The sequence below is a fragment of the Parambassis ranga genome, chromosome 24 (genome assembly GCF_900634625.1).
Source record: "Parambassis ranga chromosome 24, fParRan2.1, whole genome shotgun sequence".
Classification (NCBI taxonomy): Eukaryota; Metazoa; Chordata; class Actinopteri; family Ambassidae; genus Parambassis; species Parambassis ranga.
The window spans coordinates 5746133-5865003 of NC_041043.1; the positions used below are offsets into that span (position 1 = coordinate 5746133).

Consider the following 118871-nt stretch of genomic DNA (forward strand, 5'->3'; position numbering starts at 1 on the left):
GCTGAATCTTCTTGACTTTCTCCCGTAGGTCCCTGAGCACTAAGTGTTCCACAATTTTGAGTATCAAACTGTAACCGATTGTGTTTTAATGCCTAACTCAACTGCCAGTGGAAAAGCGATGTTTGTAATGAAGCACTTCACAGCACACTAAAGTGATTTCAGTCCTTGAAACCTCCAACCTGGAACACCTGGGTGAGAGTCTGCTGTGGATTTGTGTCATCTCTCAACCATCCTCTCTTCTAATGGCAACTTCTACAAACCTTGGCAGGACAAAATAGCAGATTTGTGTATCTGTGCATAAAAGTGTTTACCGCGCCTTTTGCCCATCAACAGCTAGCACAGAGTCTCCCATGACCCTATGGTACAGGACAAGTGTGACTATTTCACATAAGAGGATGAGACTGTTGCAATGACTGCATGGACATGGCCTTCCAGAACAGGGTCATCCTCTAGGCTCCATCTGTCAGGTTTGAATTCAGCTCTTCACTTCAGAGTATATAAATATAAATAATCTGAAAAATATTCAACTGGTAAAGCAGTTGTACAAGCGAGGGGATTTAAAAGTGGATGCAGGTAGGCAGAGAGGCAAAAAGATCATATGAGACTACAGGCAGGCGGGAGTGGCAGGTCTAATATAACACATTAAACCAAAAACCAAAACCTACTCATATCCCATTGGTTGAAGATTCTCACAGGCTACCTTTCTTTCCTTTTTCTTTCTGCTGTGCTGGGAAACTCCTGTGTAAACAGCTGAAAGCAGCATGGAGGCCAGTGCCTATGTTACAGCAGTTGTTTTTTATGTATACTCACTGAAAATTGAAAAATGAATCAAACAACGTTCAAACAGAAACCAGTGTCAAAGCATTCTGTGTCCACCTGGGCACTGTGTGCACATCACTGCAGCTGTACCTCTACGCATTCTTACACTTCACAGTGTGTTAAAACATTAAAAAAAAAACAATTACTATAAACTACCTGCCTGTAGCAATCTCAGAGTGACACACACACACAAATTTAGGGATGAATGGACAGAGGTGGAGGCGCATTTATTGTGAAACATTTCCACCTAAGGGAACCAAGCCTATGTGATGAGTTATTCTTGCTGGTAAATAACTTCCACAATGATTAGGTACCTGGTAACACCAGTACCCAAATTTCCAAGTATTAGATAATATGAGATGTCTTGTATTGAGCAACAATTGTAAGACCCACATTTCCACCGAGAAAAGCAGGGGAAATGTGCAGCAGTGTCAGCTTTCACTGTTCTCACTAGTGATTGTATCAGGTGTACTTTGAACAGGGCTTGTGTTTGGTTAAAACTCACCTTGTGCTGAATGGGTGGGGTAATGCGTGCAGTGTTTGAACAGACAAGGCGAAATCTCCTTGTCATACGTGCTCAGGCAAAGAACAGACTTGAATGGAATTTTTCCTCTAAGTCTGTGGACTCTGCAGGACTATCCACGCTTTTGGAATATAACGGATTTGGATGTTGTTTAATAACCACAATGGAGACAAGTGATACCATAAAAATCCTGGGGAAGGGTCCCGAATACCTTCGAAAGCAAATGGAACTGGAGAGTGAAGCAAAAGGACGCATGAGTGCTGTGGAGAGGCTCGCATTAAGCAAACCCAAATACGTCAAGAGCCAACAGGTTGTCAACAGCACACAGGAACCAGTGATTAGCATCGGGTCTGCTTCTGTCAGCAGCACTGGGTCTTCTAACCGGAGCTCGAACCGCAGTGGGAATCTCCTTTTGGGGGGGAACCCCACAGAGCATGTGGCTGCTGCACATGGCTGCTCCTCACCAGGGGAGGTACGTCGCTCCAGCTCTAAAAAACGACCAGACTCTCTTCTTCTTTACAGACAGAAATGTGAGTTACTGAGCAGGACCACACATGATCGGCAACACCGCATATCCCGTAAGTTACTGCTCAGCTCTGTGAATAAAAACGCTTCATTACCTGAGGCCACGAATAAGGAGTTTCAGTCTGAGGGGAACAAGGAAAGAATCACCACACCTGAGGGAACAGCAAAGGAATGCAGCATACATGTAGTTACCTCTCAGTCTAAGAAGAGGAACGGAGTGACAGAACAATACAGCAACAGGGGCATCGATTCAGGGACAAAACTGAACGCTGGTGTTGCAAATCAATCCTCTGGTCTCCTTACAGTCCCAGAGTCTGAACGGAGGTCTGGCAAAGGGGTCAGCCGTTCTCACTCTGACATCAGCTCCAGGTACTCCAAAAACTTTGCAGACTTTGATGCTTTTTTCAAGTACTGTGGGCTTGACGGTGAGGTCATCGAGTCTTTGGGAAGGGGGAACTTCTCGGCGCACTCAGATGAAATCGCAATGAACATCCGGAGCGTCAGCATTTCCACATCAGATGATGGCTTCTCAAGAAACAGTGATGACAGCGACGGGCTACATGAAGACGAGTTACAGGAAAAGATACGTGAGGGCACGTCAGTTATTGAACGCAACGCTCGGATCATCAAGTGGTTGTACAGCTGCAAAAATGCTACGGAGACCGGAAAAAAGCTACGTGACCTGGATTAAAACGGTTCTGCCGAGATACATTTTAAGCACGAAGCCAGAGGCTGTTTCTTTTATTTTGTGTACACCGAAAGTTTGTTCCCACAAAATACACAAATCCAGGTGCTGCTAAGAACAATTTGTGATTTGTTGTCCTTTACCCATAATGCATTGTTAATCCTAAAATAATTACTTACATACTAGTCCAGGTCCTTTTTTATATTTATAATAATAATGACCATAATAATCTTGTAATCTTTGTGAATGTAAGTGAAAAATAAGACCATTTATCATTTAGGCCATGACAATCCATAAGGAAGGATGATATGCGCTAACATTAGCTTAGCTGCTAACACAAGCTACCACCTACATAATAAAGGAGAGAGAAATACTGACTGTAAAAATACTTGTATGTATAGAGGCCTGCTGAAGCTGCTAGATTGTTGTTAGCATATTAAATGTTTACATTTGTCACGATCCTGTGTTTGCCTGTTTGGTTTGTTTCCTGTTTTACTCCGAAAGTCTGTGTATCTGTGTGTGTTTTACTTCCTCCTGTGTTTCCCGCCTCGTTGATTGCCTGCCCCGCCCTCATTGTTCTCACCTGTGTCTTGTTACCCTCTTTGTATTTGAGTCTTGTGCTCTGACTTTGTCTGTCCCGTCTGTCCCTGTGCCTGTCCCTGTGTTTGTCCTGTCTGTCCCTGTGCATGTCCCTGTCCCTGTCTGTCCCTGTGTTTGTCCCTTTGTCTGTCCGTGTTTGTCCCTGTGTCTGTCCCTCTCTGTCCCTGTGCCTTTTTAGTTTGTCTGCGTTTGGGTCCGCATTAACTGAATGTGAACATAACAACAATGTCTTTAAGCACCAAATAAGCGGCACTGAAGTGCAGTTAACTACACTCAACAAAAATATAAACGCAACACTTTTGTTTTTGCTCCCATGTTTCATGAGATGGACTTGAAGATCTAAACTTCATTCCAGATACACAATATTACCATTCCGCTCAAACATTGTTCACAAATCTGTCTAAATGTGTGATAGTGAGCACTTCTGCTTTGCTGAGATAATCCATCCCACCTCACAGGTGTGCCACATCAAGATGCTGATCTGACATCATGATTAGTGCACAGGTGTACCTCAAACTGCCCACAATAAAAGGCCACCCTGAAATGTGCAGTTTTGTCTCACAGCAAAATGCCACAGATGCCACAAGCATTGAGGGAGCGTGCAATTGGCATGCTGACAGCAGGAATGTCAACCAGATCTGTTGCTCGTGCATTGAATGTTCATTTCTCCACCATAAGCCGTCTCCAAAGGCGTTTCAGAGAATATGGCAGTACATCCAACCGGCCTCACAACCGCAGACCAGCCCAGGACCTCCACATCCAGCAGGTTCACCTCCGAGATCGTCTGAGACCAGCCACTCAGACAGCTGCTGAAACAATTGGTTTGCATAACCAAACAATTTCTGCACAAACTGTCAGAAACCGTCTCAGGGAAGCTCAACTGCATGCTCGTCGTCCTCATCGGGGTCTTAACCTGACTCCAGATCGTCGCCGTAACAGACTTGAGTGGGCAAATGCTCACATTCGATGGCGTCTAGCACGTTGGAGAGGTGTTCTCTTCACGGATGAATCTCGGTTTACATTGTTCAGGGCAGATGGCAGACAGCGTGTGTGGCGTCGTGTGGGTGAGCGCTTTGCTGATGTCAATGTTGTGGATCGAGTGGCCCATGGTGGTGGTGGGGTCATGGTATGGGCAGGCATCTGTTATGGACGAAGAACACAGGTGCATTTTATTGATGGCATTTTGAATGCACAGAGATACCGTGATGAGATCCTGAGGCCCATTGTTGTGCCATACATCCATGAACATCACCTCATGTTTCAGCAAGATAATGCACGGCCCCATGTTGCAAGGATCTGTACACAATTCTTGGAAGCTGAAAATGTCCCAGTTCTTGCATGGCCAGCATACTCACCGGACATGTCACCCATTGAACATGTTTGGGATGTGCTTGACCGGCGTATACGACAGCGTGCACCAGTTCCCACTAATATCCAGCAACTTCGCACAGCCATTGAAGAGGAGTGGACCAACATTCCACAGGCCACAATAGACAATCTGATAAACTCTATGCGAAGAAGATGTGTTGCACTGCATGAGGCAAATGGTGGTCACACCAGATACTGACTGGTTCTGAGTCCCCAGACCGCCAATAAAGCAGAAACAAAATGCACATTTCAGGGTGGCCTTTTATTGTGGGCAGTTTAAGGTACACCTGTGCACTAATCATGATGTCAGATCAGCATCTTGATGTGGCACACATGTGAGGTGGGATGGATTATCTCAGCAAAGCAGAAGTGCTCACTATCACACATTTAGACAGATTTGTGAACAATGTTTGAGAGGAATGGTAATATTGTGTATCTGGAATGAAGTTTAGATCTTCAAGTCCATCTCATGAAACATGGGAGCAAAAACAAAAGTGTTGCGTTTATATTTTTGTTGAGTGTATGTCAGCACCGATTTTTAATCGATAACTTATCTGGAAAACATTCATATCTCATACAATGTTACTTCTGCTATTAGTAAAAAATGGGACCAATAGCTTTCTTGATGAAAGACTTTGAGCTCACGGCCTTCTGACTTATTCCAGAGACATTCCTGTGTGTCTCATTCTGATGTCCATAAATAAAACTCCTCAACAGGACAAAAAGACCACTGTGAGCATGAAAGGACCCTTATATTTACGTTTAATTTATGTAGCCTGCCTTTTAAGTTCATAATCCAGTGAGTGCACTCCCCATTTCTCTCCAGGTGAAAGGTATACATTCCATCACCTACACACACACACACACACACAGGGGTGTTATTATATACCGCTCCTGATCCCTCTCTAACCCTCTCTGATCTTATTGTGGTTAAGGGACAGTGATAAAGCTAGAAGACAAAATTAAAAAAAAGCTTGATGGATGTGGCTATTTTCTAGACAAATAATTGTCTAGAAAGTTGTGTGTGAGAAGAATGTGCATAATAATCTGATAGGCTTATGTCCAGTGACCTGTTAAACAGTAACTGTATCTCCACTTCCCTCCCAATCTGTGTCTGCTTTGTCTCTTCACCACTTTCTCTTTTAAGCCAAGTTTCTCTGCTGACTCTTTGAAGCTCAGAGGCTGTAACAGGAGAGGGGGAAAGAGGAACGGATCGACTGCTGTCCCCTGATAAAAACGTATAATGTACCACCCGCCATGATTCTCACTCACAGATGCCAAAAACAAAAAATAATTACGTACAATAGGGCCTTCGCACCACTCGGTGCTCGGGCCCTAATTACTAGTATTTGAGACAAATACCAAATACCAAACTGCTGTAAACATACTTTTCACCTCGCCACACGTCTGACAGACTGTTAAGCACCAAGACAAGTCACATCCTGCCCTCTTTCCTTGTTTGTTACTTACTATTCAACTGACAATTACATGTTGACCATTTCAGCAGCATTTTAATATACAGTTCAACCTTCAGAGCTGTGTACATGCAGTGTCTTCATGGTTGCAGGCTGACACTTCCTTTCATTCTGGATATTTATCATTCAGTTGATATTCTGCTAGACAGCTTCATGATAGGTTGAAAAATAACTGCAATGTCCCTTTAAAACCAGTACTGTATGTAACTCACACAAATGATAACACACATTTTTTTCTCTCACCATCCAGAGTGCAAGTCATTTCTATATTTTCTTCAGAAAGTAAAACTGTATGAATATAATATGGCTTTTTAAATACAAAGTGTAGATGTGCAGCCAGAAGGCAGTAGATAGCAGTGGGACTACAGAGCAGCACGCTGCTTGATGTTACAGTGTGAAACCTAAGGGGGGCAGTATCCAACAGCGAGACTCATTTCTAAGCTTTCCACTTAACAGACAAAAGATTTTCTCATAATCCAGTCTGCTCTGTTATTTTCACTTAATCTGAGCAAGTTTTACATTCACACCTTTTCCTTTGACTTATGTTATGTTATGTTCTTACAATGACTAGTCAAGGTGAATATTACATGATGATGTCTGTTCAGACTCCACACCACATAATGAGTAGTGAAGACTTTTTAATGAATGTGGTTTGGCAGCACATCCTCACAGTGAGTAATCTTTGACCTTTAGAATATAAAATGTCTTCACTCATCATTTTAATCAGTAGACGTTTGTGGAAGTCATGGCAGTCAGTGACCCTTGACCTTTTATGAAATTTTGTCAGGGTGTTAATAATATTATTGTGTCCACAGAACTGGCAAAAAAGCACACTTTTGTTCAAAACACGCTATTAACACCAGTGTTGAGTGTTTTTAATGTACGGTATTGTGTGTTTGTATTTGCAGGCTAACCGTACGTCAGAGCAGGAAGTTGTCACAACATACACCAAACTACATAATGTGAGGCCTCTGGCTGTAGAAATAAATCATTAATTTGATAAATCTTTAAGATGTGTGATAGTAAATGTTTCTCGTCCACAGCATCACTGACTCATCTGTCCAGCGGTCCACGTCCCATCCCCCACCGCGAAATCAAAACACAAGTACATGTGCGCAGTCCTCTGTCACGTGTAGAAGAAAGCCCCAACAAAACAGAAGCGATTAAAAAAAGAAAGTGAGTGACGGCCAGCTGTGGCCAATCAGCGACGGCTATCCGGGTAGCAACAAGATAAATACAGACGTTCTGTCCAATCAGAGAGCGACAGGGGGGCGGAGACAAACTCCTGTGTCCGCACTGTATTTACTTCCGTCAATATTTCCAGCACGGCAGGCTGGAGAGAGGCGAGAAACAGAAGCAGAAGACGATACAACAAAGGAGTCGTTTGCCTTTTCAGGTTTGTTTAGCCATTTTGTAGAAACTTCCAGCAAGGTTTTAGTTATTCTAAAATTCTTACCGCACTTGCTGTCGTGATTACGTTCGTTCAGCCGACTGACAGCTTTGCCCTGTCCTTATTTTTAAACGTTAAACCATCTTGCTAACGCTGTCATTGTCCAAATGCTCAATGTAGGTAAATGCGCCACTGTTGTTGCAAGGTGTTTGATTAAAGCAGCTTGGTGCCATGTGCAATTTTGCATCGTTAAAGCCGTGACAGCTCATCATTTCATCATTTTAAAGGCTTGCAGTGGCCTTGTTTATTTGACAAGCACTGAAGTGTATCACAGGCTGCAGAGTGGAGGCAAAGAAAGCCTATAATGTAGCATCCATCTTTTAACCACTAGTGATCATTATATGTTAGATTTTGCACTGAATTTCTAGTATTGTGTTTCTAGTAAACATGTATTTGACACTATAACATCCTGGTTTTTAAAAACTCTGATACAATCATTACAAACTGTGTATTTGAACTTTGAACTGTCTCCTGGATCATATGACTGACAGATTGTAACTTGATAGGGCAGAATTTGCCATCTTGAATTTTTGATTTATTGTCTCTTGTCCAAATGGTAATCTAACTGTACCAAGACACCTACCAGTATCTTTTTAATGTGCAGCTGTTTATTTGCTTTCTGTCTAACAGCATCTTTAATTTCTAACCCCCCCAGGTGTGGCGACTCTCTCTGCTCACAGTCCTCCACCTCCCCCGCAGCTAAAATGCCTTTCTTGGGCAAGGACTGGAGGTCGCCAGGATGGAGCTGGACAAAGACAGAGCATGGCTGGAAGAGGCTTGTCTTCTTTGGGCACGAGCTGGATGACAACAGAGAGATAAGTTTAAAAGAGTAAGAGCCTCCATCCTTATTGTCTGTTTGAGTTTTAATACATTTTAGTGCTCTATAGTATGGTGACGTCTCTATATATACATATTGCTGTACAAAATGTTGCCCTCTCAGAATTATTCTACTTAAATTATAGTGCCTGTGGGTATTTTGAGTAGCCAAGAGTTGATTAGATCTTATTAACCCTTCAACCTTGTGGCTGACTAGAGTTGATGTACTGCCAAGACACTTTCCAGCCTCCACAAAACTGCCTCAAAAGTATTTTGAGCATTTTCCCTGTTATTAAAGAGAAGACGTTTGAGAGTTGACAGGAAATTAAGGGCTTAGAGGTTCATATCACATGGTCAGCATGTCAAACCTCCAGGCCACCAGCTTTTACATTTTTTACTAGTTGCTATAAATGGTATAATAGATCATAGATAGATTGATGAACCAGTGAGCAGTAGAAATGTTAAGAGGTCAAATGACTGGTCATCCATCAGGTACAGATCTGATCAGCAGACGTATAAACAGGACACCTGGGTGGCCGTACTAATTTTGCCCCTTTAGCAACACAACTACATTTTGTCAATAAATCTAGTGACAGTATTTTGCTCAGAGATTATATGTGTCTCTGTCCAAACTCTGTCTCTGGCTCATAATTTATTCAACATTGACGGGAAATATAAAGACATATCTATTGTTACTGGTCTGCATGCTGCTTTATTTACACTGCTTACATACTGTAACACCATGTGGATCTATGAACATATTCACTGCATGTATAAAAAGGCATCTATGACCTAATTGAATTTTTACAAAAAGCTTGATAACAGTGCTAAGATCATATTTGCTCACTTTCACAGAGGAAATTAGTCAGGGCCAGAGATCGTCTGTATCCCAGAATTAGAGACTGTTAATACCAGAGGGGTGTCATGGCAACAGACAGAGTACAGAGAGTCGGGTTAAGAGACTTGAGGGTTATTTCACATGACAACAAATTGTCATTGCTTTCTAAAATACACTTCTAAACTATTGTGTGGTCTGAAATAAACCCTGTGTGTATCACCAGGTTTCTGAATGCAGCTGAATATAAACAATGGCAGCAGTTAAAGCACCTGAATTTGGGATTAAATTTAAGATTCACATACTTTTTTTTACTTTTAACCAGGTCTCTGTTTGTTACAGGTAAACACTCATATGACCAAAAACACTTCCCTAACTGAGTTAGATATTTGACTTCATGCAGATCAGAGTACTCAGTGTTCCAGTTTCTGTGTGACCTAACTTGTTTTTCCTCTAACTTGATCTTCCTGCAGGTAAGCATAGCATGTCAGTGTTGGTATCCATCTGGCAGAAGTACACACCAAAAACTTCCAAGTACAAACAATAGCTGTTGTGTGCTTGTATAATACTGTCCTTCTGAAAAGCGTTTAGTGTGTTCAAACATTTTAATGACTACTGTTTTTTTTGGAGCAGCTGAACTGTTGCCTGTTCAGTCTTGCTGGTCTGAATTACATGCTGCTCGTGTGGACAGTCTGTGTTGACTCCCAGCAGGAGAGGCTGCCTTGTTATCTGCAGGAAACGTGCGCTGTTTTGACACATGCCAAGTGGCAATGAGTGGTTGTAGATGTAGAGCCACGGGGGGTGCACAGTTTCTTTATCCATCCTTTAAATTCGACTGTTCCTGCTTCAAATAATATGTGTTTTTGATACTTAGTTTTTACCACTAACAGCTCGTTCACGCCACAGTTTATTTACTAAAAATCCTCATATAAAGCTGCAGTGTGTCCTTTTAAACACAGACATGTTTTAAAGAGGTTTGACACTAGTTTAAGAGAAAAAGACGCAACACTTATGTCTTCACTTAAACAGTGACTTGGTCTAATTGTGCTGATTGGGTGTCAGCAGCAGTTGGTGACATCTCCCTTAGGTCACAGTAGCGTTGGCTTATTTTTCTTCTAACAGCCAACCTCGCAGTCTTTAGCAAAGGACACTGCATCAGACAATAACCCATGACATCATGTCATCATATTGGCTGCTCCCCAGGGCCAGTCCTCCTCTGAAAGGACAGTGACTTCATGCAGCAGAGGTGCAGACCAGCACATGTAGGTCAGCAACAGAGAAGACAATACACTGTGTACAGGGTTGGTACACAGTGTTACAGAAGTAGTTTAGATCATTTAGTGTCTCTGAATGTCTGCTTTGTTTTTCTTTTCTTGGCGTTCATGTCGGTTGTTACGTCTTTCCTCACTCACTTCAGGACTCAGTATAAATGTCCATAAATCCTCCTGAACTTTGTTGCTGCTGTGTGGTGTCTTTTATTGGCTTAATGGCGGCTGCCGCTCTGCATGCAACCTGTGTGAAGCAGCCAGGCTATTGCATTCCTCACTTGTAATTCACTGTGACAGATTGCTGGGCTCGCATGTGTGTTTGTGTGTATGCCTATGCAATTGGATAAATGGATAGAGACAAGGGATTACTGTACGGCTCATTTACACTGATCAGTGGACTTCACAGTGAGACAAGCAAAGCTGTGTCTTTACTTATGAAGAAAAATCTATTCAGTTTATCCAATTGTGAGAGGTCACATATGATGACTGGTGAATTTGATTTGATCAATATATGAAACAACAAATAAGAGTATGTATGTATATCAGTTGCAGCCACATGTATGTAAAGAAATCTGTCCTTTATCAATCTCTTTTAAAAGGATCCCTTTGCTCACAGTTGCTGTAAAGTAATCACAACAACACAGGCACAGATATGATGTTCTGTGTTGCCAGATCAGAAGTCCATCATGTGTTTATTGTCATTCTGAATAGCCACACTGGTTGTTCACCAGTCTAAAGATGTGATAAGCGTGCTGCTCGAATATTACCATATGTTTTATTTGATTTCATCAAGTAACACCTCTACTAAATATTCACCCAACAGGTAGCTACATGTTCAGTATTGCACTTTTTCTGACTACTCTGATGTATTGGACATCAGTTAGTGTTGATACCTTAGGAATAAGCACATATTAATCTGGTCTCAGCTGACTGAAATGCTCTCCTGGCTGATCATATTTCAGTCAGGTGCTAAGCTTCATCCAATAGATTATTAATGCATGGGGAGTCAATTACCAACCCAGTTCAGCCCTTTGATCTGTCAGTGAAGGTTTCTTAGAGAATATCCAGTAGCTCCAAACAGATCACAAAGATTTTTTAATGTAATTTAATATCATTAGTAGTGCTGTCTGACTGTAGAGGTACTCTGCAAAACGACACATCACTCAGCTTCTCTCACTCCCTCATTTAAAATCGCATTTATTATATTGTCTATACTCTGGGATCATCTGCATTCAATAGTTTTACATATGCATGTTATGTTTTCACATGTTCAGCATATGTCAGCTGCCAAAAAGGTCAGATCTATCTAATCAGACATATCAAAGCCACAGGTCTGCCAGAAATAACAGAGATCAGACAGAGATCTGTTTTTTCATCTCTATCTGACAGCATGTTTAGCCTAAGAACGGACTGTCACGTATCTGTGATTCAGTCTCTCAGACTCTGATGTGTCGGCCATCTGCGGTGTTTCCTTCATTAAGGCAGACAGTATGAATCATAATTTCAGATCTTGGTCAGTCTGTCATAAAGTAACATATAGAAAAGGCTCCTGCAGGTGTTTGGAGTTACTTGTATGTCAAGTACAAGTGTCATTAATACATTGCAACCTTGCTTCCTCTCTCCAAACAGGCTCTGCAGTGACAACAATGACAATCTGTTTGTTGGAGATGTGTGTGAGCTTGCCACCACAAAGAGGAAAAAGGATCTCTACAACAATAACACCAAATCCCAGTGTGAGTTTAAGCCACATACGATCACTATTTCTGTCACGGTGAAGCATTTGTGGTATGAAAAATAAAGGCTTTAAGCACAAAGGGTGCACGCTAACCCCTCTAATGTCTGGTATGTAGGCCAACAGCCTGTCATTTGTGTAAAGTGTCATTTCATTTGCTGAAGACTCACCTTCACCCAAGACCTGAGGCTTCGCTCAGCAGCTTCAGTCTGGTTTATTTGTTGATTTGTTTTTTTTCCCCACTAATTTGATCCCCATTCACAGTTTCTGCTGAGTCCCAAAAATGTTAAACATTGCATAAAATCATACACATATCAAAGCTCTAAAATGTTTTGCGAAACTAGACTATGGTTAAAACTGTAAAAAAGTATTTCTATATTTTTGTCTTTACTTCCATATATGGAGAGGAAAATGAATTAAAAACAATATATGGCAATGCAACTAATTATTATTATAAGGCTGTAACAAAAGTGATCTTTCTTTCCTCTTTTCAGTTGTTTTCAGGGATAAATGGATCTACGTGCAGAAGGGCAGCACAAAAGAAGTGAGTACTGAAGCCTTTCAATTTCTTTACTGTTGATAGAAACAACGGGTTTAAAAGGTGCATGTCTGTTTTTATGTCTTCCTACAGCGACATGGATACTGCACGCTTGGTGAAGCTCTGAACCGCCTAGACTTTTCCAGTGCCATTCAGGACATGAGAAGGTTTAACTATGTGGCCAAAGTGAGCGATGACGATCACACCTGATGTTCGATGAAAACTTTTGTTTGTATCATTTGAGCAGGGAGCTCCAAATTCTTCTGTCACCCGCAGCTTTTCCAGCTAATTGCCAGGTCTCAGCTGACTTCTTTGAGTGGAGCTGCTCAGAAAAACTATTTCAACATACTGGAGAAGATTGTACGCAAGGGTGAGGAGAACTGATGACTTGTTCAAAGCACTCACAATCATCTGTGTGCTAACAAACACGGAGCAAAGGGGACACTAGAAGCTGTAGAAGCCAAGAAGTCTGGTCAAAGTCCAAACCTGAATTCTTTGTATTGGCCAGCAGGGGGCAACTCTGGGTCAGATTGAATAGTCTATGATTACTCTTGTGAGTCTGAGTTTTCAGTCCCAGCTGCTAGTTTTAAGTATGATGTTCATGTAGAAAAATATGACCACAATTAGAATAGCATAGACAATAAAGCAGTTTATAGATAACTGCTGATTGACATGTTGGTCAAGTCACTTCAACCCTTATAATCTACAAACCACTGTCAGTCCATACATACACCTTGGAAAAAGATGCATGTTATTACATATGTACGCTACATTTGTTTTGTCTTTCTCTTTTGTTTGGACCTTAGTCTTAGAAGACCACTATAATCCACGCCTTGTCAAGGAACTTTTGCAGGACCTGAGCTCCACACTGCACAGTCTAACCATCCACGTTGGCAGGTGTGTTCTGGTGGGCAACGTTAACATCTGGCTGTGCCGGCTGGAGACTATTGTCAAATGGCAGCAGGAGCTCAACAACCTACAGATCCCCGAGGTAGACAGCTGCTGAATGGTGTTCGAATGTGCATTGGTGTTAATACTGACAGCTGTATGTGTGCGTGCCACTTTAAAATGGAAGTAGGCTGAATGTCTCTCCTACTACTACTAAGCTGATTGCTTAAAGAACATTAAATACAGCATGACAAATATTGACAAATAATCTTGGAATGTGTTTTAAATGCTCAACTATTGTTTCACATCAGTTTTTTTTATTTTTGTGTCTCCATCAGCAAATGTGCACTGGCGTGTCATTCAGTGACCTGCCACTACACATGCAGAACAAGATCCTCTATAAGTTATCTGATGCCTGTGACATCATTAACCTGGGACAGGCCACGCCAACGTTGCACGACCTCAGCGAGAACCAAATGTTGTGGAAGAAACTCTGCCATTTTCACTTCAGAGACAAACCGGTGCGAGAAACACACGTCTGATCCATCTGTGCTTTTAAAACGTTTTTTTATAGTTTATATGTGTCCAAAGTCCTGTGAGAAAATCCTCTGTTGACCACTAGAGGGCAGAGTTGCCACAGTTTACTACTTACAGTTAACAATGATCTATCTTGTTCATCTGTGTCTCACACAGTCTCACATATATCACATAAACACCAATTAAGTATTGGTGTTAACATTGATTATATCAAAATATAATCAATCTTGGTTGGTTTTAATGTCCTTTGCATTTTATGGTTGCAGTTCTGTGGGAGTTTGGTTTTAACCAAAACTGAAAACGTGGACTGGAAGCTGATGTACTTCACCCTGCAGAAGCACTACCCCATGAAGGAGCAGTACGGCGACACTTTGCACTTCTGCAAGCACTGTAGCATCCTCTTCTGGAAGGTAAACATGACATGTACAAAACTCCACACGACTAAACGGAACTGTAAGACAAGTTGTGCATAAATTTGTGATGAACTCTGGACTTAAATCATTTATATATCATTTGAAAAACGTTTGAATGTAAGTGCACAGGATGTAATGCTAATCCTTTTGTCCCAACAGTACATAGAGCTCTTGTGCTCAGACATGTAAACAAAACAGCCAGATGTCAAACCAATGACTTGTTGCCCTTTTAGTGACTCATGAGATCAATGAGTGACAACTGTTCCTGCCTAATGAATTCCCTGTTTAACCCTTATTTACACCTGACAAACTTGCTGTCTCCCCTGGCTGGGCCCCCTCTGCCTTCTCCTTGCTTGTCTCCTGTCCTCCCGTCCTGGTTGCCCTCCCTCTAGGATCGCCACCTGGCTTTGTTATTCAAGGTACTTTCTGTCCCATCATGCCTTTCTGTCTTTTTTCTGTTTGCCAGCTTGTTCCATTCACATATCTTATTTCCACATCTCGAGCTTTGTCTTGTGCTGTTTTGTGTTCTGTCAGAGGTGTTTAGTAAACCGTTACAATCTTTCCGTTGAGCTGTTATCTTTCTGTTAGTTAAACACAGATATTATGTGCATGTGAGACGTCTCAAACTGGTCAGCTGTCACAAGTATTTAGATAAGTATGTTCTCAGTATGCTAATGCACCAGCTAATCGTAAATCCGTTTTTTTAATTATGTCTAAAATCCCACATGTTCAGGTTAACCAGGTGTAAACAAGTTTTCTGATCTCACTTCTTTCTAATGTAAAATAACTGCTCTTCTCTCTTCCAGGACTTTGGCCACCCGTGCACAGCCAACGATCCAGACAGCTGCCTGATGCCCATCTCTCCACAGCACTTTATCGACCTCTTCAAGTTCTAAACCCTCCGTATTGTTCTTCATCTGGAGCAGTAGTTTACCTTCATTCCCACAGTGGGAGTGTTTACCAGACCTTGATGTCATTTACCCAAATACAAAGGGCTTCAGAAAGAAATGTGTTTTTTTTTAATGTCTTTAATTCCTTGCGCACAAATATTTCCATTGAACGTAAAAGGAAAATATGTATGTTTGTTGTTTTTTAAGATTGTTGGGGAAATATGTTCTGTTCACACGTGTTTGTCCTAATGACGGTGAAAGGCTACTCCTCAAAGAGGGAGTGAATATTATGTAAATGCAATATGAACATTTTTGAAGTGAAGTTTCAGCATGTCTATGGAAAGTAAAGTAAAATGGTAAGTAATGTGTACTGTGTGTTTAAAGGAATGGTGGACATATACAGCGTAGCGGTGGGAGAGAGAAGACGACTTGTTAATTATTAAATGGTGTTAAAGTGCTTCTGTTGTTGTTTTGTGGTGTTTTTGGCAGTAACTGCATGTCATGTTTGAGTCTCATGTTTGAAACTGTGTTGTCCTCTCCTGCACTGCTCTGTGTATATTTAGACGGTTCAACACTAAACAAACATAATGTAAAGCTTGAGTGATGATTTTCTACTTTTGTTAGAACTGTCATGTGACAGACAGCAAATGTAACTATTTATGGGGGAAAAAAAACTTTTGTATCCTTCCGACTTTTGTATTCTTCCTCTCTCTTGTCCCTTATACTCTTGATGGTACTATCATGATTTTTATGGAGCAGGAGCTAGCTATGATTAAACATTTCTAAACATCTCTGTGGTATGCATCATCATTTTCTTCATGTCACTGCTGGCGGCTGTATTTCCACAGGCTAATGCTGGATAGCTAACTGGAAACACCAGCTTTTGATGACTTTGTTATGAGGCTGTCACTGACACTTAAATCACCCCACTGTTGTCTGTTCTGTGTGTTTCCTGACAGCTGTTTGTTCAAATGAAGTGAGACCTCCAGAAACGGCAAAGCCCTTAAGGATCAAAATGAGGTCCACAAATACTTTGTTACAATAGAGATGGAATAACAAAACATTACTGAGACGTTTAGAGACTGACAGACTGTGAAGGTACTCGGTTCTATTAGAGCCATTTACAACCCTACAGAACCTGAAGGGTTAACCTCAGACCTCTTTCCTCTCTTCCCCTTGCTGCAGCAATAAACAAATCACATAATGGCTTGGTTGAATGGTGCTAAACAAATGTAAATAAATGTACAGCCATTACAGCATTAGGTCATTTTATTGATACAAGGCACTTAATAGTTCGGCTTTTATATTTCCATCGTTACCAGGTGTGTATATATTCTGCATTTTAATCACATCATCAAATTTGATGGCAGAGATTTTTGATAATTATTTGGTTTTGTATCAATAAATGAATATTGGGAGCCCAGATACAACTCTGATATGACATGAAAACAGCATCACCCACACACCGCCACCACAACCTACCAAACCCACCCAAGAAAGCGCTCGCTCTCCGTTTACACACACACACAAACCAGCATACTCGCACACACACACTGATATTCCATATCTCATAGTCGTTCTGTGATTGCACACCATTATTGACATGACACGTGTTAAGGCTTCAGTCGATCTGCATAGAAAGGTAGGAAGTGAAAACCAGTGAAAACAGTCTTCAGTAGCCGGTTTTCATATTCTTCATCAGTTCTCCTGACTCTTCATACTAAACAGCTTACTAAAGCAGGCCAGTGGATATCACAGTTCAAATGCTTACAGTAGTTTAAGGCTTTCATTTGTTCAGATTTATACTTTCATCCTTTTTGAAAAATAAATCAATAAAAAGGGCTAAACAAACAAAACAAACTTCATGTGTTCACTACAGCATCTCAACACATTAACATTGTGTTTTTTTTATCCAGAGCTAGACTAAAAAACAAAACAAAACAAAAGTATATATTTGGTTCAGCTCTTCACTGATGTGTGTGTGTTATTTGAAGCCCTCCCACGCACTCTCTGACACTATCCCTCTGCTCATCCTGCTGATGCCGGCCAGCTTGACTTTGGCACGAGCCGTCCACGTGACGGCAGCCGTTGAATCATTGGAGTCCGACAGGTTAGCGTAGCGGGAAGAGTCCTCCTCCAAACCCCGCCCTCCCCACGAGGGCAATTCCAGCGGGATGCTCAGGGAGTCGGTTAAGGACACCGCCAGCTCCCCCCTTTGGTTCTTCTCCACCACGGGATCATCGGTCACAGTTTCAGGTAAGTTCTCCAACTGTGGCGGCTCCCAGCCCTCCATCTTCTCCAGTTTTTTAGCTGGTGAGATCTGCCTCATCGTCATGGTAACATGCTCCCAGAAACAGTGGCTCTTCTCCGGCTTTTCCTTCTTCTCCTTCTCTTTCTCGTCGTCTTTGATTTTCTTGTGAGACCTTTGGGTGAGATGAAGAAGCCATTTAAAGGACCTGAGTGAACCCCTCATATCTGAGTTATAAATAGGACCGACTGGGTGGGGGACCTGTCAGACATCTTAACACTAGTGACTCCACTTACAGTGAGTCATTGTATAGGAATTCCTGCATGTGTGATTAATGAAGCTTTTCCTCTACATACATGTTCCACTTCCTCAAGAGTTAGAAAGCTAATGGCTGCTGGAAAATGAAGCTCAGACTTGCACATAAACAAATACAAGTGGTTAGACATAATTTCTCTGACAAGTCAAGTGTTTTTTGAGCAGTAATGACTCCTTAGTGCACGTCTATTACCGTGATAGCATGAAATAAAATGGGCAGCTGCAGCTGCTGTGGAGCATTGGAGAGAATAAAAAGATGCCTCACCCTCTGCGGTCAGCCAGCTTCACTCCTGTCAACAGAAAGTGCTCGTCATCTTTAGAGGAGAACATCTTCTTCTCCTTTCTCTCCTTCTTGGACATGATCTTCTTCACCTTGGCCTCCTGACAGAAAACAGAAAACAGAAAAGTGAGCGTTTGATTTCGAATCACAGAACTGAGATGATCGCCCTCATCTGTTGCATGTTAGCTCCTTATCTCTGATGCCTGTTCGCCTGTGATTTATGCTCCCTGCAGAGAGGAGTTTCATTAAGTCGGCTCCACAGGAATTTAGAAGGGCAACATATGTTCAGACTGATGATCGTGCATTTTTGGAAATTTTTGTTTGAAGTAATGCAACAGGCTCTGCCTCACACCTAAATCCTCCCTCTGCCCCTACACAAGAACTCTGAGAGTTGAGAGTAATGTAACTTCGATTCACAGTTCTATGGACTTTTTTTCTCTCTCTCTGTGTGTGTGTGTGGAACAGCAGACTCCTGGCCTCTCCTTTCTACAGTTGGCAGGGGTGGAACCACATCATCCATCTTTATTTACAGTCTACAGTATGGACTAAAGCTCCTCTTGGATCCTCTGCTAGGAGATCCTGGCTTACTGTTTCCAGATTCTATGATAAACTCGCTGCTGGCTGTAGCTTTATCCAAACAGCAGTATCCCTCCAAGCCCTGCCAAGACAATAAATTATTTCCTATATTGCTCAACTATCCTTTTAATGAGTTAAATGCCATAATTGTCTTTGTGAAACTGTCTGGACAGAAATCTTGAGTGCCATATGTGACTTGGCCCGAGTGTTTGGCACATTTCAGTGGGAGACCCTCCGTTCCCTCTGAAACTCCCGTCACATCGGAATTCCTCCCTGCCCTCGCTGCTTTCCACCGAGCACAGACACGGCCCTCCTCAGCGATTATGGAACAAAGTTTTGGCTTTGTTTCTCGCCTGGGAAGAATTCCCAATGTCAACTGTCAAGGTCATAATGTTTACTCCTACTCACATCCGTGCCTGCCTTCGCTTTTCTGTACATTCTCAGCATACACAACATCATTTGATTGAAGACTTAAACCCCGGAGCACCCTTTAAACTGCTTAGTTTATTTGCTTTACCTATAGAGGAGGAGGGGTTCGGTTCAAAGCGGTGCATTCAGTGCATGGTGCAGGTCGAACAGAGGATGCAGCAGCACATACAACAAGCAAACAAGGAGCTGGACATGAGCACAAACAAAACAGGAACACTGACAATAAGACCTGCCGCCGGATCTGAGCTCAAGCTTCAGAATGTCAAGAGTTTAGAAAAGCTTTTACAGAACAGTGTGTCCCACACAGCAGGCTGGTCACTTCTCATATTCCTGTCAAATTTGATAGATTTGTAAGCACTTCGTTCAGTCAAACAGTCTGACGTTGGTATCTCAGAAGGAGACAGGCCCTGCTGATAAATAAAAAAAACATATTTCTATTCATCCTTAAAATGCCTGTGGGTAAGCCCGCTGCCAGTTTCTTGAGGTTTATTATCATCCAAAAATATTTACAAAACTTAATCTCAGCTATTTCAACACCCTGACTCTACTCTTTCTCGATCCGGCTCTGGTTTTCCTTGCACCGTCAACTGTAACCTGGATCAGATTTGCAGAACAGAAACCAGAGATGCCAAAAGAGAGCTGCACATACAGTATGTGTGTGTGTGTGTGTGTGTGTGTGTATATTCCAGCTGTGCGTGCACACACATACAGAGGCCTGCCTATTCACTATTATCTCCAGTATTAACCTCCAGGCCTCTACAGCCAAAGCAGCTCAATGACCAGTAATCTCTGCGGCCAAAAAGGTAAACCAAGCAGCTCGCCGGCTCTCTGTGTGGGAGCTTTACCTACAGCTTCATGCTTGGCAGAACAATAGCTCCCTTATTGGACTGAATTCTTCTTGCCATACCTCTGTTGGAAGCTGAGGGATTAAAAAGACATTTAATGCTAGAAATGCTGTAGAAACTGTAAGCTATCAGACATTCATTCAGGGTGTGTAGAGATGTAATCGTTATTTGAGCTTTAGCGCTGGCGGCTCTACATGTCTTAATCTACTCATGCTTCATGCTATCTATCTCGGCTGCAATTTAAACTTTGCTTTCATCATATTTTCATATTATTTACCTGATAAATCACTTTCAGATTTTGCTGGAAGTTGAAAATGAGCTTAGTGTAGCTGCTTGTTAGCTTAGCATAAGGAAAACAGGGAGCTGAAGCAACTTAGGCTCTGTCACAGTATGTAAGTACAACAACACTAAGACTGGTAATCAACAGTTTGTGATTTATGCAAAGTGTTATTTTCTAGTATTTGTCTAGTATTGTCACCTGATGTTTTATCCCCAGGTAATTTAATTACAGATAAGGGATATGAGGGCCAAGAAATGTGCATCTTTTGGCCTATAAGCTGCATTTTAAGTCTGTCGTGTAACAGTACTGTCCCATTTTGTGCAGCTTGAAATGCGGTCTAGAGAAAATATTCTCCTTCTGCATTAATTGAATTTACAGTTACAGTCTGAAGAGCAACTTCAGGTGCTGCTGACAGAGTACGATCCTTCTTTTGCTCTTCACGTGGCCAAATTGCCCGCATGAAGCCAAAGATCACCAGCAGGTGTCTGGTCAGTCAGAACCATGGATGTCTTACAAGTTGTGCTTGATGAATTAGAATAAATAGTTCATCTGAGGTAACCTCTTTCATGTGTCCTAATATGAGCATGAAACAACAGAGGGTAGAAGAAGTGCAGTCTTGCACAGTATCCGAACAGTCTGTGGCTATTTTCAGCCTTGTTTTTCTTCCACGGTGATTGTTCCAGTCCAAAAAGCACCAGCTCCTCGAAAGAATGCCGTGTTTCCTTCCCTTCTCCAGCTCAGCCTCCCCTCTCCTCACAAACAGGACAGGTCATGAAACAAGTCCTGTGTGTGAACGAGGTCGCGCGTACAGTAGCTATACATGAAGCAGGCAGCCAGCCAGAGTTCAGACACAATAAATGGCCTGTGTGAGGTTTACACCCGAGCTTAACGTGCATAGAAGAGTTCAGAGGCGACCACACCTCTGAGTAAAGCCCTGCTGTCAGCACAGATTATGAGAAGATACAGATCTCCTCTGAACAGTAATGAGAGGAAAATCACCCGCACCAGCAAAAGACAGATGTCCACAAACCCACATCATACAAGCCTTGTTTACACATGCAGAGAGAACAGGGGTGATGAGAAAGTCTGGATCAGCACCTGTAAAACTCATCAAAAGTCAGCTAAGAGGGATTCAGACCAAGTCACACCATTAAATCTTCTAATGTGTTTTAATGTGATTTTACATATATATTCCATCAGTGTATGCTGATGCTTGGTGATGTCTAATGTCTTTCTTTCAATAGTGCGTTTCAGCATATAGTCACACAGTTTAGAGTGAGTGGTAGATTACACTCTAACTTCATTATTTGAAGTGTAGCACTGCAAATAAGCTAAGTAAGAATCCATGCTGTTTTCATGGTGCTATATCAAAATAGGAAAAACAATAAGCTTAAATTTTTCCTCTTATCATAATGTGTGATTGCCTTAAGCCTTCGCCAGACTGCTTTAATGGCTTACCAGCATTATAATAGGCTTTATTTAAGCAGCTGGTCGGTAACGTGAAGTCTCAGTGTTAAAAATGTTTAAAGTACATACAAAAATACATAAAACAGCCCAGGATGAGCTGACTGCACGGCCTCTGTGTGACTCAGGATGAGAATAACACTACAAACACTGACACATACACCTTAACAACAAACCAGGCATGTTTCCAGTGATAAGGATAAAGCAGCAGATGATAGCTGTGTTTACAGATAAACACTGTAGCTTCTGCGGTCCTCTGACCCTCAGCTGTACTGTCTTCTCCTTTAAGACGAAGAGACAATCTGAGTGTGAGCATGTGTGTGTGTGTGGATTATTGAGCGTGTGCGCATGTGTGAAAAGATAAGAGTGCGCTGGCTATAACATTCAGGGGTTAAACTGCGTAATCTGAATATATGTTTGGGAACAGATAGTGTGTTTGTGTCTGTGTTACGTCCAAATTGACTGTGAAGTCGCTGTTTACCTTGGATCCTGTGGTGACAGCTTCCTCGTCTTCTTCCTCTCCTTCTATGTCTTTGTCCTGAAACACAACACACACACACACAGTGAGTTAACACAAATAGCAACCCCTAAACACAACACTCATTACATTTACACTAGGGGTGGTGTGTGTGTGTGTGTGTGTGTGTGTGTGTGTGTGTGTGTGTGTGTGTCTTCCTGTAAAATAGGAGGCAACTGTTTTATAGTTGTAACATAAACAGACTGTGGTAGGAGGGCGTGATGGAGGGATGGATGGATGGATGGAGAAGCGGGGACGACAGGAGGAAACCACTGAGCTCTGAGGGCAGGTTTAAACAAAGGAGAATGAAAACAAACCCATGACCTGCTGCCTTAATGGTACTCAACACTATTTGGATTTAACAGTTATTTTGGTTCCATTGTGTTTCAGTCCTGAAGCTTTTTTTAATAAATCCTTTGTGTGCATGGTGCCAAGTATTTAGAAATGCAAGAAAAACAAAGAAAAGCATCTAAACAATCACACGTCCTACATTTACAGCAAGTGTTTTTAACTGAAGGACATTACATCACATTACTACAAACCTCTATGATCAGTAGTTTTACAGTCTAAACATCCATTTATGGTTTTACTCCTGTGTCCGTGTATGCAGCATTTGTTTACATAGAGTTAAGGGTTATGAAAAATTTGAGCGGTGCTAGGCTACACAGACACACTAATGCATAGGCCTCTGACAAGTGCACAATACACAGGCCCTGTGTGATAACAGCACGTCATCTGCAGATTGGTTGAAACATGCACTAAAAACAGCCACTGAATCTGAAACAGAAGTAGTATAATCATTCCAACAGCTGTCTTAGTACACATCGTGAGTCTATGTGACGCAAATTTATCACATAGTTGTCCTGACCTGCACACCTTGCCCCCTTTTTGCCAAACTGTAGCCTGTCGTTCTTTAATCTGACTGTATTATCTGTGTTTGGGGTGCAGTCCTAACATCATCTCTTTGACCCTGGCTGCATCATTGTTCTGAGAAAACACTTACATGTAATCTTTTGACTGATAATGGAGCTTTACTGTACAGTATGTTTGTCTTAAAGACATTAAATCATAAGAAGAGGGCAGTGAAAGACTGAATTCCTGCTATAAGAGCCGCTAACAGCTCCATGGGAGAGAGGAGGGGAGGTAGAGGCTGGACATGTCTGAACATGGTCTGCTGAGTCTGTGCCACCTGAGCTGATCAAAGACACACTCTCACACACTTATTACTGACTGTGGTGAGAGAGTAAAAGCATTAACAACTTCAGCAAAGGAGAGAGTGAGGGGGGTGAAAAAAAAAAAAGAGTTCTTATGTCACACCTCGGGGGGGGGGGGGGGGGCTCTGCCTTTGTGTGTCTTTTTTGTTAAGTGTTACAAAACTTAGTTTGCCAGGCGATAAAGGTGTAGTGTGAATTTCAATAACAAAAGAAGCAGTGTTTGCACAAAGCCCTCTCACACAGTGTCGTAGTATCCAATATAAAAAATGCTTATTTCAACCAGGGCAAGAAAACAAAAACTAAAGCTGAAGTGCCAAAAAAACTGCAGTCCTTTAAATAGCCGCCTGTGTCTGCCTCCAAAAGGCTTAGATCTCCTGTTAGACACAACAGCTGTCCAAAAGTAAGAAATCAGACTGACTCATTTCTAAAAATGCTCCAAAATCCACTCTCTGTGTCTGTTTCCAGCTGTTCTGCTAAGCTAAGCTAAACCTTCTCTTGTCTTCATATTTATTAGAAAAAGAAAATGAGCCCATTTATCCAAATGTCCAAATATTTCTTTAAATTTTAAAAGGATTCAGACTAAGCCCATTTTTTGGCATCATGTCCTGTGGTCTCTCTCCTCCTCCCCCCTATATGACCTGATGACTGAGACATGAGGCCGTCTGAAGTGTTCCTTCATGATCCCACTTCACAAAGGTGGTGGATTTAGAATGCCTTTATTTAAGTATTCAGGTTGTATTAGCGCTGTAAGCCACAGACAAACAGGCACACGCACCTTCTGCAAGCTGCTGAAGTTCAATAGAGGCCAAGTGGTGAGAAGGCAAGCAGGCACATGGCCTGCTGTTGCCCTAGAGCGCTGTGCAGGGAGGGAGGGAATGAAATTGACTTCTGTCTTTTCTTTTTTATCCCTTTCTTCTTTTCTCTGTCTGTGGATGTATTATCCTTTAAACCATCTGTCTGTGCATGTCTGCATCAGATACAGACAAAATGTAAATCATTTTTTCAGCCATTAAGGCACAGTGACCAAAAAAAGCCAAAAAAAGTGGACATAAGACTGTAAGACAGGACCACAGTGGAGGACTTAATGTTACAGACACATGGTTATTGGTTCTTATTGGACCACCTAGGTGAATGTGGGTGGAGAAAGTCAAAGAGGATTTGAGGGTCCCCAGAATGAGAAATGTGACTCTGTCACCTGATCAGACTGTGGCAATACTGCACACACATGCTAATTTCAGTATGAAAACCTTTGAGTTTTTAAACGCTGTCATCATGTGCTCTAGAAAACTGACACTATTTTCTCATGTATCATCAACGAGGGGTTTTCCTTTCTAACGTGTTTGCATGCAGGGTGTAAACAGGAAGTATTATGTGGTTTGATTGCCTTTTGCTTAAATGTGTATTATGTGCAGACAGCTGTCACTGCAGCACTGAGATTCTGAAGACAGCATGTGATTCTAAATGTATTTATGAATATTGGACAAGAGATAGATAGAGCCCAGTCCTCTGACTGACAGTCTGCTGCAGGCTTACACTGTATATACGAGGATGTTTTGGTGACAGGCACTGCTGCTGCAGCTCCTCCTCCTGAGAGAGTCAAATCAAGATCAAACTTCCTGCACCTGTCCCTTTCACCTCTGACTGTATCTGTGCTTCATATGTTTCTTCAGTACCGCTTAATGTTCTTGATAAATCATTTTTCTACTCCAGTCTGATGTGATTGATCATTGGATCTGCAGAAGAATGTAAAAACAGAATAACAGTGGTATCCCTGCAATGTGGCCATGACGTAATAAGGCCTTCATGTGCGCTCTCCCTGCATCAGACGGTGCAGCTATCTGGATTTGAATAAGGGGAAGGAAAGCATTTCCAGACTGCATTATCACATCGTCCACCCTGGCTTCATCCTGTATCACTGCTGGCCGGCGCTCGCCTTCTTTGCTGTGTTTACAACATTTTATGATCCAACCCCCGACCCCTGGATGTGCTTTACTGCCATGGCGACTTGAGGAGTCATCCCCTGATGACTTTCCCAGGGGTCCTGTGGGGAAGTGGCTGGTCTCTGGTCTCAGATCAGTTCCTACCAGCCCCAGTGAATCTAGTGACTAAACTAAACTGCAATAAGAGCTGCATGCGTTGGTTCCCAGGATGGAAGTCAAGAAAGGCCAATAAAACCCAGCCAAGGGTCACTCATATTAATGTTATCATAACCAGCAAATGAAAAATGATGGGAATGGGTGTCCCCAGTGGTCCACTGTATGACACATATACTGGCATCATTTCATGGTAGTATGCTGAAAGCCTAAACTCAGGTCATGCCACCCACAAACCAAGAAACCTTGATTCCTTGTACAGCTTAGAGAAGCTTTTATCACACATATGGTTCACTGATTAAACAACACAACCTCCACAATAGCACATTATTGTGATTCCAACGTTCTTTATCTCCCCAGAGATTCAGAAACAGAAAGAAGGCAACAGCATATTCCATGACTGCAAGGATTCAAAGGGATAAAAATGTCAGGTGTGTGTGTGTGTGTGTGTGTGTACCCCTCAACACTGTGACAGAGCCCAGCTGTTTGCACACACTGATACAGAGGCTCTTTTAGACCTCATACACACACACACACACTGCTGATGCTCACCTGGGATATAAGGGTACCACATAAACACAACACAGAAATGTATAAACTCTACTGTCTTAAGTGCTGCTTGCAGTCATAACTCATCTTACCACACACATCTGAGAGTTCATCTGATGTACTTCTCTTCATTTGAATGCAGCACAGAGAACACAGGTGTCTGGCTGTGACAGTCTCCTCTCGGCTGAACTGAGATGTCTCAATCTGAGCCTTAACTTGACTGTAACTGTCACTTCTTAAAATTAAAACAAGTTATAGGTGAGACTAGGTTTCCAGACCTATTTCTTATTCACTCATATTTCTTTATACTGACTACAAAATCATAAAAACCTTTTTTATTTTGCTGTTGTCGAGCATACCTGCCATACTGTTACATTAGACCCCCTTGTTTCCTGCCTGTCCGTGCCATTACCTTGTAGGAGTGATGATAGTGCCAGGACATGTCGTCCTCCTCTGACGCATAATCCACCAGCACTTTACTCTTGGTCTTCTTGAACATATCTCCACTTGTCGCTGCGTCAAATAAAAAAAAAAACAAACAGCCGGTGCTCTTCTGGATAGATCTCAGCGACGCGCCACCAACCGCCTTCAACTCTTTGTGCTTATTTCTCCAGCAACAAATCCAGCAGAGCCCTCTGTTGAAAACAGCTCATTCATAGAAGTGCCAGGACTTGGATAACCCTTACGAGCTGTTTCGTAAGCGTTTGGCGTGTGTTTGGTGCGTTTTTACGCAGCTGGACCACCACCACCACCACCTGGACCTCAAAGCAGACGTCGCTCCTCCCATAACATCCCCCTCTATGCTGCTGCGGTTCCTTCAAGCTGCCACGGCAGAAGGAGGAAGGGGGTCATACGTCTCATCTCTGGCCAATACAAGCACGGAGTTACGCGTTCATGCAAAAATAATATTACATTTAAAAATCAAAAAGAAAAAAAAGAAAAACATCTTAATGGATATTTGGAAGGTGTCACGGTGAAAACACCTCTTTTAGCAGGAAGCCAGACATTTATTCTGCTTTGGATAAAAAGTGATCAGATTATCACATAAAAGTGAAAAATATTTTTAAAAAAGTTAAAATGTGAAAAGCAGCAGCTGTTAGCTGTTATTTAAATTTACAATATCCACATAAAAGGTAGAAAATAGTCTATATGGATACTGTGGGATATTGGAGCTGCTTCCTTTGGACCCACAGTGATCCACATGATTAGCCTTTTAAATGGATACCATTGTCTTTTTCTCCAATGATTTATCATGCTGATCAAAATTAAAGGGACATTTCCCCTCAAAATTAAAAGTTTATCTTGTGGCCTGCAGTGCTGCTCGTCCATCCAGTGTGTGTGTGTTTAAGTGGGGAGCAGACATTTTGAAATTTCTCTATTAAGATAGAGAAATATTCAGCTTGTAGAGCTCAAACTGCCTGTTGCCAAAACATGCCATGCATGCAGAAACAGCAACACCTCTGCAGTATAGGTTTACTACAGATTTACCTAGATAGCTTTGTCATATAGGACAGTCTGTGGGTCTTCTTGGCTAATCAGTTCATCATTTCCTTATTAGACATTTATTCTGCACAGACCTCTACAGCAGTTATATGCAAACAAAAAATACATTTTGCGTGAACTGTCCCTTTAAGTAAATGGGCTGTAATGCTTGGGGTGTTTGTTTAAACCCAAACCATCACAGCTGAAAAGTTGTATTTAAAACTTTGCTGTGATGAACTAATATTCTGCAACAGATGCTGTGTCAGTTTCTCAGTTTGAAAGTGGATCATGAGTTTTTAAACAGTCTGACCTCATAGTTACTGCAGACAGAGACTGTTTGTCGAATAAAGTATAAGCCACTGTATTTCACTGTATTTGATCTCTCTCCCTCCCCCTCCCTCCCTCTCTCTCTCTCTCTCTCTCTCTCTCTCTCAAAGCTCTCTGACGCCAGCGGAAACAAATAACACATTATGCTGGTGGGCTGACCTCTGAAAATAGCCTCAGTTTAGCTCTGGTTAAAACCACTCACCTGATTCAAAGATCCTTAAATTCCTGTTTCAATGTGCACCTTATACAGTAAGTCAGCAGGGAATGTAGGTTGTTATATGTGTACGAATTCACACAGTCTTCTCATCATCATTTTCTGCCTCAGAGGAAAGTGGATGTTTTTGCTCCATGTTGCACTTAAATTGTTCATATTTACAATTTAAACATACTTCCCAGTACTGAGAGCCTTGGACAGTTTTTAATTAAAAAATAAAAATAAAAAATAAAGTTTGGTGTCAGCTCCTTGTTAGCGGCAGCTGACACCAACCATGGCTGGCTGTTGTGTGTCCATCACACGTCAATAGGCAGGTCAGTGACCTGTGACACCAGAGGTCATCACTGGGTCAACTGTTCACCTGAAACCAGGGCTTAGAAGGACATTCCCACATCATCTCTGCAGAGGTTTATTTAGAGTGGAGGTGGCCCTGATGGCCACCATCCTTACTCGGCCCCTGTTGATTGTCGTTGACAGCTTATGTGAATCTGTACACATGCAGTCCATTTGAAGGATGAAATAGCCATGTAGCTTTTTTTTATTGTCTTTTTGAGATTTTTATTTAAATGTAACAATACTCAACAGTGCCTGAAGGGAACACCTGCTAATGTGTCCAATCAAATTCGTTGCTTTTCAGTAACTAAAGAGTTAAACAATGCTCTATGCTCATGGTATATACTGTATGTGTGTTCATGTGTAAGGCAGCTGCTCTTCTCACAGAGACAGCAGGTCAGGCCTGACAGGTCAAACAGTCATGGTGGGGCACAGCTGGGATTATCCAACCTGCCTGGACACAGATGTACTGCACAGCTTATACAGCAGATCTGGGAGGCTGTCTGCCAGGATGTGTGCTTAAGTTCTTTGGTGTGCCTCACCAAGAAGTTAGTGCAAGGAAGAGATGTTTGTTTGGCAGAATATTTATTATTTATTTATTATTGGATGCACCTCGTCTTTTGGATGGTATTTAATGTGGATGTTCAGCTAGAGGCTTCATAAAGGTGTTAATCACAGCTTCTCTACAATCATTTAAAGCTCCTGCAATCATGTTTTCTTGTTACAAGATGTACCAGAGTTTATCTTTTGTGCTATTCAGGCATTTAAGAGTGCTGAGGTCAATGTTTTGGCTTTGATTCATTCTCAGTCCTCTCATCGTGTTCCTTTGACTGCACTACTTGGCATCACTATATCACACTTTGATAAGGGTTAAAAATGAGTGGGCAGGCTTTGATAAATATTAGTCCCATAAAAAAATCAGTGTATAAATAATAGTGGTCAGTTTTGTGCTTTAAGCATGTTTCTGTTACCTTCAATCAGCCAAAATATAAGTATAAAGAACATTCACTGTATAGTGTAGAAGGTTAAATTAAAGAAATTAAAAATGACAAATACTCACATTTTTACAACCACAGCTGACCAGTATTCATTCATGTAGCTATGAGGTCACATCTGATTCACATCTGTACCTGTGAACAGTAATTTAGCTTAACTTTAACCTTCTCTAACACACTGTGTTTATTTCCTGTCGTGATCACACAGCAAACAGAAGGAACCAGCTGAGATGAATCCGTGACTCAGCATTTATCTGATGAGATTCACAGGTCATGCAAACTTTGTTGGCCAGGAACAGAGATTAGAGCTTTAATTACAGCACGTTCACAGGCCAACTCACAAAGATGTTCCTGTGAGACTCCGCTCAGCCCAGCTGTAACGACTTAAAGCCCAGACTGTCTACACTTTAAGTACACTATGTTCTGTGAGTGATAAGACAGAATTTGAGATTGGGCTTGTTTATTGAAACATTAACCACAGGAATCATTAATAGCTGCTGTTTCATTTTTTTTTAAATAGCAAATTGGTGACTTTTATAGAAAATGCTCTCAAAATAGTTGTTGTTTGTTTTGGATGTTTCTCTTATGATTAAATGTATATAATGAATTCTCTCGTCAATGTTTTTCTTCCTGACAGTAATCCGGCCAAGTTCAGGTTGCTTGTGCATAATTGTACTCTAAGCCATGTTTTTGCTCATCTACTCACAGCTCAGCTTTAGTTTTAGCCTGTGGACATGTTACAGAAGTATACTAGTCAAAGGTTTGTAATTGGCTGCTCAACCTCAAAAGGCACCATTCACAACAAGGCGATTTTGAGTCACGCCCCATCTACTTTGCACCTAAAATAGCCTGGATGTGTGGTGGCATACACACCTTCTCATTAGTGTTTAGGAACAAGGTAAGCACATCACGCATCCGCCCCAGCTGCACTTCACCCTGTCACTGTATAAATAATATCATGACAAAAAAACCACTAAATCATTACATTCAAATGGTGTTATGGAGGCTATCTTCTAAGAGATGTATTTGTGGATGTGTACGTGATAATAAACTCCTGTTCACACGAGTGTTTTAACGAGCTCAGGGTGGGGAGCACATTTAAAACGAGGCTAAGCTCTTCCGTTGCTGATGAAGAGCCATTTAAAGAGAGGAATAATGTGCTGCGTCACTGAGGACATGCACACAAACATCCAAATCCACCGGCCTATAAAAGGAAAGAGCTTCGTCATGCCAGAACATGTGTTTGTGTATTTACGTGAGTTTCCAGGTCTAATTATGTTCATTTCTGAATGAAAAAGCAAGTTCCCAAGAAGTAAATGTGGATCAGAATAATACTTTAGTAACATTTTCAAATGAAATTTTGAGGTAATGGTCACAGTGCACAGTGTAAATAATATGTGTAAATAATCCAGTTTTTTTCAGATATTGTGTCAACCCTGAATCAGATTTCATTAAAGTCAAGTCAACAAAAGTAATTTGACCCTTGAGAGAATGTCTTTTGGTCTCTATAAAGAGGTCAAGGGTCAAAGTCTGCAACAGAAGAGCTGCCCTGGAGCTCATAGTGATTCCATGTCTTGTGCATGATGTTTCCCAGCATGGGACGAAACTCTGCAGCCACTAAGAAAGTGATTCATGAGAGGAATGTGTGACCTGCAGCTGGGCTGATGCTCTTTCTATATGGAACAAACCTATTGACATTTCCTGAACAATAACTGAGTCCTTCTGCATTTACACTCTCAGGCTTTCTTGTTAGACGTGATCTAAGAGGACCAACGCCGAGCAGGTGCAGCTGCAGGCTATAGCAGCAGGTTTGTGCTTTATATCAGGCTGCTCTGAGAGTTAGCTCTCATTTGATACGGGTAAGGTTTTGTAAAGTTAGAGTTAAGGAAACACAAAACTTAAAAGTACTCTCCAGGAGTGTTGAGCTGTGGTGGAAAAGACATTCAGCTCTTTGTTGTTGGCTGCTACAGACGGTAACAAGAGCCTCCTGAAGAGACAGCACTGAAACACAGACACACAAAGAACCTCTGTGTGTGTCTATGTGAACTTGCAGAGAGTTAGAAACTGTGTATCTGCTCCGGACTCCTCTCCTCCCGGAGGCTGGGAACTTGATAAAACCTTCCAGACGGACAGGGGTGTGTACTTGCACTGAAAAGCACTCTGATAGTGGTGTGAATGTGTGTGAAGCATTGTTGAGGTGTTGCAAGCTCTCGGTATATTTCCACATATTTTCTCCATAAAGCTCAGGCTGTAACCCTGTCTGGATCCTGCTGGGGTAGATTTGGACTCGTTCCCAAAGCAGCTTACATCTATAAGTGGGTCAGAACTCAGTGGCTGAACCTTCACTGCAGGCTGGAAGCTAACTACGGTAGCAACATTAGAGGTGACTGTTTGATGAGCGGGTCGAGAGCAGAGCAAAGATGAATCAACACGAAACAAGGACACAACGTAAACATATAAGCATCCATTCAGAGGGACCTTTTGTTAAACTTAATGCTACATGGGGCAGTGGACATGTATGAAGCAGCTTTTATTTTACTGTATTATTTTCTATAAATATTTGTTTCTATAATATTTCTTTGCTTAAATAAGGGATGTAACACTTCACCATTCACTTGTGTTTTCCAGCGTGCACATTTGCACACCCTGATGGATGGAAGTAGAGCTGATGCACTTGTTGCTTCAGTGTGATTAAAATGGCTGAAAATCTGGGCTGACCTCTAGTGTACAAAGAGAATATTCTTCGATGAAAGCACAGTTCTACTCTTGATGTTACACACAGTCTTAAAATCATAAAAACATTGAATTTAGCTCTATGTTAAAAATGTCATAATTAAAACTTTACCTTTAACTTTAACTTTACAAACTTTATTTGTATAAATAGACACATTACACCTCAGATAATATTCCTTTAGTGGCACTGATGACCATTTTATGCCTTTATTACACATTTATTTCACATTACACTTAACTAACAATAACTTCTATCATCTATTTGAAATCCCTTTGTTCAATTATAACTGAAGCATTAATAACCACAGTTCTTGCTCTATCACGCTGCTTGCAAGCTGGTCTAAAAATATAAGAGGATCTGTGACCTCTTTATATCCTACTCTCTTTTATATACACATAACCTCTAAATTGTTATGTACATTTACAGTTTAACTGCTCGTTTTCTTTATACATTCACATGCTGTCATAGTTTTTCCATTGAAAAGCTTAGTGCACAACAGCAAAACAAACACAAGTCTACCTACATTAGGAGACCTTAGTGGTCATTTCATCTACATTCATCTGGTTGGACAGTGACATGCAACTGGGAGAGATCCGGGTGGATTCACATGTCGGTTCAGGTGGCGTCCAGGGTGGCTGTCCTGGTCGCTCTGCCTGACGACAATAAACACAGCAGTGCCGTGTGTCAATTCAGCCGGATGTCGCCCAGTCCAGCTCACAACACAGGCTGGCAGCACGTCACACATCATGCTCTACTAATCTCATTCAGCGTGCAAGTACATGACATAGTTACGTACATGACAATATACAAGTTATGTACACACACAAAAAAGTGCAAAGTAGCATTGTTGACGATTGAAAGTTCTGCCATTCATCGTGTTTCTGTTTTCTTTGTGCAGCCAAACATGTTACTTGCTTCTCTGGCATTTTGTTACATCAGAGAGAGGTATCAGGACCTCACACTGTCAACTCCAGAACCAACAGTGATTCTCTGAGTTGAAGATGCTCCTGTACGTTTCAGTTCTGTCCAAAACAAGCGGAACACCGGCTGCCCTCTGAAAGACTCTGTGTTACATCATCAAAACAGACAAAATGCCAGAGAGAAAAGTCGCAGCGATTAAAAGATTGAGGATTTTGGATTAGATTTGTTGAAGCTTTGCTCATCTGTGTTTAGCGTCTTTAAAGACGTCGATTCTGAGGGCCGGTTTGGACTCGACATATTTTCCATGATAAGGCACGGGAAACATGGGGGGCGGAGGGGACTGTGGTTCACGTTCAACATCAAACTCGTTCAGCAGAAACACACCAGAAGCTGCCTTTCAGTTTCACTGCACATCAGTCACATTCAGTAAAAAGAGGTAGATTAGAAAGTTTCACTCTTTACTGCACTAGCAGAGCCTTAAGGCAACAAACTTTTCAACTCAATAACACAACAGAATTATTATAAGTCTAGAACGTGGACGACATGAAACTTGAACCACAGGAAGGGGATTATCGATGGATGCACAAAGAAAAGTCAGAAACTAAATCTGGGAGCCTCTCTTCAGTCAGAATTGATATTTTGGGAAATATTCTTATTCTTTATGTTAGAAATTGAAACCAGATCAACAAGAGCCTCTAAACCTCACTAGCAACTGATAATTTGGATACAAACAGTCAATATAACAAGCATATTTCCCAAAAAGTGTATGTGTATGTGTGTGCGGTGTGTGTGTGTTTGGTTTCCATCCAGCTCATCTGAAGAGGTGACTCGATGGCTTGTAGTGCAGTGTGAGTTGGCGGGAGCTGTAGCCGGACAGTCCAACGCCCATGAGGCCCAGCAGGAAGGCCATGCGTGGCATGGCGGGACCCTCCCGGCTCTGCAGCACAGTCTGGGCTGCCTGTGTCTGAAAGAAAGAGCAGCAGTTGTCACCACTCATGCAGTCACTCTGGCAACCAATCATTGCCACCAGGGACAATGACAGCTTAGGCAGGGTGTCAACGGTGCTCATCCTGATTCTGACCATGGTGGAGTCTGCGATGAGGTGACCCCCATGGGCCTCATCCTAGTGATGGTCTTACCACAATAGATAAAAATTCAGTTACATTCATTTATTCTTGTATGTTTGACTTATATTAGCAAACTCCCAATTCCCAATGAGACTGTCTGAAAAGTTGGCAGTGTTGTTTTGAGAATTATCAAACATGACTTGACATGACACAGATAAAACAAACACAAGCTGTTTACTGTAGGTTTCTAAAGCCAGCTGTACATCAGGGTAATTGGGAACACAGATCTCATGTTATTCCTCTGCAGATCCAATTAGAGGGCATTTAGCTGACCCTGGAGAGCTAAGGCATCCCTGATTCAAATCCATTCAAAGATGGGCTGCTGTAATCCTCTATTCTAAATCCTGCTTCCACAGTCACACACACTCAAACTGTGCACAGTGATGAGTCAGTGGTTTCTTTTCTAATGAGCCTTCAGTTTATTGATAAGAAAAATCTACTTTATATCTATGTTAACCTTGATACTATTAATACCAAAAGCAACATCTTGAGATAAAATCCACATTCTGCTTGCTACGGTGCAATCACAGGGACATGTGCAGGGTCTGGACACAGGAGCTCAACAGTTTGTTTATAGTGAAGGCTCTAATGGAATTTCCTCTGCTACGCATGTCCCTTGATTGCCAAGACCAGTCATTAATCTATCCAAAGAAGAAAATCATCTTACGCACCTGGAGGTATCTAATATATCCAGGGGTCAGTCGAGGGATGCGAAAAAACATTGTTGTTCTCTCCAGTGTTTCACCACAGCAGCCCTCTTCTCTTAGTCCTCGGGGCTCTCTGCTAGGCAACTTTAGCAACAGCAATCCCTTTGCTTCTCGGCCCTGTGTGTCTCTTTGGACTCTGTCTTCTCCTTTGGGCTGAGTGTGGCTACAGCAGTCCTCCCCGGTGCCCAAAGACCCACACACACACTCACACACTCCTCATTACACCAACACACACCTGCACTCTGATGATATTCCCTGGGGCAGTCCAGCCTCTGTTGGTTGTATATAAAGCCTCATTGCATAAGCTGGTCACATGGGTTTGAACAGCATCCGTGTGGGTGCATTTGTGTCAGTGACGGATTAGGAGATGAGGTGGATTATTTTACTGAGAGAAGTTCATTGGCAACTAATTATACAGGGAAGAACGGTACAACCCCATCAAAGGATGACAAAGAGACACCGTAGTGACGTCTGCAGCTGTTTGAACAATTAGGTACAATTAGAAGGTTATCCCAATTACGACAATAGAACACAGGAGCCTGGTGCTTGTGTCGACAGGCAGGCACAAACATTTCACCTGACTTAACATCAGTGCTGATGTTGATGATTCTCAGTCATACAAGTCATTTTCATTCAGAAGGTCAAAGCAAGGCAGCTTCATCAGTTCTGAACTGATCAGTTCTGAACTGATGAAGCTACTTGGAGGGAGCAGTGAAACCTCTTTAAGAAAATTCTACAAGCCCAGTAACTTGCTCCAGCTTTCTGATTGAAGGTAACATCTTCAGTGTTACAGAAACACAGCATGTGCTGGGTTCTCAACTACATGGTAGAAAAGCCTATATATATCAGACATGCAAACTCTGTCCTAGTCACCCTTATTTCACCACACATGAACACGAAAAGTGTGCATTTCCAGGAAACTGAACAAGCCTGTGTGCTTTACGTGGGAATCACAGAGGCATAGCCAGAAATAACACACATTCAGTCAGCTAGAACTCGGACCTGGTGCCAGTGGAAGATCAGGCTTACCTAACTGACAGTGCTGGAGAAAAAGCTCCCTCTGTTGGTCAGTTTAGGGTAGTGCTATGTACAGTCGCTCAAGCTAAAGGACCAGCAGCTCCTGGCCTGTCATTCATCAAGTCACTGACAGACCCAGTTAGAAACATCATTAATCACAGTCAATGGAAATGTTTATTAAATGTTGCTGTACCTAAATAACCATAAGTTCAAAAGATGTGGTTATGAATTCTTCCTGAGTATACTCTTATATTACTGCCGGTCTTCAGTATGTAAAATTTAATACAAAAAAAACATGATCTGAAATTACACAGGCACTTTAAACAGAAGGAGTTGCTAATTTTTAGAGATATAAGATTCTGTTATGAATAATTTAACAATTTAAATCTTTCTTTATTAAACAGAAGATAAATCATTAAACAATCAAGAGAAGCCAGAGAAACTTATATCTATAAATGTTGCTTATTTTGTGAATTTTGTTGCTTAGATGTTACTGTTGGCCCATATGAGAATACGGAGATAATGACTTCCCTAAACATCAATCTTCCATTCTTCAGAAGGTCATGAAGTATTATTTCAGATCTCTGATGGAGTATTACTGCTGTCTTTTATCAAGTGTGTCATATTCCTATAATCTATATAACTTCATCCACAGGCTGGTCATAAGCAGTCTTTACCTCATAATTTGGCACTAGTTGCTGAAAGTAGTTATTTCTTATTCCAGACTTACTTCTAGCACTCATGACTCAGATTCTAGAAACTGGTGAGTGACTTTCCCACATGACTCGAGTAACTGAGCTGATGTTCATCCAACGACAACAAACAGATTTAAATGTACTGTAACTGCATTTATTTTGTGAGTTAGTGGAGGACTTAACCTCTCCATTTTCTTCTATTAAAATGTAAACATCTCTTTTGCACACATACATACATTATTTTTTGAACTCTCTATTAAGGATACTATAAACTAAAGATATTACTGCACGTCAGTTTCATTTCTTATTACTGTACACGATTTAATGTTTATTTTAATTGTAACCATCCTTAAAAGTACATCATGTCAGACTCAATTCTAAAACGTTTGGTTGTGTGACCAACAGGGTAGACAAGGGCAACACTGCAGACAAGGATTCTTCCTCTTGTACCTGATGGCCTTCCTCATATGAAGGTTGAACTTTCCCACATAATCCTCAGTCTTACACACATTAACCTCGATGTTATTGAGAGTGGAGCCCTGCTCCTCCACTAGCATGGCCATGACCAGGAACAGCTCGTGGATCTCCTTCAGCCGAGTCTCCAACTCCACCAGCTCTTTGTGTCGTCCCTTGATGTCGTTCAAGGCCATGCGGCAGGAGCGTCCGCCTTGTGTCTGAAGGTTCTGGGACAGTTCCATCCAGCCCTCCCCACCTTTGTTCACCAGTGAATCCAGCTGATTATCACTGATCTCTGTCCCCATAATGGATGCATGCCTTTGGATCCTCCCCCTGCACATACTCCTCTGCTTTTCCTCTGCCATATTGTAGTCACTCATGGCAGCATGGAAGGCACGGGTCAGAGTGTCATACTGCAGCATGGCGATGCGGCTCACAGCACAGTTGGGGCCTTCTTTCTCCTGCAGCGCTTTGCTGTCCTCACCCAGGGCCTGCAGGTGACTGTACAGAGTCTCTGCACGTTGATGGACCCCTCTTGCAATGGAGTCAGAGTCCTTTTTGAGAAGGCTGAGGCGGCGCATTGAGGTGCCAAAGCGCTCATTGTTGGTGTTCAGTCGGTCCACCTCTAACCTGAGCAAGGAGATCTCCTTGCGGATGGACTCAGCCTTCTTCAGGATATCATCAATAGCTGAGGAGTTTTCAAACACCACTGCTTCCTGAGACAGTGCCACCTTGTCTACATCGTATTGGGACTCATAACAGTCTGGATCATAGTCCTCGTGCTCCTCACTGATGGTCTGCAATCTCTCCAGCATGTCCCGCATTCTGCCTGAGAGGAAAAGAGATCATTAAATACATGGGTGACCTCTACACTTAAGCTGTTGGTCTAATGTTAAAAGGACTGTTTCCTGTACACATGTCTCTTCACATTCTTGCATTTGTGTCAGATTTGGGTTTCTGTGAAGCGTCCACCTTTTATTTATCTAGATTGTTTTAATGAAAAGTTTCAGAGAATTTCAGGCTAGAACTACACCTGGAAATTATTTCACCAAGGAGAGACAGCACACATCTGGATGAAAATATTAATTTGGCCAGTTGCCTTAGGTGGAGCAATAAAGCACAACACATGCTGGGTCATGATTCAGTTGTAGTGTGGTAGCTTTTGGAGCACCACAAAATTGGAAATTCAGATACACAACACTTTATTAATCCAGATGGGCAATTGATTTATAACTATTTATAACAAATCTTGATAGATTAATACAACATAATACTGTATATACACAGATTGTTTGGTTTTGAGTTGAACTAACCTTACCGAACTGCTGCAACACAATGACTGCTCAGTATCTATCTTTGTATCTTTTGTGTACAGCAGTCACAACTCAGTGCAATGGAATGTCTTCATTTAAACCAGGAACAAGGAAAACACAATCTTGGTGAAAACTCAGTTTTGAAACCAGGCTTAGTTTTATGTAATGAAAAATGATCATTTATCTATTGGAGGTTTTCATAGATTTATTGTCATTTTATGCTGCACAAAACTCCCAAACAGTGGTACTTGAATGATGAGGTTATCTTGACATACATTCTAGGCTTCACATCCATTTCCTCATTCCCTATTGGTACAAACAGTTCTAAAAGCTGCAGTAAATTATGAAATGTTTAAATACATCATTCCTCCTCAATCATATAACTTTCCAAGCTGTCTTTTATTAAATGAGTCTCGTCAGTTATCCTGTTGTCTCCAGGTGGGAGCACTTTTCCTGAGAAACATCAATCAGACATCATTAACTCCTACATTATATCGTCTTACCTCTTTGGGTCGTTGACTACAACAGCACAAAACCAAGGAGATCCTCTGTGTGTCTCATCTGAAGTGTTCAGAACAATGCGCATGGTAAAGCATCTTGTTGTATTCTGATGGAGGAAGTTAGCTGTCAGCTTTCTGCTCAGCATGTCTGTGACTGCCACCCCTTCCCTGGTGACAGATTTAACCCTTCCCACGGCATCACACTACCTACTTCCTGGAAGGTAGATGCATTTTTTTCCAACTTCTGTTCAGAGCAAATTAAACACCTGGAACAAGTGATCGGGGGAAGTCTGAGGACTTCCCAAGGCACAACCAGCTGGCATGTTTGTTAAGTGATAGCACCTGTGTGTAGATGTGTAGGGGGTAGTCAGAGATAGAAGCCAATCATCAGCTGGATCAATGCCTACAGTGTGTCTCTGGTTTTGAGTGAGAACATTAATGTTACATTTAATTCTTAGTTTCACTGTGTAGATGAGGCCCAGAAGAAATTCAGACTGCTGTATTTTAATATATTTTTATATTATATAATGTACAAGACACCACAGAGGAAGTACAACAAAAAGCCTATTATCATACATCATTGCATTAAGTGTGATCCCAGCCAACAATAAATCATAAAATATTTAATTAGGATCGCCCCTTCACAGGAGACTATGTGGTCAACACACAATGGCTTATTCATATATCAAGCACAGCTCTACATTTCATAATTTATATGCACTGTGATTCTGAAAACACATTTCAATCAAAAGGAATAAATTGTTCACCATTTAAAACCTTTCAGCCTTATGTGAACTATCATCCCTACTCTACTGGTGCATTAATGTGTAGTGGTCAAGTACGTGACCTGTGACGTGGCAGTTTACTGTATCAGGGACCATTTTGTTCAGCAGCATTCAACACGCCTTCTACAAAGTATTTCTGGGAGTTCCAGCAGCTATTTTCCCACATGGAGACTCAGCAGGCTGTAAAAACATCACAATATTTTCAAGTCTGCATCACAGCCCAGTCTGGGAGGAATTGAAGGTGGTTTGAGGTACCCATCTCAAACCTTACATACAAACATGAGGGAATTCCATAAATACAGTTGATTTGTTGTCTGCCGGTCAGTGCAATACTTGACTATATGACTTATGACTATACCAGCAGAAACCAATGCACTGTATATCAGATGCTGTGTGCCAGAAGTACCAGGATGTTATATTGCATCTAGTCAAAATCCAGCATGCTGATCTGACCCACAATGCATGGTGCACAGACCATGTTAAGATCATAACAATAAGTTACCTGAGCTATAAGAAATTTGTTTCATCGGACTGTAAAAAACCTTTACCCTTCTTGCCTTTAACCGAAGGCCATAAATATATTTGTTGTAGGATTAAAGAACACGTTCTAAGGATGTCACTCTAGTGCTCACTGCAGTCATTAGTCGACACATGGAAAGCAGCTGCAAAACATCTTTTTAAATGGATTGTTTCTGTCGTGACGTTTGGCCTTGGAAAGCTTGACGAGAGCCTCCTGTATGCCTTCATCCGTCTTCTGAACATTGGTCTGGATGGTGTCGAGCATGGGGCCCTGCTCCTCCACCAGCAGGGCGATGTCCAAGAATATCTCATGGATGCCGTTGATGCGGGACTCCAGGTCAATCAGCTCCTGGTGACGCTTCTCAATCTGGGACAGAGCTGATCGGGCCGTTTTACCTTCAGTTACAATGTTGTCATTAAAGATGTACCACTGGCCTGTCTCTATCATCTCCTCTAAATCCTCTCCCGTCACCTCACGCCCCACTATCTCCATTTGCCTCTGGATCTGAGCTTTGCAGTTTTCTCGATGGCTCATCTCAGCCTCGTTATAGTCAAACATGGCATCACGAAAGCCATTGCTGAGACAAGCATACTGGGTCCTGGCTATACGTGTGATGGCAGAATTTGCACCGTGCATTTCTTCCAGCTTGTGTGTTGTGCCGTCCATATCACGCAGATGCCCCAGCACCCCCTCAGCTCTCGCCTTTATATCAGCACCAATAGCATTGGAGTCTCTCTTGATGGTGCTCATGGTGGTGGTGCCATGGAGCATGCGGGAGTTCTGCTCGCGGAGCCTTTTCACCTCCAGGCGGATAAGCTGGATCTCTCTGTGGATTTCTTGTGACTGGGAAAAGACTTCCGCCAGAGCGGGGCTGTTATCAAACACGACAGCCTCATGGGGCAACTCCTCCTCCAGGTCCACGTTACTGAAGGAGTCGGAGACGGTGGACTCCGCATATTCCATCGGCTCTACATGGCCGTTGGACATCTCCTGCAGGTGGCTGAGTCTGTCCCTCATGGTTAAGCTGCAGAACAAGCAAAGGTTAAGCTGATTATTGGCAAACACACATTGGTAAAGGATGACTGATTAAATCTGACAGAGGGAACATCAATAATATATTGATGGTGTAAAATAATACAAAGGCATATCACAACATTAGTGCAGTGTAGTCAGAACATTGTTGATTTTTTTACTGACATCTTGTACTCAGATAGCACAGACAGCTAAAAACATTAGCATGCATGTATGAAACGCAAATTTTAAAGTAGCATAATAAGAGCTGCCTTATTATTATATGTATGTCCACCTATCACATTCTGGAATTTCATAACTGTCTTAAGGTTGATAAAAGAACAGGTCACACTCAAGCTCCAACACAACAAACACGTCTAAACACAGCCGGCCTCTTGTTTAAGCTGTGATGCATCTCTTTTCCTTCTTCCTTCTAACCCACCCAGCACCGGCCTAACAGGTTCTCCAGAGAACAGTCTGAGGTGTTCCTTCTCACCAAACTAGTTCTTTCAACTATCAGTCTTTATCCGCATGTTTCACTGTGACTTTTAGTCCAACAGAGCATCACATTCCAGATAGATACGGTTATATCAATGTGGGCAAAAACAAATAAAAATCCATTGTGAGGTAAGGCAGCTGGTGACATCACTGGAAGCCATTACAAAGCCTGCTGGTCAATCTCCTGCATCTGATCCCAGCTGAGAAAAGGCACCAACTACCTGATTACAGCAGTCTTTAGGCAGAAATCCTGTGGGAAGGGCATCTGAATGTAAATTTGAAGTAAAAATTCTTGTTTATATAATCTGCAACATGTCGGACTCAAGATTTCACTTCCAATGACGCAGAAATAGATCCTGGTATATTGTGGGTTACTGGAGGTAAATATGTAGATTAAACACACTAAAAATACTAACATTAATTTTAAAAAGCGTATATTGATGACTGGTTAGCTGCCCACTAGATCAATATGTCACAGGGTTTATCATTTCATCTCCCTAGGAAAGATTAAAGGAGGCATGCTCACCTGTTTCACTCTGAAGTCCACAGATCTGAAGTGATCAAATGTCCGCTGATGCCAGGTGACCCCGGTGTCTCAGCACCATCCTACAGGTCTACAGTCGACTGCTCTGGACAGTACGCGGAGCAAAATGTCCCCACATGCGTAATGCAGCTATCTTTGGAGCCAAAGCTGGAATTCGTCTGTGGCTTTGTTAGGAAGATGAATTCCGCCACGTCGTGCGACTGCACTGATGTGACTGGAGGAATGAAGCCCGGTTGGTTTGGCCTTCTTGCAGTGACGCCGGTGCAAGGTGTGTGAGCAGCAGGTGTGTGTGTGTGTGTGTGTGTGTGTGTGTGTGTGTGTGTGTGTGTGTGTGCGTGAAGTAACAAACTACACTTGTGTCTTTCAGGATGTTCTTAAACATAGGCCTAACTGCTGAATCAATGTGAGGAGAATCTCTGCATCGATGTTTTTAGCAACATTCCACCAAACACTTTAACCATTGAGGCGCAGTTCTATTCTGGTGGTTTGATGGCTGTGATAACTGACAGAACCACACCCGAGCTGCACTGATCAAGTGACGTCACGACTCTCCCAGCCACGCCCAAATGACTTCAACAACCCTGCATGTGTGTGCATGAGAGTGATTAGTTCATACACAAAAGCCACTGTGATTTTCTCCGTTTCTTGCAACATATTATAGACACCTGCAGATACACGCTTTTTACATGCACCTTTTTAAAGTAGCCTATATTATTATGGCAAATTACTTAAAGTCTCTGTAACCTTGTATTTCTGCACACAGTTTTGATTAAAAGAATTATTAAATTGTGCACAACCTAGATGATACAGAAGAGATGAGTTGGTCAGTGTGGGACAGCTGATTCTCATGTGACTGTACAACTCAGGCCTCCACCCCACAGCCTCCCTCTCTTTGGAGGCTGTCTTTGATCAGTTAATTCCAGTGTGTCTCAGTGATGTATAATAAGACTTAGTGTGATGTTGAGTTAAACAGTTAATTCAAGATACTTCTGGTCTCTGCTTTCATGTGGCTAAATGGGGCCGAAACACAGTTTATTGTCTGTGTCAATATGGGATATCAACACACGTGTTTACAATTGCGAGCCTCTCCGTCATCTGACGGTGCTGCATTCAAGCATCCCTCGGAATTTTAATGATAAACTTTCAACGACCGTGAAAAAGTCATTTATTAGTCAAATATAAACACGTTTCAAAATACATTGCGTATTTTTGTTTTTTTTTTGTTTTATTTTAGATACTAAACGCCTAACGATACGTGGTAATGTGGGAGTAAACGCAGTACCACGCAATTTACCCTGTAGCCTATAATATAATCAAAGCGCTGTGGATTGGCTGGTCATGGGTAACGTGGGGTTCACATTTACCTCCTGTAGAACATGAGTTGGTTTTCAGTCTACGATTTGTCACATGTTGGAGTTTTTAAAGCGTACCGAGCTCTGAGTTTTCATATTTCTGACCGCCCCTGAAAGCATCACACCTCCATCAGGACCCTGTGGCCACCTCAACTTTCTTTTTGTTTCTCCTGGAGGAGCACTACAGCCAGAGGAGCTCACAGAAGACAAAACTAACCAGGCACCGGTTTAAAAAGGAACGACAAAAGAAACGACAATGAAACTGGCTTTAATTCGCAGCACTTGTGGAAGTCTTCGGGTACATCCAGGACATCCAGGAAGCAGACTTAGCGGCTTGTCGCGGAGATGTGTGCCCGCTGGTTTCGCTAACAGTCGGCTGATCCTCCGGACTGCCAGCGCTACCTCCAGGAGCGGCGGCACCAGTCCGAAAATGACCCTCCACTTTGGGCAAAAGGAGGGAATGTTTGAGTGCGACGGTTCAGTGAGGTGAGATATCAGAGTTCATTCACACTGTGAATTACTTTAAATTCACATTTAAAATATGTGTCAATAAATTAAATCCGATGATCGACACTGAGGTGAACATTAGACGCTACTTCCTGCTTCACCGGCATTTTGGCTTTTGGCTCTCAGCCAGTTGTGCACGTGTCCCCCCCCGGTGTGATGAGGGGGACCTCCGCCAGCTGATGTAACATTTCTGCCTTGTTGCCAAACAAGCTAAGCTAACATGAGCCTCTGTTCACAGACAACAAAGCTAAAAGACACAAGTGTGGTCAGAGTGATGCTGCACAGTTTTACTGTAACATTATTAGCCATAACAACAAGGTATTTTTTACGTGTGGTCACCATTTTATTATTATAATAATAATAATATTTTTTATACATTGTTTTCTATAATCTATAATATAATTGTGTATCAATACACAATAGATTATGCAGTTAGTTAGGTTGAGGTGTTTTGATGTATTTTAATCAATGTTTACATTTCAGTTGAGAGATATAGGTCAGTGTGTTAGTTGTGTATATTAGCCCCTCCCCTTGGCGCATGCGCACTACATGCCAACCAAATGCCAACTAAATTACGGTAACAGTTCTGGTAGGTTGTGGTTTTCCACTTATCATCTTTAAGATTCAAATACCGGAAGCAGTTTTTACATCTTGCAAAACTGAACATACCGGAAGTTCATTAACTGAAGAGATTGATTGATTTTTGATTGATTGATTGATTAACCAGCTGTAGGCTGTGGTCAGCACGTGCCTGGACATATAGCTATAGTAAATGTACATAAGCTGCCTCCAATGCAGATAACACACTTAGCTTTGTCCTGTCTAGAAGGCTACATTATTAGCTACATAATCATTTTCTTTTCTCCCTTAGTGAAGTGGTTCAGAGCACCAAGGAGGCCATGATGGCTCTGCAGAGAAGAAATCCAGCAATCCAACCATTATTAGTCATTCTACAGGTATAACAACAGTAACGTACTGTCTGATTTGTCTTACTTGTTATAAAACAATTGCAAGTGACAGCCTGTCTGGAAATGCTGTCAGGATTAGTGTTAAAGCAACCTTTACTACTATCAGGTCTTTGTGTCTCTCACAGCGTGATTTTTCTCCTACAGGCAGGTGAAGATGACAGTGTGTTGGAGATGAATAAGAAAATGGCAGGAAAGGTATTTTCTTTTCTTTTTGCTAGTCCTTCATGTATTCCTTTTCACATATCAATCTATACATAACAGCTGTTCATCCTCTTTTATTCTGAATGTCCACAGATCGGGGTAAATGTCACTCAGGTTTGCCTGGCAAAGAGGTGCAGTGAAGATGAAGTAGGTGACTCACATTTGGTTAATCTTCGTCATTGTTGTTTCGGAAGTCTCTGCATGATTTATCCCCCTCTGCTGCATGCCATTCAGTTTCAGTCAAGACTTTTATTCTGTAAAGCTATTAGGCTGGTATTTCACAATTCTTCAATGACTAATCTCCATTTCCTATCAAATTTAGTAACTCTATGCACTGTGATTGTGCCATGTCTCGCTGTGCTCAGCTGTTCTTGACAAAAGGGACACCTCAGACATTTGAGCTGGTGGTGTTGGCCTTAAATGAACTCCACTGCTCTACTTCTACCCTTCCCCCACCCTTTCCTCCTTTTTTTTTCTTTTTAACTGGCTTATGGGATTTACACTGGCTTGTAAAATTAGTTTAGCAAATGACTTTTCACATGTTGGTGTTAAATCTTTATAGAGTAATACCTGAGCCTTTCTATTATATTTGCAATATTTTGACTGACTGTACTTTTTGTGTATACGAAGATTGTAGAAGAGTTGCTGAAACTGAATGATGACCCCAAGGTGCACGGTGTATACCTTCACCTCCCCCCAGCTTCCCTTACCAGTCGAGTGCTCAACACACTGAAGCCTGAGAAGGACATAGACGGGTAAAAAATGCAGATATATAGTGTACATAGTTTTAAAAAAAAGTATACTTAGTCTTTTAATCCGATGTGTTTACTACTCAGGATATAAAAAATATAATCAATGGGACCTTAGCAGGTTTAAAATTGTGTGAATGCAAAGATGAACAACAACACCTGCCATAAAACACTATGTCCTTGTATAACAAAAAAGAAGCAGAAATGGAGAAGCCAAAAACTGTAAACAAACTAAAAACTATTACAGTTGCATGCAGGTAAATGTTGATAAGCACAGACAGATTAACAGATTATTATTATAGGATATTTTCCTTAAAAATAGCTTCAGTCGGCATGTTTCAGCAGTCACAAGGCAAAATGTGGCTGCACGTTGTGTGTGATTCACTCACATGATGTGTCAAACTTGACCCAAATCACAAGGGACTGCACAGAATTAGGACTAAGTGTACAGGTTGTGTCTTCAGCGGTCAAGTATATGAGATAAATTGGCGAAGCACCCTTTAAAATTATCACAAATTGAAGAGGAATGGTTCAGTCAGGGACAAATTATATAAGACAAATTCATAAAATGAGGAAAAAATGATGCATGATACTTAAATTCATGTGAGAAAACTCTTTATGAATGGAAGCTTAGCTCTTTCTGAAATGACAAACACAAACGTTTTTGCTAGTGGTAATTAAATTTGTATTATGGATGTGCATGCATTTTTAGCTTTAATACATACTTGTCTTTGTCTTGTTACAGCATGTCGGATCTGAATTTGGGCCGCCTAGTACGAGGAGACCTGAGCAAAGGCTTTGTGCCGCCTGCAGCCAGCGCTGTTTTAGATCTGTTGGAGAAACACGGTGAGTTGAACAGCAGCCCGGTAAATTGTGGCTACAGTTCTCAACCTCAGTAGTGCAGGTTCATTTTAAACCTGTCCAGTTTAAACCTGTGCCCTTGGCTGCATGTTGTCTCCTTCTTTTGTTCTCTTGTTGCTTTCTGTCTCTCTTCAGCGTGTACTTTAATAATATGCAAACAATGCAGCTCAAAGGAGTAAAACAGTGCATACATTTATATTTAATCAGAACACTTTAAAAAAAATGTATTGTTCTTTTGGATTTTAGATTCTTATAATATATATTGTGAAACATACCTGCAGGATCTTAGAGTTCATTTTTTCATTCTGAAACTATTTTTAAAGTTTGACCCTTAAAGCTCAATTAATTTTAAGGTTTCAAATAAAGATTCTCTGGTTTTAAAAAATGATTTCTACTAAATTTACTGTAAACATGCAGTCATGTGAAAATATTACATTTCTCCTCTTGTGTCATAATTGCCTTTGTGTCCCAGCAGCATTGACTGAATCCTTTCCTCTTTAAGTAATTTACAAAGTACAGTCTTTAAACACTGGAAAACAAATTATTCTGGGCATTTTATGGATGAAAACCTCCAGTGACCAATCTGAGATTCGGTCAGAGAGCAGGGGGAAAATGTCAGGGGTTACAGTTACATGTGTAATGAACCCATGTCATAACTTTAACTAAAATATGAACCACAGGAAGCATGTAATGATTGAACAGAGGAAGATATAGCTGCTGATCCTTCTGTAGAATATTATCTGTTGTTGCAATATGATATGAAATGCAGGAAAAGTAAGCAGAGGATCGACCTGCAGAGTTGCACTGATTGTTTAATTGTTTCCACAGATGCTCCTTTGGAAGGAAAAACTGTGTTGCTGGTTGGAGGAGAAGAACCCTTCCAGCTTTCTCTGCAGTGTCTGATTGAAAGAAGTGGGATGATGGTTGTAAAGAGTTGCTGGAATTCACAGAGCCTACAGAGACAGGTGAGTTAATTTGCACGGTGCACTTCATCACTGCTGTACTGATCTCACTGTAGTGATTGTGTCTGACCACATGGTGGCAGTGTCTGTGTTTCTTAAATGTGATCCGTTTAAATTGAGCTGTTCTGCTGTTGGAAAGCAGTAGTCTACATTCATGTTTTTTCTGCAGATGTTTTTGGGTCTTTTTCACTTTCCTAGTTAAATTCACATTTCTTTTCTTGTCCTTTCCTTTTCCAGGTGATGCAGGCTGATGCTGTGGTGCTGCTGGGTGCAAATATGGACGTTCCACCCATGTGGGTTAGACCAGGGGCTGCTGTCATTCGCTGTGAGCCAGCTGTGGAGACAGGTACGGCTGATTACATAACAATGATCTAAATCATTGATTATAATGTAGGCAAATGTTTAACCCTTTGTTTGCATATGTGTGTTCCGGTTAATTTTTCCGTTACTCCTACTGTTTTTCTTCTTAGATGATGGCATGTCCTCAAAATCTGGGATGGGATACCTCACGGCAGCCTACAGAACACAGGTGCATCTTTTTGTTAGCATCTCTTTTTGCTCACTATATTCTGCTTTAATGCTTCTTCTAAATGTTCTCTTTTTTTGTGTATTAGAACGTAGTGCGTAGTTGTGGTCGGTGGCTCCAGGATCAGCAGTACCAACCCTGGAGTCTGCGCAGCCTCAAACTGCAGCCTCTCACCCCTGTACCAAGGTAAGAGATTGCTGTGTGTTAAGGAGGTGTTGCCCTTACATCAGATGCTTTAACATAAATGCATCTGACGGGTCTGTTTGTCTGTTTGACAGTGACATAGAAATATCCAGAGCTCAGACCCCCAAAGCAGTAGATCAGCTGGCTGAGGAGATTGGTTTGCTACCAGATGAACTTGAAGCCTATGGGAGAAGCAAAGCCAAGGTCCGACTCTCCCTGTTGGACCGCCTCCACTCACAGCCTGATGGAAAATACGTACTGGTTGCTGGGTAAGCGTAACACCAACAATCATCTTGTGACTTATGACGCTACAATTGCCGTCATGTAGTGCATGCTAGCAAATACATAAACATTTGTCATTTCTATGTGCCTAGTATAACTCCAACCCCGCTGGGGGAAGGTAAAAGCACAGTGACCATCGGCCTAGTCCAGGCACTCTCTGCCCACCTCAAGCTAAACTCCTTTGCTTGCCTCCGACAGCCTTCCCAGGGGCCAACTTTTGGGGTTAAAGGTCAGTGATAAAGTCTATAAACCTCTGCTTATTCTGGTTGTAATATGTGCTTTTCCACCTCTAAACACTGTTTGTTTCTCCTCACTTAAAAGTTCATCTGTCTAAAACTTTCATATGACATTTACATTGTTAAACTTTCTCTAACAAAATACTTACAGTTGGATTTGGACAAGCCCAGAAGCTAAAATGTTAGGAATGTTTTAAAGCAACTAATGTTTCATACTTTGCCTTTGACTGTGTTACCCCTCCTTTGTGCCTAGGGGGAGCTGCAGGAGGGGGATATGCCCAGGTCATCCCCATGGAGGAGGTAAGACACGCAGACAGACTCACAGAGCTCCTCAGCAGGACAAACTTGGGCTTCAAAGACCTGACACTCACACTAGTTTGTACAAAAGGACACACAAGTATACATTCCTGACCCCTGGAGCTGTGACTACAGGCACTGTCCACAAAGCCAGAGGGAAAGGAGGGGTGGGTCTCTCATCTCAGCCTATTGCTCCAGCTTCTCACTGCTCTTGTGTAAAAAAAAAATGACAGATACTGTTGCCTTAAATCAAATGGCTCATGTCAAACAGAGAGAAAATGTGTCATAATATTTTTAAGGCAAAATCCAAGCTAGAGAAGTTGACTTGATTTGAACCAACACCTGATATTCACTGTTGTTACTACAGCATTTACCTCCTACTGTGACAGGGTTTATATCCAGTCCTACATAGTGTAACTGTAATAATATACCCATACCTTGTATGCGTGTTTATCTACCCTTCAGTTCAACCTCCATTTGACTGGGGACATTCACGCCATCACAGCAGCCAATAACCTGGTGGCAGCAGCCATCGATGCCAGGATGCTCCATGAGGCCACGCAGTCAGACAAGGTAACTGTGTGGTGACCTGAGGTTTATCACTGTCTGCTATGAGTAGATAATGATTAGATCTACTGTCCTCAAAGAACCCTCCTGTCTGCACAAAGAATAATCTTGTTATCTAAATATCAGCATGAACATTTGCATGTACATGTGAAAATAATAGTTTGCCCTTCTTTCACAAAGGCCCTGTTCAATAGACTGGTCCCATCAGTAAATGGAGTCAGACGATTCTCACCCATCCAGATCTCCAGGCTGCACGTAAGTATAAACACTCCGCAGCCAGAATCACAAACATCAACAATCAGCCCCCTTAAAACCAGGCGTGTTTCTCCACTAGGGGGCCTCAGTAAACCTTCATCTAATTTTGCCTCTCTGAATATTTGATTACGTCTGACAAAGTCCCTGTGTGTTTATACAAGCAACAGTAATGCAGTTTTATGTGGTATTGATGAAGAATTTGTAGATAAAATATAGAAAGGTCAGCAAAACCGGAGGGAAAGACTTGACTCATAAGTCAACAGTGTTCGTCTGTCGTCTTGCATGAATGTCTCTGGGATGAGAGGTTGAAAGGACTATAAAATATTTATGGTCTTAATGGATAGAGTGGAAGATAAAGAGTTTTGTTTTTAAGCACACTGAACCCCCTGAACTTGACATAAAAATTGATTTTGTTGTCATTTTTGTACTGATATGGACATAGTTTTCTGAATTTTTAGACACACCTAGAGCGAAGGTTTATCCCAAGTATGATCTAAACACTTGCATAGAATCCTTTAACCTTTATTTTCTCCTTGATTCCAGCGTCTCGGCATCAACAAAACAGATCCTGCGTCTCTCACACCACAAGAAGTCAGCAGCTTTGTGCGCCTTGATCTGGACCCTTCAAAGATCACCTGGCAGAGAGGTATTTCTGTTCAAATTGTCCATGTACCATTTTATCTGGTGGCACCAGGACAGTATTCTCTGTACTGCAGTAATACTGGAACAAATGCAATATCATGACCATCACACAAATTAAATGGGCATCAGAGGCATTTGGCAAACATCCTATGCTCTTTAAGGCAGTGTCATACTTCTGAGGAATGTCACATGCAGTCGTGATATAGGATGTCCTTTTCAAGATACAGTAAAAATGAATGTACCTAATGTTAAAGTGTTACAGTCATCACTCACAAGGTAACAAATGTGGATATAATAGCTGTGGGAATAGCCGTCACAGTGGTTGCCATGTTGGTTTAAAGTGAGAACAACCAGCCGGGTGCTGCTATGACTGATGGGGTATTTACTCTGGCAGCTCCAGAGGGCAAATCTTATAAGACAAACCCTGGAGATTAAAAACAGATTTACCACCTAGTGTCATGTGGGTGTGACCGTATGCTCATAAAACAAACTATGTTTTTCTTTTGTGTGACTGATGTGGTTTTCTGGCTGATTGTAACAATAATGCAGATGCATGGTTGCCAGTTTCTAGCCACATTATTGCTGAGTGAAGAAACTCTAAGTTGTAGTAAACCCCTCATACTGTTGTATAAACACTTCTAATGTATCACTACCGGCTACACTCAACAGAGAGATATGGGTGTGACTCTTAAGGTACAAACTGCCATTGAGGCTGAGGTGGTTTATCTGTCATTATGTTATGTCACTTTTCTTGCTTAATGTTGTAGATTTATTGTTTTTATGCAATTTAATGTCTTTTTTGTGTTTTAGTTGTTGATACAAATGACCGTTTCCTGAGGAAGATCACGATAGGACAGGCCAGCACAGAGAAGGGACAGATAAGAGAGGTATGCAGCAATGGTTACATTACAATCTTTAGTGTTGCTTAGGCAGGTGGGTCACATTAGCATCTTGTAGCATGTGATGACACCCACCTGGCTCTTATAGTAATCCCACCATTAATCACAAGGCTATAAACATGTTTATTCCTGCTGTACTATTAGCATGCAACAACATGATTTGAGGAACTGCTGGTGGTCGCTGCTCTATTGTCTTCATTTCTGCAATATAACCATGACAAAACAAAAACCTTCCCCTCCACCCCTTCCTCTTCGCGGTACTGCGCAGATGTATTTCATCTGTATATCTGTAGTGACGACAGCTAAATGAAATTCTGTAAATAACACTTGTTGTCAATGGGAAGCAAGCTGGCCTAAGTGAAAGCAAATGTTTAGAGAAAAATGACCCGCCCATACACACACACACACGGACACACCTGGAACAGCCTTGGAGCTAGTTCAGCATATGCTTATATTTACTGCCATCAGTTCATCCATTCCGTTTCCCTTTCAATCCCCTGCCTCTACCACCTTCCTCCAGTGCTGGATATACTATAGCCCCTCAGGGTATTTATCACTGGGAGTGGGAATAGAAATCTTGTGCTCCTTGGTGGATTGATGTGGTTTAAGTTATGTTTCTTTATTTGGGGAATGTGGACTGGAGACTAGTTTTCCATACTGTTCCCTGTGTGTAGCTTCACTTATCACATTTTTTTTCTCTTGTCTTTTTCTTCTTCGGGTCACCTCAAAATGAATTTAACAGCTCAATGGTTTCTTTTTTTATCACTCCAAAATTAGGCCATGCCAGTAAATCTCTTGGCCATTTAATAAACCCGGTGACTGGTATCTGAGGAAAGTTGCCAGGTGTTTTGCCCACAATATTTAATTTACTTATTATCATCATTACTGAGTTTTTTTATTTTGAAGCTGCAAGCTTCAGATTCACACTGGTGGTTGTGGAACTAAAACTCCATATTGATTTTCCTTTCCTCACTTCCTCAGACTGGGTTCGATATCGCAGTGGCCAGTGAGATCATGGCCATCCTGGCTCTGGCAGACAGCCTGGAAGACATGAAAAACCGACTGGCACGCATGGTGGTGGGAACCAGCCGATCTGGACAGCCAATCACAGCTGAGGACCTGGTGTGTATTAATGTGTGATCTTTTCATTCATTTAAGGAGTGTGAGAGAGTAATCCCCCTAGATTTCAGTTCAGATAAAATAAAATGAGCAGATTTGAAGTTAGTGATGCACATTTTCTGCTACTTAGTTCGGTTGTTATTATTGTTAGCTGATTTTATTAATCGCTATGGGCCATAGCAGTGTATTAAAACACAGTTGTCGAATTAATGCATTACAGGTTTCATATTTTCCATATTTCCTCTGTTAGAACTGATAAATGTCACGTGACTTGAGTCATTTGACTTGAGACTGAATGTTGCTTGTAACCCCTGCAGATAAGAGCAATGGGCAGTTATGGTTGTTAAATATTTCTGCGTAGTATGTCCATATTTATTATTTTCATAAAATGTTTTACAGAAGGTCCATTCAGCTGATTTCCCTGATCACCTCCCTTCTTCAAAATATGATGTTGAACAGAGTTTGCACCTCTCACTGGAGCACATTGTAGGGTCAGCTGGCTCTCGTTTCTCCCTCATGTCACTGTGCTGTTTCAGAGCTGTTGAGGAGGATCCCCTATAAAGTTACATTATTCTTTATGATTTGGACAGGTTGTAAAAACATTACTGCACATTGTGCCTGGATTGCTGACAAGGCATATTTTGACAAGCATAAAGGCGAACATGAACTTACAAATCCACCGAAGAGCCGTTTATCATGTTTAGAAGTGTTAACCCTTCTTTACATTATCATCAGGGTAATGTTTTGCCTAAATCCAGATGACCTCCTAAGGTTTCCAGCCACCACCCTCATTTTGTTCTTCCCCTCCATCAGGGTGTGAGTGGAGCGCTGGCAGTGTTAATGAAGGATGCCATCAAGCCCACACTGATGCAGACCCTTGAGGTAAGAAACGCACATAACCCCACTTAAACAACCATTATCCTGCTCAGCTGAGCATCTTTTGAGGAATGTCTTGTGAAATCAATTGTTTACCTGAGCTGCCCTGAGAAAAGGGCTTATTCCACCGAGAGCTTTTAAGAAAGGATGATGGATCGACCTACCTTTCCCTCCCATGGCTCTTTATCTTGATGTCAGAGCAGAGCTGTGCGGTGGACAGGTGGAGCTCTCGGGCAGGAGATCCACACGATCCAGTTTCATGCAGCTGTGCTAAGGAAACAGTTTAAATCGGGTGTGACGACTTATACCATAACTCTTGCCTCTCACAACATCTGGCTTTCATTATGCTTTTGAGACATCGCCATAAGATGAACAGACATGTGATCACACGCAGACATTAACACACGCACACAGATAAATCTGTAACACTGGGCTAGAGGCTGTGATTATGATTCAGTTTAACCTCTTCTTTAGCTTTTGGAGTTTTGGGCTTGTTAAAATTATTGTAGTTATGTTTGCATTGGTGGAACCAGAATGTTTGTAGCTTTGAACGAGTGCATCCTCCTTACATGCAGAGTGGTTAATCTTCCACCATGGCATTCCTTTATGGCAGCTCAGAAAAAAACAAAAGAACACTGTCTGTAGAAAGAGCCTGTATGTTTCTGTATTAAAGTGACAGCCACTAAAAGTTCTCCCTGCAATGTAAATGTAAACACTTTTTTACTCCACTGTCAGGACCTGATGCCTGATGTGGTGTCACAAGTAGAAATTGTGCTGTCCAGTAAAATAAAGTTACCACAAAACAGAATTATGATAGCATGGCAAACATAAATTGGACTAATGCAGCGTCATAATGTTTTATCCATTGGATCGAAATTGGAGACACATGGCTGATGGTTTTTGGAATTAGCACAGGTAGCATCCTTTGTACAAATACATGTGTTCCAGTGAATCCAGCATACAGTAAATGTAATTTTCCAGAGCGTCAGTACTGACGTAACAGGAAAATCAAATAACCAGCACCGGCGTAACATCTGTCATACTGCTAATGCTGTGTCAGCACAGGGGCGCACACATTGTCCATGGCAAACGGTGGACAGGAAAAGGTAGTGCAGAGTATTTAAGAAATAACGGGAGATGCAGCATAGACAGGTGGATGGCCAAAACATCTGAGACCAGCATGTAGGCTACAGTCTTTATCGTTTTGGCCCAAACCTTTTCTCACCCAGAGCCTGAAACACCGTGTCTTAGCATTTTGCTAAGTGCAGCTTAGGTTCTTTTCTATTTAGGTAAAGAAACAGTTCTGCTTCAGATAACAGCTTTTGTCTGTTTTGTCGTATGTAGCTATTTTTCGTCTGTTTGTTCCTTGTTGGTTTTGAACAGAAAGCTTGATTACATGGCTAGGCGGGGAAAATAAACACAGACTGCCCCAGATTCTGTATTTTCAAGGGTGCAGAGGGGGTGGAGTGTCCTACACAGCAGAGATTTGGTTACTTTCTGTTTTTCTGGAGGAAGCATTGCGGTCCTGTTGTGTGAAACCGTTTCCTGTCTGGGTTTCCTGTGATTCTGGTCAGGGAACTGGTATCAGGACCAACAGGGCCTCGGAGCTCCATGAGAAATTTCCATCAAGCTTGACCGCCTGTGCCCTTTTTGCCCTTTTCACTTCATGACTGTGGTGAATGCAGCCGCACTCATGAGAACAGAGCTGGTGTATGGAAGCGAATGTGTTTGCGTTGCAGCCTGCATTTCTGTGTTGTAGCACAAGAAGAAAAAGGGATAGTAGTTGCACGCACTTGTTGTGTACGTGTCTGTTAAACAGACCTCAGTTTGTCAAACATCCTGTCTACGTGGGGTCTCACAGAATGACTGCAGGGATCTTTCCTGGAAGGAGGCAGTAGCGTGTACAGGTTTTCAGAATTGAGTCCATGGGCTTCAAAGAAAAGGTTTGCAATATTGTCGTAGTTTACCTCTGCTCTGCAGCTGGGATAATAGACAATACAAGAGATGCACAAGATGAGGAAATGGTGGCGTGATATTGGACTTCCTGTTGCCCCCCCTCCCCATTCCATTCTCCACAAAGTTAGACTTTTCACGTATTTTGTGGCCCTGTTTGTGGCTGATGCATTCAGGGGTTGGAAACTCAGATGGAAATCCACAAACTCTTTGGCGAGTATGAATGTTTCTGTGAAAAAGAGAAAAGGATATTTCCTTTTAATATTTTTGGTGTGAATAAAGGCTTCAGAAACCTCTTTCTGCTTGACTTTGTGCTGTTAGTTTACATAGCCCCATAGAAAGGTGGCAGCTTTTGTCTGAGCTTTGTTGAAAAGTTGATTTACTCCTTCGAGGGAGGCTGTTTATGCAGGCAGAGGGAGAGGTATGCAAACAAACGCTCAGAAAATCATGCTAGGCCATCCCATCCTTCCTTTTTCCTCTCTCTCTCTCTCTTAAGGAATTCACATTTGGTGTAACAAAAGGTCAGCTGGCTTTGCACAGTGTTTTTTCTTAACCAGTTTTCTGAGTAATTGGTCTTTTTAGAGGCTGTCAAGAGTGCAGCAGAGGGATTTTTGATCTTGAAGTGTAGACCTTTGCTTGGCAACTCCTTTCTTTCAGGGCTTTTCTTGTGTAAGCAGGCTGCACACTGCAAATGAGATTTGAATTATTCAAAGCCTCTAAGGGTTTGTCTGCAGCTGTGAGGCAGTTTGCAACTAGAAATTGTGTGCAGTATTTTTTCTATTATTATTATTTTTATTTCCTAGATTTCCTTAACAGTGACTGTTCTCCTTCCAAAAGGCCAGTCTCCATTGTTTTAACAGGAAAATTCCATTTAAAATTACTTTTTTGTTATTGTTGGTTTCAATAAGTGACAAACAACCACTCAAATGCTGCTTCAATATGGCGTCTTGCAGGGCATGCTGGTGTTGTATAATTGGGGTTTGCCCAGTTATATAACACCAGCTTCCACAGAACAGCAAGGTGCTACAGTCCCATGTTAAACAGGCTATGTGTTAAGGGCTATTGATGTTAGCAAAATCTGACAAACATGACTGAAGCAATACATTTATTAAATAACTCTTCAACTAAACAAAGAAGAACTTCTACCCCAGCTCTGCTTTTAAAATGTGAGCCTGAGCAGAGCTTATGTTTATTGTAATTCATACTGCCTTAGTGTTCTTGTTTATAGTTGTTAGACTGGACAACCTTGCATTTGAAGAGCTCCCCTAGTGTGTGTGTGTGTATTCAGCCATTAGGGGCTAATCCAAATCAACAGGGGCAAAGAGAAACCTGGCTCACTGTCAGGTTGGCACGCCAGTCAAGTACCTCTTAACTTGTGCCTGCTGTTTAGACAAACAGACAGCCAGCCAAAGTGCATCCACACTTCGATATTTATCCTGAGAGCTTGACTGAAAGATGTTGGATTTAGTTTGAAAGAAGCGGTTAGTCATTATCTAAACATGGTCGGGTGAGTTGCTGTGGGTTACACTGTTCTCTCAACTCCTCCTGTCTGTTTGTGTGTGTCTCTAATTGTTGCAGGGTACGCCAGTGTTTGTCCACGCTGGGCCTTTTGCCAACATCGCCCATGGCAACTCCTCGGTGCTAGCAGACAAGCTGGCTTTGAAGTTGGTCGGACGGGATGGCTTTGTGGGTAAGTGCACACACACTCACAAGCATAGAATGTTTGGGGATGAGAGGTCTTAGCTGAAGGCCTAGAATTCCCTGATGTGTTAGAGTTTAAGGCCAAAGCTTCTTCAGGTGGGCACATTGAACTAGAACTTGCAGTGCTTCAACTAGAACCTGTGTTCCTGCTGTTGCCACCTTTGTCCTACATTCATTTTAGTTCTGTTTCTGTCCTACGTGCATCTGGTGGACTAAAACATTGCTCCTGCGTAGCTTTCTAAGAAACCGGTTGAAAGATTGTGTAAAAAGAAAGCACAGCAGAGAGGAAGGAAGCAGGTTGATAATCTTAAGAGCCCCTGGAATGCTTTAGAGTAAACCACACTAGTCCTTTCAACGTCAAAGCATACTTAAATATGTCCATTTTTATCTGTCTTATCTATCCTGCTACTCTCTTTGTGTGTTCATTTACTTTGGCTGCAGAAATATGTCTGGAATGTGTGTGTGTGTCTGTGAGGTTTTTACCAGGTGCATTTAATGTACATGCAAATCTCCTGCAGGCTTGTATTTATGTGAATGTGATGCATGATTTAAAAGCTGTGACGGGTCAAAGGAAAATTGTTTACATGCACCACATTTACTGAAGCTGCCATCTGTGAGTTTTGCAAAAGTGATTGCAGAGTGAGTTCAGGCTTGGATTTCACAACATAGGAGGCTTGCATGGGTTTTATACGTCCACTTCTCTCCACCCCACTCGTTTTCCACCCGTCTGTCTTGTTCCCTCCCTTCCCTTTCTGTGTGTTTGTTACCTGACCCTCAGGTATGCCAGGAACTCAACCTCCCTTCATCTTCACCCCTGGCAGCTGGGATGCATGTGACCCCCCCTTTACTCCCTATCTTACTTCACTCTTTTCCTCGAGGACACATCTTTTACATTTTTCACTAATTGCACACCAAAACGTTAGATTAATAAATTAATAAACACATCTACACATACAGTAAAGCCAATTACAGCAGCTCAGTAAAACTAAGCACAACATAATATGATCAGTAATAAATACAGTACCTCCCATTTACCTCAGACCAGGAAATGACATCACATTTGTTTACCATGTACCAGTGCATGCTTGCTAGCCATGTTAACGAAACATGTTTATAACAACACATTGCATTTCATTAAAATACTGACAGATAGAAGTTGGACATTGTTGTGTATACAGCAGAGTTAATGAGACACAGGGAAAAATGCTAATAAACAGTGCAGCTTTCACTACTGTTGACATGCAGAGCAGCCTTATTGGATTTTGAGGTTGGACTTAGTGAGGCTCTTTGATGTTTTTGGGGGCATTCGAGTAAAATTAATTGCACCATATTGCATAACATGCTGTTGCTAACAATGGCTAAAGTGGCTGGGAAACTGAAGTTTGCGGTAGACTTTCTCATTCAAATTAAATATACTATCTAGTGGTTTGTCTGCATTGTGTTTGTTTACCACTGTCTCCTATGTTAGAAATCAACTTCAATTGGAATTTCTCATAGAAACTGTTTTTATTACTTATAGAATCGAGGCTGAACGCTTAATAAATGAGCCACAATTATATTTATATTACTGCATGTCCCACACTGATGTATAGAATGCTTCTTTAATCATCTGTATTTCAGTCTATCTCTTTCTGAAAAATCTCAACTCTATGTGAACTCAAAGGGATGTGGGGATATTAATGAACTTAGCCGCCACCATGCTTCATCATGTTCAGTATTACAGTGGTATTTTTCAAGTCACTTTGGAATCTAGAGAGAGCCTGCTTTTTCGGGGGGTGCGGGGGGCGGTGGCTGGGAGATGAATTACACATGCCAGATGTGTGCAATTCCTATATCATTATGCGTCTGGAGCAGATAACCCTCCCCCTGATACGGACTTATTGTAACACTCCCTAGACTAGACTTAAAAATCTTTTGGTTTAGACATGTGGTTTGAGAGAAATGGTGATTGAATTCATGCAATGTCAGTCCTCCTGTGATCTGTTGATTTATAGACATGTGTATACAATTATTGTTTTAACTCATGTTTAGTCAACATATTAAATTAGAGAATAGATAATAAAGATTTTCCTGAACTCTGTTGCGTTGTATGGCTTTTAGGTCAATTGAGTACTCACTGATAGGTTAAGATAACTGTTGACATCTATGCCTGTGACGTCAGTATAGCTTAGTTTTAGGATTGTGACTATTTGGTCGTGGCTTTTTATCTGTTTTGACTGTTGATAAGATAAAATAATAAAGATGTTAATCAGAGCAATAATCCTATTACCTTTCAGGCATAGTCTGAAGTACGCACATGGCTTATTGAGGAAAGCAAACAGGACATAGTTGTCCATGTTGTAATGTACTTTGCAGCCTTTATGCCGTTGTTTTTATTGGCAAAGGGGTATTGATACCAATGCTTTGACTGGCAGTACCACCATCCAGCCCTCTCTCATTCCGTTTCTGCTCACAACAACATCGACCTCTTCTTCCCCTCATGCTCTCTGGATAGTTCAGGGTTGTCACACAGAACAGGAAGCTTGCCATTGTTTCCTTACAACATCCTCTCCTGCTTGGTGTAATAGCGTCGTGGGAAGCTCGTCGTATTTATTGTTGTTACTCACTTAGCCGTCGTTTTCATTCTCTCCCCCTCTGCTTTTGCTCTGTTGAGCATCTGTGGTATGAGTACTCCCGCGCTCACTTTGTGGGAGATCCCACAGCTTATGGAAATATCCTCAAACACTGTACATAAGAATGTGATTTTCATTGGCAGGTCAGCTCAGTATTGAGAGCCAAAAGCTCTGGTGTGGTGGTAATAAGAAACACTACACTCTGTCAGTGGTCTGTGGCCAAATAAAGTTACATTCCTCCTACTTTATTTGTTGCCCTTTAGGTAGATGATGCAAAGCTCCAATTCTGGTTAATATTGATATTTATATTCCCAGAAGCCGTTGTTTGCTTGTTGTAAATGTGTATTGTTTTACTGTCTTTTTCTTTTTCTCCGTTCCAGGTGAGTTCTTCATCTTTCTGATTTAATTTGGCTTCTTCTCGCTTTCAGGTCCTTGAATGACTTTACTCTCGTGTCTCATGAAATAAATCGTTCTTTTAGTACAGAGAACCAAACAAAGCAGGATGATGCATTTCTTCATGGAAACACTTGTTTTCTCACTAAAACCTCAGAGAGGTTCACTTGGTCAAATGTCAGACACACACACTACAGTCATTGTGGAAAGAAATCCTTACAAAGGCCTAATAATCCGTGTCCAATGTTTTCGGCTATTCTTCTTTGTTGAGTTTCATTTATCTAATAAGCTGTAATAGGCCTAACCTGATTTCATTTTTCAATAACATAATAGAGGTTCCCATCCTAAGACTATGTCATTCCTGCACACATGCACAGGCTGTGACAGCGTAACTGTAAGTGTGCACATACTGTATCAATAAAATCTGTGCATGCACACACAAGTAGAACGACATGAGAATTTATCACATTAATTTAATTTATATGCTGACATGCTTCTGACTTGCCATTTATTTATGATCCTTTTAATTAAATTACATTTTTAAAAAGGTTAGCTGGTGGTCACTGTGTTTTACATGCAAGCTGCCCACACACAAAACCACATGTGGCTTTTAACAGGCATAAGTGCAGAAGACAGTGGTTGTTTTTCTAATAACATAGAGCTGCTCCTTAGTATTATCTGATAATAGTGAGTTTTTTGTTTGTTTTTTTATCAGTGCTGGTCACAACCCTAAACTGGATGTTTTTTTTATTGTTCAGAGACCACATAATGACCCCTAAGTGTGTGTTTTTTTAGGACTTGTATGCTATGCAGCTGTTAGAATGCAGCTGTTACAAATGAGGCAACATGATGTCATTCTACATTATATGAATGTGAATATGACTGTTGTTACAGTTGAGGGCTTTATTGTTTTTCTCTAGAAAGACTAGATGTCGTGTGTGTGTCATGCAAATGCAGACCATTTATGGGACTACATCTTGCCCATAGGGTTACGTATTGTATTTAATTTATTTACAAAATAGATGTATTCTATTGACATACATGACTTACATACAGACTTAGAAGCTTGTTGGCGGTGTATAGTTATTGACAGTGTTCATACCAGTATAAACCTCTTTAGGAAACCTCAAATCAGCCCCAGTCTCCTCTAATATTTGGCCCTCTAGCATGTGTTTTAGTGCAGTCATGCCACACACACATAACAAGCAACAGGAAACCTTATCTTAACAAGCCGTCATTCCAGGTGGACTATTTGCTTTGTTTGGAGCCTGTTCAAGAGGCCTGTGTGTAGGGCTGCCGGTATCAGAGGCCCTCTGTCTCTTTCAGAGCACTGAACACTGTATCCATTACTGCTCAGACTGAAGCCATCGCATGCACATGACTCTTTAAGAACTCATTCTGAGGTTCAGTTTGATCAGAAATGGTATAATACACACAGGAAGTGGTTATTACGAGTGATGAATAGATGACGGGTTCATTATCAGGTCACATATATATTTTCAGAATAATGAATTCCACTAACTATTTACATGTTTGGTTCAGTCATTTCCTTAACTGCTTTCGGCTTGCATTTATGCTGAGACCAAATATTGACCAGAATCTTGTGCCATGAATCTGTTTTCTTAGTGACTGAAGCAGGGTTTGGAGCGGACATCGGGATGGAGAAATTCTTCAACATCAAATGTCGAGCTTCAGGTTTAAGGCCCAGTGTGGTGGTGTTGGTTGCAACAGTTCGAGCACTGAAAATGCATGGAGGCGGACCAAATGTAAGTGTATAGTGACTACCTTACATTCGTTTGTTTTGTTTTTTTTGTAATCATGAAGTACTGTAAATGCAGTGTAGTAGTTTTTTACCCAGGCATTCTTCTCAAACCTATAGGTATTTCTGCATGAACAAGTACACCAATATGCTTATTATTTCTGTACACTGAAATGTATCCCCCAAGTTACGTACATTACAATGTTAAGAGCCAGGAGAGGCAGATGGCAAATCTCCTTTGCAAACAAAAGTATCAAAACGAGAATAAAGTTGTTTTACTGGTTGTTATAAGATACAGAAATGTGCAATTATTTGTTTTCTCTGTGTGTGTGTTTCAGGTGTCAGCAGGTGCCCCTCTTCCTGCAGAGTACATTGATGAGGTATGAACCACATTCATACACATGTATACACAAATAGGAGCCGTTTTCCAAACAAAGAAAAACGTGGGTTGTGACATTTTGAGACTCCACTAATTGAGTGAACGTGTTTTTATTACATTAGCCATAAAGGTCAGGATGTTTTAGTAAAATTAAAGCTGTTTAAAGTCATTAGCCAATGTGAGACTCATTGCTCATGTGCTCATTAACATAATTCTATTCAATGGTGTGCCTACGTTTTGTTTTTCTTATTGAACTACCTTGGCAGCCACTTATGACTGTAAAGAGTAAGATGAAATGTCTCTATTGGATATTGAAAAATGAAACCATTTGACACCATTTTATAAAGATTTGTGTGACGCAGGAAAGGATGTTTCAGCCAATCTGCCTCAGGCTGCCAGCTGTATGTTCACTGACATTCAATTCTCCACCTACACTCTAACATGTTTAACTGCACTTATTTGATTAACAGCACAAACACAACATAGCGAAGTGGAAGTGGGATTCTTATGGTGTGTGTGTGTGTGTGTGTGTGCGCGCACATGTCCATATCTGGCCAGCATCACTGGTCTCTCAGGCAGGTTCAGCTGAAAAAATAATGAAGCCGTATAAGTTAATTGTGAAGCCTGTAATCAGAACCAGAAGTAGTGGGAGAAACAGAGCCAGGGAAATGAATTTATGGGACCTGTATGGCCTTACTCCTATTAGCCTGCGGCTGCACGCATGCTCACACACACACACACACACAAGATTAAATTACTGTGGTCAAACTTGGAGAAGCTTCCCAATATGTTGTTAATGTGTTTTTGGAGTAACTGACATTCTGCACGTAGTAGTACACAGCAGGATAGTACCACAGATTTATTTATATTGTAACATATCTCCCAGCAACAACAATTGCGAACGGTGTTAAACATAAAAGAAAACCTATACTTGATTGCTGCTAACAAGGGGGATGTCATGTATTTGCTCTCTATTAGTTTAGACTGCTCCAGCTAAATGGCTAAAGAGGAAATGAAGGTATTTACTGAGCTTCCGCTGGAATAAAGGATTTCCGGTCATACTTTTCAAATTATATCTCTGAGAACTACTCTCCTGTGAAGACACAGGTCTCCAGCAATGTAATAACATATTTCCTCAGTATTAAATAGCTTTTAGCATCTCATGAGAATATTTTGAATAGAATTTGATGATTAAAATGTTTGAAGCATCTTGTGGTGCTGTAGAAACGACAACATTTTAGTATTAGTTCTTAGTGAACACACTTATGCTTTGTTTCTTCTGTCTTCCTTCTCTAGAACCTGAGCCTGGTTGCAGGTGGTTGTCGCAGCAATCTGAAGAAGCAGATTCAGATAGCACACCTGTTTGGGGTGCCAGTTGTTGTGGCAGTCAATGTCTTCAAGTAAGAAGTATTTAGATACAGACACATACAAGAAAGATTTCTGTTATATACAATAATTTCATCCATGCATTTATTAAAAAATAGTATGTACACCTGAGGGTTGTGTTTATATTGTGTGGCAGCCTTTGCTGCAACAAATGAACACCTGTGACTATGCAGAGATATTTATTTGACCCAGTATTGAAATGACAACAGCCAGATGTTAGTGCCTCTCAGAAACCCACATCCTAACCATGTTTTCTTTGGTGCTTTTAGGACTGATACCCAGGCAGAGATCAAGCTTGTGTGTGACATAGCAAAGGAGTGTGGAGCATCTGACGCCGTGCCGTGTCACCACTGGGCACAGGGTGGGCGTGGCTCTGTAGAGCTGGCCCAGGCTGTGAACCAGGCTGCTAGCAGACCCAGCAACTTCCAGTTCCTGTACGACATAGAGGTTAGTTCAGATGCTCAGTATGCTAAATCAGCACTTTTGTATTCCAAAACAAAGCTTTGTAATATTCCTGTATGTTTTTTGTGGTAAGTGAATTAGGGAGCTGAAGAGCTTTGATTATGACTATGTTTACATGTGCAGCAATTCTCCTGTCATAACCAGAATAAGAGCAGACTTGGTGTAAAACATTGCTATGTTATGTAAATGCCCTTTTCTGATGACCTTAGCCCGATTAAGGTCACATTCAAAGTAAGCTGTAATCGGTCTTAGTCGCCTTTTAGAGCATGTAAACACTGCACATGCTTTTTAACATGTAAACAAATATTTCTGTAGCTGTTCATGTAAACGCCTTGCTCATAGTATTGCCTTAATCCAGATATGGAAATATGATGTGCATGTAAACATAGCCTATGTCAAAGCAAAAAAAACATCAGCTGTCTTGAGTTAGTGAGGTTACAAAGTCGTGACTTAAATTAACTGATTCAGTTACACTGTCTGTGTGTCTCTGTGTGTGTCGTTTGGGTGTGTGTAATAGTATGCATGTGCCTGTATGCCAAGAGTCCAACTGCAGGATTACAATAGGTAATAGCCAACAATTTAATAAATCCAAACATGGGGCCAATAACCAGGGTCCAGTGTCTGGTTTGGTTTCAGGTTCCGCTGGCATTCCTAAGATAATATTGAACAATACACATTGAATTATTGAATCAATCCTCTTTGTGTCCTGTGTCACTGATGTGTAATTGGTGAACTAACTCAAATTTCCACTGCTGTGCATATATTTGTCTCTATTGTCTTTCGTAGATGCCTATAGTGGAGAAGATCAGAACAATAGCCCAGAAAGTGTACGGGGCTGATGACATTGAGTTGTCTCCAGAGGCTAAGGCCAAGATCAATTACTACAATCAACAAGTAAGATCACGGCTGCTGGAATAATAACTGACTCAGACACTGACCGGAATCATCTTTGACTGTGTCGCTGTGTCTTATTATTGTTTTCTTTCCCCCTACAACTAGGGTTATGGCTCGTTGCCCATCTGCATGGCCAAGACCCACTTGTCCCTGTCCCACATGCCTGACAAGAAAGGTGCTCCCACTGGATTTGTTCTACCAATCAGAGACATCCGTGCTAGCATCGGGGCCAGTTTCATCTACCCACTTGTGGGAACGGTATGTTTACCAGTGATTTACATTAAAATACTGCCTAAGACCCTGTTTTGAAGGTCAGTGTTGTGGCTCCAGGTTTTGCCATCTTGGCAGTGCCTGAGTTCACCTAGTTCCTGGAGAGAGTGACACTGTGGCAAAACCAGCAATCTGTTTGTACTTACCTGCTACTCAAAGCAATCGCACCTTCAAAAAGTGCTATATACATAAAATTTAATTGAATTATGTATACATAGTATTTTTAAAGTGCATGTTTTCCCTTTTTTCCTTAAATTAATTTAAAGTGAAATAAGAGACCCATAAGCATCACAGCAGGGAAATCATATCATCATGGTGTATCTTCAGTTTGTACACATGTTTTCTTTTGATTTTAATGAATGGCTGTTTGCTACCCGAGACCCTGAATCAAATTATTTACTGCCCGATGCCTTTCTCTTTACCTTGTTACTATAATATCCACTTCAACCACTTATATCTCCAGCTGCTCACTTTGATCTTTACATGGCTGGTTTAGGTTAGACAATTTATGGAGTTGTGGATAGAAATTAAATTCAGCTCTATTTGGTGAGAAGGTCATTAAATCTCTCTCTTAATCTCCAGGAATTCATCCTCTGTAGCATTTTGTATTGATGTTGACAGGATTTTCAGTTTCTAAGGACCTTTAGAGGACAAAGCAGATTTAATATCTGTGTCTCCTGAAGCTTTGTTGTTGGCTGTTCGCCTCATTCTTCTACCATCCCATGAGTTTATCTCTGAACAGGATTAACAGTTTGGGTCGTGCCCCCTTCTTTTCCTGAAGACCATATTACTGTTTACTGTGCTGGCTGGAGCCTCTTGGTCAATGATGGGATGGGCAGGAAGGAAGCAGCTTCCTGAGTGTTTTGCCTCCTGCTGTTTCACCAGCCTGCCCTGGGGGCCTTAAGGGCTTTGATAGGCTGAGGCAGAGGTGTCAAACACTGGCCATGCTGGCAGTGGGTAGTAGTGTCCTGGTGTGGCGTCTGTCCATGCTCCCAAGCCTACCTTTGATCTGCAGCGGCCCACGGAGCCACTGGCACATGCACAACCTCTGAACTATGACTCTTAACGCAAAGGGAGTCTCTTAAATCATCCTTTGAACTCTGTGTCTGATATAATTAACATAAATTGAATTTTTGGAAGGTTAAAGCCCAAAATCATTTACATCTCAGCATCTGGTCGTTTAGCCTCAGCACAGGTTGAAAATAACTCCCAGCAGAACATGGACAGGAATTGTATTATATTTATATGTGTGGGTACTTTTTTGTTTGCCTGACCAGCCATACCCATTCAGTCCACTCTGCAGAGGTTTGTTTAAGTCAAGAAACCTTCCATAATCAAATATGTTGTAGTTTTGCTTTTCTTTAATGTAAACTGTAAACATACAAACTCTCAGGTCACAAAGAGATGCAAAGATCTCTCTGTCAGTGCAGGCTGGGTATATGAGAGAATGGGTGGGGGCCTGAGATTGACGGGGAGGTTAGGGGTCTTTACAGGGTGAAGTATCAGGAAGTGGCTGATGTCATTCTTCAGATATGTGAGGGAGGGGTCGTGAGCAGAACAATAGATCTCTGTAGAATTCATATTCCCGTAGAGCTGCCTTTCCTGCACCATTAAACAATTTGTGTATTCCAAAATATCAAATACTTTCCAAGTATTAACCACATTTTAAGTCAACAAAGAAGCCATTGCCTTTGAATTAGAATTGTCTTCCATATTTCTTTTCTTTCTGTATTGGTGGGTTACTCTTGAAAGTGTACTGTCTATGAATTCATTTTTCATAATCTTCTTCTTTAGAAACTGTGCTGTTTGTTGACTGAGACTCTTCTCCAAAAATCAGTGGGGGGGAGCTGGGGTAGAAATCTAGCCTCGATTGTCTCCTCCAGGGTTTTCCCTGACAAAGGCACATTGTGTTTGGGCATAAAGAAGGGACTGAGTTGGCTGAGTGGGGTTTCCAACTTTAGCCATAGTGTATGTGCTTTTACGAGTGCCAGCTTGTTCTCAGGCTGGAGGAGAGGAGTGGTGGGAGAACAGCACATCTTTTGTTGCTTTCCAAACTTTGACAGTGTTTCTACACATTTTCACTTCTTTTGATATTTAAATGTGCGGTCTAGTATTGTGTTACCAAGGCATAAAAAAAGGAAGAGTGAATCCAAGTTTTATACCTAAAGGAGTTTTGGATTGTTTCTTTGTTTGTGTATTGCAGCACTTCTCTGGAGAGGACACTATTTTTACAGAAAAATGTCTCAAGTGTTGGTAAAAGTGTTTAACAATGGTCATGATTTATACCCTCTACCATTTTGTGGTAATTATACCTTATTTTGTGCTATGCCAGTCATGTTTTGAAGCATGAAATGCAATCAGAATTGCATACTTTTGTGATATTTAATTAACATTATGTTATGACAAGATGGATCCCACTTAGATATACAGTGTTCAGTTGTCTAAGCCCACATTGTCTTATGGGATAATTGCCTTAGGACTCAGTGATCATAGCATCGCACATAAGTTTCTCAGGCTTGCTTCAACCAACCAACCTAAGGTCGCTACTTGGTGTCATCAACAACACAGACTGTCAACACATAAACTTAGCATATACATAAACACACTTAGCTAGAAGCAGTAGTTTCTAATGTAGTGTCTAATTTACATACACACAGTTGGCTAATGATAAAAGTTTGATTTATATGAGTTGCCTTTAACTGGATATAAACTATATCCTTAAATCCTTATAAACTATATCCTTCTATTTTTACTGAGCACGTTCAATCTGCTGTTATACTGATAGGATGATGTCACATGTTAGCATCATATCTACAGCACACTGTGATTCTGTCATACCTGCTGTTAATGCATTCTATTGGAAAGGAACGTCATATGCTGGTATTGATTTCCTGTAAGTCTGCTCATAGTTTGAGTCATCTGTGGTTAAAGCCTTATTGATGGCCATTGTAAGTATGCTCTCATGTCGCAGCTGACTAGCCATCAGCATAAGTGAGCCATTAGCATCCAGAGTGTGTGAGCAGCACGTCCTCCATGTTTTGTCTCTCGTTTACATGCAGCCAGAGCTGCAGTTCCTCAGACAGGAAACTCGCTGGTCACTTCCTCCTGTCTCATTTCCACTAATGGGCCTATAAAACTGCCCGTGGGTCAGAAGAAGGGAGGCATGCAAAGAATGTCGCTGCCTATCTAATTAGCGAGATAATTTACTTTTCAGAGTGGACAGGACGATCTGGGCTTTGAAATGGGGGAAAGCGTTTTATGAGTCACATAGTTCCCTTTGATCCGTTGTGCTGTGCAAACCAGTCTTTCGGTTTTTCTACCGCTGCAGTTGTACTGCTAGCATTAGATTAGTTTCCTTAGTTTCTCTGCATGTGATGTCACACCTCGTGAGCATCATTTACATGCTGATGATGTAAGAAAATTTAATTTAGGAGAGTTTCCGTCACTTTTTTCTTTTTATTATTAGATCTTTCAGTTTCAAAGAGTTGGCTGTCAACTTGTTACACACACACACACACTGGGATTGGACCAGGATTAAAGGGAAAATTAGCCACTTACATGTTATGTGTGTTTATTTGTCAGGGTTGAAGGTGAGTGTAGCTAACTGTATGCTACATTTACAGAGAATGGAGAGTGTGTTTTTGTACATCACCCCATTACTATTAATCAGTCTGCACCTTTGGTCCTGCTGATTTATTTTCCAATTTATCTCTAGGATGATACAACTTCACCTCTCATACCTGGTCAACAGCCTTATGTTATATTTTGACCACAGTGAGAACAAAGCTGCCATTTTTACGGCCGAATTCATCACCGCCAAATGAGTCTTGATGATAGTTTTTGGACTGTGGGGGTTGGACCTTCTCTAATTTACACACAGATTTTGTTGCTAAATCTTGGTAGATTGTCTTTCGGTGTAGAACAGCTGTGTTGTGATGAAAGCTTTAATATGAGGGTTTGGTTATTATATAGATTGTAATCATAGCTTCTTGTTTGAATCTGTGGCCTCGGACAGTTTTATGAGAATAGAAAATAGGAACCAGCTGCTTTTCCTTGTTCCTCAGTCTAGTCTAGTCATTCAGATGTTTTTATGTATCTTGGTGTAGAAATGACTGAATTAACAATAAATGTGCTTTTTTCCACAGTGCGCACTGTTTTGTTTTGCTTACAGTCTACTTTGTGCATGGTGACTGTTATTATACATGTAATGTGTTGTTTTCCTCCCTCAGATGAGCACTATGCCTGGCCTCCCCACCAGACCCTGCTTCTACGACATTGACCTTGACCCAGTCACTGAGGAGATCACAGGACTCTTCTGAGCATGCTCAGTACAGGTGTTCTCATGGGTATTTACCTTTTATTGCATCCATATAAACATTCTGCGTCCAACACCATTCTAGATCAAGCACACAGCAAAGGTTACATTTAGCAATGGAGCCGATGTCATGACGGCTTCTTTCAGTTTTTGTTAAACTACCTCCACTCTTCACTCTCACACACATTCAAAGACACTTATCTTGTTTTTATTTTCCCATGCCTCCCTGCTCTGTTCTCAGGACCCCCTCCTTCATGCATTCATCCATCAGACATGCCCACACCCTGCACCTTCGACGGGGGAACATTTCTTCTCAGAAGCACAAACACAAGATTAGTGGAGCATTATGTTTATGCTCTAGTTGCACATCTGATTAATGTTTCAAAGGTTAGGACGTCTTAGGTTTTACCATGTTATTGTGTGTTCCTAGACTTCTACTTACTTTGTTTTTGTAATACAAAATTACTCACTTGTCTTAAAATGGTGCTAAAACGTTTTATATATACCTTAAACTTTTTTTAACTGATATTAGTACAGCTTGAATATTTATTAACTACGCTGCTGACATACGCACAAAAAAAGCCATAATTATATTCATGTGAAATGTATGACCCTGCTGAATGTCAAAGCTACTGCACACTTACAAGTGACAAGTTGAATTTAACATTTCTGTGCTTTTTTGTATTAGTGCCATCTTAATGCATCCAGCCTGTTTTTTATGTTATGATTGTATTTCATAAATCTGAAAGTTGTTTTAACACCAAAAGACCGTTGACTGTGACTTACGGTTAAAGAGTAAACAGAACATTATGCCAAAGAGCCAGCTTGGCAAAGAAGTGCTAACCACAAAAAAGCAAATAAACATATTGTTTAATCCAGTACTGTGTAAATGCTTTTTTCACACTCTGAAACCCATCTCAGACAAATGAGCTCTCTTTTTTAAGAATTGCTTCAAAACAAATAACTAACTTTTCCCTTTGTTGCTTCTTCACTTGTAAAAATCTCCTGTTTTACTCCAGAAGGTTCGGCCCCTGTTGTTGGAAACGTGCCTATCGGGGCCCCGCGGCAGCACCCTAGGGTGTAGCATCTGTCATTATGAGGTGTTTGGGTTTGCAACATGGAGCTAGCGTACATGTGTGCACATGTGTCATATCTGGCATTCCACACCTGCCTACTCTGTTATTCTCTGCATTCACCAGGCAGGATCTGGCACTTAAGCTGCAGCTGAAGTGGCAGGAATGCTCTCATTTGTACAGTAGTACTCCCACTGCATGTTTACAGTGTGTGTGAGGGAGAGACACTGAGCCCTCTAGTTTTGGGTTGATGACAGATTTGAAGACATGGTGCTGATGATGAGGCCGCTGCGTCATTGTTTTGTAATGTGCTGGAAAATCTCAGTCAGGTCAGGTTGTTTATGTTGAGTTCTGACTCCATCTCAGAGCTGTTTAAGTTCTCGTCTTTTACCACTCTTATTTAATAGACTGACTAACTTCAGTACCAAGGACAGGTCCGTTTGGATTTGAGTAGAGTTAAGAGGTGTCTGCAGTACGGATGTATTTATTCTCCAGACCTGTTACACCTATATCTTCCAGTAAATGCATTTGTTTCGTGGTAACATCTGTTTTCCATCACACCACATTTTCTGCAGCGGTCATTACATATGAATGTTTCCCTTTTTTTCCTGCATTGGCTGCCATCTTGTTTTGGGGCAAAGGTCTTTATTTGCTGTTTGTGTCTGCTTCTGTGTCCAAATCAACCCTCAGGGTCACATTCTTCAACTAACTCGCTGTGCCTGAAAACAAATTTCCCACAGTTTCATGATTGTGGTGAGGAAAAAAAACACATTTTGTGTGAGAATTTGACAGAAGACCCTCCCTCTTTCTCCAAATGAGTGTATACACACATTCTTTGTGCCCGTTAATGTGTCTTTACACTACCATTTTATTGAGTGGAGCCCATGACATCTCCAGTAGGGCTTTCACTTTAATGAAAACCCTCCTTCGCCCTATCCCCCACCTCTTCCTGATGACATCAGCACTACTGCTGATAGGCTGACTGTGCTGAAGGTCAGGAGATCCGTTTGCTGCTTAGAGATGATGAGACGTTGTCTTTGAGTCACTGATGTGTTATCAGCCCTCTGCAGCTTCAGTAGGGGAATACAGACGTAAGCTGGTGTAATTATAGCTGCTGTTTGTCCTGGACAGCAGCCCTGATTCCTATGATGGACAACCATGGGACCTCATTTAAAACAAATTATACAGTAAGCAATGGTGAGCGAGAACTAAAGCATATAAAGATAAGGTTTAGTTAAGAATGTCACTGACATGAATTCATTGGAATTATTGGACAATGCTTGTGCAGAGGTAGAAGTCCCCTCTTCCCTCTGTAGTTCTGATACAGTGCAGCCATGAGGTCTCAGTAACGTATGTTTTTGTCCAGGTTCTGACAACTGCACATGTAATGAGGTGTTCAGGTAACATTATTGAGTATTGAGTGATTCCCCTTCATGTGTCAGTGGTTACTTCATCATTGCATTAGATGTAGAAGTGTGAGCTAACACTTTGGCGGTCATGATTTCCGAGCATTTCTTTGCTTTGTTTATGTTGCGCTGCATTTGCATTTTGGTTTATCTGCAGGCCGTGACCCTCAGTCTGGGCCTGTGTGAACTTGGCTTTGACCACACCGGTTGTAATTTGTGCAGTTCTAAAATTCCAAACAAAATGGCACATGGCTCAACCTGCAATTAACACTCAGCTCGCTCTCAGCAGCAAGACGGGGCTGCTCAGGGAATAGATAGAACACTGGGTTGTGTATAGATTTTTTTATATACACACATTAAGTTTACACACCCGATTAGGGGACATGGACGATTAATGACTGCTGAGCCATGAAAAAGGCTGTTCTGACATCAAACTGCCCCATCACAGCAGAACACGCACACATATGAAAAATGGGGGCCAAATGAAATCTCTATATCTATATATCTTTGCCTAAAGTGAAGCTATAAATTACATAAGGTAAAGTGGCACAGAGCGGGAAAGCTAGCTTGCAGACCAAAAACGTCTCCATTGGTGACTGTATTAGTTTCCAGACATTAAGGTAGGTGGATATAAACAACCAGACAATGATACACCACAGTTTATATGTATGTTGTAGATTGTTTTACACTGAAGTATTATGTATAAGATTTATGTATTAGCCAGACTGGCTTAGCAGATTTGCTACGGTGGGAACAGGCTCGTCTGCAGTTAGCTAGCAGTTCTGCTAACAATGTAGCTGGCTAGCGAGCAATCTGAACAGAAAGCTTCCAACTAAACTACAACGACTTTGACATTTTATAGTAAAATATGTGAGGTAAGCTCTTCGTATAATTGGGAGTTGAAGTGTTTAGTGTTTATGTATTTAAAACTATAAATGTTACAGTTAGCTAGGCTAGCGGTAACTAAAACGTCTTAGCTACTTTTTGTTTTATTTTTGTTTTACTTTTTTTATTTTGTAGTCTATTTTGTAGTCTGGTTTCATAGTGTATTGGTTATTTTTCAAAACTGTAAATAACTTGCATTTTAAGGATCTTTATACCACCTGTAAACTTTGCCTCTGGGACAGCAGTGTGAGATAATGCACCACATTTATCCCCGTGTTCTGTCTTAATTTGCACTAACTTGTTAGCGTGTGTCTTACAATGCCTCTAATTCAATTTAGCAGGCGTAGGAGAGGACAGATGTGATTTCAGCAGTACATGAACATACGGTGCCACATGCTTTATTTCATTCATTAATGTCCTCTTCTCCCTGCTCCTCTCTCACACTCCTGTTTTTCCTCCACCAGCACTGTCTCTGATGCTGCAAGGCGTGCCGCCCGGCGCACCGGAGCCCCATGTGATACTACAGGCAGAGTGTTGGAGAGGTGGGGGTGTCCTAAAAGAGTTTGCTGGTCCTCACACTTCATCACTTCAGATCGAGGCCACCCCGGGGCGGAGCTGCACTGTAGCGCTCGTACTTTGGAAGCGTTGGATACTCGCTAGTCGTGCTATCTGTGGGTCGTGTTTGGCGTGGAGATTAATTTAGAGTGACCGTAGCCAAAGACAAGAAGTGTTCACCTTTGAGATTTGTGCGCAATGGGAGCAGAGAGCTCAGTGCAGCGGGACGGGAAGAGTCAGGAGGATGCCTCAGCTTCAGCCTCAGCCTCTGCCGGGGAGCTGAATGCGGAGGTGAAAGTTCTTCAGGAGGGAGAGAGCGTCCTCGACAGCAAGGTAAGAGACGCCTTTAATCCCTGTCACAGTGAACCACACCTCCATCCCTGCGCAGTGGGCAAACACTCCGCGTTATTCTGCTTCTATAAAGCTTCACACTCTTGGTGTTTTGGTCCTTTTTACCTGTTCATGTTTGCAAACATACCTGTCGCCCCCTCCCTCCCTCCCTCCAGTATCTCCCCTGTGCGCATCAGTAATGTGCTGCAGCGCACAGGCTCCATGTGCGCCTGACGCAGTTTTTGCTGAGTAATGGGTCGACTTGTCTGCAGTCCTGCAGTAATAAAACGCCAGGAGCTCTGCCAGGTCCAGATTTACAGTCACACAGACCACCTGGTCTCCAGAGCATTACAGCAGTAGTCATATATATTTTATTTACCCTGACAGTTCTGGACTGAACACATGCATGTAAATAAGATAGGATTAATAATAACAGGCTTATGGGTGGCCTGCTTGTGTTTATTTTCTACAGTTAAAAAAATGTACTGTTTAATACTTAGCAAAATGGAGCAACAGTAATGCCAGTTATTATAAAAATATATATTATACAACACATTTGAGTCATTTGAAAAATAAGGCCATAACATATGTCACTGTAAATGTACAACTTAAAACTATTATCCCATGAGAATATGATACATGCTGCTTATTTATGCCCCATCTTGTACAGATGTAATGACAGGACCAAACTGTTCTTTTATCTTAAATAATATTCTCTGATTATTGATTGTTCTGGTTTGAATTCTGCATCCATATTTCAAAACCAAAATAAATTTTCCTTACAACAAATCCAAGTACAGCAGCAAATCATCACCCTTCATTGTGACATCTGAGAATCATTTGCTATTAGATTTTAATTTTAAAAATGTTGAAATCTGAAAATAGTTGTCATTGTTCATAGCTATATATATAAATATATATATATAAATAAAAAATGTAATGTTGAGAGGCTGATTTAATTAAGAAATTAGTTGCATTTTTACCAAATATTTGTTTAATTCACATCACAGCAAACTCTAATTTGAGGCCAAATGGGGGAAGTTCTTTAAAATTGTTTAAAAAAAAAAATTTAAATGAAAATTAAAACATAAAGTAACATCTGAGGGACCCAGATGATCCCAGATTCTAATAAGTTGACATTTTTAGGTTGGCATGTTATTTTGAGGAAATGCCACGATTTGTATGTGTTAGTGTGCTCTTTTCATTGTGCGTGTGCTGCAGGCTTTGGTCCAGCTGCTATCATCTGAGCTGTCTTATTGACTCTGCCCTCTTACCTCCCTGTAAATTGCTCACCATTGTGTGAATGAATATTTAGAAAGCGCCTACTAATGACTATATATGTTTCGCCACCTGCTCTGGTCACCCCTCATATAACTTATTGAATTTATTGACTTTTTTATAGGCGAGGGAGGTCAGAGGGTCACACGTTCTGGATCTTTTTCCTAAAAGGTCGCCAGAAAGATCAAGTCACTCAGAGGGAGGTGTTAAACAAAAAGCTCCAAATCATAGATACATTTGTTTGTTCATTCTTGCTTAATTCTTAAGAATGTCAGTTGTTTGTTCATGTTTGTTCATGTTTGTACATGTCGCTGTGTTTGTTCAGTTGTTTTCCAGTGAATTGATCTCATCTTGGTGGCATTTGGATGTTTTCTTAAGTCTTGAGCTCTTATCGCAGTTATCATCACTGTGGCGGTGTTTTCGCTTGTAGTCCTGCAGTGACATTGGAATGCATGATATGATATTATGTATCCAAACTGCTAGTGTGACTTAAGTATGTCTATTGTGCTTTGTGTTTCCAGCTGTGACAGGTGATAGAGTTTGTGAGTTCAGTTTCTGCCACTGATAACTGTCTGATAACAGCTCGCAGGTTGTTATTCACAATGACTGCACTGTTGGGAAAAATGAACTCAGACATTTCTAATGGCAAACAGACACATATGGAATATTATGAGAAATGCAGCCATTATTTACACACCTGTGCTTTTTAGGATGTGTTTAGACATTTGCTAAAAAAAAGTGATACAAAGTGACATTGTATCAAGTCTGTAGAAGGCAAGAAGCTGCTTCTTGTTGGTCACCATACACATCTAATACATACTGACAGTTGTCAATACATCCTTGAAAGACATCAGTTCATAGAGGTAAACAATGGTTATATCCAACTATTTTAACAATTTGCAATCATATTACTCAACAAAAAAGTGCACTCTCACATCTGAGGTGTGTGAACCTGAATTTTCTATGTAATATTTGTACATTTATTGTTTTGGCATTGTTGCATAAAAAAAGATATTTATTGCCATAACTGCCATAACTAATGCATTAAATGAATCAGCTTATTAGCTTTGAGAACAAATCTTCCTGCATTCCTGCTTGTTATGAGCATTCAGACAGATGGGTTGGGCAATATGTTAAAATGTTCTGTTTAGTTATGATTTTGTGTTATTATTTAGCTGAATGTAGAGAGAGCATTAAAATTGTAAAAAAAAAAAAAAAAACTCTACCCCCCAAAAACACAACTGACGATGGAAGGACCACTATTCCCCTGTTCAAATTTGTTGTCAAACAAAGAGGACCATAACATGCACTGTACAGTAAGGAAAGTGTAGAGGAAAAAATGTAGAACTTCAAAACAGTTTTATCTGTATATCTAACAGGCATTTAACAGACATCTGATGAATGTAATGAAAACCTTAAAAATAGATTCATAAAGAATATATATGTATATTGGAGTGTGTTTGTCTGGATGTGACATGAAGTGGTTGGTGCTTCTTACTTGATACACAGTTGATAAATATCCTCCTCACTTCCTAGAGGAATTTTAGAAATGCCTCCCTCTTTGCCAGTGCCTTGACCCTCCTTTCCTCAAACCTCTCACATTAAGATTATAAAAGTAGGAGGTGTTTTTTTTGTTTACCACTGCGAGCTGTGTTGCCTCTGCTGTACAGTATACTGACTGATGCACTATAACGCTTTCATTTGGCTTTCAACAACTATTGTAATCAAACTCATACATTAGTTACAGTAATCATGGCAATAATTACATTACATGGTTGTATTAGAATTTTTTGGGTGTATATGCTGCCTCAGCCATCTTTATAGAAAAGCTAGTTATGTAAGAACATGGTACCTCTTCACTTGCGCAGCTGAGAAAGGCCTGATCCAGTCTAAAAATGGCTAAATTAGCCATGGTTGAATGGAGGTATTAAATAAATGTTTAGCAGAGTGAAAACAAATCTTTTCTGGCCGGTGGCATCATCACTGTTTTTACTGACTGAGCCTGCCTGAGTGCCTGAGTGAAAATGTATGTTTAAATTTGCCTCCGCCCTACATTATACTGTATAAACTGCAGCAGGGCAAAATTGGGCAGTATAAGGTTAACATTTAGACAATAACTTAAGCCACCAACAAAAGAGCACCATATAACCAGAGGAAATGTAACTTCAGTATGAAACTTTGTTCTTTCATCTAATAAGCATTAGGATTAAGAACAGGGTTTGGGACTCTTTAATTAGTACTACACTGCATTAAATACTAGCACTTGTATGCTGTACGTGTACAGTGATATAGACAGTTGAGATTTAGTTATTTGTATTTATTGTATTTAGTCTTCCATTCATTGAGTGCTTTAGCCAGTGTTTTTTCTTCCTCTTCCTCTTGAGGGCTGAGGGCAGACTAGATGCTGTAGTTACACACAGTCATCTTGAGTTGCAAAGTGGCATTGCACATTGTCTGGCTGAAACTAGATGGTCAACATACCAGCTTCAGCAATATATTCTAGTTTAGATTACGCTTATAATTTAGTCATTTCTGACTGTTTTAAAAGCGTGTTAGAAAAACATACATATTGAACCAAAAACTGCTTTTAGTGCCACTAATAACCTGTTGCTCTTTGATCTGGTGGATCTGGAGCAATTTATGCAAAAGACAAATGATCGATAAATGATTTACAGTATGTTAACATTGTTATAAAATGAATACTTGGCTGACTCACAGATGAACAATAGGAAACTCACTACAAATAGCCACCCTAACATGAGACCTGTATCACATGTCAGGTGCTCCACCCATCACAATAGCAGTGGCAGGTGACTCCAATGATCCAACATGATGTTGTGTAATGTAATGTGTGCTGATTAAGGCTTCTACGTTCCTCTGTAATGAGCTGCGGCTGATCAGACACTTCTCTGGCTCTGATTATCCTGTTCAGCAGAGAGAGAGAGACAGAGAAAGAGAGCAGGGGGAGGCAGGGTCAGACAGAAGATCCATTGAGAATGGGGACAGGCCAGGAACCACTGTGTGCAACAGCAGGGTAGGGAGCGTTTTGGGTGGGCAAAGCAAGAGGGGTGGAGATCCCATGGAGAGAGAGAGAGAGAGAGAGAGAGATGGGCTGCCAGTGTGACAAAAAGGCAGATGAATCAGCCGATTGTTCCCTCCAGTCTGATTTTAAAAGGACACTGATGACAGAGGTTGAGAGAAAACAGGCTCAGGTAAAAACTTAGCCTGTTTGTTGAAAGTTAAGGCATGACAAATGTGGGACTGTTTCTCACCATCACAGGAGCCATGAACTAATCACAAAGCGGGAACAGAGATAAGAGTTGTTGATGATGATGATGCCTCTAGAGATGTAAGTTTGTGGTGCTGCTGTCACATTTTTTAATGCTTTTTTTCTTCTCACACTTTACACAGTTCATAGTCAACACTCACAATGCTGCTGATCTATGTGTGACACATCTCTTTTTACAGCATGTGGTTTAAATATTACATATTAGTTTAGGCATTATAAAAACGTGCATTTTTTATCCTCTCAGTACAGTGGGATGTGCTGGACTTATACTGATGCTGATGAGCATTGCATCTGCACATCCCAACATCAAGATTGACAGTGTTGCAGAACACTGGGACATACATACAATGAGCAATCCTGCAGTTTCTTATATCGATAAGTTAACAGCATGTACACTGACATTGCAGTTGCTTAAATATCATTATTTTAATACTGTTTTCCTGTCTTTGCACACATGGAGCACACTTGATTTGTTTTGGTGGGAGGCCTGTGTTCCCCTCTTAATAAATTATGGAAAACTTGCGTCACTGGACTATCTGCTGTAACTCGACTAATTCAATTACTTAGTCTTCTGATAAAAAAGAAGGAAGCTCTGTGAACTACTAAAGACTTTGAGTTTGAGCCATGCAGTAGTTAAATAACTGCCTTAGCTTGCAGAAGTGTCATCTGAGCATAGACTTGTTTGCAATTGTATATCTTTGGCAATAGAGATTGCAAGAAGCTATCTTGTATGATAGTTCATTTCTGCAGATAAATGATGACCACTTATTCCGTTATACTATCTTAAAACGGAAATCAAACTTTTCAGTCCAGCTCTCTCTCTCTCCCTCCCTCCCTCCCTCCCTCTCTTGTTGAGGCAAAACAGGAAGTGGTTTTCTGCTAATTTCTCTGTCCCTCAGCCATCTTCCTGTCTTCCATCTCAGATTTGCTGCCAGCTCAATTACAGTAAAAAAACAGACATGCATGTTCAAGGATGTGGAAAACCAGAGCTCCTTTGTTTCTTACCGACACACTAATAGTCTGGTCTATTAATGAATCTACGGGACAGTACCAATCACCAAAATGGCAATATATTACATAATGATGGTTCTTGTTTTTGTTTTTACAGTCTTTGCTTTGTTCGCAGGCTATTTTTTAGCTTAATGATCTATTAAATTGTTTACACAGCGGCAGATTTGACATAAATAAGTTGCTTTCATCAGATCCCATTAGGTTTGACTTTGATCTCTTTGAATATCAACAACTGTTATGTTTAAAACTTTACACAGGTTTCTATTTTTTACAGCTGCACATATCCTGCTAGCAGTGTCATTTAAAAGTTACAAGCAGATACAAATATTTAACATAATGTTTAAGTTGGACAAGCACATTTTATACTACTTTTATACTGAAAAAAGAGGTATAGAGTTTCAGGTTTCAGATCACTGTATTTGTTAAGTTGAATTTGCGTGACCGCAAATTGGAAAATGTCTTATATTCAATTTAGGTGTTGCAACCTTTTTATATTCACTTGTGCCTTGCACAAACACACATTGCTGAACACTCAACAGCATTTCAGCTAGTCAGAGGGGGCTCTTCAGTGCGAATCATTGTTTCGTGGTGATGATGCGTTATTGAATATCCTGACTATCCTAACTGTCCCACAGGGACTGTTATACAGTGTTGCGTAAGTTAGAATGATTATGCTTTACTATTGTAATTTTTACTGTGATATGTTTGGAAGAGACAGTGTATATACTCTGCCCAATCACTTATCATGACTGGACAAGTGTTAAACATCAGCATTCTGATTTTGTGCAGCCTTTCATTGCCTCTTCACCTGTTGTGGTGTCCTTATGTGAAAGAAGAGGCAACAATGCAGACAAACATTCAGAATGATTGTTTGATTGTGTAATAGGAGCCCAATGGGTTCTTGTGCATCTTGCAGGATACATAGCCTTCTATAATAAGATTGTGATCATCCATACAATCTGATTTGAGTATAATTACTTTGTTCATCACTCACGGCGAATGCTGTATGTATTTCAGACAGGCCTCTCATGTCTGACAGTTCACTGTGCAGGAAAGAGTGCATTCTTGGGTGTTGACTTCCTTATCATAGTCAATAATTTGGAGTTCACCAGATGTCAGGATTGTTGTGTTTGTCTGAGCCAGTTTGGACCTGTTGTCTTGTTTTTTTTTATATATGACTCATCTTTTTATCTCTTCGTGCACATGTAAGCTATCTGAATGTTATGCTGAGCATTGGGATTCAAAAGGTTCCTCCATTTTGTGTTTTACTGTAGCAAAATGGCCTAGTCTGTGGAAACAGCATAAACACAGTCTGTCCCCTTGTTTGTATAACAAGTAAATTACACGGAAGCATTTCTGTTCCATATGGCAAGCAAGTCTACATACAGTATATGTATAACTGTCTGGAGCAAATTAAGAGTGTGCAATGTACAGTTAAGATTGGATTAGCATTATTTTGGGGGGCAGTTGACAGGGTAACACTTATTTTAACAAACAATAAGCTGCTTTTGTCAGCCCTCCTTCACTATTGGGCTTTTAGCCTCACAGGGCCTGTAATTTCTAGGGCTTAAAAGAAAACTCTTGCTATACATAGTGATCCTCCCCCTCTGTCTTGCACTTGTTCACCTCTCCTCATGCCTTCCTCTCTGTTTTTTTCACATCCATTTTTCATCAGCTGTGCTCCATGAAGCAGCTTCTGCTGCATCAGGACCACAGCTGATGGAGCAGAAGCTGCTTCATGGAGCACAGTGAAAAAAGTGTGAGGTCATGATGTGTGTGTGTGTGTTTTCTGTAATGTGTGTCTTCTGCCCTGGTAGGAGTCAAAGCTTTTGAAGGACAAACAGTGAATCACAGTGTCAGTGTAGTTGCTTGCATACAGTGTATCACAAATCCCCATCTTGTTTATGTGCATCTAACAAGAGCTTTATAACGCATCTCCCTCTCTACAAGGTCACAATCTTCCATCATCCTTGTAATAAGAACAGTATTTTGAGCAGTAGATCCCAGTGTGTTGTTGAAATTTGTGACATACATTATTGCACTCATTTTGTTTGTGTTGCTCTGGTAAAGCACATTTTGAAGTTGTATATGTGTCATAAACTAAAGGTGGGAGATATTCATATAACAAGGTAGAGTCCTAAATGTAAAAGAGCCCAACCAAAAACCACATACTGTGCTGTTGCATTTGGACTTTTAAGTGGTATCTTATGATGCCCACTGCTGTTTCAGGATAATTAGAAACATACAGCACAGCACATCAGGTTGTCACTGCTTACTCATTTGAGGCGAATTAATGTGTTGTTTTAAACAGCAACTGCCCACCGCTTTATTAACATGAGGATTAAATCCCCGATGAATAAAATTAATGAGACAAGGAGTGTAGCAGTAGCACTGAGGAGCTGCTTGTATTCTGGCAAGAAAACAAGCAGCTTCTTAAGGCTGATTTCTTTCACATGTCTCTTTTTTACAGTTTTAAACACACCCAGCAACAAGTGAGAAGAACTTTGTTTTAAAGACATGACTAAAGCGTCTTCATGTCTGGATAACACTTAAATACTGTATCTGTTATGTGATACAATAATTAGTGTTTATCAGGTTTTGCTCATTACTTAATATTGTTTTTTGTGCCCTAAATCTCATCATCTCAAACCAAATTGGTGGCTCACTGGTAAACACAGAAAAGTTAGAAGATACATTTCTACAAAGATTGAGAATCTCTTATCTAATCACCCTTGGCCTTGTTGTATATTGTTGAAAATGCCTCTTTCGACTGAGCACTTCTTGACAATAAGCATTGCAGCACAAATACACAAACAAAAATGTAAATGTTGAATTTGAACTTGCCAGAACATGCCTCAGAATAAATGTGCTGTTGCTCAGTTATTGGCTAACGAAATATGCTAATTGGCATATTTATATTGCTAAATTGAGCTAAACTAAATTATAGCTAATTTCTCATCTCATTTCGTGTGCCATTTTAATGGTATTTAAGAACAGGGGTAGGCAGTGCTTTGGATAACACAACCTCTTCAAACTAAACTGAAATAATTCTATTACCTCCACAGATTTCACTTCAAATCTGTGCAGCTTCACAGTATGCAAAAAATGTGACACTGGAAACTCTAGCCCAGAGTTTAATCAAATATCATGTGTTTTTTACGTGACATATTTGACCCTGAATGTTGTTACTGGGCCAAAACTTGGATCAAACCTATAGACATTAATAGGGCCATAATCTCAGAGTAATTTGAGGCCTGAGGCCATAAAAAACAAAGTCTGGTTTTAATGTCTCATTAACTAAAACCGTGTTTATGGTGCCTGCATGCCTTCCAGACGCCGACACCCCCCCCCCCCCCCCCCCCCAATTCCTAGTCATCTCCTATTCTTACATGTGACTCGAGTTCAAATGCTTATCAGGGTTTAGAGATATTTAGAAATTCATGACAGAAGGGTCAACAAATAGGCTGGATTTGTTATTTCAACCCGGTTAGAGAGGCAGGGCCCTGGGGTCAAACACTGGCCAGTGTTTATTATGATCATGTCTTGGGGGGGTCTTTTTTCCTGCGTCCAGCCTGTTGTTGTTATTTGGCTTCATTTGCTGTTCAAGTGTAGCAGCCACACAGATGAAGGGGTGGGGGGGATGAAAAACAGACAGATTGTGGGAGGTATGGTGATTTTGGGGGTTAAAGGGTTAGTGACACACTGATGTAGGTAAAGGACAACAACCTAGCTTCATCTGTTGTCTTAAAATTGCAGCAGGTGTGCATGAGACTGCAGCTTTTAAAGTCAGACTTTTGGTTTGTTTTCTCACTCATGCACAGACAGGCACAGACACACAAAGTGAGCTTGGGTTTATTTTTATCCTGCTCTTGTTTAATTGATTTAATTCAGTGTCCTTCCAGTTGTCTTCTCACATCATGTATGTGAACCGGAAATTAAAAACAGCTGACTGTCACACTGAAGGACTAATGCTGTTTTCAGAGCTGAGATGTAATGGACCATGTATGCAGTAACAATGTGATCTGCTGTATTGTTTAGCTCTTTGAGACTTCTTACATATTGTTTAAACTGAAATGTTATGTTTTTTTAATAGAATTTATTTGTTTGTTTGTTTATTATGTGACTGTGACTGAATCCTTTCACTGCATTAGCTAAATAACTAATTGTGTAGCCACACAAGAAGCAAAATTCCTGGGTGCTGACTGTACATTAAGGGAATTGTTTCTATATGGTAAGCCATGAAATTTATTTGTATATGTCTTTTCTTGTTTATATTTTCCCAGGACAGAACAAACTAGCTATGAATCTCTGGTATCTCTTTAGTATTCAAAGGGTGAAACAATATGATTTAAAGCCACCTAGTGGTAAAGTTTCAGGTTCTAAGTAACTGATTGCCAGTCCCTTTCCAAGTGTGTATGATACTCTGGCCACCACTTTCTTTAAAAACGGGAACGGCTGTCTTAGATCAGATTTTTGTCTGTTTGGGGACACTGTAGAAATGACAAAGCACTACATTCCGGCCTCTTTGGAAGTGGTTCTTCTCTCTTCGGCTTATTTATAAGGATATAATGTACTGTGTTTTGCACTAATCAAAACATAATAATGAACACTATTTGATTGCTGCTAAAGTTAGTTCTTAATAAACTTCAAGTCCCTTCTGTATAGCTGTAAATAAAACCAGCATCAGTAAAATGGAAAGGGTGCACTTTGCCCTAATGTGATGAGGATGTTTGGGCTTGGTAAAACCCTAAAAGTATCTTATTAGTGAGTTTGAGTAATTCAGTTTTAAGATTTTTTTTTTTACTTAATTGAACATAACTTTAAACAGCAGACTCACCGCTGTCCTTAATAGATAAAGTATAGATAAAGGGCTGACACTTTCACAAACACAAGGAGCAGCTGGGGGAGTTTTTCCATATACAGCTCCTGCCTGTGTCTTTGCTGTTGAAGCGCTGACAGATTTATTGCAACAGATGCCTTTCTTCCTGAAAGCCACCATAAATAAAATCACAGTGGCAAACCTGCTCTGTATGTAGAGCAGCGCTGGATAAGACAACTGGAATGAAAGAAAGAACAAAGAAACAAAAAATCTTTCCATATTGTTGTAAATCTCTGATTCATCTAGGAAGGAAGAGTGTTATTTGATGCAAATATCTTAGAGAAGGTAGTTTTCACATATGTATAACATTAAACTCAACAATGACGCTAGAAGCACAGGTACTCTCGATGTGAGCACCTGAGCAGGGTTAATGGATTGTGGAAACACTGAGAGTGTTCTTTGGGGGTCTTGTCAGACTTTGATCTTTGGTATGTACTGAATGTGGGGGTCAGGGATAATAGATTGGGGGCTGGCAGGAGTGAAGAAAAAAAAAAGAGATGGGAAGAAAATGTTATTGTCACACAAGCAAAAAAGAAAAAAGATAAATGTGTGTGTGTATACAGTATATATATCCACTCTTTATCCACTTTATTTTTTTTCCTCATTTTGGTCCTGTTTTTGTTCTCATCTGTGATCTCCTCTGTCATTTTTTTTATCTCCAACCTGCCTGCTTCAAAGTTGTCATCCTCCTTTTGTCTGCTTTGAGTCTCTGCTCACACCTCAGAGGTCAGAGGTCATGAGGTTAACTGTCCAGAACCAAATACAACCCCACAGAGGGTCTTTAAGTCTGTTATCTTCTGCAGTGGGTTTGCTTGTGTGTGCATATGTCCCCCTGAGAGTAATCCTAACATGATAGCTAGTGTTACTGAATCTGGATTTTTCTGCAGGGTTAAAAGGTTTCAGCAGAACTTTTGCACCATAATTGTCAATATAGTGATAATAACAGGATCACGTTGATCTGGACTGCTTATTTTGCTTCATCATTATTGTGCTATGAGTTAGGATTGACATTTATGGCTGGTTTCATGGGGAGGGGGGGTATCTGCTTCTTTGTGCAAGGATATTCAAATGTTCTCAATACAATAATTCATTCTCTGCTCCACTGTTTTGCTGTATCTACCCCATCTTTGAAAATGTTTAGAGCCATTGTGATAATTACTGTATACTTCAAGACAGAGCTACAAAATAACAGGTACTAGGGCTGAACGATTTTAAGAATAAATTGAATTGTGATTTTTCTGGCAAATATTGCGATTTCGATTTCATCCACAATTTTTTTTCAAATCAAGTTTTAGTGCACATGAGCATTTGCAAAGATCACAGAAACTTACATCATACCTAGGGGTGGGCGATATGGCAAAAACTTTATATCACAATTCTTTAACGATAAAATCACGATCACGATTTTATCACGATTTGTTTTTACATTGACACTAATTTGCATGTTTCTGTGTAAATGACTTCAGGTAGCCTACTCTGTCACTTCTCAAAAACTATCAGTAGATCTAAAAGTAACCTCTGATAACGTGCACTCAGTATTAGTTTTCAATAAATATGAACATTTAAATAACAATTACAGAACAAAATAAAGTTTTATTTCAAATAGGTTAAAAAGAAGACTAATGTAGTTCTGTAAAGTATTATTCATCAGTCATTTAAACAGACTGAAATGTGCCTCCTAAGGTTAAACAATAAATACAGTATTGAGACTTAAGTAACTCCTAAAGTTCAATGTGATTTAGAACAAATGATCAAACTTTAATGGGAATCATATCTAAGGACAAACGGAGCTGCTGCTGTCAGCTCTGTCCACCGTTTACTAGAGTCCTCATATGGAGCCTCTTCATCAAATGCCTGCGTTATTGTTTTGGTGACGTCATTAGCTGTTGCCTCTGTCTGCATCTGATGTACACACGTGGCCCTCCCACTGCACACACACACACACAGGTGTAGAAGAGCTGCTGACGGCACAACAGCAGCAAACCTGAATATAACGAGCTTCAGAGAGGTGGGTGCGTACGTGCTCGTAGCATTATAATACATTCGTATACATGCGGCCCTTCCACTGCGACACACGTCGCACGCACACACATAGACACAGGCTTAGAAGACGCGCCGCTGCTGCCGGCAAAAACAGTACCGAACATAAAGGTGGAGTTCGTTTTAGCGACCAGTTCCTCCGTTTTCTTTTCGTTTTCAGCCATAGCATTTGACAAAACAAAACCTTATTCAGTTAGGAGCAGTGCAAAAAACCGTGGCTTTGACGATCTCAAAATCTCGTTGTCTGAGATCACAATTTTTGGTCTAAAACGATAGATCGCTCAGCCCTTACAGGTACTTTGGTGTTTTCTCTGAGATTGCTCTGTGACTAGAGATGGGGGGGGTTTAAGTTTAAGTAATTTGCCAGCCTCGTCTTTTCCATTAACTTCTTCCATCCCTGTTCTGTGTTTAATTTAAAGGACATAAATCTCCTCTGCTGGCCATTTGTGGAGTGATTTACTAGACAGCAGGTTGTCTCTCCTGAGGACACTGTAGAGATGCAGCCAACATGTAAACAAGAGAGGCAGATAAGGGAAAATCAGAATCAAGTCTAAACTGAGGATAAAATCAAAAGCAGATAGAGTAGTTAAGTGGAGGAAAATAGTATAGGAAAACAACAAAGATGAAAATCTAATCTTTGCTTAAAGGAATTAAAAAACCTAATATTGTCAGCCCTTCTAATAAAATGCAAAGGATTAAAAAAATCCTTTAAAACTCTTGTTGTTCTGTTATAAATTATTTCTGACAACAGGCAGGGTACTTCTGTACTTTTAAGCTTTACCTGTCTACCACACTTAGTTTTACAAGTGAACAATACAAACTATAATTATTATGTTTACTTTTCTGAAAATGCCATGAATTTGAAAATCTAAATTACTGAGTGGATGTGTCAACACTCAATGAAAGAAGGAGCAGTGAGGGAAACAGAGGAGAAGATAAAATCATCCTCTGTGAGTATTTCCAACAACATGAAGAGCTGAAAGAGGCTATAAGAGAGCCAGGGGTTGTTTACTGATATGTCTATGTAACTTTAGTTAACACCCAAAACATACTGTATGCATCTACGTATACAGCTCTCTGTGTCTTCACTATAGACACCACAAACAATCAAATCTAGTCGTCAACAGAAACATCGCTTCTCAAATGTTTTCCAAAATTCCAAATTAAGTCGGATATTACAAAACAAAAGAAAACAAAAACAAAGTCTCCTGCATTTTTTTCCACACTGTTGTTTTCCTAAGCAGATGCTTTGTTATGTGACCTTTCCTTTTGTGCAGTTTTTTCGTAGGAGGAAGTCTGTCTTTAGGTCTTTGTGGCAGACCATGCTGACCAGGGAGACATAAAAAATGCACACTTGGCAGTGAAGCTTCAACACATGCTGTCTGAGCACATTAACAAAGAATTCAGAACAGCTAAGGCATCACGGTACCTATCAGTTTTTTGGTCAAGTTCACTTTCAGTTCACTGCAGTGATAAACTGGAATTCATATAATGGCTGCTAACCTTGTATAATTGCTACACAATAAAAATAGGAGACTCTTTATTGGCAGTACTTACCTGATCACATGCGGAATTGATGCCGACTCAAGCTTTTATACTTTAATTTTATTTAACCTTTATTTGTAAATGAAAGAAAGCATGCTTCTAATAATCACTTAATAATTCTCCTCCCAAAAGGTTATTTTCAGAACAATCAAACAACTTCAAATGATTCAGGAATCATCCAGCATCCCTAAGGCTGGGGATTGACTGTACAATTTGAGAAGCTCCCAATGTATGAGTAAATCCACTATGTAAATGTTAAGCTTGTGGTATATGTTCTTATGCAATATATAATCTTAATACTTGATAAATGTGTGCCAAGCATAAGAGATACATAAAAATGTATCTGATCTCTAAATAGTGACTGGTCGTCTCATTAGGTTACATCAAGGATTAGAGGAAGAACAGTGTTTAGTTGATGTTTAGTTAAGTAAGGCAAAATTGTGTACAGTACACACATATGGACACAAGTCCATATGGACACAAGTCACAGAGACTCTGGACCAACAATCCCAAGAACTTCAGTTGATGTTTAGTTAAGTAAGGCAAAATTGTGTACAATATGGACACAAGTCACAGAGACTCTGGACCAACAATCCCAAGAACTTCATGTTAGTCTAATTTAGGAACAGAGATGGTCAAAAGGTGAACATTATTTTGGGTTGTAGGGTCAGGTGTCGGGGGATCTGTGGAATTTTGGTGAAGATGGCAAAGAATGTCAGGAATGGCAGTCATGAGGGAGACTAGGGAAGGGTGTGGTCTCTGCAGGTGTTAAGGTCAGCTCATGGCTCACACACTAAATCTGAGACAGGTGGCTTGAAAAGGACACGAATGATAGACAGGGCTATCCTCTTCTGTGTGTAAGCACATGGACCAAGACTTGTTGATGTTTGAGAATATAAATTGCAGTTTGCCAAGTCGTCTCCACGAACTAATCACATCAACTAACTCTGAGTGTTATTCTCATTTGTCAGTTCAGAAGTAAGAGCTCTATACTGATGTGTAGTTTAGATTGGTACATACTCAACAGTATTATGTTCCTTAGGTGGATGAAGTGTTCTAGTTGCAGCGACAGAATGGCACCTTAAGCACTTGAGACTCCACTTTAGTCATGATCTCACAACCAGGTTCTCCATTTCATTATTAAGTTTTGCTGGGTGGGGCACTTGGCTAGCTTTATTATGAAAGATATGATTGTACGATACTTCAGCATTGAATGGGTCTGATTACATCTAACTCACAAATTAGTTTGGCAAATCTGAAGCCAATACAAACAAATCAGACTTTTCCATTTAACATGTGATTGACAAGATGTTTGTGCCCCTATATTTTTATATATAGTGGTAAATCATAGGTTTTTTTTAACATTTTATTATTTTTAATGGAAATACATATCCTCTTTCTCTGTAATTCTGTGTTTGTCCTTCCCCCCCCCCCGGAGGATGTTTTCTCCATCCTTTAGTCCATTTTTCCAACCTGCAGACTGTCTCCTATTTGGTGTCATTTTTCAGGGCTTTCCTAGAGGACTTTGGTGCTGCTGGGAATGGAGCCTGTCTTGTCCATTAGTTATATTAGCACCTCAGTGGGGAATCTCTGGTTCCCTATCCCTGGGCCGGGACACACAAAGGCTCAGGCCTGCCTGCCATTGTGCGGCTGTCATTCGGAGCTGGTTGCTGCCAGAAAAACTCTGTCAGAGCTCAGATCTGCTGATAAAAGTGCTGTGAGCCAGGCTGTGTTGTTGCCTTGTTAACACACTAATGAAAAATGGCTACAAGGTTTTCTGCAGACTTTTCTGCTTTTAGGTGTGGTTGAACTTTATTGTTAGAAAAACAGTCATTCTTTTTCACATTTGTTTCTATTTCATTGTGAACAAAATTCACCAGTTTGGTTTTTACTAAGGTTAATTTGCCCTTTTGGTTTTGTCTTTAACCAATAAATTCTTCTGCTCGATAATAAAACTTTATATGGAAGTGTAATGAAGTGGCAGAACACCATTTAAGGATGTATCTACATCCTGGCAGGCTCCGTATCATAAAACATGACAGATCCACTGAGATCAAGGCATTTATTTGCTGGTTTGGATTATATTATATTGTGTAGGAATGGCTAGGATATGTAGTAGTAGTATTTATGTGACAGCAATATGCAAAAGATCAGTTAGATTAATTTATACTCATAAGCATGTTGATTAAGAGTTGCCCTTGTGAAATTGCGAAACGTTAGGGCGAAGGCAATAAGTCTTTATATAGGGCCAATAGTAACCAACTGTTTCCTCCTTTCTCCGGTTTTTCATGTTAAGCTAAGTAAAGCTAAGTTAAGATGAGAAAATGTTAAATAATCTCTTTTAAACTAAAAAAAATCTAAAGTGGGTTTCTCTTCTTTTTGTTTCAGCCTTTGCAGAAAAATGGTCAAATCTCCAGCCTGAGCAGTCTGAATGGACATTCAGAGGACAACACGCTGGCAGAAGGTGTGTGTTAGTGTGTGTGTATACGTCTGCCTGTCTTGTCAGTAATGTTTATTTACTGTGTGTGGGTAAGAAGTGGCAGTGTTTGTGTATGTTTGTGTCTGGGATTTCGTACTGTGTCTTCACCAGTGACAGAAGGTAAGCCGCTTTGTGTGGGGTCAGCTTACAGTGTGTGGCTGTTTTTCCATGTGTCTGTAGATGTCTTCACAGGCCTGCACAATTCGATCTTTAACAGATCCTTTTGTTAACAAGGACACCCATTTGGCTTTTTGCATTTGAGCCACACACATCCATCAGGCATGTAAATGTAGCCTGACCAGACCATTTCCATGCACTGTTCTTGCATGGGAATGGTTATTTTAAATGTAGTCAATTAACATGTGCACCAGCCTGGTTGGTCCATCTCCAGCAGCAGTCCGTCTATCTCCAAAGCTGCGTTTGTTTATTTTCTTTACCATTGCTGTCATGTCTTTCCTAGTCAGGGAGGGCTGCAAAGGCGTGTACACCCTCCCTAAATATTTAGCAGGCCATGACCTGGGGCCCCGCACAAAGCCACCTCTGCACTTCATAATATGTTATGACCCAGGGGAAGGAGTAACCCTATACTACTTAAAACACAGAGATATGTCACATACCACTCTGTCAAATAACTTATTTAATAAGTAATTTAATGAAGCAATTCTGTCCATTCATAGAGTAACCCAATACTCTCTTATATGCAGTGTATGAGCTGATGAGGCACATAGACTTGTTCCTAAAATAGTTGCCTCTGTGGACATGCACAGTAAATTATTTAGTGATGTGGAAAGCATTAGAACAAAAAAGAGACATCACACATATTTTACATTATTGTGCAGTTATACTTTGACAAATGTATGCTGCAGAGATTTACTGTTATGGACACAAAACTAAGTCATGTTGTCCTGGGGTTAACCTGTGCAGTTCCTTTTCGAAATGGGCCAATTGCTGCTTGCAGCTCTCCGGAGAAACAGTAAATCAGAATAGGACTGAATAAGCCGTGGTTATGCAGTGTCCTTTTGGAAAGATCATCAACTGGGTTAAAACAGAACACACACAAATGAGTGAATTTATTGACCTCTTCTATTTTCTTGACTATCATGTTGACATATCCCACCATTATCTTATAGTAATTTTCAAGAAGTCAGCAGCTGCTGTAGATTTCCTAATGAGGATGACACTGGTTCTGGAAGAGGATTTATTTGAGGAAATACAGGTTTTGAATCACTTGAAATCAAGTCATAATGTAGTGAAAGTGTAACAAAAAAATGTGTTGGCCGAAATATGATGACTGCTTCTCTACCTCCAAATGGTGAAGTTGGATGAGTGGTTGTCAAGAGAGGTAAGATTCCTTGCTTCAGTATAATAAACCATCTGAACACAAGTTGTGAAAAGGACTCTATGGTCAGTATAGTGAGACATTAGGCTTTTATTAAAGCCCACACAGTCATTTTATAATTTGATTAAATTGTTGATAATGGTTCATTGTTTGAAAAAGAGATGATTTGAGACTTAAAAGTTGTGGAATAATTACTGTAAAGTGTTAAACCTACCAAAAACAGTCTGATTCACTCTCTTACTATCAAACATTCTCACTAGGAAAGACTGTAAACACAGGAGACAGGCAACAGAAAACATCTGAAGTTGTGAAAGACTTTCAAGGCCACAGATTAAAAGTTGGCAGTTGGCAGTGGGGAAAGGAAGGGACCCACATACACAAAAGGGAGAGCGAGACAGAGACGATAGAGGAGTGAAAACTCTTCACATCCCAGCAATGCTCTACCTCTTGCCCAGCCTGATAAACAGAGCATTGCATTGTGGGAGACAGGAAGAGAGGAGGATTCTCTCTGATAACAGCAAAAAAACAACAATAGACCAGCTGCAGATCAAAAGGCCTACACATATGCAAACACAGAATCATAATCTCTGTCTATCAGGTGTACCAGAATGTTTACAGTTTGAGGACCAGCCCAAATGTGAAACTCTACAAACATGTATTCACTAATAATGTGCTAAACTAAAAGAAAAGACAGTGTAAATGCACAGACTACTATAGTTTGACTATGTGAATGTACAAAAAGGAAAGAGTAGATATTTGTTATTTTTATTCTTATCTGTCAGGGAGGCTGTAATTAAATTACTTAAAGTATTTCTTTTAATTGGCATTAACACATTTAAACAGTATGGAGTTACAATTTTACAATTTTAACTAAATTCTTTGACTGTAAAGATGGACATTTTCACGTGGAGGTCTTATGGGATTGATCCGCTCTGGAGTCAGGCTTCAGTGGCCAGAGGAGCCTCAGTTTGTGGCACTTGCAGTTTAATATAAACATGCAAAGGTAGCTACAAAATGACATATACTGTAACCTGTGAACGAGCCACTGTGTAAAAGAAACCTTAAAGTCTGTCAGGGCACAAGGCCAGAAGCTTTGGTTTAAACAGGACACCAGGTAGACAAAATGGAACCGAATAAATATTACATTGGAGTAGAGTTTTGAGGAGGCACTCAGCAATGTTTCTCTGCTAAAAAAAGGAGGCAGGCAAAAGCTAGAGCCAGGAGGAAAAATAGATAAGGAAGACATTAACACACAGTCATTCATGAATGATGCAGCCGCCTATTGCATAAGCCTACATCAGTGCAAGGACATCCTACATTTAAATTAACATTTGTATGTTAATCTGTAATTTGCTTTGCACACTGTGTAGTCTTGCATGTGCATATATGTCGAGTGTTAGGGGTGCGTGTGTGGGTGTGCATGTGTGTTTGGTTGTGTGAGCCCAGAGAATGACATCACAGCTGATGTAACTCTTTGGCCAGAGTGTTGACGGACCCTCCCAGATGGCTCACAGGCACAGAAAGAGGGCAGATGGAAGTTCTCTGACAGGCTTGAGGAGGAGATAATGCTGACTATGTGAGTCTGTAGATATGTTCATAGAGGACTGTGTTTATATGGATCAGACTGGACGTCATTCTAGTGTCAAGCACTCCATGTCTATTCGATCTCATGCAGAGACTGGATGGGTGCGGTTCACCATAGTAAATCAGATCATGTTTACAGTCTTCAGTTTAACGTCACACATTTATATACAGAGCAGTATGCAAGTGGTTATTTTTTTAACGTCTTTTTTAATAAGCCTTTTGAGTTTTTCTGCCCATCTGTGTGTGATGTTGTACCCTTTACCTCTACATACAAAAGCCAGATGTGAGTGGGTCATAGTGTGTTTTTTGTTTATTATGTTTGAAAACTGTAACATTGGATTATTACAACCTGCAGAGTAAATTCAAATTATTAGCTTTAAAAAATTATATTCAAAAAATGACAACAGGTCATAGGTCAACAGCTGTGTATAACGACAAAGTGTATTGTCTGAAAGTGTCTGTTTTTTTTCAAATCCTGTTAGTCTCAGGTTATGAATTTGCAGAATAATTCACTATATGAAACATTTATATTTATTTTTTTTTGGGTTGTGAATTTTTATGAGGTGAGTGTACAGTCTGCCTGTCTACTGTGTGTGTGTATTTTATGTGTGGCCATGATTTCATTCCAGGATGGACGGACTTAGGCAGGGCTCTGGGGACATACATAGCTGCGTTGCCAAAATGTTCATCATGCCTGTGGAAGGGACCTCTCCCTTCACTTAAGCTCTGTCTGATCTCTGCCAATAAGGCTTCAAGCTCATAACAGAATCCAGCCCCTGGATTCTTGCCTGTATTCCTTGTACATTCCAACCGACAGTACTCGTTATACTCAATGGTTCTGGTACAGATGTTCCTGTGCATCTTTTTCTACTATCCTCACACTTCTGGAAGGCCTACCTTTGTTTCTGTACTGCATGCAGACAATGATCCATTAACTCAGAATGTCAGAATGATTTCTACTCTCAGAGGAAAGGGTCAGGGAGGCAGAGTTTTAGACTGGAGTGCTTGAAAGCCCTTCAGTCCCTCAAGATCCATCATTGACCAGTTAGTAGTTCAATTAAGTTTATGTATGCAGCATTTTTTATGTAGTCATCTGTTATGGAGTGGATGCTTTAAGGACACACTCCTGTGCAGCAGCTGATAAGGAAACTCTATTTCTTTCAGTCTCATCCTCTCGACTTATATGATAAGAGGTAAACAACTTAGAAACTTTACTGCAACACGGTGTGCAACCTCAGCAATGTTACAGCCATTTCATATCAGCAGGCCACATCAGTTAGCCACAATGATCAATTCAAGACTAGTGGCTAAACTGTATTGCAAAATGTCATCACAAACCTAACATTATGGATTGTTTTTTCAATCTATCTATTTAGTAATACTAAAATATTGATTAGCACAGTATTATGTCTGATTTGTTAGCTCTTACGTTTAAACGTTTTCTGTGACAAAACCTGGACCACTGACTGAAAGTTGTAAAGCCAAACCCAATAATTTAAAGTTATCTAGCTCAGCAGTATAGAAGGGAAAGTCCTCTGTGCACAGCACCATACAGTACTGTAATAAAGTCATCCAAGGCTACCACCAGGATTCTCAACCCCCCAGGACCTACTCGTCTCCATAGGCACTCCTCTCTCATCTTTCCCGGCATCAGGGAACCTAATCTCTTTCCTTAACTCCTAACCTCCCCCAGGCACATGAAGGACTAAGAGAATGGACCAAGAATGTGGCTGACCCCTCCTTCTTCTCCTCCTTTAATAGTCTTCATAGTTTAATAGTATCCATATACTATAATAAGTCATTTTTACCTTGCAATTAATGATAAACTGAATTCTTTAAAGATGTGCCAAGAATGTGTCAGTGAGGTGAGGTTTTCCACTTAACAAAAATCAAGTGTAATCTCAGAGCAGGATACTCGATACTTAAGCAATCAGCCCCTTACTTTCTACTTTGACTTGAGTTACTGACATTTGTTTCCAAAATGGCCCCAGAACAACTAAAAATTGTTGTGGAAACAAGAGGAATTATCTCACTCTGTTGGACTTTTCGGGAAAAATTAGATTTAAACACTCAGTTGAGATTAAAATGACTGGTTAAGATGAGCATTTCAAGTACAAGTTAATAGATCATTGCCAAATGCTAATGATAAACAGAACTGAGGAGGGAAAAGAATGATTTTAAGGCAGGTTTTCATTAACAGCAAATTGAATTGAGCAACATCTTGTGGTGCAAAATACATATTGTACATGCATATGCATGCAAGCAACAGGGTTAGTAATTTCCAAATTTTATCCACATATTGATGATAAATGTAATCCTTTGTCATGTTTACACTGTCAGTCAGATGCTGATATACAGCAGGGAATTATTGATGTTTGTACGATTTTTCAGCCAAGTTAGTGACTGTTAATACGTTGAAAGGGGTTTTAGTTTGAGGGCACATAAACATTTGTGTTGATCAAAACATATATAAAAGAATACCTCCTTGTTGAACTTGTTTTCCTTCTGATATAGATGATAGGAGATGTTTATTCATCTCTAAATTTGTAAATGATGAAGTTCTTTACATCTTCACTTATTTCCTACTGTCCTCTCAAGATGATGCATAACAAGAACTGAAATGGCAAACTGCTGCTGCAGATATTTCAGGAATGCTGAAGTGAAGGCATGTATAACATGAGAGTAAATGCTGGGTAAACATACAAAACACTTTTTTTATTTACACAAATTCAAAAGCAGTCTTTATGTTGTAGCGACTACTGTAACATGCTTGAGCTCAACTTTTAATTTTAGCCAGTTGCGTGTGAGTCGGTGTTTAGTTTCATGAAACCAGCAGTTTCTTTCTTGGTGCTGAAAGCTGTAAACACGATTGTTTTACAGCAAAAATAAACAAAATACGTGGACGTCACGGCGGAGTTTTCATCTCGTCACGCTACATCACGTAATGTAACGGAAAGGTTGCTGGACAGACTGTACAATGTAAAGAATGAGTCTAACTCAAGGAAATGGGCAGAGGGAAGAGGAAATAGTGATGTCAAGAAATGACTGCTTTTCCTGTCCGACATTCTTATCCATCCCTTCGGCACACACACAAACAGTTAGGGGGGGTCAGGGGGTGGGAGGCAAAAGGATAGAAAAGACTGAGGGAAAGTAGTGGAAAAGGATTAAAGGGGATTGAAGTGTGGATTTTGGGAGATAAGCAGCTGTCTGAAAGAAGCAAAAAAAAAAAAAGAATTAAAAAATAGAGAAGAAAGGGAAGTTATTGAGTGAAAAGTCTCTGATCTCAGACAGTTTCACACCCTCACTACCCTCATTTCCCTTTCCCCCAATTATTTCAACATCATTCTATCCAGTTCTTGGAAGAGTGAAAAGGCGGTTTCTTCGGTGCTGTCTGATGATGTCATTCCTGTCTTTGCAGGCTACAAAAGGCCCCTCCACCCAGCACCCCAACTCCCTTTAACCCCTACAACCGGCCCATCCCTTTAAGACCCGTCCTCAAACATTCCTGAGGCACGTTTTCTGATTTATCAACATATGTGGAGTGACACCTGCACAGACCCTGACTGTGTTGTTGAGGTTTGGACAGTAAAATACAAATTATAATATAAATATATCGTTTTAGTCTAGTATCAAAAAATGACTCTATTGTGTCCTAGTTTTTCTGTTTGTTATGTTTTCAGATGCTCTCAAGACCTTTGTCTTACAAAAGTCTTCATGTTACACACTTCTCATCAGCATTTAAAAGAAGAAAGTTTATCTTTAAAATAATGATAGAACATTTTTTCAGTTGAATTAACGTTGAATTAACCTGAATGACCACATGAGTGTGAATCTGAGACATAACTGAACTAAAAAACACACATTTAAAATGTTGCAAGAAAACTAGAATACAAAACCACAAAAAAGGGAGGTTTAGTGGCAGTTGTGGTATGTTCCTTCAGTCATGGGAATGAGGAAAGATGATCCACTGTTGAAGGCAAGGCAACACATACTAGCAGGATAAATTCAGAGTTGGTTGGAGTTGTCCTTGTTGATAGCAAGTTAAAATAAAACCTCCAAAACTCCAAGAAAAACCACATGGATTCTTTACTTTATTGTACCCCATATTTGCCATACTGGTGGTCTGAATAAAAATGTCTCAGTATGTATGGAAGTCCAGGAATGTGACTGATGTGGATGAGTCACACAAAGGAAGTTGGGAGGGAAAAGGAAGATGTGTGGAGGTACTCTCTCTGAATTCCCTTCAGTCTGACTCACTGTCCATTCAGCATGATCTACTATTATAGTGGCCATAGTGAAATGCCTGTAAAATGACTCACTACTATAACAGAAATCCTCTCTGGTTTGTCAGAATGAAATTCTTTTATGATACATACATAGATTTTAACTCTTAACTGACTGCTAGTAATATCCTATTCCTATTAAATTTAACCAAGTTACCCTCACCAGAAAATGAACACGAAATTCCGGTTATACAACATCATTTGAAGGGCTCATCTGTAATGTAATAAAGCATAATTATGTTATCCTCTAAAACTTTCTCTCCAGTATAACATCTCATTAGTTGTGTGACTATCTTGTTGTCTTGTCACCTTGCTTGTGTTGTCAGCTCTGATGCAAAACATGAAAGTTTTGATGACCCTTTAAATTAGTTGCTTCGATGAAAACTAAGGAAGTGTTGCTGGATAAAGTTTTGACCCCAATCTGCATGGCTTTTTTGCCGTCTTGTTTTACAAGGCTGGATTGTATATTTGAAATACATTTCTGGCTTAATTATTGGAGCCAGACTTGTTATCAATGAAGCTGACCCCCCCTCCTTTTTGAGGTGATTGTGCTGCTTTCAGACGCTACTTGATTACTGCTGTTATCACCCATTTGGGAGCCTTCTAGATGGAATTCACACATTCCTGTGGGACAATGCTCAAGTGTGACAGATCTGATTATACTGGTATTTACCTGAGGATTTATCTGCATTCCTTCTAGTCTGTCTCTCCCCCCAACACACACAGACAAAAGCTGGATTAAATGCATCTGTGTTAGTGCAATTGAGAGGAGCTTATTAAAATTCACATTTTTTAAAACTTTGTAAAGTGTGTGTGTGTTTTAGATGTCAGTGAAGCTGAGAAAACAGACATTTGGTGTCCATATAAAGTCAATCAGCATTCCTCTACATGACAAGAGCCATGACATACGAGGGAGAGCCTGGTTGCCTCCTGGAGAAGGGGAGGGAGAAGGGGGATGCGGCTTGGGTGCTCAAGACTGTTGTCCCAATGGTTTTATAGAGGAAAAAAATGTAAGAAACTGGGGTTTGAGGACACATAGAGGCCAAAGAGGGAGGGTGTGTGGTGGTAGAGAGGTATAGAGTGTGTACGTGTACACTAGTTTTTTTCTGTTTTTTTTTTGGACAAAGATCACATAGTGAGCTCCACTCATCTAGTCTTTTACATTGAGGTCTGCGGGAGTGTGATGGAATAAAGGAGGAGGAAGAGGAGGGGGAGGAGTGGGGGCGGCAGGGGGGGGGGGGGGGGTTCATTCAGAACAGCTGAAGAAAGGCAGAGAAGGGGGGAGGAAGAGGGAGGCAGGGGTGGTCCTAACATGACATGTGTGTCAGTCTGTTGAAATGTGTGTGGAGCCCTCTTTTCAGTTCATACTACCGAGAAGAGCTGCAAGAGAGGCAGCAAGTGAGGAGAAAGAAAGACACAGCTTCTGCCCTCAGATAGAAGTTAGGACGGAGCCAAGAGGAGGAATCACACTTTTTACTGATTGTTCAGAGAAGTGAAGGGAAGCCAAATACTAGACATCACACATTTTTAATCAGATAAATATATTCGGTATCTTTTTGTAATTTTTCGAGTGAGGATTTTTGGACTTCTACCAATGCTTGGAACAATTACTTTAACAGGTAAGCAGAATTATTAGTAACATTTTTAATTTTCCTTATAGTAATCTTTGCTGAAAAAGCATTTGTGGCCGCTCCTTTTTTGTGTTTCTTTACTCATCATCTAGAAAAAGTGTGTTTTCCTGATACAGTGTAAGCGACTATAGCCAAAGGCATTGTTGTCCTGAGGGTGTGGTTAGTTAGCATTTGTAGATGTCCCGGCACAGCTGAATGGTTTTACTTGGATGATTTTGCTCTGACCACTGTATCGACTCTCACTGTGTTAAACCAGTCTTGTTCTAGCCAGTTATATTAATGATTATTATTCCCGGTGCTGCATTAATAGCTGCCTCTCTCCACTCAAAAGTACATGTGCCGTGCAACCACCAAACTTCTTGGTGGAAAAAGAATTCACACAGAGAGAGATAGCAGATAGAAATACATGAAAGCACATATCAGCTTCATCTGAGCCAACTCCATGCAACCTATCATGTGAAGTATTTCATTAGATTAGAGTGGGGTCCTGATTCCCAGTGGGGTTTAGCCGCAGAGGATAGGGAGGGAGGAGAGGACTGAGGTGTATTGATTTAATTGCATGCAGGGAGTGAATCTTCTTTAGGACCTTTAAGTGGCAGTGATGGTCCAGATGGAGCAAGGCTAGAATGCTGTATTCATGCTGATTTTGGTTCTGATGCTCAAATGGAATGCAAGAAGTTATTGTGAATGTGTTTTTCTGTTGCTTGCTAATTTTAACATACAGTCTTGTCATGGTTTGGCTGAATTAGATAAGAAAGCAGGCAAATGGTTCAACAGTAGGTGTTACAGTGTTGATATGCCCCTCGGAGCCGTGGATTACATTGACCACACCTTTATTACAAAGTGGGGGTCTAGTCTCTGTGGAGGGGGGGGGCAGGGGGTCGACTCCTTGCCCTGTTTTCAACTGACCCCTATTGTTTCAAAGCTCCTGGACCAGTAATTATAACAACAGTTTGCATATATTTTGCAAATTTTGTGCATGGTATACAGAAGGAATAACCGCCATTCAGCCTCACCCCTTACTCCCTCCCATTTCATATACACACAAACCTCAATGTAGTGCTGAATAGCCACAAAAGAAACATTATCTGATCTCACTGTAAACTGGAGTAGAATTAACAACAATGGGGTTTTTGGCTGTAGCAATGATATTTAATATGAGCGCCTCGTCTTACCACATGGTCTCACTCTCACACATAAACAATGCCTGTCTCCAGCAGAGAGAAGCATTTCAGCTATGAGATATGTGACACCTTCTAAAGTATGTTAGCGCTTCAACCCTATGGCCAACAACACCCCACACCCTACCCCAGCCACCCTTGTCCCCTCCTCACCCCCTGCCACCATCTCACATTCTTTCGGGTACAGACATTACTTAAAACGCCCTCCTCCTCCACACAGTTACTCCATCCCCCCACCACCAAATCTAAGAGATTTTTTTAACAGTTGTGTGTCTGGTGAAAAGGTTGGGCCGGAAAACAAAGATCAAAAGACGGAAGAGATGCCAGTACTCTGTTAAATCAACATGGTTCCTGTTTTATTATCCATGTAGATACACATGGCTGTGGCTGGCCTGACTCACTAACAGTCTGATCCCTCCAACACACACACATGCCCACACACCACAACAAGAACTTGGGTCCTAGTTTGTGTAAGCTTATTTCCATATTAGATTATGTTTTCCTGACTTTTATAGGATGCTTTTGGTCTGTTGTTGCTGATTAAGCTCTGAAAAAATAACAGGGAACTGCCACCTGTCTCTGGTGTCATCAAGTTCTTCAATTTTTTTTTTACCAGTTTAAAATTTTCTCCAAATTTCCTCTAAGCTAAAGCTTAAGTATGTCTTGATAATACAAAAGCTGACCAACCCCCCACCTTTATTTTTGGAGGCCTGAAAGGGTTAGAGGGCTATTGTGTTTGCATGCGTGTGTGCCTTGGGAAGGGGGGTGGGTCCCCATCCATCCTGCTGTGGAGGAATTTGGGTCAAGGGGATTGGGACTTATTTTAAGGAGGGGTTGTAGTAGTAGTAGTAGAGGCCTGTATTGTTTAGTTTGAATAATATGTGGCCACAGACTAGACAGAGTCTTACTGGAAAACAAATAAACATTCTGGAAATCCCCTGGCATTTAAATTCAAATTATGCTCCTTAAAATAAGAGTGAATGGCATGGCTCACATTCCTCTCAAGTCCAATCTATGCATAAGATATGGGCGTGCCCTTACTAACAACATAATGAAAACACTCCTCCTCTTTATTTTATCATTCTAATTTGGACTGAAGTGCTGAATTGTTTGGCTAAAATGTTTCACCCTGTTTCTCCTATGGGTCAGGTAAACTGTTAAACAACATTTTTTTCTATTTTAGTGCTAAAATATTTCAGGAATGTGAGTGAAGTTTCATGCCTATAATTTGGGAAAAGGATGTCGACAGATGCGGGCACGCGGTTGTACATTTTTGTGTGAGACAAGAACAGCCAACATTCACAAATTCGTTTAGAAATGGAATCTAAAAGTATCTTTTTGGAAAGAAGTGAGAATTGTGTTATTGTATTTTTTTGTGTGCCTGAGCACAGAAAATGGGGTGAGGGGGTTTGGTTCCCACAGTGAGCTTGTTCAAGGATTGTGTATGTGTCTTTGTGTGTAATCATGTAACCTGATATCCTAGCATTAAAAGTTATGGGAATTTGTTTTAAGAGCCTAGGGGTATCAGATGTGAGTTTTCCCAGACTGTAGTAAGATCTGAGGAGGCCCCCCCCACACACACGCACACATGCCTGCCTCTGTCAAAACACAGATAGACGTGGCAGGCAGGCATTGTATGTGTATGTGGTTTTGTCTCCTATCTCAGCTTTATTGCATCATTTTTCTGTGTAACTACTAAAGAATTACAAATAAAACTTCCATGCAAATGCTGCAGTAGTGCTATTCTCTTAAAAGCGTGCAGACCTGTGACAGAGTGGTGCAATGTGTAAATCATTTTCAGTTGTTTTTGTCTCTGAAACTCAGGCACCTATTTCATTATTGTTATTATTGTGTCAATACCTAGGCTTTTATTTCTTTGGCATAGTTAGATAGGAAAGGATTAGCTGCATTTAATCTGATTGCAATAAAGCGACACTTTATACGATCAGCTGAGGGAGTCAGGATCTCAGCAAATACTTTTCTGTTTAACATCTCTGACTATGTGCAAATGTGAATGAGTTTCATCAATTATACAAAACTGGTCTTTCTCCCTACAGATTTTTATGGAACACTGGATAATTTATGCTGTCTCGAGCAGTGATTTAATTTCCTCTATCATTACCTGAATTTGTTAAATTGAATGTTACAGATGATAGCTTTATATGAATATCATGTGAACATGATTAGTGATCTTTCTGCAGCACGTCCTAAAGTACTAAAGTAAAAAATGTGATCAACTGATTGCTTAAAGTTCTTTCTGTTCTTGTCATTTCAGTTGGCCAGCCAGATGGTGTGTCTCAGAAGGAGGAGGCTCCTGAGACCATGGACACCATCCAGGATGAAGTGACCCCTCAAGTTAATGGCGAGAAGGTTGATAAGGAGTCCCCTGGTGCAAATGACATTTCTGCTGGTGAGGAAAAGGCAGCAGAAGAAAAGCCAGATGATGCCAGTGAGGTGGGCTTTAAGAAGATTTTCCGCTTTGTAGGCTTCAAGTTCACACTCAAGAAGGACAAAAGTGAGGAGAAGGATCCTGTGAAGCTACTGACTGTCAGAGATAAAGAAGGAGAGGAGGTCAGTGGAACTGATGAACCAGCAAAGGAGGAGGAGGCTGCTACTGGTGAAGAGAAAGGCACAGCTGATGAAAAGGAAGCTGATAAAGAGGCTGGTGAGACAGAGGTTACAAAAGATACTGACAAATCTGATACCACTGATGCCCCATCTGAAGCTGCTGCTGCTGAAACTACAGATGAAGCTGTAAAGGAGGAAGGAACTGAGAAGGAAGGTGAGACCACTCCTCCATCGCAGGAAACCACCCTGTCCCCTTTCAGGAAGTTCTTCAGTGGAGGACTCTTCTCTAATCTAAGAAAGAAGGCCAGCATCAAGAAGACAAAAGAGGAGGAGGACAAGGAGGCAGCCGATGAGGAGGAGACAGCTAAGACAGAGGAAACTGCTACTGCCGTGGAAGAAAATGAGGAGACTGCTGTGACAGAGCAAGAAACCAAGGAGGAAGCACCCGAGACTCCTGTGGAGGAAAAGTCTGAGCCCAAAGAGGAGGCCCCAACGTCTCCAGAGGAAGTGAAGTCAGAGGCTACTCCAGAAGCTGAGGTCACTGCTGAAACTTCTGCTCCTACTGAAACTGCTGCCAATGAAACCAAACAAGAAGAGCCAAAGGATGAAGCTAGTGCTGAAGAGGAGAAGGCACCAGTGGAGGTAACTTCTGAAGCTGAGCTGCTGTCATCACAGGAGAAGGCAAAAGCCCAGGGGAGCCCTCTGAAGAAGCTCTTCACTGGAGCTGGTTTGAAGAAGCTTTCAACTAAGAAACAGAAAAGCAAGAAAGAAAGTGAGTCAAAGCTCACTGAGTCTGGAGAGCAGGCATCTGAGCAACTCCAGTCATCCACAGACTCAGGTGAGCCACCTAAAGCTGAGAGTGGGCCCTCATCCCCAGAGGAGTCTGGAGAGCATGCTATTGCTGTGGAGGTCACCCAGAATGAATCTAGCCAAGAGACCGAAGGTGAAGTTGCATCTGATGGAGAGAAGAAAAAGGAGGGCATCATTGCTTGGTCCTCTTTCAAGAAACTTGTGACACCCAAGAAACGTGTAAAAAGATCTTCTGAAAGTGAGGATGAAGCCACAAGTGAGAAACCAGCACAGTCAGCCACCCTGCCCTCCTCAGAGAGTGCTCCTGTGGCAGACGAAAGTGTTAAAGAGGAAGCTAAGGAGGACAAGCCTGCGGAAGAAGAGCCTAAGACTGAAAACACTGAGAAACTGGTCAGCAGCACTGAGGAGCCCAAAAAGAAAATGGACACCTCTGTTTCCTGGGAGGCTCTAATGTGTATGGGAGGACCTAAAAAGAGAACAAGGAAGACGTCTGATTCTGATGATGATGAGACCAAGATTGAGGAGGATGTGCCAGCAGTAGAAGAGGACCACGAGGGTAAAACCGAGGACACCATTGCTGCTTCTCAAAACACGGAGAGTGAAGGAGAAGGTGTTTCCTCACCTGAGCCTGTAAGCAGCCCTCCTGAGAAAGAGTCCACCTGGGACACACTAAAACGCATTGTTTTGTCAAAGAATCGACCAAAAGTTGAAGAAAAGCCGGAGGAGCATGCTGACCAAGTCCAATCAGACAGTGAAGCACCAAAGGATGAGTCATCCTTTTCTTTGAGGAAGTTCTTCCCTGGACGCAGGAAGAAGAAGGCAGAAAAACAAGCCTCCACTGACCAGGGCTCAGGGGAGGAGGACTCTGACACCCCAGCTGTGGTTCCTCTCTCAGAGTATGATAAACAAGTTGAAGCTGGAGAGGAAGCACCAGCAGAACCGGCTGCAGTCCAGAGTAAAGCATCTGCTGAAGATAGAGCCCCTTCATGGATCCCAGCTGGTGTTGAAGATGATAAACTTGATCAGCTCAGTGATATCCCAGAAGAAGCAGAAAATGCCGCCACCCCAAAGTCTGTTGACACGGACATTGTAGAGGATGACACAGAGGAGCCGGCTGTACCGCCTAAAAATCTCGGGCGCACTGGACGCAGACTGTCCACTGCTGAAGTGAAACCTGTTGATCCAGCTCCAGCTGCTGCAACTACCCCTGTTCCCCGGGGACCCCAGTCTGAAAGCGCAGATGAGATTGTGAGCGCCATTGAGGCCCAGATCAGTGAAATTCCACCTCAGACATCTGTGGCTCTTGAAAGTGTACCAGTTGAAGTACCTTCAGAGAAAACTGAGCATGAACCACCAACTGAGAATGCCAAATCCACATCAAATGCCATCCTGGAGATACATGCTCGTAACGAGGCTATGGCTATCTGTACTGGCCTTGGCACTAAGGAGATTGCCAAAGTAGCTCTGGAGAAGCCTGTGGTGTCTGTTGCAGAATGTGTGACTGTGATCCGGGATGCTCTAGGCACAGAAGTATCAATAGAGGAGAAGCCAGCATCAGCAGAGGAAGCAGCTGTTAGAGAAGACCCTGTACTCAATGCTCAAGTTCACCAAGTAGACACCACAGCGCTTGAGCCACCTGTTGAGAGTGCAGATGGTGGAGATGTGGACATTCAGGCTGCCACTGAGTCTTGCGAACCTGAGATTGAGAAGGTGGGAATTGTCAGTACTGTTCTGGAGGAGTCTGAGGTCCTTCAGCCTACCACCATGAGCGAGAACTCTCCTAAAGCTGTGATCATCAATCCCATTTCACCAACAGCTGAAACAGCTATCTGCACCCAGAGTGTACAGGTCTCAGAGATAACCATAGTGAACAAGGAAGTGGAAATGGACATGGAGCCACTTGCTGCCAATGAAGAAAATACCCCTGTAAAAGAGGTAGTTCAGACTGTAACTGAAGAGATATCATCCACCATATGCGGAACTTCAAAGACCACTATGACAGAGGAGACTGAGCCAGACATCCCTGTGGTCTTACCAAGTGAGGAGGTTCCTGTTATTACTGAAACCGTGGTCCTTGTTGCTCCTCCAAGTTTGGATGCTGACCAAGTGGCAACACCAGAAGTGTTGGTCATGGAAAATGCATCAGTGACAGAGTCAATTGGTGTTGAACCAGTCCAGATGCAGGAAACCAAGGAGAAAGTAGAGCAGGCCAGTGAAATTGAGTCTCAGAGCATGGTCATTGCCCAGGCTGTCATCCAGGATGCAGTAGATAAAGTTTTAGAACCCAAAAAGCCTGCCACACCAACCTCCACCATTCCAACACCAGTCCAGGCAGTAGCAACAACTGAGAAAGAGATTGATGTCACATCTGAAGTCCCCATTGTCACTGAGACTCCTGTTGCTGTTGTCTGTGAAAAATCTGCAATGAAGGCACCTCAGCAACTTTGTGTTGCCACTGAGGTGTTTGACGCAATCCCAATCGAGGTCACAGGGAACCTTGAGAAAGAGGAGGAGAAAAAAACAGAGGAAACACTGAAGAAAGCCGTGGAAGTAAATGTAAGTGAACAAACAGTGATTGTGGAGGAAGTAGTAGAAGAGATTGAGCAGGTCAAGGAGGAAGAGAGTAAAGATGACCAGGCGCCAGAAATGAAAGAAACAGCTGAGGATGCGAAATCAGAGGACAAAGAAAATGTGTGTGAGATCCACATGCCGGTCCAGGTTGTCCTGCAGACGGCGCAGGTGCTTGAGGAGCCGTCAGTGGAAGAAGAAGCTGTGGAAGAGTTTGACAGCAGCACTCCTGGGCCCCAAGACAGCAGTACAGCAGCAAAGAGCCCCATTGTAGGGAACAAACTCCCAGTGCTGTCAGAAGAAACTCAAGGTGCAGATTCAGAAGAGCTAGAAGACGCAGCAGCCAGCCAGCTGGAGACAGAGGACACATCAAACACGACAAAGTGTGCAGAGGTGATGGCACAGGTGATCGAAGTGATCGAGGAGGCTGTGAAGGAGATCGAGCCTATGTCCACAGAGATCATAGCAGCATCATGAGCAGGTGAATAGTGACGCTGTTTAAATGTCTTACTTACTGTAAAACCTGTGACAAGAGGGAGAGTAATAGGAAGAGAGGTAGTTACTATCTAAATTCCTTTGTTGGCCTATCAAACAATCTTCCCATAGTGGCTTTTTTGAAACATCAATGGCTCTTACTTTTATTAGGGAGCAGAGGAGGGGATTTGCACTCTGGGCAGATGAAAAAGCTTTTGTTCATGCTGTGAGTAACCAGGGGACCTTTGATATCAAAGCAGGAATGCCGACATTGACCCCTTCTTTGCAGGCTGGGGTCTTAAAGGGAAGCGGTGTGTGTGAGGGGCAGATGAACTTGTGCTGAAAGGCTGATTATGATTCCTCCGCTCCCTCCTCCTGTTTTCCTTCTATTACAGGCTCAGTGTGGAGTCAAGGAACCATGTCAGAGTGCGCTTTCAATTACAGAGCTTCAAAGAACAAGTTGTTTTTTTCCAGTTTTGACTGATATCTGTAGGATGGTGGTTTTTTTGCTACAATGGTTTAGAGATTATAGTAGCTGATATAATGTAAGAGGAGGAGGAGGAGGAGGAGGAGGAGGAGGAGGAGGGAGAAACTGGGCGTCTTTCTCTTTCATATTTATTAAGCTGCTCTGCTGCAGAGGAGAGTGGAGGGGAAGAAAAATGGGAGATACAGGAAGCACTGCAGGCTAGATGGTTTCCTTTCTCCTCATACCTTTTTTGTGCTTCTCCACAGCTGAAGATACAAGACTGATGCCTGGGAGACACACTGTCTGGACCAGGAAGTGAGTGATGATGGCGAGAGAGAAAGAATGAGAGAGAGAGAGAGAGAGAGAGAGGCTGCTCTGTGGTAACATGCTGAAACTGGGCCCCACCCATCCTGCCCAGAGAGACTGACTCCGCCATTCTCTCCAGCTCCCACCTGTACTCCAACCCCATCCTGCAGCCCTGTCACTGACGTGACGACCCACTGTCACACCCTCACCCACCCACTCACTCACTCACTCACTCTCACACACTCATGCATGTCCTGTGCCTAAGGGGCGTCCCATCCAGCTTGTGATCAGTGCAATGTATGTTCAGCATCTCAGTGACTTTCCATTGCCCTTGTTACATAAGGTGAGAGTGTGGTTTGAGTGTGTATCTGTGCATAGATGTGTGTGTGTGTGTGTGTGTGTGTGTGTGCGCGCGTGTTTGTTTATGTGTATAGTAGTAAGACTGAGATGGTGTCAGACAGTGAAGAGATGGAGGATTATTATCTTGTATATTGTATTTATATCTTGAGTATTCTTTCATTCATCCTTAAGCTTTTTTCTTATTTTTATTGCCCCCTTTTGTTTATGTACGGACTGTGTAAAATTCCCATCATATAAGCTGAGATACCTGAGGTATTTTTTTGGGCAACATTATGACCATGAGGCTGTTGCATATCTTTGAGTGTCACAACTTTAAACTGTCATATTTTGAGATTATTTAAGAATCTGTAACAATTACAACAAAGCCATAGTACAAGTGTGACAGAGAAAACACCAAGAAGAAGGCAGAGAGTATGATATCTACCAGAAATGCACCAAATGTTTGACACAATCACTTGTCGCTGTACACCCTAACAAATTTATGTGGAAAAGAAAAAACTCACTGCCTGATTTACTGTGAATATAAGACATTGTTATACATTGTTTCATGTAATGATAATAATAATAATACAATAAATACAATTACAACACATTTTGATAATGTGGCAAAGGTATGTAGTTCGACACAAAGCATATCAGGATCACAATGTTTAATGGTCATGTCCTCTCAGCTACTGTGTGAAATGTGTATCACTGATGTGAAGCAGTTTAACACTTTCTTTACTGTAGTTACATGTTCAAGAAAGTATGCTGACACCCTCTGCTGCCTATAAAAGGTAATACACCTTCTGTGTGTCATTTTGATCCAGCTGTGTTTTCATAAGTAGACCTGCACTCTGTGTGTTTTTCACCAAGCGTATGATAATAGCTCAGGATCATAAAACTGACTGGCACCAGGGAGGACGTAGACTGAGAGAGGCACAGAAACAAACTGCATGGTACCAGAAATGAAAACAAAAGCTCATTTTACATTTAATTTAAAAGCCAAATTGAGTTAGGATAAATCAGGGAGTCATGGTCTTTCCATTGCTCACAGGATAAGACATCAGTTGCATCCAATTAGATTCCCAAAGCATCCGCTCAGCTTTTTTTGATTCAGGCATCAAACCTTAGCTGTAAGGTCAAGAGGAGGAATATCTGAGAGTTTTACCACCAAAGTAAACACACTGATATTTCCACATCACACCATTGAATATCATTTTGTGGCTAATACTGAAAATAGAAGCTCTAAAAAGGCTCACAGCTTTAACACAAAACCCAGGATCCAGGAAGTCAGGTCACCGCTTCACTTGGACTCTAGAGGGCGCAGCACATCCACAACATTTGCTTTATGTAAGACAAGACTTTTGCTGCAAAGTGTGTTTAGGGGCACCAGCCCATCTTCAGTCCTCCATGCTTTTTGTAACACACTTAACTGTGAACTGTTAACATTTGTACAGATTGTATACCTACTGTATGTACTTAAAATCATATTGTTGTAATATTAACTAATCACCTGCAGCCATTTAGCATAATATACATGTAGCATGGTCTTAATTGTCTTTTATATTTTACAAGCTGTTAATAGTAAGGATTCAGAAACTTGTCTATATTTCATTCAATAAAATTAGAGAAAATTTGTGTGTATTTTCTTTTAATTCTTTTAGCATTTAGAAACATTTAATAATAGATGCTGGTATACAAACATAACAGTAGTGTACTAGTACACAAATGTATCCTTAAGAGTAACTCCTGATGTTGTTTAGAAGAAAAGACAGGACAAAAACTACTATAAAAATGTATTTATTGTTCTTTCTTCATTGAAAAAAAAAAGTTTTTACAGAAAAAAATACTCATATTCCTGAGAACACAGATTGATCACAGTAGATGTTAGATGAGCATTGAGGAAGAAGCAGAGGGTTAAACTGTGCACTCCTGAAATGATTATTTTGATAACAGTGCACAGGAAAGACATCAAAGTTCTCATCTTCCTGAGATATTGAGCTGTTTGGACACACAAACACAATCATATATGTTATCAGATATAGACTTGTTGTGTCTGAAGAACAATTACCACACGGACTAAAGGAAGACTTTGAACCTAACAACATGAAGCTGTGCCGATTTCCGCTTGAAGAAATTAATGTCAGTAGTACAGCATTATGACCAAGCCCGGTTCAACACTCAAATCCTGAAATAACTAAATGCGATGAAAAATATTACTGCTAAACTTTGACCGCCTTACTCCACACGAGACCTGGGCAGACAAAGAAAACCAGCTCCATCTAGCCAAACCTCGAACTTACTGCACCAAAATAAAAAGCTGGGCTTTGTCCTTAAACAGACATGATTGATACATTGAGAAATGTTAAAAAACATACCAGGGATGGGCATTTATTTTGTAAAATTATTAGCGTGTAATTCCCTTTTGTGTGGCTCACTTCAACCTTGTCTTTTTGTGTTTTTGTAGCAATTAATCAGGCTTTTTCCCAAGTTTTCAAACAGGCAAAAAAAATTGAACTCTTAAGATTAAAGTTTTAATCAGTTAAAAATAAGTTCAGTTTTGCCACAGAGAAATAAAGACAGATGCTCATTAGTAATGTTCAATTTGGAGCATGTTTCAGCATGACAAATAAAAACCAAACTACAGCTTCAAACGTATGCACAGTACAGGTTAGTCATCAGTAGTACAAAGTGTGTTGTTCCATGTTGAGGCATTACGTGTATAAAATCCTCTTAGTTTATTATCTTGCAAATAGATTCTTATTAATGCCACTGTTTATTTAATACATCCAGATTACTGGTATGAAGACAGCTAGACATCATATAAGAACTTAATACAGACACATTTACCTTTACACAAAATAAATGTTATCAAGCTGGAATTTGGCAAAGAAAATGAAGATTAAAATATTTCCTGGGGTAAATAAAGACAAAATCTATTATGCCCATCCCTAATATGTGCTGAACCAAAGCTCTCCTGTTTTTAAAGCAACTGAGGCGGATGGATCTTTGCAATAAAATGATTTCTTCTGTAAATACAGCAGTGTGTATAAAATTAAAACAACACATCAAACTAAATTTAAGGGTTTTTAGGAGTAGATTCAGGCTAAATGTAAAGACAAGATGTACAATACATGCTCTCATCAGAGCAGGTGTGTGTGGATGGATCAAGTTACTTCTCCAATCAGTAACCAAACATGTAACATTTCACAACATGGAAGACAAGTTGATGCATATCAAGAATCTACTAAGAGCACAGATTGTCTCCGGTCTGTGTGCTTTTATCTGGACATTTAATTCTGTGCCTCTGCCTCTCGTCTATGACCATCTACAGGGCTGTTCCAGAGGAATTCTCAGCACTTTCCAGCACGGCCATCTCACACCGAGCTGTCTCCTCCGGAACTGTCTCAGCTTCCTCTTCCTTTTACTCTGTAACACTGCCTGCGCAGCCTCACCACAATGGTAGCTCGGGGTGTATTACCAATGTACACACAATAAAATGATGACACGTATCATCGGTACTCCACTTGAGTAATGTCAGTGTTAGAGGCTTTTTTTCTAAAATATCCTATACACTGCACCCTAAAACAAAATTACATTTAGAGGAATAGTTTGTTTCTATTGAGAGTAGTGTTGTTTGATATTTATATAGTCTGTGTAATATCTACAGTAGATGCTGGTCATCACATCCCCTGCTGACTGGAGATGTTTCCCTCTTTAAAGCTATCGGACTTCATGTAGAAAAACACTTATTTTACTCTGGGTAATACTTCAGTTTCAAAGGGTATTTGTTATCTGAATCCCTGTTAGAAAAGTCTAACAGCAGCTTAAAGCAGATTTTAAATATAGCATACACTTCACCTGATTTTGATTTATTGTTTTTAACAGCTAAAATATGTTTTGCTGCTAATCACACAGACCACCATCTACTCCAGAATATACACCAGTTATAGATAAATACCTCATTCAACGCCACATCAAAGAACCCAAACTATCTGTTTAAGGGGACTGAGAACCTCCAACCAACACACCCTGACTAACTTCACGTTTAGCTTACCTATTAACCATAATTTAGATAATAAACATACATGTTAGAAGGGACACAGTTTTGGCACTATTCTACGAGGATCTCCTCAGTCTTTATGGGTTCTAGCGGGGTGCCAGAGTTAGACAAATCAGAGCCTTCATCTTTGGAAAATTCTTCACGCTGGAGCAGCGCGCCTGCTCCTGTGTTTCCCTGCAGCCCCACTAATCCACCCTGTGTGAAACACAAATGTTTGATCACCTCGCTGGGACTGGAGAAGGTGGTCGCACAAATGTTACACTTGTAAGGCTTTGATGAGCCCAGGAACATGGCCTCCATCTGGCTGCTGTCGTCCCCTGCTGCACACAGCTCCATGCTCTGCCTGTCCACCATAGTGTAGGAGTCAGCCCCCTGGTTCAGGCACACGTGGCGGGCTGCCTGATTGGCACGGCAAAAGCTCTTCCCGCAAGCGCTGCATTTGAAGGGCTTCCCCGTGTGGATGTACATGTGCTCGCGCCAGTGGCTCTTCTGAATAAACTTGCGCCCGCAGGTGGAGCACTCATACTTTCGCCGCTTCACTTCGCGGTCCAAGTCCGTACTCTCCAGGTTGTCTATGTCAGCAATGTCTGATGGAGGGGGTGTGTCTGCTTGAGAATTTAACCCTCCCACGGCCCATGTGGACGTGGATACCTCTGCCCGGGGAGAGTCCGAGTTGGTACCTGAAACAGGGGTTTGCTCGCTGTCACTGATGATCTCGACTGCTGTAGGAGCAGCCGATGCACTCGACCCCACTTTGTTTCCCTTAACAGCACCCTCTACTGGGAAACTTTGTTCTCCAGTGGTGACAGAGGAGAATGCATTGCTGGGCTCAGTCGGGTTCTGCTGGGTGACCTGGGTGTGCTGCAGCAGGTGCTCTCGTAGCAGACTTCTCTGAGTGAAGCGGCTCCTGCAGATATGACAGGTGTAATGCTTCCTAAAGGAGGAACTCCTCTTCATTATGCTGGGCTTTACATGGAGGATGGCGCTGGCTGAGGAACCATCTGCACTGAATAAATCCATTCCTCCCTCCTCCACCAGAGGCTTAGAGCCACAGGTTGATGTCTCTGCATCTGGGGGTGAGGAGGCTAGCTTGGGCAGTACAACATTAGCATACGAGGTGGTGGCGGGAGTGGACGGGTACTTTCCCTCTGCAGCAACCTGCTCCGCGTCAAAGGGCGAAGAGAGCTGCCGCCGGGTGGTCGGTCTGGCTGACAGCGCCACCTGGTCAGAAATCTGAATGCCATAGAGGGAGGTGGAGAGGTTGATGCTTTGCTCAGGGTGGGAATACACCGACTGGCTGGCCTCCTGCAAGAGTGGGTAGGCGTGCAGGAATCGGACCCCCTGCTCCAGTCGGGCAGGGTCTATCAGCTGCGGCGCAAGCTTTCCCGTGTACATCAGGTTTAAGAGGTAGCTGAAGATGTCTGGCTGTATGTCAGCAGCCTTCAGACGCACACAGTCACTAAAAGACAGATTACAGCAGCAAGTTATGTGTGATGTCTTATTAGTGAATTATTACAATTTTCTCTACTATAAAGACAACAGACGTGGAACTTTTTCATGAAAGCACTTGTCACATCAGGTTGATTAAATCATGTGACATCTGTGTATGTATGTGTGAATCTGTGCTGATATCCCCACACTGCATGGTGATGACATGTACTTTACCTGTCCTGGTGAATAAACAGCATTCTGAAGTAGTTGGAGAAGGCTGCGAGGACGGCTTTGTGGGCTTTGAAGAAGACATCTCCTATAGCCACGGTGCAGTCGCACAGGAAGCCAAACTCCCTCTGAGCGTTAAGCTGTTGCAGCAGGATAAGACCATGGTTGGCCAACTCCATTCTTCAACCTGCACAAAGACGCGCACACACAAACGGCAATGAGTTTCCTGTCTGGAAACAGACCACAGTTTATTGTGACCACAAGGAGTAAAGGCTGACAGCGATGATCTAACAAGCGTGTAAAGGCCAACTTAACCCAACAGTGAAGAAACATTTTGTGACAGGAGACAATCTATCAGACACTAATGCTACAAAATAATGTTTCAAACATTTATTTATTACCACTCGACAATGGTAATAAATACATGTGTGAATTTGAAGGTGTTAGGCCACATCAGACAGGAAAGTGCCTTGTTCCATATAAACTGTACACAGCAGACTTTATGTTTTTACTTCAGGTCAGAACCATCACTTTTTGATCTCTAACTGGAATTTTAGGAAGAGTAATTTCTTATATATTGAGAACTATAAGACAATCTTGTTATTATTACTGCCACACAGACCTGCTCAGCATGGCCAGACAGATGCAAATGAATGTGCAACCTCTGGACAGCAGTGTTTCAGCATCACACCTCGACAACAGTCAGATTAAACCCTCACCATATTAGGGAAACAACCTGAGAGCTCATGTCACATGTCACTCTCATTTAATATGTCTGCTCCCTATAATTTATAACGTGCTGTTCCAGCTTTATAAAGAGATCCATTTCAAAATCAGGGACAGACAATGGACACCTAAAGCCAGCAACAGGCAAAGCATGAGGGAAACACCACTTTGCATGACTCTGTTCTAATGAAGTCCTAGTAAGTGTCAACAGACACTCCGGAGCTGCGCACATTCTGTAGACCAATGAGATGTGCTCTGTTGACCCTAAAGGTCATTGGTGGAGTGAGAGGGCTTCAGGCCATCACATGATCAGGGTTATGGGTGTCGACACACATTCCTAAGGCAGAACTGGTTCTACCCCCAGCCACTCCGGCCAGTAGAGAATGGAAAAAGCCTACGGGGAAGGTTGAATTCCCTTTCTCTGCCACTTTCTCCACACAGTAATGACTGCAGACCTTTGTCAGCTGTCGTCCTCTTATAGATCATATTTCTGTCGCTCACACAGAAAAGCCCTCTACATGTGTGTTTCATCTGGGAGGTCAGAGTGCAAAGATGCTGGCACTGCAGCACAGCAGGAACAGGCAGGGTTTCCAGCAATAACAGCACACACAGGAGTACAACAAACAAGACTCACTAAGCTAAATGTTGCCATTGTTTTATGTATCATAAACTGCTTCTTTACACAGACTAGTCGTTTCAGCTCCAGCTGCCCTCTGGGTTGCCTAAGTGACATTATATCCCACAGCGTTCACTGCTGCAGCTGCAGTGCACACGGTTGCTTGTTAGTGATAGTAGTTTAATTTAGGAAAACATTAGCACAACCAGCTAACTTGGAATCAGATGAAGTTAGCCACGACAGCATGTGTTAATCAATACTAACTTGTTTGCAACCACTGTAGCACCGCCCCTGCTGCAGACACGTGGAACTGTTACTTCCGTAGTGAGATTTTATTCTGGAATAAAAACAAAACGCCGTTAAAACGCCTGTGAGGTAAACACACGAGGAGAGCGGGCAGAGGAGCGAACAGTGGAAGCATGGCGCACAGAAAGGAGCTGCGGGAGTCCGAAAACAAGGAGGGCAGAGGGGGAGCGCGCCTGCTCCCACTCCTGCCTCGGGTCTGTCTCGGTTGCTAGCGCGAGAAAAAACGGACATGCACGAACGCAGGAGGGCGCGCGCAACACACATACACAAACAGACGCAAGAACGCACGCACGCGCGGAAAGAGGGCGCGCGGCGCAGGGGGATGGGGCTGGTCACGAACGCGTTTCTTTTAACTTCCCCGTGACAATTACAGTTAAACACACACGAGCGGCACAATAACACAACTAGTAACGGAAAGTGTGGAAGTGTAGTCACACACTGACGTACCTGCACTCCGCTCAAATCGCCGGAGTTTGCCGTGTCGCCGTTGTTTGTTTGTTACCGGAGACTCCGTCCGTCCGCTCCGCTCTGGGGCTCGCAGCAGCTTCAACTGCTCCTTGTAAACGCAGCATTCGTTGGCGGCGGAGAGGGTCGTCCGTCGGTGTTTTCCGGTTAGGGGTTTTACGTTACAATCACATGACTGCGGGTGAAAAAACAGCCGTTGTAAAAAAAAAAAAAAATCCGTTGAGGAAGGGGGAGTTGACGTTAATTTCCCGCACTGTGTAACCGCCGGCAAGCAGCCAGTTTGTATTTTGACAGCCGGAGTGGTCCAACAGAAACGGCTACGTTGACTCACCGTGTGGCTGTTAATCATTGTGCGTCCGCTGGTAACGACACGTAAACATAAAAGCAGCGTGTGTGTGTGTGTGTGTTTGTGTGTGCGCTCACTGCTTTACACACACATTTGCATTTTCAGTTGGTTTCGGTAAAAGTTAGGTAAGCACGTGTTTCTCATTTAAAGACTCACTTAAAGAAAATGACTTAAATTGGATTAACCAACAAACACATGTTAAAAAATACACAACACAAAACAGGTGGTCATAACTAAGATACATACAATACTAAGATACATTTAAACATGCTGTCAACGAGTTCTTACATTTTTTATGTTTGGCTGCAATGTACTGTTTTTTATCTCAAAGAAAACACACAATTATATTGGAACGTAGATGAAGCTATAGGCTATTTTGTTGTTGAAAAGCTTATTATAAAATAAAGCATATTCCTCGTAGTTGTTGCTTTTTTACATTATTACTTATTTGTGTGTGTGTGTGTGTAGGGGGGGGGGGGTCAAGTTAGTTTTACTTTATAATAGACATTGAACTTAACTAAAGAGATAAATGATTGACACTAGTTTTTGTTTTTATTATTAAGGGCCGGCTAGCAGGGTTAGCCTGATGTAAAGGATCTGTGCAAATAAGGTAAAAAGGAGAAAATCCTCCACCAGTGGGGAAATTGTGGGCTGCAAGACACCACATGTTGTTAAGTTAAGGTGCATTTTATTGTTATTCCTGAACACAATGTACATAAGAAGAAACAAAGAGACCAAACCCTGTTTCAGGTCTAGGTTTTAGCTTTAATAAAGAACACAATAAAACTTGTTGCTTCTGGTGGAGAAATAATTACCCCTGTCTGCCCTTCTTGTTCTTGAACATCCTGTCCAGACAGCTACACATTTCTCCCCTCACTGAAGAATATGAATATATATATTTTTTAATTTCCAAAAGTCTTCAGAGTTTTTTTATAGATACAATGTTCACATCACTCAGATCCTCACTGTGTGAACAATAAGCTTCAATGATTGATTGCTGAATGCTGGAAGCATTAGAAACAGCACAAAATGGAGTCACACACACAGTCGGAGGAAGTTGTCACAGTGTAAACACCAATTTTGTTTTTCCAGATCTCTTATTACAGAGTTGCATTTGAGCCTCAGGACAGGGAGTCCACAGTGAGACCAGACTGAGCAAGTTGTAGACCTTATAGAGAAGCCTTCCTTTGCAGGAGGATGGGTGGAGTCTGTCTGTAAATGGAGAAGGAAGACGGGGGTTAGGGGTGTCTGTAGAACAGGGCCTGAGGAGGTTCTGTCCCATCAACAGAAACACACCTAGATCCACTGGTTTTCAGTAACATTAGTAAAACTAAAATGATCTGTAAATTACCTGGGACACTTGGGACCACATAGGGAACAAAAGCATGTTTACTTTGCTGAAACACTCACAGAGGGGGTTTATTGAACAAAGCGGATAAACAGTTAGCACAGGCTCACTGACACTGTTTTATCACGAGGATCAATACATTCAAATCAATCACGTTTTACCACTGAGAAAATTGTCTCTGTTTATATGCCTTTCTTATGCCACTAACTTTATTTTCCTCAGCTCATTCAGATGCTGGCCTTTCACATGACCGCCCCACTGATCTGCATTAAATTGATTTGTCCTGATATAATGTATTTTAAAAACCAACAGCACGGTGTGACAGAAAACATACCGTCAGATCTGAGGGTGATGTTGCACATCGTGACGTCAATGCACAATTTAAACTAAATTATGAACAGCATATTCAGTCGCTCAGATGATGTGTTGGCTGAAAACTCGTAAACAGGGCCTTTAACGTTAACTGCCGCCCTCCCCCTCCGTTCTTGGCCTGTTTTGAAACCGGAGTGGTGACTCACTGCTCTCTCGGTTTAGAAAAACAGATCCGGCCAGGCTGGGGCCTGGCGGGGGGATGGGAGGCCGGCGGTGGATGAACACCGGAGGTGGACGCAGCTGGACTCCCACTCCCAGGGACCCCACATCCTGACAACGGCCCGGCGTGTTCCCATAGTGACCGCCGGGGCTGGTCTAAAGAGAGGAGGGGAAAAAACAGCGCCAGAATCCATTGATATGCGCATCTTTCCAGCCGGTGGTGGCTGCAGCCAATCGGTTGGCCCTTCAAAGGGAGACTCAAACGTGGTCCAAAATGGACCGTGACGCGAACCATACTTTGTTGTCATGTTTTTATTTTGTCCTGGGTGGGGCCTGTGTTTTATCCTTGTATTTTGTAGCAATTATGATCAACATCAAAACATGAACCTAGTGTTGTTTGTAATAAACTCACAAATTAAATTCACTAATAACACTGTACGCATGTACCTCCACTAAATTAGGACTATTACGTGGTGTCTACCGGGAACTCACAAGAGAAACGCTTCCCTACCAACCGTATATTACTCTGCCC

At 41.3% G+C, this 118871-nt stretch overlaps 8 protein-coding genes across 14 annotated transcripts; 4 read left to right on the forward strand and 4 right to left on the reverse strand.

Annotated features, from left to right (window-relative positions):
* Nucleotides 1–1233: 1233 nt before the first annotated feature.
* fam110c (family with sequence similarity 110 member C) lies at nucleotides 1234–2999 on the forward strand. Its single transcript, XM_028396696.1, has one exon. It carries the CDS (start codon nucleotides 1335–1337, stop codon nucleotides 2556–2558), a length of 1224 nt encoding a protein of 407 aa, XP_028252497.1. The 5' UTR covers nucleotides 1234–1334; the 3' UTR covers nucleotides 2559–2999.
* A 4273-nt stretch (nucleotides 3000–7272) lies between these two features.
* On the forward strand, nucleotides 7273–16089 carry fbxo25 (F-box protein 25). 2 transcript variants are annotated; one of them, XM_028396698.1, is made up of 11 exons: nucleotides 7273–7391; nucleotides 8101–8274; nucleotides 11994–12097; nucleotides 12591–12640; nucleotides 12728–12820; nucleotides 12911–13004; nucleotides 13441–13625; nucleotides 13861–14043; nucleotides 14326–14469; nucleotides 14865–14891; nucleotides 15279–16089. In XM_028396698.1, exons 2-11 carry the CDS (start codon nucleotides 8150–8152, stop codon nucleotides 15366–15368), a joined length of 1095 nt encoding a protein of 364 aa, XP_028252499.1. In that variant the 5' UTR covers nucleotides 7273–7391; nucleotides 8101–8149; the 3' UTR covers nucleotides 15369–16089. The 2 variants fall into 2 exon arrangements, with proteins under 2 accessions (XP_028252499.1, XP_028252500.1); XM_028396699.1 differs by lacking the exon at nucleotides 14865–14891 and having other exon boundaries at nucleotides 15279–16088.
* Nucleotides 16090–16613: 524 nt separating this feature from the next.
* Nucleotides 16614–26932, reverse strand: si:ch211-225h24.2 (testis development-related protein). Its single transcript, XM_028396704.1, has 4 exons — nucleotides 26585–26932; nucleotides 22281–22337; nucleotides 18191–18306; nucleotides 16614–17785 (listed from the first exon to the last, which is right to left on the reverse strand). Exons 1-4 carry the CDS (start codon nucleotides 26669–26671, stop codon nucleotides 17347–17349), a joined length of 699 nt encoding a protein of 232 aa, XP_028252505.1. The 5' UTR covers nucleotides 26672–26932; the 3' UTR covers nucleotides 16614–17346.
* Nucleotides 26933–36730: 9798 nt separating this feature from the next.
* Nucleotides 36731–39277, reverse strand: LOC114428355 (syntaxin-11-like). The gene is made up of 3 exons (XM_028396701.1): nucleotides 39201–39277; nucleotides 38997–39100; nucleotides 36731–38009 (listed from the first exon to the last, which is right to left on the reverse strand). The coding sequence occupies exon 3, from the start codon at nucleotides 38002–38004 to the stop codon at nucleotides 37102–37104; it is 903 nt and encodes a 300-aa protein (XP_028252502.1). The 5' UTR covers nucleotides 38005–38009; nucleotides 38997–39100; nucleotides 39201–39277; the 3' UTR covers nucleotides 36731–37101.
* A 941-nt stretch (nucleotides 39278–40218) lies between these two features.
* On the reverse strand, nucleotides 40219–42723 carry stx11b.1 (syntaxin 11b, tandem duplicate 1). Of its 2 annotated transcripts, none has more exons than XM_028396702.1 (2): nucleotides 42334–42723; nucleotides 40219–41322 (listed from the first exon to the last, which is right to left on the reverse strand). In XM_028396702.1, exon 2 carries the CDS (start codon nucleotides 41313–41315, stop codon nucleotides 40419–40421), a length of 897 nt encoding a protein of 298 aa, XP_028252503.1. In that variant the 5' UTR covers nucleotides 41316–41322; nucleotides 42334–42723; the 3' UTR covers nucleotides 40219–40418. The 2 variants fall into 2 exon arrangements, with proteins under 2 accessions (XP_028252503.1, XP_028252504.1); XM_028396703.1 differs by lacking the exon at nucleotides 42334–42723 and adding an exon at nucleotides 42029–42053.
* Nucleotides 42724–43856: 1133 nt separating this feature from the next.
* Nucleotides 43857–70835, forward strand: mthfd1l (methylenetetrahydrofolate dehydrogenase (NADP+ dependent) 1 like). Of its 3 annotated transcripts, none has more exons than XM_028396683.1 (28): nucleotides 43857–44189; nucleotides 45082–45166; nucleotides 45323–45373; nucleotides 45473–45526; nucleotides 46010–46134; nucleotides 46874–46974; nucleotides 47818–47954; nucleotides 48189–48297; nucleotides 48422–48480; nucleotides 48566–48663; nucleotides 48756–48929; nucleotides 49035–49171; nucleotides 49432–49478; nucleotides 49941–50048; nucleotides 50223–50297; nucleotides 50841–50943; nucleotides 51750–51826; nucleotides 52820–52960; nucleotides 53771–53839; nucleotides 57365–57476; nucleotides 62119–62258; nucleotides 62590–62631; nucleotides 63927–64030; nucleotides 64286–64463; nucleotides 65265–65372; nucleotides 65478–65630; nucleotides 69872–69988; nucleotides 70199–70835. In XM_028396683.1, the coding sequence occupies exons 1-27, from the start codon at nucleotides 43960–43962 to the stop codon at nucleotides 69959–69961; spliced, it is 2907 nt and encodes a 968-aa protein (XP_028252484.1). In that variant the 5' UTR covers nucleotides 43857–43959; the 3' UTR covers nucleotides 69962–69988; nucleotides 70199–70835. The 3 variants fall into 3 exon arrangements, with proteins under 3 accessions (XP_028252484.1, XP_028252485.1, XP_028252486.1); XM_028396684.1 differs by having other exon boundaries at nucleotides 69872–69976; XM_028396685.1 differs by lacking the exons at nucleotides 43857–44189; nucleotides 45082–45166; nucleotides 45323–45373; ... (5 more) ...; nucleotides 48422–48480; nucleotides 48566–48663 and having other exon boundaries at nucleotides 48907–48929; nucleotides 49035–49060; nucleotides 49141–49171.
* Nucleotides 70836–73905: 3070 nt separating this feature from the next.
* akap12b (A kinase (PRKA) anchor protein 12b) lies at nucleotides 73906–108889 on the forward strand. Of its 3 annotated transcripts, XM_028397091.1 has the most exons (5): nucleotides 73906–74209; nucleotides 90637–90712; nucleotides 103021–106244; nucleotides 106323–107172; nucleotides 107898–108889. In XM_028397091.1, exons 1-4 carry the CDS (start codon nucleotides 74075–74077, stop codon nucleotides 107166–107168), a joined length of 4281 nt encoding a protein of 1426 aa, XP_028252892.1. In that variant the 5' UTR covers nucleotides 73906–74074; the 3' UTR covers nucleotides 107169–107172; nucleotides 107898–108889. The 3 variants fall into 3 exon arrangements, with proteins under 3 accessions (XP_028252892.1, XP_028252891.1, XP_028252893.1); XM_028397090.1 differs by having other exon boundaries at nucleotides 103021–107172; XM_028397092.1 differs by lacking the exons at nucleotides 73906–74209; nucleotides 90637–90712 and adding an exon at nucleotides 99308–99552 and having other exon boundaries at nucleotides 103021–107172.
* Nucleotides 108890–110873: 1984 nt separating this feature from the next.
* On the reverse strand, nucleotides 110874–116480 carry zbtb2b (zinc finger and BTB domain containing 2b). Its single transcript, XM_028396739.1, has 3 exons — nucleotides 116097–116480; nucleotides 114008–114188; nucleotides 110874–113801 (listed from the first exon to the last, which is right to left on the reverse strand). Exons 2-3 carry the CDS (start codon nucleotides 114178–114180, stop codon nucleotides 112394–112396), a joined length of 1581 nt encoding a protein of 526 aa, XP_028252540.1. The 5' UTR covers nucleotides 114181–114188; nucleotides 116097–116480; the 3' UTR covers nucleotides 110874–112393.
* Nucleotides 116481–118871: the final 2391 nt, after the last annotated feature.

Excerpts from the sequence above, each read along its gene's own strand:
- fam110c (XM_028396696.1), top strand. The coding sequence starts at position 1,335 with ATGGGTGGGGTAATGCGTGCAGTGTTTGAACAGACAAGGCGAAATCTC.
- fbxo25 (XM_028396698.1), top strand. The coding sequence starts at position 8,150 with ATGCCTTTCTTGGGCAAGGACTGGAGGTCGCCAGGATGGAGCTGGACA. Across the intron at positions 12,098-12,590 it reads CAATAACACCAAATCCCAGT|TTGTTTTCAGGGATAAATGG; the intron begins GTGAGTTTAAGC and ends TCCTCTTTTCAG. Across the intron at positions 13,626-13,860 it reads ACAACCTACAGATCCCCGAG|CAAATGTGCACTGGCGTGTC; the intron begins GTAGACAGCTGC and ends TGTCTCCATCAG.
- si:ch211-225h24.2 (XM_028396704.1), bottom strand. The coding sequence starts at position 26,671 with ATGTTCAAGAAGACCAAGAGTAAAGTGCTGGTGGATTATGCGTCAGAG. Across the intron at positions 22,338-26,584 it reads ACTATCATCACTCCTACAAG|GACAAAGACATAGAAGGAGA; the intron begins GTAATGGCACGG and ends GTTGTGTTTCAG. Across the intron at positions 18,307-22,280 it reads CTGTCACCACAGGATCCAAG|GAGGCCAAGGTGAAGAAGAT; the intron begins GTAAACAGCGAC and ends GTTTTCTGTCAG.
- LOC114428355 (XM_028396701.1), bottom strand. The coding sequence starts at position 38,004 with ATGCGGGACATGCTGGAGAGATTGCAGACCATCAGTGAGGAGCACGAG.
- stx11b.1 (XM_028396702.1), bottom strand. The coding sequence starts at position 41,315 with ATGAGGGACAGACTCAGCCACCTGCAGGAGATGTCCAACGGCCATGTA.
- mthfd1l (XM_028396683.1), top strand. The coding sequence starts at position 43,960 with ATGAAACTGGCTTTAATTCGCAGCACTTGTGGAAGTCTTCGGGTACAT. Across the intron at positions 49,479-49,940 it reads AGGTCATCCCCATGGAGGAG|TTCAACCTCCATTTGACTGG; the intron begins GTAAGACACGCA and ends TCTACCCTTCAG. Across the intron at positions 50,944-51,749 it reads AAAGATCACCTGGCAGAGAG|TTGTTGATACAAATGACCGT; the intron begins GTATTTCTGTTC and ends TTTGTGTTTTAG.
- akap12b (XM_028397090.1), top strand. The coding sequence starts at position 74,075 with ATGGGAGCAGAGAGCTCAGTGCAGCGGGACGGGAAGAGTCAGGAGGAT. Across the intron at positions 74,210-90,636 it reads AGAGCGTCCTCGACAGCAAG|CCTTTGCAGAAAAATGGTCA; the intron begins GTAAGAGACGCC and ends TTTTTGTTTCAG. Across the intron at positions 90,713-103,020 it reads GGACAACACGCTGGCAGAAG|TTGGCCAGCCAGATGGTGTG; the intron begins GTGTGTGTTAGT and ends TTGTCATTTCAG.
- zbtb2b (XM_028396739.1), bottom strand. The coding sequence starts at position 114,180 with ATGGAGTTGGCCAACCATGGTCTTATCCTGCTGCAACAGCTTAACGCT. Across the intron at positions 113,802-114,007 it reads CTGTTTATTCACCAGGACAG|TGACTGTGTGCGTCTGAAGG; the intron begins GTAAAGTACATG and ends TCTGTCTTTTAG.